The following is a 131,108-nucleotide window of genomic DNA, read 5'->3' as shown; positions in this document are numbered from 1 at the left end:
CCTTATAGGAATGACTGCCCCCTGAAAGACATCTTACACTTGTTTCTAGACCTCTTAAAAAAAATCTTTTAAGTTCAGTTTTATACTTGAAAAGCCTATATTTACATGGCTCATGAAAGATCACCATTCAGACATACTGCTCTCTATACAGTAGTCCTTTGTACTGATTTGTGAAGAGAATGCAACATTTGTAGTCCTTGCCCATATGCAGTGTGAGTGAGACCATAGTAACTGAAGTTATTTGCATTATATATGATAGATAGGTAAATTGAAAACCAGTGTTCTGTGAGGCCTGATTAGGAAGTTATTAAAGGACTTGATTTAATAAGGAAGCTTTCATGGAAGAGGCTGCATTTGAATTACGCTTTAATAAGCAAGATTTCAGGAGGCTCTTGCTGCTTGTGTTTTGTTCCCTTGCTAGACTAAACTGGTGTTCAAGTTTTAATGTTAGCAATTTGTGTATGTCCCTCAGAATCTTATATGGGACTTTATATATAATAGCTGCTGAAATATTTCTTGCTTTACAAAATTATTTTTAATTCACTTTAAGGGGGTGTTAGATGACCACATTGGAATTTACAAGTAATTTAGAAGATTTCGTAGATGCTTTTAGTCTGATTTTTACATAGTCAATATGTGTTGGCCTTCATGCATTTTTTATTAACAAAAAGTTAAGGAACAATTGTTCAAGCCTGATTAATTTTGATAAGTAGATGTAACATTCTGGTCCAGTACCCCTCCTTTACATTCCAAATATTAGTTCACCAGAACTAATTGTTACAATTGCACAAGTTTGGCATCCTTGTGTTTTGTTTTTTTACACTTGTGTATGTTTAGTTTCTGCTTATTTCATGCATCATGCTAAATTTTCCCGTGTTTCTCTGAACTATAAATATTAATCTTAAAAAAAATTACATCCACACACTGCAGTTTTTCAGCCATCCCCTAACAGATGAGCAACTACCGTTTCTTTGTTGCCACAAAAAGAGTTGCTCTGAGTATTTCTGTTGAGTACGGACCTTGTTTTGACATTCCCCCCCTCCCATTTATGCCCAGTAGTAGCAACTGTGGGTCAAAGGGTATGAACAATTACTTGTTTTTGCAAAATTATAAGTTTTTCACATTGGGACCAAGTCACAGCTTCACAATGGTAACCATTAGAGCAGTTTATATGAGTTATCAGAGTTAGAAAAGTTCATTTTGTATTTTTTAGTCATGGTATCTTTTATTTTTTCCCTTTTCCCAAGGGAAACATCTAGGTTGTCAAGATTTCTTATATGCATATTTTGATTGAAAAATATGGTGATGTGATGCAGTTGCGGACAGCAAAGCAATCTTTTATTTGTCAATGAAATCCAGGTCATGTCGACATGTTGTGACTGGTATCTTTTGAATAGGTTTTTTCTCCCCTACTGTGTTAGATAAGGTATGTAATAGCTTAGAAAAATCCTAAATTAATCTTGATATCTTATATGTAAAGAAAGTAAATCCCTAGAAATTGGAATAGCAAGGACTTAAATCAGATTTGCTTGAAGTGTAGGTAAAAGATTGTTATACTTGAATCATACCTGAAGAAGGATACTGAGGGAAAGAAAAACAATTTTAAAAAATCTACTTGATAACTGTCAGGATTTTGAGATTTCATTTTAAATAAGTGTAATTTATATAGCTTTCTTGTTTGTCTTAGAGCACAGATCTATTAACTCATTCTCATAACAGCCCTTTGAGAGGGAGAGGAGCAAAAAACATTCACAATTTGCAGTTGAGGAAAAAGGCTTAGATGAAGATGACAGATTCACATGGTTCTGCAGCTGGCCCTGAGGGGCTTTTCCCACTATATAACACTGTAGTTATTCCTTCAATAAAGACTTGCTGAGCACCTGTCATCTGCATGACTTGTCCTAAGTAATTTCATAATTTATTTACCTAATGAGTGGTAAATTTTGTCAAGTTTTCTTTTATGTTTTGGGTGTCTAGCTAGCTCCCAAAAGCAAATAGCCTCCAGTAAATAAGAATTCTTATTTTTTTTTAATGCACTATCTTGGAAAAAATCTTGCTAAAAACAAAAAACTGAACCACAATAATTCCATTTGCGTGTGGTATCGTCTCCACATGTATGATCCACACAAATATGTGCCATGGAAAGCTGAAGACCTCACAGTTATGGGTCAGCTTTTAGGTGAGAATAATTTGGCACAGTGGACAGTTTGCATGTAATCGAAAACCTGATTTGGAATCTGGTCTTTTGACACTGTGACCAAGAGCTTACCCTCTTGTGGCCTAAGTATATTAATTTGTAAAATGGAATATTTCCCAGGGTTGTGGTAAAACTAGGTAAAAAATAGAAGACACTGTAAAGCTGAAAGCAGCAGCTATGTATATGTTAGCTCTTCTGGCAGTGCTCAATCATGCATTAAGGTGCCTTGAGGTTCAGATCTTTGCATTAAAGACAGGGAAGCTATTAATCTTATCTCAGAGGAGTTTTGCTTGCTATTTGCATTATCAGTGTTTCAAAGGTAAAATGCTACTACTTGTCAATTATCTTTGTATGATTAGATGAATCAGTCTTGTGTTGGAATGACGTTATTGCCCATGAAAAGTTACCTGGGTTCATTCCTGACTCTGTCAGATAATATGGAGTGCTTGCTGCGTGCCAGGTATTGTGCTAATGACTGTACAATTGTTAACTCACTTGATCTTTACAACAGCACTGGGAGGTAAGGTCTCTTATCCCCATTTTACAGATGAGGAAACTGAGGTAAATAGGTTAAGGCTTAGAGTCACACAGCTAGCAAATGTTTGAGGTCAAATTTTAATTTAGGACTGGTATTCTGTCCATTATACCACTTTGCTGCCTTATTACCTGGGGGGAGTTGTGGGCACATCAGTCTTTGGGCCTCAGTTTCCTCATCTGTAAAATGAGGAGGTTGTCTTTGATGGCTTTAAAAATACCTGTCAGCCCTAAATCTGTGACGCTGGGTTGCTTCTCTGAGAATCCAAGGAGACAGTTCCTACGTGGAATCTAAGGATGCTTTGTTTTATGTTTTATGTGCCTGACTAGTAATGGCAAACAAGTCTTGATAATTCAGAAACTGGCACTCCCATAGATAGAAGGGCTGCTGCCCAGTGTATAGTAGTGTTAAAGGGTTCAGGTGACTCAGGGTTTGGACTTCGAATTGATAAGAACCCTCTCATCTGATGATCTTTGCAGGTTCTTCATCACTCTTGACCATGGGTCATTTGCTGTTACACTGTTTTCCAGGAGAGTTTAGAAAGTGGAGTCTTTGGAAGCAAAATAATATTTTTTTAGGTCATATGGGATGTATAAGAGGTTGTCTAGATCACTTCCTCACCAGGGGTAATTGTTCCAGAAAGAATCCAAATAACATCTCCCTTTCTTCATGTTTCTTTTTAAAAAGGGGAAAAAATGGCAATATAAGATTTTTTAAAAGTTTTTTGGAATGAGGCAAAGTAAATTCCACATTCAAGACTAATAATCATAATTTTCCCTCACTGTATTAAAAACAACTTTTTAAATCTTTACTCATTCTATATCACATTCCAAAGGGGAGAAAAATTGAACATTTCCCCCTCAGCTTCTGGTACTTTGTCCTCCTAGAGGGAATCTAATGTTTGTGTTTGATTGCTTCACTTGCAGTTAGTATTGTGTCGTTATTGCTAATAATTAGCTACTGTGGCTGAAGAGTGAAAGGTAAAGTTGGTCCTGAAGTACTCTGATAAACCTTAAGGGTGATTTCTTGTACTCCAGTGATACTATATAATTTAGGTAATTTGCCTGACATTTTTATAATTGGTTTATTGTCTGAACATATAGCTGTTGATTAAACTTTATGCAATCCTTGAAGATTAAGGGACAAATGGTTTATGGTGCCTCATTTCATGAATTCTTTGAATCACCCTTCTGTACTCTAACAAGGTAGGCTTTAACATTAACAGAGGAGAGGCTGATACATTGGGCTAGGGTGTCTAATTTGGAACCTCTGCAGCCTATTTTTTTTTTTTTTTGTGAGGAAGCTTCTACAGAGGGGAAGATTCTGAATTTGTAGTTGAGGAACTGGCTGCTATACAGCCTACTATTGCCTTGAACAATTCATTTCAACTTAGTAAGTCTCAATTTCCTCATGTAAAATCAGAGAATTGGACTAAATCATCTCTTAAAATATCATCCAATTCAGATCTTATTGACAAGCTCTTTGGACATGAACTGTAGCCTTTTCCCCTGGCTAACACTCTAAAGTAAAAATTTCACTAGGGGGAGCATGTCAGTGGTACAACACAGCGAAGGTCAGAGCAAGTCGTATTAATGGTTTAAGTCATATGGGCTTACCTTTGTATATGAAGAACAGGGCAGGTGGTTTTTTTTTTTAATTGAGTTTGGGCCTGTATGGAAAACCTCTGAAATTAAATCTCATTTTTGAGGTGTTTTCTAAGTGGTTTAATGAGCAGTATCAGTTATGCTTTGAACAAGGAAAGCCATAGACACAGGACTCTGGGGGTCTCTTCAGTTGGTTATAACAGGAGAAGAAGGAAGAAACCAAGCATTTTATCAAGCACTCTTTTCCAGACACTCTACTCAGCACTTTACAAATATTATCTCACTTGATCCTCACAACCCTGGAAGGTAGGTGTTATTGTTATTCTCATTTTACAGATGGGGAAACTGAGGCAGATAGTTAAATGTCTAGGGGAACAGCTAGTAAGTGTCTTGAGGTTGGATTTGAACTCGTGTTTGTCTGTAGGTACAATGCTCTATCTACTATACCCAGTGATTTTAAAAAGCATGAAGAGATAGAAAAGGTAACCTTTTATTAGTAAGCAAGGCTTGAAATACAGAAGAATGAAGTTACTTTTTTGCCTTAGATTTTTTTTTTAAATTTTGACCTAAAACAATTGACTCTTAGACTTCATCTGAATCTTTGAGATAAATTTGTTGAATCACTTCATTTGCGGAAACAGGCCAAGAGAAAGTGACTTTCCCAAGATCTCCCAGTTAAGAGATAGTGCCAGAATCAAGGTTTGAAGCTGACTAGGTTGTACATTTCTGGCAGGAATGTAAAATTAGGTGAAGAGTGGAGTAGTATGAAAAGTTAGATTGGAGCCAGACTGTAGAGAACCTAAAATGCTGAGTAATTTGTAGTTACAACCAAGGGAGAGCCATTGATGGGCTGGAAATAATGGAATGATGTGATCACACCTGGTTAAGATTATTTTGGCATTTCTGTGAAGGATGGATTGTAGAGGAAAAAACCTCAAGGAAAGGTGAACAATTTTGTTTCAGGTGAGGGCCGGTGAAAGGCCTGAATGTGGTGATAGGCAGTCTAGTTTCAGAGATGTAGAGATAGGATTGACATGACTAGGTCACTGCTTGGTTGTGTTAGATAATGGAAAGGGAATAATAGGGTGATAGCAGGGTGACATACTTGGGTGACTGTTGAGATATTCTCAACAAATTAGGGACATTGGAGGAGGCCAGGTTTGGGGGGCAGGGGAAGATGATGAGTTTAGTTTTGATTGTGTTACGTTTGATATGATATTAAGAAATTCAACAGGCAGGAGATCAGGGCTAGTCATATAGATTTGGGAGTCTGCATAGGGATTTAATGCATGGTTGATCAGACTAGCAAAACTGGGGTCTCGAGCAGAGTTTGGGGGGAAGGAGGGATATCCCTGTTTTGCTTATAGGAGAAGAATGACAGTCTAGCTAAGGAGAACCCTTGAAGGGAGTCAGGTCATTTTCAGCTGGCACAGATTTTTTTTCCCCCTATCCTGGAGAGCTAGCTATTTGTAATGCAAATTTTGAATTTGTGTTTTAAAAAAATATTGTTTTGGAAAACTTTAAAAGTTAGTTAAATTCATAGGCTAAATGAGACTTTTGAGTTGATGTGGGTTTTCATCTATTCCTGAAGATCTTTTTCAAATTCTTGATAGAAAATGTAGATTCAGTGTTTTTGCAACATTAAAATTGAGAAATAGGATATCTAGGCTGTCTATAATGGGAAGGGCATGATGATATGTGGTCCTTTTGTATTATGTTATATGGATTGACAATCTTCAAGCTCACTTGTCACAATTGAGAAACAGAAAGAAGGCAAAAAAGACCTTTGAACAGACAAAATTCACAAAATAACACATGCGGGCTTGTACGCTAAAAGGAAAGCCTGACTTCTCTTGGAACCTGTTTGATTTTCTTTGTAGCTTTTAAAGTTTCTAAATATTGTAATCGATGCCCTTCATTTTTACATCAATCTCTGCTTGAATACATTCTTCCATTTCCCCCTTATCTAATCCTGTTAACAGGCAGAAAAAAAAACTTTAGCAACATCAACCCAACATGCTGACCTTCTTTTTCAATTTACACGCAATATTCCACACCCATAGTTAGTGATATCAGCAGTGAATGGAGGGTGATACATTGTCCTATCTCTTCTCCAAGGCCAAGCTTGGTAGTCTGGTTTTCCACCCTATGGTGGAATATTAGAAGAATATTGTGGAATATTACAGAAGAATATTTCTGTTGCTGTGTTTGTCTTTTTTTCTCAAAGAGGACCATGACATCAGGAAGATGATGACATGACTTGTAGTTGACATTGATTTGAGGGAGGGAGGGCTGTGCAAGGTCACTAGCCTCACTCCAGAGCTATCTGGATCCAGTGGCTAGATATTCATCAGGACGACTGGATATAGCCAAGGATGCACTGGCCTTGGCCTTTTTAGACTGAGGCCTTTTTGAGGTTCTCACTTTGAGTGAAGTAATGCCAATTCAGCAAATAGGCCTCTTTAAGAAATGAGTCATGGGATGGTCCCTTTAATTAGACAGAAAAAGAAAAATATATCAAGCTGGGAGGAGAAGACCCTCAGGGTCGCTGTTCCAAAGAGAAATATTTACCATTGACTGGTTTTCCACCCTATAGAAGAATACTAGAAAGGAGGAGAAGGGCTGGTGGTGATTGGCAACCTGAAAGTGTCCAGGAGTGACAGATGCCAGCTTAGCAAAGAGACTTCACAAAAAGGGGTAGACAAGAGCCAAGAACCCATAAGTACATCTCTTAGGATTATTTTGTGTAGGGAAAAATTGCACACTTCAACAGGTCTTGAGGGTATTACAATTATAATAGTATAATAATAGACCTTGATAGTGACCACCCTACTCCCCAAGGAAAGTAGCACATTTTTTAAACCAAAGTTATTTCCTAAAATACTACCCCTATGTCCTACCAAAAAATAAATCCAGAATAACAAAATTCCTTTGAATTACAGTACATACAGTTTAATGAAAAGAGGGCAGTGTATATCTTCGGGATAAATATTGATCACTGAGTTTGACTGCCTTTTCATGTTTCCATTTATGTTATTATAATTAGGTATGTTATGATTTTATTCCTTTTGTATTAGTGTATTCAAAAAAATACTCCCAGGTTTCTCCCAGTGCACTCATTGTTTCTTGGCACAACAATCTGTTACATTCCTGTGCCATAATTTATTGAGCCATTTCTCCAGTTTGATGGGTACTTTCTTTCTATTTCTTTGATATAACAAGAAGTCCTACTATTAATATTTTTGTACATATGGATTCTTTACCATTTTATGTCTTCGGGGGTATAAGCCTACTAATATAAATTAGGTTAAAGGGTATGCCTGGTTTAATGGCTTTGAGAGTATAGTTCCAAATTGCTTTCCAGAATGGCTGAATCAATTCATAGTTCATTTCAATAGCTTGCAATGTCTGTGTAGGACAGAAACTAGAATGCATCAGTGTGCCTGTCCTCCCACAGCCCCTTCAACAACTATACTTTTCCTTCTTTGTCATCTTTGCCAATCTGATAGGGGAAGGTAGAGGCCCAGAATTGCTTTAATTTGTATTTCTCTAATTATTAGTGACTTGGAAAATTTTATTTCACATCGCTATTCATAATTTGGATTTCTTCCTTTGAGAACTGCCTGTTCATAATATTTGATCATTTGTCTATTGGCATTTTGTTTTTCTGTATTTGAACTGGTTCCCTAAATATCTTGGATATTGCATCTTTGTAAGAGAAATTTGGCTAGAGAAACTTCTTTTTCTCTTATTCAGCCATTTTCCTTTCAATTAGTTTCATACAACTTTTGGGCAGGCTATATTGCAATGTTTCCAACTAAGGACTTTGGGAACTACTCTGCAAGATAGGAATTTAAAGGAGAAAGGGATTTGGATCATTAAAGGGAAGAGGGTTCATATGACCTTGGCATCATCAAGTCCAACAATACCAAGCACAGAGCCCATTCACATAGTAGGCTCATTATGCTATTAATATCTGATAGTGGCTGGATCTTGCCTCCATAGCCGAAATGAGAGTTTAACTGTTTTCCACTCTGGCTCCAACAAACTCCTACAAAAAAGAAGAAAACAAAATGTCTAGGAGGCAGATGGTGTATTTTACTAAACTGATCTAGGCTAAAGGCCATTGAGTTGTGAAGTGATTGTCACTCCGCTATGCTGAGGAATTGGCATTGATCATGCTTAGATTTAGATGACTTGGAGATGGAAAGGAGTTTAGAGGACATCTTGTCCAATCCTCCGTTCCATTTTATGGATTGCAAAATATCTGCAGCCCAGAAATGATGTGACTTCCCTAGTGACAGTGCTGGTATTTGAAACCAAGTCCCCTGACTCTAGAAGGAAATCTGCTGCTGCCTCTGGATTATAATTATAGATGCCCAGCAGGAGCAGATCATAGATTTAGAAGCAAGAGACACTTTAGAGATCATTTAATTCAACGGTTCTTAACCTTTTTGTGTGTCCCTTCTCAGAATCATGTTTTTAAATAATTGAAGGAAATATTAAATTCTACTTAGAGATTAGTGCAAATTTTTAAAAAATTCTCATAAAGGTTTATGGACCCCCTGAAATATTTCAAGGGGTCTCTGGATCCCAGATTAAGAACCCTGATTTACAGTACTGTGCAAAAATGATAGAATAAGGCAGGAAATTACCCTGATCTCCCCAACATCCCTCCAGAAAACTTAAAATAATGCCTCATTATTGGAGTAACACAGTTGCCCAGCCTAAGACAACTTGCCAGGACATTAGGAAAAATTTGACTTATCAGAGTAGTGGTCTGGTCAGGGCAAAGTGCAGATACTGCTGGGTCAACAAACAGTAAGCCTTGGGGGCAGTTGTGTCTTGGCAACTGAGGCTGTGCAGTCTTTCACCCCACAAACAGTTGATCAGGAGAACACTGTTGGCACTGTTTGCAGAGCCCAGGTGGTCCACAACTGGGTCTATGGGGGAGGAGGATGGAGCACATGCAGGTGAATGTGGTTGCAGAGGGGCAGTGCCCTGTTTACCATTCCAGGACAGAGAGGACTGGTTGTGGTCACTCAAAGGAGGCTAGAGTCTCTGGTTTCCTTTCCAAAACAGAGCGGGAGACACACAGATACTTGTGTTCACAGGAGAACAGAGGTCGGTTGTGTTTTTCTTCAGGGGTGGAGAAAAGTACTTGAGGTTGATGTTAAACCAAGGTTTAAGCTGGAGGAACAGGGACCACACCTGGCCTTAGATCATAGTACATAAGAAGAACCAAAAAGTCCAAGACCCTTAGGTAGAGTTTTGAAAGCAAAAACATGAAAAACCTGACTCCCCTGGGAGTCTGGGAGCAGAGCCTGACCCTAATATAAAGTTAATAGTCAAGGAATAGGCTGTTAAAAAGCAAAAGAGTGAACCACAGGAAAAGAACCTGACCATAGAGAGTTACTACAGTGATAGAGAAGCTCAGAGTTCAAACTGAGAAGAATACAATGAGGTAAAAGCTACTACTTGTAAAACTTCAAAGAAAAGTGCAAAATGGTCACAAGTTTAAAAACAGTTCTTAGAAAAGCTTTAAAAAGACCTATAAAAATCAAATAAGAGAGGTAGAGGGAAAATTAGGAAAAGAAATAAGAAAAAAGAATACAAGAAAATAAGGAAAATTATGAAAAGAAAATCAATCAATTGGAAAAAAGAGGTCCAAAAACTTACTGAAGAAATAACTCCTTAAAGATTAGAATTAGGCAAGGAGAAGCTAATGACTTCATAAGACATCAAGAAATAATGAAGCAAAATCAAAAGAATGAAAAATAGAAGAGAACATGAAATATCTCAGTGGAAAAACAATTGACCTGGAAAACACATTGAAGACCGATGATATACGAGTCAGGAATCTACAATACAATGCAGTAGAAGTTCCTGATGAAACTACAGGGTTATGTTTAGTTCTCCTCTTCCAGTCCAAAGCAGAAGTTGTAGCAAGTAATAGTATTCATGAAGTGAAGGCAGAAGGGCTCTATTCATTTGTTTTCTAGTTGTTATAAGAATCTGACCACAGTAGTCTTTGAGGCTTTTCTTGGAGAAAAGGCTATCCATTCACCAAAGTTGGCAGCTTTGGTATTCCACAGGTCTTTTGGGGGCAGGGAGGGAGGGGGAGTTTTCTGAATGATTCATTGTATAAACCTTTGCCTCATAAATTCCTCGTAAGTTGGCAGAGTTCAACAATAAATCAGAAAATATCAAGGGTTTCCTTTGCGAGAAACAGCTTGGTCAGAAACAACTCTGTGGACCTTGTCATTCAGGCCTGCAAAAGTACAGATCCCCCAAAACGCAGAAGCGTCACAGGATTTCAGAGCTAGAGGAGATTCTGCCTTGTCCAACGCCCTCATTTAGAGAGGAGAAAAGAGTTTGGAGAGGAGAGGGTGCTAAGAGAGAGGAAGGGATTTACCCAAGCTTATAGGATCTTAGATATGAACTCAATTCATACCAGACAAGGAATCTCAAATCTACAACTGGGTAATCGATTTTTTGCTTGAAACACTCCCATTGACTGAGAACTCACTGCTATTTGTCTCTTGTTCTCAAAGTGGACCATGGCATCAGGGAGGTGATGCCATGACTTGCACGTGAATTGGATTTAAGTGAGGCAGAGCTGGGCAAAATCACCAGTCTCTCTTTCTCCTCTGGGGCCATCTGGGTCCAGTGGCCAGATATAGATCAGGACTACTGGAGATAGCCCTGAGGGACACTTATAACTCCAGAACAGAGCAAAGCTATCCTTAGAAGTCTGGTCTCAGCTCTATCTTCCTTTCCACTCCCACTTATCTGAACAAGATTAAAATGATTGGGAAACTTTTTAACAAAAGAAATAAAATCACAATAGGAAATAGATAATGTTTTTATGTGGTTTTCTCAGTCAACATGCGGGTCCCAGCAGGGATCCTTGTGTATAGTAAGTGACTTTCATTCCTTTTTTGAGTTTGACACTGGTGCTATAAACCATCAATAACTTTCTGTAAGGGTTTCCCATCCAGTGGTGATTGGGAGGAGAAGGGTAATAAAGTCCATAGGGGCTTGGTGGGCAGTGATGGTGCCTTTCACTGTTATCGCCCACATCTGTATTCTAGTTAGGTGACTTTTTCCACGACCAGATCCTTCCTTCTGTCTTGTCTCCATGCCTTAAAAATCCTAGTTTCTTTCATGGCTCAGCTCAAGCACCACCTTATTTATTCATGCAGATTTTCTTGACTTCCACCTCCCTTCCACCCTGCCCATCCCCAAACACCTTTACGTTTATTTTATATTTATGTATCATTTGGCAGGGATCTTTACTTTTATCTTTGTTTACATCCAATGCTTAGCATAATACCTGGCACGTAGAGGTTTAATAAATTATTGTTGATTAACTGTCTTAGATCTACAGCTGGAAGAGACCTTGAAGACCACCTAGTGGTCTCCAACCCTTTCATTTTACAGATGAGGAAACACAGGAGGTGAACTTGTTTGGGATTCCTTAGGTGGTAGGTGAGATTTTTTTGGAGGGGAAAAAGGGATTGGATCCTAAGTTTTTTGACTTCAGAGTGAGCCGTCTTTCCAGTCAAGGCTGGCAAAGTGTGCAACCTGGAAATCTTGTTGATAATTTCTCCCAGGGGCCTCGGTTTTCTCATTCTGGTTTCTAAGGTCAGGCTTCCCGCCTTTCCTGCCCTCCAGCCCCACCCTTATCATCCTGGACTGTCTTGTGTTAGATCAAAGCCCAGCTCCCAAGGTCAATTTCCTTATAGCTATTTCCTCTGGACTCTCAGCAAGGCTATTTTTTAAATTAAAGGGATAAAGCATTATTCATAGCAAACCTTTTTTTAGTTGAAAAACTATTGTTTAAATATTGGCACTTAATAAAACAATATACTTCCCAAACAAATCCCTTTACAAAATACATTTCCTGAGAAAACAGTCGTTATTAACATAGAGGTGACAGTGTCCCTCTCAATTCAATATAGTATTAATAGGGACTGTTTAAGTATTTGACCACATGGTGTTTGTTCTCCATACTGACTGCTGCTGCCATGTTTTGAATATTCGTCGTTGGGTATCACATCCCAAGGCTTCCCATGCTTCTATGAACTGTTCATATTTCTTACTCTGATAATCCAGTAAAATTCCATTCCATTCTCTTGTTGGCCCAGCCAGTTTTTAAATTACTGGCCACATTTTATTTGCAGCTTTTTGTTATCACAAGCAATGCTCAATGAATGAACATTTTTGTACATGTTTCCTCTTGCTGTCAGTAATCTCCTTGAGACATAGCCTCAGCAGGGTTTTTTCTCTAGAATTTCACAGAACCTCCAAACCTGAGAGTGGGAAGGAATTTTAGGCAAGCTGTCATCCAACCTTTGCTTAAAGTCTCCTGGAGGGGAACCATGATCTCCTAAAGTGGACTGTTTCATCTTGGGATGGCTCTAATTGTTAACATATTTTTTCCCTGATATTAAGGTTTAAATTTGTCCCTCACTTCGCATCATCAGAACAAGTCTGGTCTCTCTACTTTATGATAGACCCTAAATACTTGAAGACTGCCATTTTTTCAGGCGGGGCAGCTAGATGGTAAGGTGTCTGGTGTTCAAATCTGTCCTCCTACATGTACTAGCTGTGTGACCCCGGGCAAGTCACTTAACCCTATTTGCCTCACTTTCCTCATCAGTAAAGTGAGTTGGAGAAAAAAATGGCAAACCATTCCAGTATCTTTGCCAAGAAAACCCCAAATGGAGTCACAAACAGTCAGATACAATTGAACAAAATTTTTCAGGTATCTCACTAGCCCCCTTCTCCCTTCTTCGCCCCACTTAGTCCTCTAGAATTCTAAAGCTTGACTTACAGGCAGTTCTTAGCTTGATTTCTATACCCTCTTTCAAATTTTATTTTGTTCTTTTCTGTTTGTTTACAGCCTCCTTTAAATCTCTGAAGGAGAAGGTTAGAGGAGAAGGTGCTGATATTCTCCAATTCCAGAGATTAGAGAAAACATAAGACAATGGATTTCCCTGTAACAAGAGATGCCTGTCACCTGAAAGTTATTCAGAACGAGAGCACTTAATAGCAGAATGACTTAGATTGTCATTAAACAATTTTCAAAACCTGACCTTCTGCAGAGGGAACTGAATTAGATTATCCACATCAGTTTTAGGCACCTGATTTTACACTGGGTAACATCCTTCCTGGACACTCACAGACCAGGTCTGTCTGGAGAAAGCCTGTTCTTTCCTGAGTGATGTTTAAAAGCCACTGAGAGAATACAATTAGAAATGTTTTAGGGAGGGGGCACAGCTTTGAGAAAAGTATAAAGTCCTTCCATTTCCCACAGTCTATTGAGAAAGGAGAACTCTGTCACCTAGAATGACTTCTTGGTAACTTAGTTCCTGATTGGAGAGAGGCTGGAAAGCTGTTGTACTTTTGCCCTGGAAAATGATTCTGGGTGTAAGGTTCAAACCATTCCAGATAGAGAACCCATCATAAGGTGAGGGTATTTTATCTTTATCAAGGTGATTAAAGGTGTATTAGTGTTGCCAGACCTGAATCAGAAAAAGGCATGTGTGTGTGTGTGTATGTGTGTGTATGTGTCTACTAGGGGTAATACTTATTTGGTTTTTGCTTCTTAATTACACTCTTCAGGCCCTGAACCTTCTGAGTGGGTTTGGGGAGGACCCTCTTGGTAAGGACCATCATTTGAAAGAAAAAAGAGAAATCCTAAATATCAAGTAATTACAAAAGTTGGGAGATGGGACCTCAGCAGTCTTCTGCCTAATTCTAATGGAGAAAGAGTCAGCCAGCATGCATTTATTAAAGCATTATCTGTCTGTCACTGTTATAAGGACTAGACTGTGATTTCACTGGTAAGGAAACTCCCTTTATTAATGTCGATAGATGCTTTTAGAGCCATTATAGTAATTTATAGTATCACATGTTTGGGCAAAAACGCTCTAGATGAACAATTTATAATGTTCATCTGGACCATTAAGTGAATTACCTAGACTTAGTATGTAACAAATGTTCAGTTACATCCAACTCTTTGTGACTCCATTTGGGAGTCACACTTGGCAGAGACGCTGGAGTGGTTTGCCATCTCCTTCTCCAGCTCATTTGATAGATGAGGAAACTGAGGCAAACAGGGTGAAGTGACTTGCCAAGGGTCACACTGCTAATAAGTACCTGAGGCCAGATTTGAACTTGGGTCTTGCTACTCCAAGTTCTGTATCCACTGAGCCAAGAAGCTGAAGTGGGACTTGAATTTGAATATTTGAGACAGGGCTCTCCATCTGCTAGACCCAGTGGCCTCTTACTGGGGACATAGAGGCAAACCTACAACAGTTCCAGGCCTTGAGGAGCTTACATTCTGTGAAGAGAAGGGGGACAAGATATACGCATAGAAGCAAATGCAAAAATAATTCTTCCAGGGAGTATAAGGCTCTAATACCTCTGGGCATCTGGAAAGGTCTCCTCTAGGTGGGTACCTAAGATGAACTTCAAAGGAAGCTAGAGGAGGTGGTCAGGAAAGAGCAGATTAAAGGGGTGTGTGAGTGTGTATGTGTGTGTGTGTGTGTGTGTGTGTGTATGTGTGTATAAGGACAGCCTACATACATACTTACATAGTACCCTACTTGTCATTTTATACAGAGAGGTTAGCCAGAGGCCTGACCAGGGCAGACCTCCCTTCGGGATTTTCAGAGGGCTTTTCATCCAAACAACTCTGTGACAGTCAGCAAGGACGGTGTGAGAATCAGTAGACTGGGGAATCCCAAAGTCCCATGAGAAACCAGATGTTCCACATTTGGGTGCCTACTGTAAGGGTCCCATAGTGGCCATGGTGGTGTGCAGAGGCTGCCAGCCATTTGGGGCCACCAAGTGAGCCAAACTCTTCAGCTATTTCTTTGTGCAGGAAAGCCTGCAGGCCACTTGCTAGGATGTTTCTGAAGGCTCATTTTGCAATTTAAAATCCAAAGCCCCCTCCCTAAAGCCGCCTCAAAACACCTTGCTATTTTGCCGTAACCTACAACAACTTTTTAAATTATAAAATTATTTTTATCTGCACCTATACTCCTATCTTTGAACGCTAGAAACTCTCCACCAATGTTAGAGGCAGCTAGATAGCTCAGTGGAAAGAGGCCTACAGTCTACAGTCGAGAAGACCTGGGTTCTGCCCTCAGATACTCACACAGACCCTGGGTGAATCATTTAACCTCAGTTTCCCCATTCGTAAAATGAGAATAATACAGACCCTGGGCAAGTCAGTTTCCCCATTTATAAAATGAGGATAATAACACTTACCTCCCAGGATTGTTATCAGTAAAAATGCTTAGCATATAGTGCCTGGCACATAGTAGGAGCTATATCAATGTTTATAGCCTGCTTTATCAGCAACTCCTCTGAGACTTAGTTTTAGAGGGAGCTCTGTGATGTAACTTTCACAAAGCCAGTATATGTCAGAGGCATGACTGGAGCGTAGGTCTTACTGGTGCTAAGTCCAACCAACTATGACTGCCTGCTGAATTATGAGATATTTTCAAGAATATATTTGAATGAATTATCTGCTGATGACATCTCTTTCTCTCATACTCTCTCATCCTTAAAATCCAGTTATTCATTGACCCCGTTCGTTATTTCACATTGCTTTGTCTGCTAAAACCCTTCTTCACGTCATAAAGGGATGCTTTTTTAAAAAAAAAAATTATCTAACTATGCCTTGTAAATTGGTAATATAGAATGATTTCTTAGGGTCCTGACAGGTGTAGAACTGGAGGGGACCTTAAAGGTCATCTAGCCCAACTCCTTCCTTCTGCAGATGGGGAAATTGAGACCCAAGGAGATTGTCTTTTGCTCAAGATCACACAGGTGATAGTAACTATTGCTTGAGATTTACTTTTGAATACACATGATAATGTCCCCACCTCCAGCTTCCTCAGGCCTTCCTGTGTGCCTCTTACAGCCTTTTGCCCAAGACCCTCTTCTACCTACTACCCTCATATTCAGAACCATTCAACAACAACTTACATTTTATACAGTGTTTGAAGGTTTATAAGATGCCTCTATCACAATAACCAGGTGTATTAGCTCCATTTTACTGATAAAGAAACTGAGGCTTATATAGTGAACTGTCAAAGTGGAGAGTCTATCAGTGATCACACAACCCAAAGTAGAAAAAAATGCTGGATTTGAAGTCAGAAGAGCCTTCCCTTTCCTACCTACTCACCTATTCACATCATGCCCACCTTCAAGGCCCAGATATAGCTCTCCAAGGTCTTCGGGGTAGATCTTGATAATTTTCAAGAACATTATGATCAAAAAGGGCTTGAGAACCCACTCTGTAGACTCAAGAAATCACAGATCCCCATTCCTATTTAACATTGAGTTTTCAAGTATCTATGGCAATTCTAGCTAGCAAGCTAACAAAATGACTGAATAGTTAAGAAAAGCATGAACTTTTAGTCTGGGTCTAAATCTCACTGCCTCAAACTCTGAACCATATAGTCTGAATGAATGAAGTTTGTATATTACAACAGGATATGTTGACTAGGGGTATGCATATTTTTTTGTTCTCCCTTTTCTAAGGTACCTTGGAACAAGGTGGTTTTCCCTGCCTGTAAAATGGGAAAATAAAAACCCACCTCTTCATAAAGGAGAGAATTTCTTTAGTGACTTTATCCCATTAGATAAACTGTTGGCACGTAAGCCTAGAGAGTATTTGATAATGGACACCAGCTAAAGCCTAGCTTAAGATTTTTGCATATGTTGCAATAAGAATGTTGAACTCTGCTTCCTCTATTAGGCAAAAAAAGGTACCCCCCCAAAAAATCTCTTCCCTCTTTTGAACAATCTTTTCAGAGTTGAGTTTTATTCATTGATTTTTTTTTGAGGATGCCAATGAAGGGCTTTCTTTGCATCCCCTAAAGTATACTTTATCCCAGTACCCCAAGGGACCTTTCAAGATCGTTCTAGTTCAACTGGATAGATATAAATAGTGTCCTGGAGAAGTTGAACTACGCAGTCATATACTATAGATAGTAAGTAGCACTTGAATCCAAGGCCTTTGACCCCAAATCTTGTACTCCTTCTAGGGCACTGTGTTGCCTCCTCACAAATTATTGTTATTATTAGTTTCCTCCATTATATTTTCTCCTTTTTTTAGTCTTAGACTTGGTGTCTGGAATCCCACCTCAAACACTTACTAGGCTAGCTATGTGACCCTGGGCAAGTCATCTTAGCTCTGTTTCAGTTTTCTCATTTATAAAATGGGGATAATAATAGCACCTACCTCCTAGGGTTGTTGTGAGGATCCAATGAAATCCAACTATAAAGCATTTAGCACAATCCTGGCACGCAGTAGGTGCTATGTAAATGTTAACTATTATTATCATTATCTGTAAAATGGGGATGATGATAGCATCTCCCTCCCAGAGTTGTTCAAATGAAGTTCAAAGGAGATAATATATGCTTTGCAAATCTTAAAGTACGCTGTGAATATTAGCTCTTTTTTATCATTTCACTCTTTCCTTTTTTTCTTTATTATTCCCTCCATTCTGTCTCCTTTATCTATGTTTACTTTCTCTCCTAATTTTCTTCATTCTTTTCCCCCTCCAGTCTTCTTCCTTTTGTTTCATCTTTCTCTTCCTCCTAAAATGTAAAAGCATATTTTTTTCTTCTTTCCTTAGGTTGTTGTCCTGGATGCAAAGACCTGACTCCCTTCAGAGGAGGCTGGCTGACCTGTGTGTCAAAAATCCTTTGTTGTTTTTTTTTCCTTTTTCCTCTTTTAAGGGGCAAACACACAGTTGCACAACAATTTGGATCTGGCCTTCAGCCCTACTCTCTTGGGTAAACAGAACAATACTTGGACCTCAGAGAAACTTTATTGGAAATGAAAATAAGACCCAGCCAAGGTTGGAAGGGAGGTTTAAATGAAGCACGCACAGGTCAAGATAGTACCTCCAAAACACATGCCAAAGAGGGAGCCTTGAGGGAGAACCAAGATGCCATGTGTTCTATCTTCTATTAAGTGTAAAGCCACCATCCCAAGAAGCCAACCTCTTAAAACCAATGCCCTCTGAGGCTTTCAGTGGGCTTCCTTCTGGAATGATTGAAATCATTTCCCACACCAGGCCAGAGTGGGGAGGCTAAAGCTGAACAAATGGATTAGACAGAGGAGGGTTAGGACAAGGAGGTCCAGAGCGGGTGAGGTGCCCAGTCGGCAGGGCCAAGCCAACTAAACCAATACCTCCCCCCCTCAGTTTATACCACTAGGGGGCCCACCTCATTTGCATCTGCCCAAGGCCAGCCCTGGCTGTCTCCCTCCCTTACAATCTCAACCCCATGGCGGGTTACCTCTTCCCCCAGGGCAGGAAATCAGCATGTGCTTCCTCAGATTATGGGTGGGGGTGGCAGAAACCTGCCTAGTTTCTAGTTTTTGGCCTCTTTCCCTATTGGAATAAAAACAAAACAACATAACAAAACCCCCTCCCCTCCCCCAAATACTAACCCCCCCCCCCTTAGCTCATCAACCCTGGGTCAGCCTGAATAAATCAGACTGGACTTAGAGAGGGGGAGACCCGGTCATTGTCCTCAGTTTCCCCTTACCTTGTGACTTTGGGCAAATTACTTTCCTTTCGGTGACTCAAATTTCTCTTCTGCCAGTAGGAGGAATAATCTGACCCCTGCCTCTTCCTCAGAGCTTTTAGGACATGACCAGTGGAGACGATCAGAGCTGGCATTTCTATAGAGTCTCACATTTTCTCATTTGGTGCTTACAACAGTCTGTGAGGCCAGCCCTGATGCCTAAGATTACATCCCTGATCTAGGGAGCTCTCATATGTAAAATATAGCTCTGGGAGGGACCTTAGAGGTCACAGGGTCCAAATCTCTCCTTTTACAAATGGGGAAACTGAGGCAAAGGGTAAGTGGCTTGGCCAAGGGTATACAGCTTCTTTAGGAAGTCATGGTGTACATCTAGTTTAAAGAGATAGCTGACTGAATTTACAGGGTCCTAAATTGAGGGGGGGACAGATGAGTGGTGTAGTGGATAGAGTGTAGGGCCCTGAAGTGAAACTCGAATTCAGATTCTGGCCCCAGACACTGATTAGTTGTGTGAGTCTGGATAAGTCATTGCCTCAGTTTCCTCTTCTGTAAAAATGAGCTGGAGAAGGAAATGGCAAACCACTCCACTATCTCTGCCAAGAAAACCCCAAATAGAGTCATGGAGAGTCAGACAAGACTAGACAAGAAGAGGTAGAGGTGGAGGGGATCTTAGTGGTGATGGGGGCCAACCCCCTAACTTCACAGGCTCCTCTAGGGCACTTGTCTTGGTCAAGGTGACAGGGCTAGTCTTGAAAGGCCCTGTCCATAAAATGAGGAAAATTTGGGATCATCCGTTTATTAGAGATGGAAGGATCCTGAGAAAAGGGGCCCAGGCAGAATGGGCCTTTTGTTCAAAGCCTGTTGGATATGAAGTATCTGATCTAGGATGGGAACCCAGGTTTTCTGGATTTCCAGACTGACACTCGGTCAACCGACATCTGCTCAGCTGCAGATGATCTCAGTGTCCATTCTAGCTCGAAATCAATGGGGCCACGATCCTCTCCGCCAACTGCGAAGGGCAAAGGGCCACGTGGGAGATAATCCTCCTCCCCTCCCCCTGCCCCTGCCCCTGCCCTTGCCCGCATGGAGGAGCCCCGGTTCCAGGAAGCCTGGCGGGGGAGGCTCCCCCAACCTCTCCAGCTCCTGGGGGCCCGAGCCGTTAGCTAGCCTGGGGAGCTGAGCCGAGGCCAGGGGCGCGTGGGGGCGGGCTGGGTCTTCGCGAGGCCCGCCCCCCAGCCCGGCTCCGCCCCGCTAGCCCCAGTCTGGGAATCCGGAGTCGCCAGAGTTGCGAAGTCAAAGCAGGCGAGGGGGCGGTCCCTCCGGGCGGGCGATGGCACATAAAACGGCCGGGGCCCCGGGCCGCTCCTCCTCGCCCCGCACCGTGGGGTCCGCGTCCCGCCGCCCGCTGCCCGCGCCCGCCTTATCCCCCCGAGCGCCCCGCTGCGCGCTGCGCCCTGGGCGAGCCCGGGGGTCCCCAGTGCCATGGCCCGTAAGCTCGGAGGGCGCAAGACCACGGTGATCGTGGGGGTGGTGGGGCTGCTCTTCACGGTCCTGGGCGGCGTCATGATCTTCGTGGTGCCCCAACTGATCAGAAATCAGATCCACCAGGTGGGTAGGTGGGCTGGGCTCCCCTTCCTTCCCCCTTCCCGGGGTGCCGGCGGACAGACGGGCGCAGGCTTGGGAGCCCGCCCCGGCGCCAACTGAGGCGGGCAGGTGTGAGCGTCCTGCCCGCGCGCCCTGGCGCCCTGGCGCCCTGGCACCCCGGCGCCCTGGAGAGGCGCGGAGGCCAGATCGGCCAGACCCGGGCCCAGAGAGCTCCGCCTGCCGACTGGACCTCTCGGGCCCCGGGTGCCTGGCCCAGGAGCCCCAAACTCTGCTCTCCGGGGGGAAAGCGAAAACCCGAGACCCGCTTCCCGAGCGAGAACCCTCTGGTCTCCCCCACCTTTCCTTTAACCCTTTGCTGCTTGGGCCCCATTCATCGCCTGGGGTGATTAAGCAAGCACTCGCACCCTTGCTTCTTCAGTGTCGTCATGGATGTACAGCTGGAAAGGGACCTTAGTGGTCATCCTGGCCCCCCCCCCCCCCGACCATTTCCCGGGCTCAGCTGTGGGGATCCGGGGGCGTCTGAACATAAAAGGGAAAGGAGAGAGGTGGAAGAAAGGAGTTAGGGATCCTGGGTGAGGCCGCAGCATCCCCCGGGCACCAGCCGGGTGGCGTTGGCATGGTCCGGCTGCCCCTAGGATGCTCCTGGGGCGAATGCCCCTCCGAGAAGCCGTCCTGTCGGGGGGGGGAGGGGGTGGATGGGCAAAGTTTCTTGTCATCTTTCCTTGCATGCTGGCCTCCAAAACTGCTGCTTTTGTTTGCCTGGATTGCGTAGCTGGCATCTCGTTAATTAGCCTCAGCGTTGGTGTGTTGGCTGGTGGTTCCCTTTTTTTCTCCTTTATATGTCATGCTTCCACCGGCACGTTTGGGACTCAGAAGAATCCTTTACACTCCTGGGTCCCCATTACAGGGCCTGAGCACATAATAAGTGCTAGTAAATGTCACTTGGATGGTGCAAGCTAACCAGCCTTTGTAAAAAGTTCCTTCCTCAGTCCCTGAACCTTTCCACAACTGAGTTGAAACATTTTTTTAAGTCACCCTCCTGGGACTACAAAGACCAGAAGCAAACACACAGATGAGTAAAAAAATGTAATTTTAGGGAGGGAGAACCATAGTATCTGGGAGGTTGGTAGCGATCTCGAAGTGGCCCCTCAGGTGGGCCTTGAGGGAAAACCAGAATTCTAAGGGGCAAAGATGAGGGATGGGACCCCCTATTCAGCACCTGTAAAATGGTTTGTTCATACTGGATAGAAAGCAGAGAGCTAAAGACAGGTAGACTGCTTCTAATATTTCAAGCTAAGACTTCTTCTCCATAGTTGTGGAGTCTAGTGAGTATTATTCCCCCATGAGAAGCCTTTATAAATCACCCTACAGATGTCAACATTTTGTGCCTGCTCTCCACACCAAGTTCTTTGAAATGCAGAGATGAAAATCACCTTAGGGAGATAATCACAAAATAGATCTCCCTCTGCATGTGGACTGGGGAGTTTGACAGCCTGAAGCAGCTGGGTACATGGGACTGTCAGTATGCCGCAGCATTCCCGTAGGTGACCATAGGATGTTAAATGATGACATCCTGACACCTGAATTATACAGTGCAGAGATGTGACTCTGCCCAGGATCAGGCAACCCCATGGAAGCAGAACCAGGATTGGAACCTGCCTCTCTTGACAGCTAGTCCAGAGCATATTGGTGTAGGATTTGCTCCAGAGAGGCTGTCCCTTGGAGAAACTCAGAGGAGAGAGCTTCAGATTGCCCTGTGCTTGCTAGAAGGGGGTGTGACCCAGCAGATCCACCTTTCCAGAGCTTCAGGCAATTCTAAGATTTTGAATTGTGGAGGTGTTGTTGAAGTCACAGGTTGGGTCACTAAGTATAAAGCTAGTAGGCTAATTTTTAAAAAAAAGCATTTAGAAAAACAATAACAAACTTCCCAGACTGTAAAGATTCTGCCACTTACTTTGTAACCGCATAATGACAGTTGGTTTGCAAAATGTCTTAATTATCAAACTGAGGCACAGAGAATGATTTTGCCCAGGGTCAAAGAGTTGAATCCAAGTCTTCTGTTGTCCATGATACCAAAGAAGTAGCTTTATCTCTACTTTGTCATCCGTAAAATGAGGGAGTTAGATGATTGGTTCATTTCAACCTTAAATTGGTTGTTCATTTGTGTCTATTTTTTATGACCTCCATTTGGGGTTTTCTTGGTGAAGATGCTGGAGTGGTTTGCCATTTCCTTCTGCAGCTCACTTTACAGATGAGGAAACCAAGGGAAAAAGGGTGAAGTGACTGGTCACCCAGATAGTAAGTGTCTAAAGTTGGATTTGAACTGAGGGAGATGAGTCTTCCTGGCTCTAGGTTTGGCACACTATAATAGGTGATTTTATATCTGTAAGACTCCACTCCCTTCCTTTTCTTTGCCTCTAATCACACTACAGATAGAAATCTGATCATTCAGCAATTACCACTGATATGATAGCAGAGAGAAAACATCTTTGGATACCTATATATAACAGGTGTCTAATAAGTGTTTGTTAAATATAACTGAGCCTGTCATCTTTCCTCTCTGTCTGACTCAGTTCAGTGATATAGCAGACATCTTTGTTATGATATAATAGAGACAAGTATTTAATTTGTACCTTTTATTTTTTATCAGTTTTGGTCAATTTTTACTTATTTTTTATTTTATTTATTTAATACATTTTAAAAAAAAGACCCGTATCCCTCTTCTGAAGGGACCCTCTTATAACAAGGAAAAACATAAGGAAAAAACACCTGAGACAGGGACCATATCTAAATCTGTATATTTATATATATATATGATATTCTACTCCGGTAGTCCCATCCCCTACCTGTTCTTTGAGGACTGAAGGATGTTTATTTTCTTTGGGGACCATTGCTAGTTTTTCAGTTACTCAGAGTTCACTTTACTTTTAGTGGCCTTATTTATATGGCTGTAGTTAGTCACGGTGTATATAGCTTTTTAAAGTTTCACTTAATCACAATAATTTACTGAGTCAATAAAATGTATTAAACATTGTTATGTAAACTTAATGTTTTATTCAACATCTAGCATGTGCCAACTGGGGCAGTAGGTGACTCATTGAGTAGAGAGCCAGACCTGAAGTCAAGTCAGGAAGACTCACCCCAAATAAGGTCCCAAAGAGTCCGATACTACTGAAAGATGGCTAAACGCAGGTGCCTGGCATTGTGCTAAGCCCTGGGGATACAAAAAGAGGCAAAGGAGAGTTTCTGCCCTTAATGGCCATCGAATGGGGGATTCGATATTCAAACAAATATGTAGACTCTTTTCATTCATGCAGATTTTCATAGTTTTTCACCTCTTAACTGCTTAGGGATATTTCATTACATTTATATTCTATAATTTTTACTCATTTTCCAATCAGTGGTCATTAGCTTTATTTCCATTTATTTCCTACCACAGAGTATTGCTATGAGTGTTTTTACCTTTCCTTGACTTCCCTGAGGAGTATTTGTGTCTGATATTTATTTATTTTTTAAAATTTTATTTCTTTTAAAAAATTTTATTTTTAGTTTATGGAATAAAACTAGCATTCCCATAACACAAAGATTGCACACGAAACTGCTAATCTATGTACAACTTGTGTGTCTGATTTTTCTGAAGCTCTCTGAAAAAGCCCACTGAGTGGTGTTCAGTTTGTAGTCAGAAGGCCTGGATTCCAATCCTTGCTACCTCTGTGATCTTGGGTCAGTCACATAAACTTTCTGGGACTCTGTTTTCTCAACTGCAAAATGAAGGTTTTGCCCTGTTTAGACCTTGAAATTCCTTTCCATTGCTGTGTGTATGATTTGACCTTTTTCTCTTCCCCATGGCAATGGGCTACCCTTGGAAACTCACAAGACCTTGGTGATGGGGAAAGACTTGAGTGTAGCCAAGGACTTTGGGTTAGGATGCTTGCGTCAGTCACGCCACAGAATATTGCCTTGACTTTTTTTGTTTTTTTTTCCAAATTTCTCCTGTGAAGTTTTGTAAACTAAATGATTGGGAGAGTACTAATGAGATGACACTGTATTACTGTTTTTTTAATTTTTGTGGTTGCTTCATATTTTTTTTTCTGAAAATCCTAAGCAGGGTGATGGTGGTGGAGTTGGATGGAGGGAAAGGGAAACATCATTGTGGCAAATTTTTTTTCCCTCTCTTATTCAAGTGAACAGGTAGTGATACCAAGTTTGGGGCTTTACAAGAAACTACGTATTTCTGCAGAAGTTCATGCATCTTCTTGTTAGCCTAGTCTAGGCTCTCTTGTCAATAATGCAGGTTATGATGTCAGCCTAACCAAACTGGAATCCTAGAATTCCTTTTTGGGATGTGAGTTTGGGGAGGACATTCTGTGAGAGAATAGATTTTGACTATGCTTTGAAAATTATAAAGCCCCGTTAGATGACATGGCAGTTGGGTTTCATTTTTGGTCATTGGACAAGGATTTCCTCTTTAGAGTGTCAAAAGTTTATAGATAGACTAAAAAATGCTCTTGGCTCTGCTATGGTGGAAATAGAAGGAAGACAAAGAAGGGAAAGACACAAGCATCTATTAAGTGCTTACTGTGTTCTAGGCTCAGATCCATCCTAGCTAGGTGACCCTGGGCAAGTCACTTAACCCTGTTTGTCCCAGTTTCCTCATCTGTAAAATGAGCTGAAGAAGGAAATGGCAAACCCACTTCAGTATCTTTTGCTAAGAAAAGCCCCCGGAAGGGATCCCAAGCAGTCAGACATCACTGAACAACAATGACCTGTGTTAAGCACTCTATAACATTATCTCCTGTGGTTCTCATAACAACCTTCTGATGGGGGTGCTGTTATTATTTTCATTTTACAATTGAGGAAACTAAGACAGAGAGGGATTCAGTGACTTGCCCAAGGTCATACAGCTTGTTCGTATCTGAGACTGGATTTGAACTCAGGTCTTCTGACTATAGACCCTGCACTCTATCCAGCTGTTGAGGGGACCACACAGGAATGAGGATCATTTTTATATTTTTCTTTTGTGGCTTGCCATGAGTAAAGACTTCATTGGCAGCTGATCAGTCTACTGGTGGTACGCATTGGGTGGGGACGTGAAAAAATCTCATGGGATGGATAGGTATGGAAGGGGTCTGTACTGTATCATTGGATTCAGCTTCCAAGTTGATTCTAATTAGAATCATAGGTCTTTTAAAATATTGTTTTAATTAATTAAATTGGCAGGCTTAATTCAGGATGATGGAAAACACCATCTACGTGGGAGTCCCTTGGTCAGGGAATGTGGCATACAAAGAGGAAGAAGTACACGTTGTCCAGCTCCCCAAAAGTCTTACATTCTACTAAGATAAAAGTTTTAGTAAATATGGGCACCTTTAGAAGTTTTTTAGTGTAGGGTAGATCTAGTGAGTCCCATTATGGCAGATATTCTTAACCCGGGGTTATTTTAGGAAGTCTATGACCATGGAGCAGAAAAAAAGTTTTTATCTTCACTAACTTCTAACTGAAATTTGATATTTCCTTCAGATATGAGTTTAGGCAACAAAACATTATTCAGAGAAGAGGGGTCCATAGGCTCCACCAGACTGCCAAAAGCAGTCCATGATGAAAAAGAGGGTGTATTGAGATAGAGGAGTGAGAGAGACTCAAGGGTAGATAATGGTGTAAGGCAAGTCCAGGAAGCATTTTCTGTCAAGGGATTAATGAGTAGGAGCAAAATTAGCCCAGGAAGACAGAGTAACATTCATAACTCTTTTTAAAGTTTGCAGAGAGCTTTGTCTGTCATATCTCCCCCGTTAGATTGTAAACTCATTGCAATGATATTCCTGGCACATAATAGGTACTTAATAAATGCAGGGTGTCCCCAATGTCTTAGTGCATCCAACACTATTAAAAGCTTCAAGCCGTGCTTGTTGGATGTTTGGTGGATCTCATTTGAGCCTAGGGAGTGGGTGCCATTATTATTTCCATTTTGCAGCTGGGGAAATGGAATTTGAGACCAGTTAAGTGGCTTACATAGGTTCATACACCTAATAAATGTCCAAGGCGGGATCTGAACTCACGTATTCCTGAGTTTAGGTTGGCCTCTGTTATTTAGTCCTTTCAAAGCCTTGTTGACTTGGTAATTTTGGGGCCAAATTGAGTCATTATTTTTGTTGTGTCCAGTTGTTTTTCAGTGGCATCCGACTCTTCATGACTCCATTTGGGTTTCTCTTGATAAGATACTGGAGTAGTTTGCCATTTCCTCAGAAGTCTTCTAATCGAATCAACCCATTCTATAGCTGAAACAACAAGTCATGCTCCCCCCACCGCCATTCATTGTGGCTTTCTTTGTATGTATGTCTCCCTTATCAGAATGTAAATTCTGATTGCTTTTCTCTTAGCATTCCTGGCCCTTAGCACTGTTCCCAACTTGTAATTGCTTAATAAAATCGTGTTGACTAGTTAATTGGCTAGATGAGTGGCCCAAGGTTACCCAGTCAGAGGTGGAGAAGGAGAATTTGAACCGAGTCACAGTTGACTCCTATTCGGTCTACTATCTCAGCCAGTTTGGCCCCGTTTCCAGAAAATGATCTTTCCCTCTTGCTTCCATGTAATCCTTTTTTGCGTTTTCTCCCAGCTGACTTCTTCCTGTGACAGGAGGGGAAGTGAGAAAAGCTTTGAGGAAGCTTCTAAGGATATGGTTTCTGCATATTAATTTGGTTTCTGTATATTTTTTGTGTCAACCTCTGCGTTGTGCCCTCCCATCTGGATGGGGTGGGGCTTCCTAAGCACCCCTTTCTGTTTTGTTCCTGCCCCATCAGCCTTGCTGGCTCAGTGACTCCTAAATCATCCTTCAGCTCCCTTTTTCCACTTCTCCCTTCCTTTAGGAAGGGAAGGCCTTTTTAGTCAGTCCGGCAGCTTCCTTATTTATTCACCTTTTTCACTTCTAACTGTTGTCCAACAGTACAACATCTAATTGTTTCCCAATGTTTTGGGTCCCTTCAAGGAGCTCAGAAGAAGAGCTAGGAGGAACTGAGGGGGTCATCTAGCCTAAACTCCTCATTTTTACAAATGAGGAAACTGAGTTATCTCTCTGTAGTTGACTCTTTAAGGTCTAGGACTGGGCTTGATTTTTCTCCTCTACTCAGGATAGACTAGGCAATCAAACAAGGAAGAGTTTTTTAAGTATCCACTGTATGCCAGGTATGATGGTCCCCAAAAGTAGGCTGAAGGTGTTGTTTCAGTCGTATCGGACTCTTTGTAACCCTATTTTGGGGTTTCTTTGCAAAGACACTGGAATAGTTTGCCATTTTCTTCTCTAGCTCATTTTACAGATGAGGAAAATGAGGCGGACAAGGTTGAGTGTTTTGCTCAGGGTCACTCAACTAGTTAAGTGTCTGAGGCCAGATTTGAACTCAGGAACATGAATCTTCTGGTTCCTGATTCCAAGCCCAGTGCTCTGTCCACCTTGTAGAAGGCTTGTAATGATTTTATTGATAGAAGGATCTCAAGAGATCTACCAAATGTAGATAGGTAGCTGGTCCCCAACTTAAAGCCATAGGAGTTGGCTGCAACCTTGAGAGGGTTCAATGACCTGTCCAGGGTTATAAAGCCACCATATGTCAGAGGAAAAAGATTATGATTCAGATCTTCCTGGATCTGAGGCCAACTCTCCCTACCTGTTCTGCTAATGATGAGGATTATAATAGACTCATAGGCCTAGAATCTGAAGGGACCTTTGGTTCAGAGGCCACATTGGCCAATGTCTTCATTTTACTAATGAAGACAATACAGTGATTTGAGTAGAGTCACCCAAGTAGGTCCTGTCACCTCAGAACAGTTCCAAAGCTGTCCAAGGTGTGATTGGCCACTTCAGAGCTGGAGTAAAATAACACCAGTTAAGCAAGAGCTACAACAGGTTCTGAGAAGGGAGTGCACTATTTATTCAGAGCCTTCTGACACTGTAGGGAGTGGTCACTAAAATGTCTTCTGGTGATTAGCAGTTGTTGTAAATTCTTCAGTGAATTAGACTCCTAAGATGAAGACCTCACCGTGGCTTACACAAATGACTCTCACTTTCTTTATAATCTTTATACTTTTATGTGTCTTAGTAGGTGGTCTTCCATATAGTATTTTATGGTTTATACTACATGATTCATATAGTATTTTATAGTTTACAAAGCCCAATGGGATAATGTGGAAAGCACTAGGCCAAAGAATGAGGCTTATGGCACTAGGTTGGAAGACACTTTGGAGTTCGCCTAGTTCAGCCCCCTAGTTTTACAAATGAAGAAACTGAGACTGAGGGAGATTAAAGAGCTTGTCCAAGTAATGAGGTCTTTTACCTTTTACTGTATTCCTAGCTCTTAGCTTTCCACAATAGTAGGCACTTAGTAAATGTTTATTGAATGCATGGATGGATGGATGGATGAACGGATGGATGGATGGATGAACGGATGGATGGACGAATGTAAACCCTGGTCTCTGGTCTCCTGAGCCATTGTGCTTTCTAATATATGATTCTTAGTGGCTGCTTTAAAATGTTCTATAAATGTCAGCTATTACTATCACTATGATGTGATCTGGTCTTCACAATAGCCCTGAAAAGTAGGTTAGTTTAATTGATATTATCTTTTTAATTGATATATCTCTGTTTTACACATAGCATCTTTCTCAGCTAGGGATGTAAACTCAGAGATTGGAATCCCCAGGAGGAGAGGCTGCCTACCTCCACTCTGGTTTCTAGGTATAGATAACTCTAAGAGGCTATGGTTCTGATACTGCTGTTCCAGAGCCCCCATTAGTGTGCTCATTATCAACAGTCAGCCAGTAGACTTCATTAAATCGACCAATATGAACCAGTAGTGAGCCTGAGAACATCATTATTTAAAGCAAAAGTTCGACTAAAATGGCATTGTAGGAACAGTAGGCAGCTAAGGGTCTCAGTGGATACAGTGCTGAAACTGGAGTCAGAAAGACCTGAGGTCAAATGTGACCTCAGACACTTGGTAGCTGTGTGATTTTAAACTGGTTTGCCTCAGTTTCCTCACTTGTAAAAAGAGGGATGCTAATAGCACCTACATTCTAGGATTATTAGGATAAAATAGATAATATTTGTAAAGCAGTTTATAAGCCGTAAAGCATGATATAAATGCTCTTTATTATTATTATTATTATAATTTTAGAAAAAAGAAAGTATAGCAAAGTTGGTAGAACTAGGGGTCCACTCTCTTCTCATATACACAAAGTCCCTGGTGAGAGTGGGATCACACTCACAGGTGGTGAAACACACATGTAGAGAATTCTTGGGGAAGAGATCACTGGTGGTCTTTTTCTTTCTTTGTGGAATCATTACGAAGTTCCCTTTCTGTTCCTGATGGATGGGCATCCCAGTTAGGATCCTCCCGTCCATATTTCTGAGTCCGTAACTGATAGTTTTTAAGGGATTTCACATCTTAATGTTCCTGGTCTTCCCATGGTTGATGTTTCTCCACTTCTTCGGTGGCCACTGATTAATTCCAAACCCTCCCCATCCCCCAACCCATTCAGTTCTGATTCAACTGTTGGTTCCCCCAAACTCCCAAAATCATTGGAAACTTCCGTCTCTGAATTTCAATAAGCCTTACACTTGGAGAAGGCAGAAACAAAGCAGGCAGAAATACCCTCCATGGGCAGAAGGAAGACAACCATTGACTCTTAGGGGCAGCTCCCAGCAATCCTGTCTGCCTCACTTAAAGTTGCATGGGAAAGAATGTAAAGAAAGGGACTGATCTCCTCTTTTCCATACCCACTCAGCTTCTACTTTAGTAACCCAGAACGGTCAGTTTTTCCAGCTCCATAGCCAACTGGGAAGAAAAAATTATCCTCAAACAGTACAAGCCACTCAGTCATACATGTCTAGGAATGGGCTCTCCTAAATTCCATGAGATGGACCCAAAGGAAACAGGGTGTACTGATGCCTTCTCCAAGGATGCCCACCTTCCTCTGTTAACTTGCTTGGGCAAGCTACTTCTTCATTCTGGTCTCCATCCCCATCTGGAAAATGAAGGAATAACTTTGTGGTCCAATGGAGAAAGGAGTCTGGTGTGGGGTTAGAAAACCTGGGTTCCAATTCTGTTTCTTCACTTGGCTGCTAATCCCCTCTCTAGACTTCAATTTCCTCATCTAATATAATGAGAAAGTTGGCTGAAATCAGGAATCAGGAAAATATGGCCCATAGACCAAATCCAGTTGGCCTCCTTTTTGTGTATAACCCCATGAGCTGAGAATGGTTTTTACCATTGTTCTGGGCATTTACCATAAACTATATGGTCATGTACCATAAAACACTAGTCTTAATACAAGGGTTATACAAAAATAGACAGTAGGTCAGATCTGGCCTGCAGGCCATGATGATTTCCATGGTTCTTTCTAGCTTATGTGGTTAAGCAGGGATAGAGCCCTCATTAACAGTTTCCACAGCTATTGTAAAAACCTAATTTGTCCTTTACCTTCAGAAACAAAGAGAGGCCTTCCTACCTATTTTCTTTGTGTTCCTCTATTACCTCCAGGAAAGATAATTTTTCCAGTTTCCATGGACTCCTTTGACAATAGTCTGGTGAAACCTATAAACCCTTGGTCGAAGTCATGTTTTCAAATGCATGAAATACATTGGATTACAAAGGAAATCAACTTTACATAAACACAGTTATCAAAGTATTTTAAAAAAAATTTATGGGCCCCAGGTCCCCCATAACCCAGGCTCTAGGATAAAATACAATGTCCTTAGCTGACATTTAAAGCTCTCCACAATCTAGATCCAGTCTATCACTTCAGCTATACTATATATTCTTTCCTTCTACATTCTAAATGTCTTCCAAAAAGACCTAGAAGCTGTTTTATGAAGTTGAAATTCATCTTTCACCATTGTTTGTGTGTACTCATACTCTGTGGCTTATGCCTGGAAGACACTGCCTGCCTGCCTTCCTTATCTCTATTTTCCTTGATTGTCTATTCCACCCTTCCCCCCTTTCAATCTTCTCATTTTTCATCTGCAAGTTATTTTTTATTTATTCATGTAACCTGGGTTTCAAGCCTGGTGCATTTGTGGTGGAGACACTGATTGCCTCTATTACTGATTTCCTATCCCCTTCAAATGTAGACTTGAGGATCCCCTTTTTTCTTTAAATAAAGCTTCATGAACCTAAAAAATCATTCCCTTAGGCCATCAATACTTAGAAGGACACATATAATTCTAGCCTGGCACCTCCTCCCTGTCTCACATGAGGCCACTACATCTAGTCTTGTGGCCCCTTCTGCACCTCCTCCACATAGGAATTAAAATCTCCCTTGGAAAGAAGTGGACAACTCCAGATTGGTCTGTTCATGACTTTTCGGGAGTTGCTTTTAGGTGACCCATGTCTATGTACACATAACATACAACCCTGACCCTTACCTTTTTGTTTGTTTAAGCCGGTGAAGATAGACTGTGGCCCTTGACCCACAGAGCTGGTATGATGGGCTGGATTTGACCCTGGCGCCATAGTTTGCTGATTTTAGGCTTTGTATTTGTAACACTTGACTCAGTACTTTGAACACAATAAATCTTGGTTGTTTTTTAATTGAATTCACAGAAAACAAAGTAGTGGGGAAGATATTGCAGAGTCCTATGCCTGTCTTGTGATCTGTCCTTGCCATTTCTAGTTTTTTTGGACTGGGGGGGGTGTTCAAATTGTAGGCCTTTAAGCAGAACTCCTCTTCCTTCCTTCTTCCTCCCCACCCTCCCATCCTTTGATGGTGGGCCAACCTACTGCTTTCTTGGACTCTCACTAGGCTGCACCTTGTTTGTGGCATCTGGCACGTCAGTGTCATGGCGGTCAAGTAGAATGCTCTTGAAGTCAGGCTTTCAGCTGGGCCTTCCGGTCATGGGTGTCAGGTCATCCAACATTATCAGTCTCTTTGGTTGGGAGGGTGAAAGACCAGAATTTTTTGGAGTATAATTAAGGTCATTTCTTGTGATGTTTCTTCTTTCTCCCAAGTTATCTGACTTCCCATTCCTCTCACCTCAGGACTTCGCGTTTATTCCTCCCCCGTTACCAAGCCTAGTTTATTTTTAGTGTCTAGTTTATTTTGGTTCTGTTTGTCTCCATGAGCTCTCTGACTGCTTTGTGTCCTATATATACACATGTGGGTCTATGTGTATTTACCTTTTTATAGACGAGGTAGGGTAGGAAGCCGCAGAGTCTCAAAGAAGCTCTTCTGTTTGTTCCTCTGTGAGGCAAGGGGTTCCCCTATGCTCTCTCCCCCCATCTCAGTTAATGTAATCAATGTAAGGGCTTGATGAAGTTATCAGCGTATAAATAAGATACTCCTTAACATTGGTTCTTGACCTTTTTGGCAGTCTGAAAAAAACTACGGACCCTTTCCAGAATACAGTTTTTAAATGCATAAAATAAAACACATAGATTTTTAAAGAAAATTATTATATTGTAATATTTATCAAAATTTAAATGTTATCAAAATTTAAAAACAAGTTCATGGACCCCAGGTTAAGAACTCCAGGTTTATACCTAGGGATAGGTGTGATTGGATCAATAAACAGTTGATTGGTTAACCAATCAGGCTGTTTATATCTCTGAGGTCTTTGAATGGCTGGAGTAGTGGTGGACTCCCAATTTAGGCCCCCCCCCCTCAGAGGGTAATGTAATGAGTAATCATGTGGGGTGGAAGAGTTGCTATTTTTTCCTTCTTCCTGGATTCTGCCTTCCTTTCACCCACTATTGAACATATCATTGGAGAAAAGACCTAGCAGGAGAAAATATATCCAGCTGGAAGCAGGTGGAGATGACCTGATGCCAAACACAGATGTAGACAGATATAGAGATTTATATGCCAGAAGGAGGAAGTGTCTTAAAGGAACTTGAACTTTTGCAATGGACTCTGTTAGCAACCAGGAAGTAGGAGTTTATCCTTTGGCCACATGTGTTTTCTCCACTTGGGTCTCTCTGCTGTTGCTCTCCGTTTAAGCTCATTCTTACTCCGGAGTCTGTATATCCTTGTGGGAGAGTGGACCTCCCATTTCTGGGGGGATGTTTATACTAACTGTTCTTACAATCCTCTCTTGGTAAATGCTAAAAACAAAATGAGCCAGCATGGTTGAGATAATGGTATGGGTTATAAGGTTATTAGAGTTCCTTGAGGGCAGGGACTGTCTTTTGCTTAGCCTAGTAGGGCCTGGCACGTAGTGAATGTTATTGTTCATTCATTTCAGTCATATCTGACTCTTTGTGACCCGAGTAGGCAAAGATACTGGAGTGGTTTGTCAGTTCCTTCTCCAGCTTATCTGAATGAGGAAACTGAGGCAAGCAGAGTTAAGTGATTTGCCCAGGGTCATATAGCTAGTAAATGTCTGAAGTTGGATTTGAACTCAGGTGGTCCTAACTCCAGGCCCAGCACTCTGTGCCACCTGGCTGCCCAGAAGAAAATGATTAAACATTTGTTGAATTGAATTGGTATAATGGTTAGGGCACTGGACTTGGAGTCAGAAAGGGCTGTGTTCAGATTCTTCCTCAGAAGCTTATTAGCTGTGTAACCATGGGGAAAACATTTAACTGCTTTGTGTGTCTGTTTCCTTATTCATAAAATGAGTGGGTTGAACTCAGTGGTGTTTGTCCAAGATCCCTTTTAGTTTTAAAACTCTGATACCATGGTATGACAAGTCTGGCTGATTACCAGTGGGACTCATCATTAATTGTATGGGAAATATATCCCCTAAGGTGTCCCCCTAGAGCCTTGAGATTATAGCAGTCAACTGAACTATTAGGGACCCCAACCATCAGGGATATCCACTTAGGGGAGCGACCACAGAGGGGCTGCTATGCTAGCACTCCTTTGTGCTGTGATGAATGAGCCTCTAGTCAGTCCATGATTCACCTCAATTCCATTAAGCAGAACCCTCAAAGAGCTAGAATATTTTTCTGTTTCATTCCAGTATCTTGTTGTGAAATGAGAATCCAGGGATCTCAGAATTGGAAGGAATCTCCTACCTCAAAAGTACAGGGGGAGGGAGGGAGAGAAGAAGCATTTCTCTAGTATTTACTATGTGTCAGGCACTGGGCCAAACTCATCGGATTCTCACAATAAACCTTCGAGGTAGGTGTTGTTATGAACCACATTTTACAGTTGAGGAAATTGAGGCAAACAGATTAAATGTCTTTCCTAGGTAAGTATCAGAGGTTGGATTTGAACTCAGGTCTTCTTGACTCTGGGGCAGGTAGGGGGCTCTGTGGATAGAGCACTGGGCCTGGCATCAAAAAGACCTAGGTTCAGATCTGGCCTCATATACTTACTACCAGTGTTACCCTGGGCAAGTCATTTCACCCTCTTTGCCTCCATTCCTGATCTGCAAGATGAGCTGGAGAAGTAAATGTCAAAACACTATATTATCTTTGCGAAGAAAACCCCAGATGGGCTCATGAAGAGTTGGACAGGACTGAACTGCAACAAAAGAATAAGCTTCTTGACTTCAGGCTTAGTGGTCCATTTTTCTGTTGTTGCTGTTGATTAGTTGTTAACGGGGTTAAGTGACTGGTCCAGGGTCACACAACAAGTGTCTAAGGGTGGATTCAAATTCAGGTCCTCCAGACACTCTATCCACTGCACCACCTATCTGCTCCTCAATGCTCTATCCACTGTGCCAATTAATTGCCTTATGATACCTACAATTTGACATCCATCCCCTGCTTGGAGACTACCAATGACAGGAAACTTACTACCTCCTTAGGCACCCCAGTCCAATTTTTTAAAAAACACATCTTAAGAAACTTTACCAATATGATTAGTTTGGAAATGTGATTCCATTCTCAAATAACTCATAATAACTGAAAACATTTGATCCATAGTGCTGTGTTTTCCAGACCTTAATGGACATATCTTCTCTTAGAAGTGAACTCTGCATAAATGATGAATTTCACTTAAACAGTTTTCCTGAGTTACTATAGCATCACAGAGTCTCAATCTAAAGCAATAAAGGTGGTCCTCTAGTTCAGTTGTTTTTAGTTGTGTCCAACTCTTGGTGACCCCATTTGGAGTTTTCTTGGCAGAGATACTGGAAACTGAGGCAAACAGGGTTAAATGACTTGCCTAGGGTCACCCAGCTAGTAAGTGTCTGAGGCTGGATTTGAACTCAAGAAGAGGAGTCTTTTTGACTCCAGGACCAGCACTTTATTATCTATACCACTTAATGGCCCCAGGTGGTCATCTAAAAAAATGTCCTCTTCCAAAGCTCCCTCTGAATGAGGGAGTTTAGCTTACTAGGGAAGAAAGGCTCTTCTGGATCTGATCATGCCATCAGGAGCCAACAAGGCAGAGCCTGGCTTGGCCACTGATCTGAGTCAAAGTTATCTCCTAGGGGAGATGGGTTTTCTCTTATAGATGGACCACAAAATCTGCTACCTTCTGCAGAGTCACCATAAAAATGATTCATTTCTCCAATGTGCTTCAGGTATGCTTCCTCTCATGAGGGAAGGTCTGAGAAGGGGACTTTAAGGATGAGAAAGTTGCCATGTATTTCAGCTCTGAAGATTCCAGCTGTAGGCCTGGTCTTGGGCTGCCAACTTCTACATAGCCAATAGTTGCCTGCAGAAGATCTCAGACATCACAAAGTTTCCTTTCCATGACTTGCTAGGCTGCTCTGCCAGAACTTGTCCAATGCAGTGGTTGCTTGGGGTGGGAGTGAGGGGAGGTGTTGCAGGATGGATAAGGACAGATGGAGACTGGAAGGACCTAAGGGTGAGGCTGACCCTAGGTCTGGCACTGGTAGTACCTTGAAGACCTAAGGTCCTGGGGCAAACACTTGGACATATGGCCTGGGGGTGTGTGTCCCCAGGAGCCCCAGGGGACTGAGAGAAGACTGTGCCACCACCAAAGCCACCTTGACTCCCTAAGCTCCAATTGTTTTTGAATAACTCTACTTGTTTGTAAAATTAAATCTATTTCTTCCTTAAATCAAACTAAATCTGCCTCTGTGACTTTTACATATTGTTACTAATTCTGCCTTCTGAAGCCAGGCAGAATAGGCGATCCATAAAGATTTATTAAGGGCCTACTATGTGCCAGCCACTGTGGTTAGTGGTGAGGATACAAAGAAAGGTAAAAGACAGTCCCTGCTTTTGAGGATCCAGTTTATCCTGTTAATAGCTTGTTTTCATGTTGTCTCTTCATTAGATAGTAAGCTTCTTGAAGGCAGGGAGCATCTTTCACTTGTCTTTGTACTTGGCCTTAAATAAATATATCCCCCCTCTAAAATTCAGGTTAACGTTTCTCTAGAATTTCCCTGATCCATGTGTTAAATAACAGTATCTGAAAATGAAACTGTGGTTAGTTTGGTATGACTTGTTCTTGGTGAGGCTATACTGGCTCTTGGTGATCACCTTTTTTCTTCCCTAACTAGCCACCTGTTTAATAATATGTTGTATCATTTTGCCAAGTCAAGCTTTCTGGCCTGGAGTTTGCAGATCTTTTTAGTTTATTTAATGTATTTTTATTGCTTTTTTAATGGGGATATTTCTACCTTTCTTCAGTCCTGGGCTTGTGCAGTCTAAACAAAGATTAGTGGCAGTAGCTTAACAGTTCCAACAGCTGATTTGATCAATACCTTGGGGTGACTTTTCATCTTGTCCCAGGGATTTGAACTCCAGGGCAATGGGGTTCTCTTGCAGAGTGCTATCTTTGGCTTTCAGTTTCTGATCCACATTTCTTTTCCCTCCCCTTTTCAGTCCAAAGGTTATTCTCCTGCTCAGAAACGAGAAGAGTTGGGGAGCTCTATTGTGCCTCAGTCATCTGTTCTTATCATCCCATCTGCTCCAAGCACTGCTATATCCCTGCTTGGGTTTCTTGTCTACCCCCATCCTAGGATGGTTAGTGCTAGTAACCAGCCTTTGCTCATTGTGTAGACTGGTACATTGATAAATATTCTTACAGAGCCATGCCAAACTAATTGCTTTAAAAAAACCCCAAAACCTTTCTCTCCCTCTTTTCTGTTTTGTCGGATCATTGTAGTTGTGTCTGACTGTGATTTTTTTGGCAGAAATACTGGAATGGTTTGCCATTTTCTTCTCTAGCTCATTTTACAGATAAGGAAACTGAGGCAAATGAGGTTAAGTGACTTGCCCAGCGTCACCCAGCTAGTAAGAGTCTGAGGCTGGAATTGAACTCAGGTGGTCCTGACTCCAGATCCAGTGCTCTATGTACCACTCCACCTAGCTGCCCCTGAAATCTAGGAACACATGACAGACTATGCTTTTCCACTTCTTCATAAACTCCAAAATGAATTGGTCACTTCCCTTCTGCCCCCATCCCCCTCCAAATTCCCATCATTCTTGCTCAAACAACCAGCTCTTGCTTATTTATGAAAAGTCTCCACATTAGTAATTCCCCTCAAGTATCTTGATCATTTGATGATCATTAAGGAAGCCAAGAAATCGTCCGTTGCTCCAGTTTTGGTTGGGGAATCTCCACTAAATGCCTAAACACTTGGAGTTCCCCATCCTTGTGGTATCGTGTCTTAGTGCCGGGTTTGCGATCAATTTCCCCAGTTCCTCATCATTTTTTCCTCCTTTCTGGCCAAGTGTTCTCTACTTTACTCCACTGATAAAACTGCTTTTACTTTTGTCTGTTTGTGGAGCTTCACCCATATTTTTTCCACTCTACTTTCTCTGGGCCTGTTCTTAAATTGTTTTTCACATTAGAATGTGAGAAATTCCGCTGTGTTAGTATTCTCATAAGGAGTAAACTCTCTATACCAGTTCCCATGCTTCTCTATCTGTAGCGTATTTGTTGTTTTTATAGCATAGTAATATTCTGTTACATTCATATACCAGTCTGTTTAGCTCAGGGTTTCTTAAAACTGGTGGGACCCATGGACTTATTTTAAAAAAACTGATAACTATAATATGTAATATATTATATATAATAATAGGTTTTATATTATGATAGAAAATTGGCTTTTAATTGGCTATTTTATTATAATTGATTATTTTATATTAAGCATTAAAAATGTGATCGTAAGAAGGGATCCATGGGTTTTACCAGATTACCAAAATTTAGTAGGATACAAAAAGAGTTAAAACCCTTAGCTTTGCCATTGCTTAACCAATAGGCATTCAACTTTGCTTCCAATTCTTTCCTCCCACAAAAGGTACTATTATAAATATTTTAGTCTATATGGAGCCTTTAGTATATATTTGAAAAAATATAAGATACTACTTATTCCCTTATAACCTGTTTCTTTTAATTAAGGCTAGCTAGATGGTACAATGGATAGAGCAGCTGGGCTTGGAGTCGGGAAGAGCTGAGTTCAAATTTAGGTTCAGCTATTTACTAGCTGTGTGACCCTGGGCAAATCACTTACCCTCCATTTGCCTCAGTTTCCTCATCTGCAACAGCACCTACCTCCCAGGGCTGTTACAAGGACCAAATGAGATAATAATAGTAGGGTACTTAGCATGGTACCTGGCACATAGCAAAATGTTAGCTATTATCATTAAATTCACATTCTATATAGCTCTATAAAGTAATCCTTCGGTTGTTTGTTTGGTATAGAACTGGATAAGTAACTTAATTTAGGTAATGTTGCCATTTTTATTGTATTAGCTTAGACTACTTATGAATACTGAATAATTTCTCTAATTATCTAGATCTGTCTTTTATTTGTGTGTGTATATACATACATGTAAACATATATACACATATACACATATACATATACATACACTATCTATATATAGATAGATAGACAGTGTGTGTATATCTATATCTATATGTATGGATAGATAGATGGGGTGTGTGTGTGTGTGTGTGTGTATGTATGTGTATGCATATAGTTTCTCTATGTCTTAATAGGTAGATTCCTAAGTTTTTTATACTATCCATAGTTATTTTAAATAGACTTTCTCTTTCCATCTCTGGATTTTGGTAAGAATACACAGAAATGCTGATGTTTTGTGAATAAACTCATTTTAGATTTAGACTTAATTTTACTGTATGTCACTGAAAGGTTTCTGTTGTTGTTTTAGGCAGGGGGAGGATCGGCTCCTAAATCTAGGATTTCATTGGAGTGAGGCTCATCTGGTGAGGAAGTTCCTGCCCCCAGTGATTGGGAGCTATTTTTTTTAGTGTTGGTTGACCAAGGGTATAATTTAGGAGTACATAGGTGGTATGGGTCAGAGTAACCCAAACACTCAGGTCGCTTGGGATTGAGGTTAGCTCTTCGCTTTATAAATCTGCCTTTTTTTTTGCACCCTTAACTTTACTTGGCATTGCTGATGGAACACTTCCCAGTATTTGAAAGATCTTGGGTTTCTTTTGTAAGACTTCACAGTCTTTGCTGGTGTTTTCTGGATTATGTCTGGCAGAACCATTTGTGCCCAGGGAAGTAACCAGTGGTTGTCATGATTGGCATGGCCTGGGAAGTTTTCTGCCACATTGCTCTGCGAAGATGGCACAGTTTCCTACGACTATAGTCAAGTCAGACTAGTAATCTTTGTGGCCTACCACTGCTACTCAATTATTACCTCATATTACCTTATTATCAATTATTACCTCTTCTTCTGGCCCTTAGTAATCAGTAACCTCTGAGTGGAGAAAAGCATGCTAACATTTGGTGGTCAGACTGTAACTACAACCCGATTTCTTGAGTCTTCAGGGGCATCGCTTCTTAAACTTAAGAACCCATATGGAGTTGTGAAAAATTGGGCAACAGTAAAAAGTTTCTTAACATGCAACAACCAAAAATTAATTAAAAAATCAAACTCGTAATGAATCTCGGGTATTTCTGGCAGCACTTGCTTGTGTTTTATGGGGCAACTTCACTGTAGCCTTGGTTCTGAACACAAAGCATGGGCACTTTGCACCCAGGCCATGTAATGCCAATGAACGCTTCCGAAACTGAAAAGGGGTCACAAGTGGAAAAAGTCTAAGAAGCCCTGTTAGAGTAACACCTGTGGTTTTGTACAGAGACATTGAGCATCCAGGGTAATTATCCTGAGGCCCTTCAGTCACCAAAGAATGAATCAATTATTGCTGATAGGTTGTGGTCAGTAAGACAGGGAAGGAAACTGAAGTCCTTTAGAAGGGTTTTTTCAATAGCGAGTTGTCTCCTACTAATTCCTGGAATCTGATAATTCAGCTTGCTGGGGACTCCTCCCCAATTCCCTGAAACAGTCCTGAGCACGCTGGCTCGTAGAAGCAGATGAGGAAACTGAATCTCAGAGATTTTAGCTGACTTGTCCAGGGTCGCAGGGCTAGCAAGTTAGGGCCAGAGCCAGGATTTGAACCCAGATTTCTTCTGATGTAAGTTCCGGTGCTTAATGTACTATGCCTTTCATTCTCTGAACCTCAGACTTAATAACCAAAGATGGCATTATAAAGACTTTAGCAGTTTATGGAACCCTCTTGGTACATTTTTAAGACCCTTCTCCTCTCAGGTCATGCATAAGAAGTATTTATTAAGCCATGACCAAGTGCCAGGCCTTATGCTGGGGTCCTTCCTCAATGTGGAGGTCCCAGGCAAAACTCATCCATGGGAGAAAGGAGGCACAGGGGCAAGGAGGTGATAGGACTCGAGGAAATGTGGGATATTCCAGGGTGTGAGGGCTGCTGAGGCATGGTGGTGAAGTCAGTCATAAGCACATATGGGAGAGAAACAAAGGATGGGAGTCGGTAAACATTTATTAAAGGTCCATTATGTGGCAGGAACCACGGTAAGTGTTGGGGGGATACAAAGAAAGTAAAAAAAACATTCTTGCTCTTATGATCTAATGGTAGAAACAGTAAGCAAACAACTATGGGCAGACTATAGACAGGAAAAATTGGAAATATCAACAAAGGAAAGGCATTAGAATTTAGGAAAGAATAGTGTAGAAGTTGATATTTTAGCTAGGCCTTAGAGGTATCTATGAAAGCCAGGAGGGAAGGGCATGGACGACAGCCAGTGAAAGTGTTTGGAATCTGGAGATGGAAGTGGCTTATGTAAGGGAGAGCAAAGAGGCCAGTATTACTGAATTACAGGGCGTGGGATGCGTGTGTATATGTGTGAAAGGTATAAAGAGATTCTGAAGGCCAGAGAAACAGGTTCTGAAGGGCTTAGAACTCCAAATGGGATTTTATTATTGATTCCTGAGGTGATAAAATAGTTACTAGTTTATTGAGTTTGGAGTGGGAGCAAGATGGGCCAACCTGGGCACAAAGAAAGATCACTTTGCCAGTCCAAGTGGGAGGGTGAACTGATGTGGGGAGACACCTGAGGCAGGCACACCCACCGGCAGTTATTACAATAGTTCATGTGTGAGGTAATGAGGGCCTGCCCTGGGTACAGGTCTGATCAGTGTCCGATGGAGGGATGTTGCAAAGTTATGATTGATAGACCTTGGCAATAGATTGAATATGAGGATGGCAAAGGAGAAGTCAAGAATGACCCGTAGATTGTGAGTCTGGGAGACTGGGAGGGATAGTAGTCCCTTTGAGAGTGATGGGAAAGAATGAGTTCGGTTTTGGACATGTCTTTCTATGGGTTTGAGTTATCACAAGGAGACAATCTGACAAAAATATGAGATGATATTGATTTTCCAATAAGTGATAACACAGGAAGCAGTTGCCCAAATATTGGTTCAGGAGAAGAACATGGAACAAACTTAATATCAAGTGAATACATTTATCAACATATTCTCTGGGAAGTTAAGGTTTCTTATATCTCAAACAATCTGTCTTTATTTTCTTTAGTCCTCGGGGCCTTCTCCTGTTGTCCTGATCTGCATCTGGTCACTGGACCCAGATGGCTGCGGAGGAGGGAGCAAGGCGAGGCTGGCAACTTTGTACAACCCTCCCTCACTTCAGTCCAGTTCACGTGTATAAGTCAGGGCATCACCTTCCTGATGTCACGATCCTCTTCAGGAATGAAAGTCAAACAACAGAAATCCAGCAGTCAGTCAGATATTTCAATCTGGGAGGTTTAGGAGAAAGGTTAGGGCTGCGTCAGTAGATCTGAGAATCACCTTCATTGAGATCCAAACTGAATCCTTGGGAAGTTGATGGGATCTTCAGGCAAAATAGTAGAGGGGTCTAGCTAGGACTCACTGCTTCCTTTTTCCTTCGCCCATTGCCTCATTGCTGATGGCTTTCTTTCTCTGTGACATTCCCCAGGTCCCTTTTGTGTTTGGAATCACAGTATCTCAGAGTTGGAAGGGACTTCAGAGGTCAACTGGCCCAGCCCCTACCCAGTCCTGTAGAAATGGGTCTTATTTGGATTACCTGGTTGACTACATGGCACCTGGTAGCACATCCAGAGAAGGAGAGAGAGAAATGGAGTGAGCAAGAGAGAGAGTGGCTCTTGGGTCTGGGTATCCTGAATTCTGGCTCTTGGTGCTCAGGTGGAGAGAAGTAATGTGCATGGGCAGTATTACTATTGAGGGGAGGGTAGTAACTCTACGTGGGAGGAGGCTGGGAACCACTTGAAATGGTGCTAGGGGAACTTCCGCTTCTAGAAACCAGTCAGTGGCTTGACTTCCCGTATGTCTTTTCCTCCCACTAACTTGTGTAGTATGACCCATGCTGGCTGGAAAAACTCAAAAGAGTCCTTGAATCTGGTGAGGAAAGGATGCATGTTACAGCTAAGGGTGTGATGAAACTCTTACCCCTCAAGGGCACGGGCCTTGACCACAGCTAGCACATGTGGCTTTTATGTCTAGCTTCTGATTTTTGTGTTGGAGTATTACACTAGGCACGTGGTCTTTTGGTAAGCACGTTGTAGTCATGGGACTCCTTTGGTGCAGGAAACCACCTTCAGATGTGGGATGGGGGGGTAGAGCTAAGATGGCAGAGAGAAGGCAGGGACCCATCTGAGCTGGCTCCCAAATTCCTCCAAAGACCTTTAAATCAGACAAATCCTAGAGTGGCAGAACTCACAAAAGGACGGGGAAAGCTTGAACCTTACTCTCAGTGTCATTGTCTCAAACCAGAATAATATGAACATTCATCTGGGTATAGACATCAGTCTTACATTATTAGGAAAGTAGGAGGGGAAAGGGGTAAGAGAAAGGGGGTGCTCGTAAAAGGGAGGGTGGATTGGGGGAGGCAAAAATCAGAAGCAAAACTCTTGAGGTGGGACTAGGTGAAAGGAAAGACAATAAAGGGGAGAGAACAGGATGGAGGGAAATACAATTAGCAATCATAACTGTGAAAAAATTTTGAAGCAAGTTTCTCTGATAAAGGTCTCATCTCTCAAATATGTAGAGAAATAAGTCAAATTTATAAAAATAAGAGCCATTCCCCAGTTGACACACTGAAGGACTTGACATGAAAAATGCTATCCATCCTTAGAGAAAGAACTGAGGGAATCTAAATACTGATCGAAGCATACTTTTTAAACTCTCTTCTTTTTTCTTGTGTTTTTATTTTGGCCCGTGTTTTCTTTTGTAATATGATTAGTATATATATTTTCATATGTTTAACCTAGAAAAAAAAAGACGTGGGACAGGCTGATAAGAAATGACAAGCCTGTTGTAGATCGTGGAGGGCCTGTTATCTCCAAGGTTGGTGGTGATGGCTGTGGAAGAAAAAGGAGAAAAAAAGAGAAATTGACACAATAACTTTATTATATATTTTAAATGAAGAATATGTTGTACATAATAAATTTTCAGTTTCATGTACAATCATCCTTTTTTATTAGACAATGTTATGGAAATACTTGTTTTATCCTATAAGTTAAAAATAAGATAATATATAGATTATATGTATAGGAATAATACACATACATATAATATATACAAATATATATAATGTGTAATGTAATACCCAGTATTCATAATATATATAAATACATGAAAATAAAATACATTAAATTTTTTTAAAATAAAATTATCTTTTGTTTTTATATCACATTCATTTCCCAATAGGCTTCCTCCTCTATCCCCTTCTCCACTCAATCATCTCTTTTTAGAATAGAATAAAAGAAAGGGGGAGGGTAGTTTAGCAAAATTAACCAGTGTATCAGCCAACAGTGTATGCAGTGTTCTAAGCCCATGGCCCCCCACCTTTGTAAAGAAGGGAGGGAAATACATTCTCATAGCTAGCTCATCTTTGCATCTTCTTCCCCCAGAAGTTCCCTGGATCCCTGTGGCCCCTTCCTCTGACTGGTCATTTCCTCTCAGAGCTTCTATTTTAAGGAAAGTGCCTAGAGTGGTGATAGATTCATTCCTCTTCGGATTTTCTCTGCCTCCTTTCTTCTCTGGGGACCTTCTCCCTTCCACGCTATGGCTTCCATGAAGTGTTCTCTTACCCTGTTGGAAAGTAAGCTTCCCCAGGGCAGAAACTGTCCTTCTTTTTGCTTGCAATTGCTTTCCTAGACTTGGCACAGTGCCCAGCATAATGAGCATTTAATTCTTGTTGACTTTGTGGCCAAACTTGGCTGGTATTTTTGTTCAATCATGTCTGACTCTTCTTGACCTTCTTTGAAGTTTTCTTGGTAGATATACTGGAGTGGTTTTGCCGTTTCCGTCTCCAGCTCATTTTACAGGTGAGGAAACTGAGACAAACAGGGTGAAGCGACTTGCCCAGGGTCACACAGCTAGTAAGTGTATGAGACCTCATTTGAACTCAGGTCCTCCAGACTTCAGGCCCTGCACTCTCGCCTCTGCACCATTGGTCATTACAATGATATACTCTTTAAAATTTTTCCATTCTTATTGTAGCAGGAATTTTATGAAGTGCTTTGTTTTTGTAAATGAACAAAATTTTATTTTAAAGGGAAGACTTTTTTGGGGGGTAGCAGTAGGATGTGATAGTGATGTTCGAGAAAAGGAGACTGTTACACTCATCTACCTGGGTGGTAAATGTTATAAATATTGGTAAATATCTTGCTCCTGCCATGTGCAAGGCATGAAATATTCTTGAATAGTCCCTCATCCCGTGATACAGTTTCTGCTTTATTCTAGGTAGTGGTGGCGAGACCACAGGCTCTTGTGTTTTGAGCTTGGGGAGAGGTATCACTTGAATTTTACCAATTCCAGGCTCCTGGGAAAGATCAGGAGATGTAGGGACTACTGACCTGAGTTCTGTAAGGAAGAAGCCCCATTCTTACCTCTAAGATTTCCAGCCACCCCTCCAGTACCTCTCTCAGAGACTCTTCAAAGATATACTTTACTCCTTTTGGATCTCAGAGGTTTTCTTTTTTCCTTTGGTTTTAGTTTTGGGGAAAAAAATGCACATACGCTCTGGAGAAATTTGTTAAGTATCTTTATATTTTCCTTGGCCTCAGTAAACTCAAGTTGGATGGTTCCTTGGCCAATCTAGTCCACCTTTTTCATGTTACAGAAGGAAAAAATCCAGAAGCTTGGTTAGATAGAATTTGAACTCAGGTTTCCTTATTCTGGAGTCATTAGTCTTTACTCCATATTGTGGTTGGCCTCCTCCTCCTCCTCCTTCCTGAGTCACTTCACCTAAGGGGTAACATTTGCCCTTCTTGTGCAAGCTCATCATTCCATCTTTACCTTTCACTTGTAAAGGTGACAGACTGAAATTGTATTCCTAGTTGTAATCTGCTTTCTGCCTGTGGGAACCATTGATGCCTCAAATTCAGGGTGTCCTGGAACTTTATTTCACTCCCCTTGAGTTGCTACTTTTATCCCTTTGTAAAAACAATACCAACCTACTGACTTGGTCTCCTGGCCAAAACCTTGAGTTACCTTGGGTTCTTTCCTTTCCCACACTAGACCTTGTCAATTACACCTCCGAAACTGTTATTAAATCAACCCCCTTCTTTTCTATTTAGCATCACCCAGGTAGATGATTGTAACTGTCTCCTTTTTTTCTTGGGTCACTATCATGTCCTTCTATTCCTCCCCACCCCCAAAAAGTCTTCCCTTGTAATAAATACATAATGTCTGACAATATTGACTAGATCTGACGTTATAGGCTTCAATCTGTACCTTAAATCTATCACCTCTAGGGTAAGAAATAGGAAGCAATTTATTATCAGCCTCCTGGAGTCAGTCAGTCAGTGATTGAACATTTATTAAGTACCTGCTATGTGCCATTGGGGATATAAAGAAAGACAAAAACCCCAAACAGTGCCCCTCCCCCAACCTACAATATATAATCCAGTCCCTGTTATCCAAGAGCTTCTAATTTAATAGGGAGACAGCATGGAAACAACTATGTGCAAATAAGATATTGAAAATATAAATTGGAGATGATCAACTGAGGAAGGTATTATAATTAAGGGGGATTGGAAAAGGCTTCTTGTAGCTGAGACTTGAAGGAAGTCAGGGAAGCCAAGAGGTAGTAATGAGGGTTCCGCAGGCATGAGAAGTCAGAGAAAATGCCTGGAGTCTGGTGACAGAGAATCTTAGAGGAGGAACAGCTGGGAGTCCTGACTGGACATGATATTGACCAGTCTTTCAAAGTTGTTTGTCTTTGAATCATTTTTGTTGCTACTTATGTTAATCATTGGTTCTGCTTGCCAGCATTGGTCAGTTCATACAAGTTGTCCCAGGTTTCTCTGAACCTCTTTTCCCATTCATCATCTTTTATGGTACAGTAATAGTTCATAACATTCATATATCATAAATTGTCCAGGCATTCTCTTTGTTTTCAATTTTTTATTACCTTACATCAATTTTTTATTCCAACAGATATTTTTGTACGTGTGAATTCTTTATCTCTGTCTGATCTCTTATCTGTATGCTTTGTGGTATTGCTGAAGCAAAGGGATTTCAATATATATTATGTATACATACACATATACACACGTATGTTTATTTCATCAAATAATTCCCAATTACATGTAAAATTTTTTTTATAATTCATTTTTGAAAATTTTGAGTTCCAAATTCTCTCCCTCCTGTCCCATCCCCACCCCCTGAGAAGGTAAGCCCTATAACATTGATTATATATGTGAAGTCAAGCAAAACATAGTTCCATATTAATATGTCTGTTCGTCCTTCGTTGCAGAAGATCATGCCATCAAAGAAATGATGACATGACTTGCACCCGATTTTGTTTTGAGTGAGGGGGGCTGTGTAGGTCACCAACCTCACTTCTCCTCCAGAGCCATCTGAATCCAGTGACCAGATATTCATCAGGATGACTGGAGATGACCCAGGATGAGGCAATTGGGGTTAAGTGACTTGCCCAAGGTCACACAGCTAGTGAGTATCAAGTGTCTGAGGTGAGATTTGAATTCAGGTTCTCCTGACTCTTGCACTGGTGCTCTATCCACAGCACCACCTAGCTGCCCCTCCATATTATATATATTACCAAAGACCCCCTTTCCCCCTCCTTCCCCCCACACACAAGAAAAAGAAAGTTAAAAAAAATGCATCAGTCCATCCTCAGGGATGATTAATTCTTTCTCTGGAGTGGATAGCATTTTTTCATTATGGGTCCTTTGTCTTTTATCATTGTCTCGGGCAGAGTAGCTCAGTCATTCACAGTTGATCATTGAGCAATATTGCTGTGACTGTGTAGGATGTTCTCCGGGTTCTGCTCACTTTGTTCAGCATCAGTTCATGTCAATCTTCCCAGGTTTTCTGAAAGCATTCTGCTCATCATTTCTTGTCTCATGATAGTATTTCCTCATGATCATAGACAATAATTTATTTTGTCATTTCCTGACTGATGAGCATTTCCTTGATTTCCAATTCTTTGCCACTGTAAAAAGAGGTTTTTTTAAAAATATAAAATAGATTATTTTCCCTTTTCTTAAAGGGATTTTTTTAGAAAGGGTATAATTCCAAATACAGTTGCCTGCCAAGAGACTTTCATTGCTTCTCTTTTCAAATTTTTCCCTCATTCTACGGCCAGAATAATTTACTTTATAAAGGCATAAATCTGGTCACAGTTACTCTTGTGCTCAGAATCTCCAGAGGTTCCCTATTACCTTCTGAGTAAGCATCAAATTCTTATTCAGTGACTGCCATTCAAGGTATTTGAGAATCTTGCAACTTCCCACTTCTCCAGTCATATTTTATATTTTCTTTCCTTTTGTATATTGTACCCTTAAACCAAACTGGATTTGTTTCTGTCCCTTAAGTGTTCACTCTCCCACCTTTGCTCACCCTATTAATACAGGAAAGGAAGAAAAGTTTCTATGTGCCAGGCACTGTGTTAAGTGATCAACAAATATCTCATTTGATCGTCATAACACCCTTGCCAATAGTAGCTATTATTACCCTCGTTTTGCAGATGAGGAAATGGAGGCAGAAAGAGGTTAAGTGACTTGCCCAAACTCACACAGCTAGTGAGTGTTTGAGGTCAGATTTGAACTTGAATCTTCCTCACTCTCCCTACTGTGACCCCTGACTAATATAAGTAGAAGCTGTTTCTTCTCCTACTCCCATTGCTAAATTCCTACCTTTCTTCAAAGCCCAATTCATATGCTGTCTACTCAGTTTCTATCTCTTTTCCCTTATCTGTTCGTCAGTATTCTTCTTCCTTCAGACTTCACAAAATAATAAATCATATTTACCTATGTTTATAAAGTGTTTTCATCTCTGTTTGGTAAGGTTGATGATACTGGTGTTAGCATCATCATCCCCATTTTATAGGTGACCCAACGGAACCTGTAATTTGCCCAGAGCACTCAGAGGTGATGTAATTTATTCTAGGTCACATATACGTTGCCATATTTTCTCTATATGCCAAGTACAGTTCCCTGGCAGCTACACCTGGGGCAGTTGTTGTCACAATATGTTGGAATTGTTTTGCAACAGTCTGGTGTCTTTGTTTTAGGCAGTAGGTGAAATTCTGGATTTGGAGATTGGGAAGATCTGGTCTCAGATCCTCTAAGCCCTGTGTCCAGGGCAAGTCACAAAACTTCTGAGGTTCAAGCTTCAGCTCGCCCATCCATATAATGGGGACGGTACTGTTAGTAACAAGAAGTAGGGAAGAGATGGGGTCTGGTTCAGCTTCTGACCTACCCCCAGTACGATCACGGGCTAGCCCCTTTATCTATTAGGTCTCCCAGGCAAGTCTCCAGAGCTACATTTTGCAGCTCTACTTTGCTAGAGGGAGTTTCTGTAATGAGAGTGTTCTATATTTAAGACAAGCGGGAAAAATACCTATAGTTCCTATCTCACAGAGTTGTTGATTTTTTTTTTTGAGGCTCAAATGGGAGTGAATGTAATGTGTTTTATGAACTTTAAAGCATAAAAATTCATTGTTAATATTCCTTATTATAAGGAAGAGTAATGAGGTTGTCCCAGGGAAGTCACTTAACCCTGTTTGCCTCAGTTTCTTCATCTGTAAAATGAATTGGAGAAGGAAATGATAAATCACTCCAGTACCTTTGCTAAGAGGACCCAAATGGGGTCCTGAAGAGTTGGACGGATCTGAAACAACTGAACAACAGTGAGGTTATGTGGTAGAAAGAGACCTGGGATCCAGATCACCTGGATTCAAATTCTGAAGGCAGTGTGGTGTAGTGGGTAGAGAGCTGACCTTGGAATCAGGAAGAACCGGTGTGCCTCTGGTTCCTCCTGAGACACATACTGACTGTATGGCCCTGGAATGGTCACTTACTTGTCGCAGTGTCCCCAGGCTGCACACCAGGTACCTATTTGCATTGGTGAAACATCTTATGCTAATATTCTAGGTGTAGACAAAAAAAAATCTGGTTACCTGTTTTACTGTTCCTCCTCCCTTCATAAATTGAGCCTTTGATGAAGGCAGGAACATTGTCCTATTTAGTCAGTCAGCAAGCATTTAGTAAGCACCTACTACACACACACATATATAGGCTTTATAGGCTAATGGGGGAGATAACATGGAAACAGCTATGTGTATACAAGATACAGATGGGAAAAAACTGGAGATAGTCTCAGAAGGAACATGTTGGTATGAAGGGGAATTGGGAAAGGTTTCCTGTAGAAGGTGGGATTTTAGCTAGACCTTGAAGGATGCCAGGGGGAGACAAGAGGCAGACTGTTTCAAACTTGACCTGTACCCAAGTGCTGTGTACACAGTAACTCTTTTCTCCCAAATGGAAAGCATGACGGTATGGTGGGTATGATCCTGGACTTTTAGTCAGGATTCAGATCCGGAATTGGACACTTTCTAACTGTGTGACCTTGGGAAAGTCACTTCATCTCCCTGTGCCGAGCCTCAAAGGAAGCTTAAGAATTCACAGTGGCAGAGGGAGAGGAGGGAGAAGGTCCAGGCATGGGTCTGGGTGGAGCTGGGGTAGCCTGTGAGTAAAGATGCAAAAACAGCAGGTGGATTGGAGAGTTTGAGAAGTCAGCAGATAGTCCAGGCTGGCTAGACCATGGAGAGGGGAAATAAAAGCCATGCTAATTCCTTCCCTTGGTGGGGAGTGGGGTTCATTTTTCCCCCAAACTCCAGCATGCAGATGGAGTGAGAGAAACTAAAAGGCTAGCTATGGAGGAGAGTAATGATAAATATTAACTTAATTATTTTAAGTTTTTATTATCACTATATCATATGATATCAATGTATGTTATATTAATTCAACATACTGATATAATGTAATATAAAGTAATAATATTTATGATAACAAATATAACCCCTACTATGTTCTAGGCACTGTGCTCGATCTCATTTGATCCTCACAGCCTTGGGAGGTAGGTGTTGTTATCACTGTCATCTTACAAATGAGGAAACTGAGGCAAACAGGTGAAATGAATTGCCTAGGGTCATACTAGACAGCTAGTAAGCATCTGAGGCTAGATTCCCCATGAGATGTCTCAATCTCAGTTGGCTGTGAGAGTAGTGAAGGAGGGTGCCCACTCCCCCCAATTTTAGACAAAGGAAAATTTGGTCTTCTGCTAATCTGTCTGCAGGTGAGCAAGGCCTAAGAGAGCTAGCCTGGGATTAAGTGGGTTTATTTTATGCCAACTAGACCCTACCTACATCTGGTGCTGCAATGGAGAGAGCTCTGGGCCTGGAGTCAGAAAGACCTGAGTTCAAATCCTTCCTCAAGATATGTTCTAGTAGTGTGACCTTGGGCAAGTCACTTAACTTTTATTTGCCTCAGTTTCCTCAACTGGAAAATGGAGATATTAAAATTCCCTACTTCCCAGGGTGGTCATGAGGATCAAATGAAATAATTTTTGTAAAAGCACTTAGCATTGTACCCAACACATAGTAGATGCTGAATAAATGCTTAATTCTGTCCTATAAAGATGGCCTCTAGAGTCATGCCAGCTATAGATCTGTGATTCCCAGATGGGATTTTCAGGAGGCATTTACTGGGTTGGGTTCTGGTGAGACAGAGGAGGAAAGAAATCCAATGTAAAACAGTCTCTTTCCACAAGGGGTTTCTTACATCTAATTATTTTTGGGGGGTGGGGTAGGGGTAGGGTTGAGGTTCTTGACTGGTAACTCTGTGTATAGATAATCTTGTCCTTAGACCACAGCAAGGATCACTTCCTGATGATAACTTCCCAGTTCCAGTGCAGGTAGGCTGGCCCTCCCTTCTGCTTTTCTGAGATATAGTGAGCCAGCCTCTTCTTACCTCTGTCATGAACTTTCTGGGGCTCGAGGCCTATTCCCTTTAAACCCAGGAAACCCTAATCCTCTTAGCCTGTTCAGAGGCGGTGTATTCTCTGTCATCATTTCTGTATCTCCTTCCTTGCCAGCCTGGTGAGATGGGCATACTCGTCAGAGCTCTTTGTCAGTGTGGGGACTCCATCCCAGAGTGGGGAATCACAGAGGTGGGGTACGGTGAGCCAGCTCTCCCTGAAAGAAGATTGTAGTTTCCTGGGAGTGTGGGAGCTTCCCCCTCCCCTCTTATATCATTTTTTTTGGCTTTTGATGTTTCTTTGGCAAACCCAAGTCACCCTTGTTAGCTGGAGAGCTCAGACAAGAGAATGTAGGTCAGACAGTGTCCTAATTGTGAAACGTCTGTAGCCTCAGTCCCTCAGGCCTGCTGCCCCTGCTGGCATCCAGCCTTTCCCTCCTTCTCCTTTCCTACAGTGACCTGGTTCTATCAATTCTTATCAAATTTTCTTTCAAAGACTAGGAAACACCTGGCATGGGGTGGGGTGGGGTGGATTTAGAGCTGTGAGGAACCTCATTCAATCTAGGGGCTCTTAACCTGGGGTCCAGGAGCTAGGTATATTTTTTTAATAGCTGTATTTAAAATTAATTGGTTTCCCTTTTAATTCTGTATATTTAGTTTTATGTATTTAAAAGCATGATTCTGAGAAGGGATCGATAGACTTCAGTGGCCTCCCAGAGGGGGAGGTGAAGAGTGAGGTGGTATCGGACTGAAATAGAGAAGCATTACACCAACCCTGAGGGTCCATGGGAAAACCACATATTAACATTATCTATGTTCTACTGTATTTTTATTTCTTTTGTTAGTGTCTTAACCTGGTTTTCATTTGAAAGTGTGAGCTGGCCGCATATGATATCTATGGTGTGCAGCTGATGGAGAACTGGCTTTGTGGTCTGAAAGATAGGGGGTTCGAATTCACATCAGATGCTTTATGACCATAGCTAAGTCATTTAGCTTCTGTGCCGCAGATTCTTTCTCTATAAAATAGGAGGGATGGATTCACTGAACCCTGAGGCTCTAGTATCTATGATCTAGTTGGTTAATGGGATTTTAAGCAGTTATTATGAGCAGCTAGGTCGGTGTACTAGCTAGGATGCCCGGCCTTGAGTTAGAAAGATGAATCATACTTTCTAGTTGTGTGACCCTAGGCATGTCACTTCACCCTGTTTGCCTCAGTTTCTTAATCTATAAAAATGAGCTGGAGAAGGAAATGACAAACTACTCCAGTATCTTTGTCAAGAAAACCCTCGATGGTGTCACAAAGAGTCGGACATGAATGAAAAACTACCGAATAACAAAAATTGTTTACGTATTTGTGTAGTCCCTACTATGTGCCAGACACTCTGCTCAGCTTTTTACAAAAATTGTCTCATTTGATCCTCACAACAACCCTAGGAGGCAGGTGCTTTTTGTTATTCTCATTTTACTAATGTGGAAACTGAGGCCGAGAGATGAAGTATCTTGCTTAGGATCACCTAGCTAGGAAATATTCAAGTCTGGATTTGAACTTGGGTCTTTCTGACTCCCAGGGCCAGCACTCTATGCAAAGTGCTTTGTCAACCTGCATGTACTATTTAAAAGTTACGTAAAACGTTATACTTAATCATACTACATAAAACATTACACGATGAATGCAAGCTAGAGTTATAAAACAGCATGCTAAGTGAGGTCCAAAGGGGAAGGTCATTGCCAACTGGGATGGGTAGGGAGTTGGTGAGACTTTGAGCCAAGCCTTCTAAAGGTGGCCTTTGTCCCTGTGGCTTATCACAGAGCTGGAGTTACTGAGGGCTGCCGACTGGGATAAAGCATGGGAGGCCCGAGTGCCCAACGGGATGTCAGCCCCGTGGTGTTTGGGTTTCCCCCAGTGCTCCCTGGGAGAGACATGTTATGTGAGTTAGCCCCCTGGTGTCCAGAGGAAGATGAGTGTGTAGGATGTCCAGGGACAAACACCAGAGAATGAGGAAAGAGCAACTGGAAGGGCTTCCATCAATGGGGATATTTGGAAGTCGAGGTCATCAGTTACGCAGGGGAAACCAGTGAGGGTGGACAGAAACCCTGGACTCCTCCATGTCCTTGGGAGCTCTCTTCTGGCCCTTCCCTTCCCTCCCCAAGGACAGGGGCCAGGGCTGATGGAAGATGGATTTTAGCCAACTCAGAGCATTTCTGCAGGCTCCTAATTCCATGTGTGATCTTTAGCTGTTCCTCCTGGAGGCTTCTGTCCACTTTACAAATGAGGAAAGTTTGTCTCATATGTACCATGTTGGTGGTACAGCTGTGACCAGGCCACAGGTAGAGTCCTCTATTGTCAGAACTGGAAGGGCTCTGCACAACCTATACTGATATGTAATTTGGTGGTGGTGGTGGTGGGGGGGGGAGGTGTTAAGGGGTGTACACCTGTGATTTCATTAGTATACAGAGATTCCCAGTGAGGAAACAGCTTTTACCAATGAAGTCAGAGATCTGCTGGATAACCTTGAGAGTTTAAGAGCCAGGATATAGGTGGGTGAATGGATAATGCCGGGCTTGGAGGCAGGAAGACTCATCTTTCTCAGTTCAAATCCAGCCTCAGACACTTACTAGCTGTGTGACCCTGGGCAAGTCACTTATATCTGTTTGTCTCAGTTTCCCCATCCATAAAATGAGCTGGAGGAGGAAATGACAAACCACTCCAGTATCCTGTCCAAGAAACATCAAATCCAGCCTCAGACCTTACTATCTGTGTGACCCTGGGCAAGTCACTTTACCCTGTTTGCCTCAGTTTCCTCACGAACTGGAGAAGGAAATGGCAAACTGCTCCAGGATTTCTGCTAAGAATATTCCAAATGGGCTCACAAAGAGTTGGCTATAACTGAAAAAAACAACTGAACAAAATGTATCAGGGTTGGACAACCTAGCTTGTCAACCTTTCTATTTTATAGAATAATAATATAATCATCTGGGACCCAGAGAGGAGAAGAGATTTGCCTAGGGTCCCCTTTGCACACAGCATTTAGGGATGGGGAAGAGGGGAGAAAGCCTAGTATGCAGAGCATTTATACTGTACAGCTACTCAGATAAAAACCTAAGTGATTAATCAGTGTTTGAATTGAATGGATGTTGTCTCTAAATATTCCACCAAAAGTTGTCAAATCCAACCAGCATTTATGAAATGCCAGTGTGTGCCAGGCCACTGTGCAAAGCCCTGCGGCTACAGAGAAAGGAAAAAACTGCTTCAAGGAACTCATAATGTAATGGGGGAGACAACATGGGAACAGCTGTGTTATAAAAAGATATCTATGCAAAGTAGATTGGAGATGATTTCAGAGGGAAGGCCCTACCATTAAGAAGGACTGCAAAAGGGTCTTGCAGAAGGTGGGGCCTAATTTTAACCGCTAAATCGACTGAGACTTGGGGATTCTCTTATCAATAAATATTAAACACCTACTATGAGCCAGACCCTTAAGCAAAGACGGAAATGAAATTGGATCTCATTTAATAGGGAAAATACCATTCTCTTCCCCAGAGGCTAGAACGAGGAGCTATGAATAAGTGGGTAGATGTTAACAAAAGTAGATTTAGAGCAGAGGACAAGGAAACCCTCCTAAAGATGAGCTCCATCCAGGGGTACAATGGGCTGCCCTTGCCAGGGTGTGGAAGGCTAACTCTCTGGGAGTCCCCTTAGCTTGAGTCAGTAGATGGAGCCTTTGAAGTAGGTTAGAGCTCGGAGGGCCTGGAAGGAGAGGTGAGATCTCTTGACACTGAGCTGGTTTCATTTTGTTACACTGAAGAGGTATCCCATGGAAGGTCTCTTTTGTCACTTAGTCGGATGGCAGACACATAGGTAGAACATGGGAGGGTCAAGGTTTCCTCCTACCTCCTTATAGACCATTGCCTGGAGAGTCTGCGCTTGTCCACATAGAAGGGACAGGTCCTGTGGATGTTTAACAAACAATACAGAGTGGGAAATAGGTCAGTGAGTCGTCAATCAATATTTATTTAATGCCTGCTATCATACCAGGCACTGTGCTAAGAGTTGGGGATACAAAAAGAGGTAAAAAACAGTCCTTGCCCTCAGAAAGCTTCTGGTCTAAAGGGAGAGACTTCACGTGTGATTTTTAGGGGTACAGGGGATGCTCTTGGCCAATGCAGATTGACATCTTCCCACTTACAGTCTTATTTGCCTTGAGAGGTTCAGTGACCTGCATCCAGTCACACAGCCAGTATGTGTCCCTTCCCCGATTGATTTATCATGTCTTTACATCTTGTTTGTACATATGCTATTTCCCTTATAGGAAGGTGACCTCCTTGAGTTTTTTTGGATCCCCAGCCCTTAGCACAGTGCTTGGCACATAGTAGGTTTTTAGTAGGGAACTTGAACCCAGGCTTTCTGGTTTCAAAGCTAGTACTCTATCCCTGACATCTATTTTGTTCGAAATGACAACCAAATCTTCTCTGGCATTTGGAAACTCAGGGGACAGGTTGTATTAAAACCCAAAGAGTCTGTCTCTGACTCTGTGGTTCTATGATGCTGGAATGTAGAGGAGGTGGTGACCAAGTCACCAAGGGCTGAACTAGTTGGAGAGGGCTCCCAGGAGGAAATGGGGATCTGAAGTGGATTTTGAAAGAAGGACAGGCCTTGAGTGTAGAAGAGGAAGAGAGAAGGATGCCAACAAACCACTTGCCACGTAGATACTTGGCATGTATGTGAAGGACAGTCCCTTGGGAAAGGAACAGTGCCTTATTAGTCAACTGATGGTGACTGGAGTCTAATTTAAGACCTGGGGACACGTGAGTCAATCAGCTAGCTGTGTGCCAGGTTAAGTATGGGCATTCAGAGAAGGGCAAAAGACAGGCCCTGCCCTCAGGGAGCTTCCAGTTGAACGGGGGAGACAACATGGAAGCAGCACAAGCTGTAGATGTAAGAAATGAGAAATTAAAATCGACATTACATTTCAAAATAAACCACCAAGGGAGGGCACTAGCTAGCATCAAGTGGATTGAACATAAGCTTCCTGTACAAGGTGGGATTTGTTTTTTAGTGAATAAATGTTTCTTGATTGACTGAATAAAGAGTTGAATTATCAAATTCCAGATACAATTTATGGCCCTTCTACACAAACAGCGCAGGAAAAATATTCCCTCAGTATTTTAATCCTTTCTCAGTGGAAAAGGGTGGGTCCCAATGCCCTGTGGTTAGGGCTTGGTTATCACCCTTAATTCATTCACCTAATAAAAAGGCTTTCTGTCTTTTTATTGGGTCCCATCTCCCACTTTTCCAAAGGACTCTTTTTGGTAGTCTGGTAAAGGGTTTAAAGGGAAATATTATTTCTTAATATTTCCAGTTTTACTAAAGAGGTTTTTTTTTCCCATATGTACCCACACTTAGCACATGCAGGGCTTTTTATTTTTTCATTCATTCTTATTTCTTACTCTGATGAATATTTCATCAGACTGCCACCCTGGATGACTAATTCTCCCTCTGTAGGATGAATGAGTGATTGAAGAGGCATGTGGGAAGTACTTCCTGTCAGTCTAGCCCTACAGATGCAAATAGGGAACCCCATTCTAATGTACTTGGCCTTTTTTTTTTTTAAAGTCAATCAGGGTTAGGTGACTTGCCTAGGGTCACACAGCTAGTAAATGTCTAAGACTAAATTTGAACTCAGGTCCTTTGACTCCAGGGCTGGTTGCTTTATCCACTGTGTCACCTAGCTGCCCCTGTACTTCGTCTTAACTTGGGGTCTATGAACTTTACTTTTTGTTTTTTTTTAAAAAGTATTTTGACAACTGTGTTTTACTATATTAATTTCCTTTTGTAATTTGTGAATTTTATTTTGGACGTTTAAAACCCGTATTCTCAGAAGAGGTCCGTGGGCATCACTAGACTGCCAGAGGGGTCCATGATGCGGGAGAGATTAAGAATGTCTATGATAAGGGGCCCCTCTACATATAGAAGTGTGGTCATTGGAGAAGCCTGGTGGTCTTAGTACAAATCTGGATCATAGCTTCCTAAATTTAGTAATAGCCAACACACACATATATACATCCATGTGTATATGTGGGTATATGTATGTGTATGTGTTTGGATATATAGCGCTATGTGCCAGGCACTATGCTAAGAATTTTACAATCATTATCTCATTTGATCCTCATAATAGTTTTTTATCCCCATTTAATCCCCATTTTACAGGTGAGAAAACTGAAGCAAACAGAGGTTAAGTGACTTGCCCAAGGTCGCACAGCTAGGAAGTGTCAGATGTCATATTTGAACTCAGGTCTTGACTCCAGACCTAGTTTCTTTATTCACTGGGCCAGTTAGCCACCTTAGGATACCAATAAGTTAATAGCTAGTCTTTGCTTGAAGACTCAGTGACACAGTCCAGTTTTTAAAAAAAACATATATTAAGAAACTTTACTAACATGATTAGGTAGGAAATGTGGCTACATTTTCAAATAACCTTGGGAACCCAATGATACCTGAAAATATTTAAACCGTAAGGCTATGTTTTTCAAATACTGATTACTATGGTTTCCTAATCTAACCTCTCTCATTAGAAAGATGAAAAAGCTGAGGCCTCAAGAAATGAGTTGTCCAAGACCACACAGCTATGACCATGCTTTCTGTCCAAAGACCTGGGTATTTGGGAAGCAGCTTGGTACAGCGGAAAGAGACTGGAGTTAGAAATCTGATTTTCAATCCCACCTCTGATGCTTAGCCTTTGTGACCTTGGTCAGATCCCTTCCCTTCCCTGGGGACCAGATGGCTTCTGATATTCTTCTCTACATAAATTCTTCCGTGATCTTTAAGGCCCTTTCTATGACCCTTGGACCCCACCCTCCCTCTGAATACTTTACGTAACATAGGTTGGAGATTTGACTTGGTAAGAACGATGCCACCTTGATAGGACACTACATTTTTCAGATTCACAACTTTGAGGTAGGTTGGGAAGATCATAATTTATTTTTCCAGGTGACAGAAAAGCAAAGGCTAATTTAGAGGCACAGGTCCTGTGCATAGAGGGCCAGGCTTGGAGTCAGGAAGACCTGAGTTCAAATTCACGTACTTACTAGCTGTGTGACCCTGGGCAAGTCACTTAACCCCTGTTTACCTCAGCTTCCTCTTCTGTAAGATGGGGATAATAATAGCATTTAACCTCCCAAGGCTGATAGGAGGTAGCAGTTGTGTCTGGCACCTGATAAGTACTATATGTGAATGTTAATATGGTGATGATGAGGGGGTAATAAAAGTCCTAGACTTGGATGTAGGAGGAATCTGGGTTTGGATTTAGCTTCTGACATTTATTAGCGGCATCATTCTGGGAGAATTGTTTGATGTATCTGAAACTCAATTTTCCCATCTGTAAAATGGGAACAAGGGAAAAAAAGTTTTCGTCATTTGATGTTTCTGAGGCTCTGTTTTCCTGGTTGCAAAATGGGCACGTGCATATGCCTCCCCCACATGCTCCCACTTCTCCAGTTTGCTATGAGGATGAAATGAGCATGTAATGAACTTTAAGCTTTATATCTGCCATTATCCTCTGTCAACCAGTGGCTTTGCCCAAGGTGTTGCTGGTTCAACAGGAGGAAGAACCATGCTCTTTTCCCGTCCCCAGAGGGTTAGTGTTAGACATTAAGCCAACCTGGTTGGAAGGATGTTTCAGGGACCAAAAAGTAACACAGTGTTTTATTTTAAGGTTGCAAAATTGCCAAGCATATATTATCTCATTTAAATCCTGATTTACAACCTTAGGGAGATTGGTGCTAAAATTAATTCCCAATTTCACAATCAGTTGGTGAGTCAGCAGTTATAAAACCCCCTACTATGTGCTGGAGCTACAAAGAAAGGCAAAATATACAATCTCTGTGCTCAAGGAGATCACTGCCTAATTGCTTTTACAAGGGAAGAAACTGAGGCGTACAGATAGTGACTGTCCCAGCATTCTTTCCACTGCAGCACTTAGAATAGAGAGCCTTGTATGTCTGATGAAAGCAGCTGGCTGGGGGCTAGGGACCCGTTCCTCGAAAGTTCTGAACAGTGAGCAGTATGAAACTGTTTGCTTGAAATTAACCCCTGTTATTGTCTGAATCCCTCTGAATGCGAGTGACTCCATTTCTGTGGACTCACTCCCATTTCTCGATGTTTATTTTTCTACGTCTCTATGTCTGTCTATGTAGTATCTTCCCCTTAGAGCGTAAAGGATTGTTTGGATCTTTCTTTGCATCCCCACAACTTAGCAAGGTGCCTGGCACATACTAGGTGCCTATTAAATGCTGGTTGATTGACTTACTAAAATGATTGTATGCATTTTTTGAAGGTGATTGGAAAGATTCTAGACCATAGAGCATTTAGTAAGGAACTGTGCTAAGTGCTGGCAACACAAAGTCAAAGAAGCTTACCTTCTGATAGGGGAATGCTGGAAATATAAAGCGAATATAAATATTAAATATGTAATATTACTATATTACATGTATAATATATTATATATAACATATTAAATATATTTATATATTAGACATATATAATATATGAGATTATATGTTATATAAATATATGACATTAATATCATATTATATATTATATAATACTAACATTATATATAATATATAATATTAATAATGTACATTATGATATATTACATAAATATATAATATTAATATATATTATATATAACATATGCATATTTTATATTATGTATAAAATCGTAATATAATCACATAATATTAGTTAAATATATTATATCATTAAAAAATAAGTATAAAACATAAAGAGATTTAAATGCAGCATATCATGGAGGCCTGATTCTGAGCACCAAGAGATCCTGGCAAACCAAGGGTGAAGTTTAAGGTCAGGGGGAGAGGGGCTGGAGAGAGCGGAAGCAGCGAGCTACAGAGATGGCCAAGAAGTAGTCTGAAGACCTGGGTTTGAATCTTGATTATGCAGTTCACTGCCTTTGTGGACAAATCATTTAACCTTTTGAGATCTTTTGTTGTTGGTGCTGTTAACCTGAAAACTTGGTTAAAGAAAAGGCAACAGGTTTAATGCGCACATTTTATGATTTAATTCATTAATCAATTCCCTATTAAAGAAAATGGTAACATAATGCATTATGGAGCCAGAAAAATGTGCTGGCTACCGATACAAAGAATTGGGCAGCCTTAAATCTGTTTTAGGACAAAGAAGTGCTCTGTGTCCTTCAGATTGATGATCTCCAGAAGTGATTAACTAGACCATTAGAAAGGAATTTCTTAATTGCATAGGTTGTAAATACAGTAGGATAAAATTTGACAAAGGTTCAAATAGAAATTACGACCTAACGTCTGTATTTTCTTTACCATTAACATGCCGTAACATAGTATATGTCTACAAATATCAAGATATGGAAAATGTCCCATTATTCAAGATAGTGTCTTAGGTTAAAGGTCTCTTAAGGAATGTTAAGTCAGCCCTGGCTGGCTTTGTTGACATAGGAAGAGTCATTCTCTGAGTTTGCTTCAGAGAGAACAAAGAGATTATTCCAAAATTTTATATTAAACATTATCATTGTTCAGTTGTTTCAGTGGTATCTGACCCCATCTTAAGGTTTTCTTGGCAGAGATACCAGAGTGGTTTTCCATTTCCTTCTCCAGCTCATTTTACAGATGAGGAAACTGAGGCAAACAGGATTAAGTAACTTGCCCAGGATCACCCAGCAACTAAATGTCTGAGGTCCAATTTGAACTTGGGTCTTCCTGACTCCAGATCTGGTACCCTATCCACTGAGCCACCTGGCCTCCCTTTGGGGACTTTAATTCTCTCGCTTGTAAAATAAAATTACTTGGAAGAGGTGATCTCTAAGGACCATAGACTCAGAGTTTAGAAGGACTATTGGTCCAATCTGGTCCAAACTACCCCCTCCTCATTTTTTCAGATGAAGAATCTGAGTTCCTCGGAGATTCAGTGACTTGCCCAAGATCACACAGGGAACAGTAACAAACAAACACACAAGCAGATAACAATAAGAATATTGCAATAACTCACATTTCCATAACAATGTAAAGTTTGCAAAGCACTTCACAAATGTGATCTCATTTTAAACCTGTGTTTTTTCCTCTCTGGGTCTGACCCACTTTGTTTTGAACTGCAATTCTAGGGGTCCTTTAAAATTAGTTTGTTGTTTCACAGCCTTGTTGCCAGTTTCTGGTTCTGGCTGTTATTCCTGCCATCTGGAGGAAGCAGAAGGTGGGGGGTGTTGGTGGCCCCACAAGTGGATTTTTTTTGGGAGGGGGTAGAGAGCATGCGTCATGAATCGTGACTTGAGCCAGTTTCACAGGGTTTTATTTGTGTTCTCCCTTAGATGATGATGAGGGGGAGACTTTTACTAAAAGGAAATTGTCAGACAAACTACTGTGTCCTAAGTTCTCTGGGGACATATAGAAGTGAAAATAAGCCAGAGTGCAAGGGAGCACGTAGGAACTGCTCATCTGGAGGGTATGGACTCTGAAGAAGCTCTCTTTTCCTTTCATAGACAATCGGTATCTTGCATTTATATAGGACTCTGAGGTTTGCAGAGTACTTTACCTACATCGTCTCATTTGATCCTTAAAATCCTGTGTTTGTGTGTGGGGAAGGTAAGGAAGTGATTCTGTTAACCCCATTCTACTGATAAAGAAACTGAGGCCCTGAGAGGGTGACTGGCCAGGGTCAGTAAGTGTCTGCAGTGCAATTTATTTATTTATATTTCTTAGACTCCCCCGTCTAATTAATCTATCCACTAGATTAATAAACTGCTACTGTGTAGTCTCAGGCTGAGAGCTCTAAGGGGCTCTTGGAAGCAAGTCTTTCCATTTTGCAGAAGATGAAACCGAGATCCACAGAGGTGATATGATTCGTTCATGGACATACCTCTAGTCAGTGCTGGAGTCAGGACTGATTTATAATTTTCAGTAAATTTACCTTACACTTCCTGGAGCAGGTAAACCTAGAGCAGAGAGGCAGCCTGGTGTCTTAGTGGATAGAACACTGGGTTTGGAGTTAGGAAAGTCTGACCTCAGACTTGGGCAAGCCATTTAATCCTGTTTGCTCAGTTTCCTCATCTATAAAATGGGCTGGACAAGGAAATAGCAAACATTCCAGTATGAGAGCAGCTAGATGGTTCAATGGATAGAGCACCAGACTTAGAGTCAGGAAGACCTGAGTTCAAATCTGGCCTGAGACTTACCAGCTGGGTGACCCTGGGCAAGTCACTTAACCCTGTTTGTCTCAGTTCTCTCATCTGTAAAATGAGCTGAAACCACTGAGCCATGACAACAAAATCCCAGCTTTCCCAAACCTGTCTTAATTCTAGTGCTCTCCCTCTTAAAATTATTTCCTCTTTATCCTCTATATTGCTTGTTTGTACATGTTTGTTTGCTGTTTTCCCTCTTTGGATTGTGTCTCCTTGAGCGCAGGGACTGCCTTTAGCATCCTTTGTATCCCCAGGACTTAGCACAATGCCTGGCACATAGTAGGTGCTTAATAAATGTTTATTGACCGACTATTAATTTCGACCAGGACCCATAGCTTCATCTTCTTAGGGATCTCCTTGGTGAGAACTAACTCCCTCTACCAAGTGATGCTGGGCAACTTACTTCCTCCCTCCTCCAGTAGTATTTTATTTTTTTCTAATTACATGTAAAGATAGTTTTCAACATTCACTCATAAGATTTTGTGTCCAAATTTTTTTCTCCTTCCCCTCCTCCCTCCCCAAGATGGCATGCAATCTGATACAGGCTATACATGTATGATCATATTAAACATATCTCCACATTAGTCATGTTGTGAAAGAAGAATCAGAACAAAAGGGAAAAACCATGGGAAAGAGAAAAAAAGATGAAAATAGTCAGCTTTGATCTGCGTTCAGACGCCATAGCTCTTTCTCTGGATGTGGATGGGGTTTTCCATCAAGGGTCTTTTGGAATTGCTGAGAAGAGCCAAGTCTGTCAAAGTTGGTCATCACGCCATGTTGCTGTTACTGTGTAAATGTTCCCCTGGCTCTGCTCACTTCACGCAGCATCAGTTCATATAAATCTTTCCAGGTTTTCCTTAAACCTGCCTGTTAAAATCATTTCTTATAGCACCATAGTAGTATTCCGTTTTATTCATATGCCACAACTTGTTCAACCATTCCCCAATTAATGGGCATTGCCTCAGTTTCTAATTCTTTGCCCCCACAAAAAGAGCAGCTATAAATATATTTGTACATGTGAGTCCTTTCCTCTTTTTTACGATCTCTTTGGGATGCAGACCTAGGAGTGGTATGCACAGATTTATAGCATTGTGTCACCTACTTATGGTCTTATAGAGTATCCAGATAGGTTAAGTGAGCTGGTCAGAAGTCACACAGCTAATATGTGTCAAAGGTGGGACCTGAACCCAAATCATCGACCTTCCTCAGGCCACCTTTCTATTCCCTAGGACATCAACAGCTGTGGATTCTGGTTATCGTTATTGCTAACAATTTACCTGTAACCATTGTCCCACAGGCCTGAGCCTTCTTAGCCACTTTCATCATTCTCTCTTGTGTTAATGAAATAATTTGAACTGGTTTATATGCTAAGAGACACCATCTTACCTGTGAGTTTCTGTCCCAAAGCCGATAGTTATCTTCTTTCCAGAGTGATTTTGATTTATCAAAGTGAGTGGAAAAGGTGTGTGTGTGTGTGTGTGTGTGTGTGTGTGTGTGTGTGTGGTATTCTTGTATTAGTTTCCCACTATTTTTCCTTTTATAGCTTAAGAGAAGGGAAGCCATAAATTATGACAACCTCCTTGAGGGCCTTGTACTTATCTGTGTTTAAAGAGTAAACACATTTTCTGATGCAGGAAGGGTGGACCAGGTAATATCCATGGCACTAAGATGTTGTTGACGGGCTGGACCCAAAGAATAGTCAGGAATAGATCAGTATTGGCTTGGATGTTGGAAGGGGAAGCTTCAGGGGAGTTTCCCATGGATCTTTGGGCCTTTGTTGTTTTAAATCTTTTCTTTTTTTAATACTTGAATGGGAATCCTTAGTTTTGTTCCACTTGGGCTCTGAGGGCAGGACAGAGTTCAATGGATGGACATGGCAGAGAGTCACATTTAGGCTCCATGGCCAAAGACTTTTTAAGCGACTCCCTGAAAGGGGAATGGGCTGCTGGTGGGTTCTCTCTCCCCAGAGGTCTTTGAGCAAAAGGTGAATGACCATTGATTGGATTAAGTTGTAGAAGGAATCCTTATGGGTTGCACTGAATGACCTCTGAATTCCTTTCAAGTTCTGAGACTGGGCGAAATTGTTAGTAATTAACCAATCTACAAACATTTATGAAGTGCAGAGAGAGTATATGGATATTTAGAGAGGGCTAGGATCTCCGGAGTGAGGGCACGCTGACCCCTTTCAGGGCTGCTCATCCATCCAACTTTCACTTGTGGCTCCATGAAGCAGTTGTGTGTGCAGTGGCCACGTCCCAGTAAAACCGTCTGGGTAGACAGACTAAACCACGTTTGAGGGTAACCGACAGGTCTCCACGTCATTGGTGAGTTAGGGGGTGTCCACCCCAAACATACAAAGACTTCCCCAGGCAGAACAGTTTGCTCCAATGTCAGTGCTGTGAAGCCCTTAGAGCTTGATCAGTCATTGAAAATTCCAAGGTCATCCACTGCATCCGAGGCTATTGCCTGTCAGCTTGACTCTTATCTTGCTATGATGCTGGAAGACAGAGTGAAGCGAACAACTTTGAGCAACTCTTGCTTAAATCCAAATTATGCTCGGGTCAAAAAAAGAAAAAGTACAGAGAAAAAGCTGAGAAACACTTTCCTCACTGTGTGACCTTAGGCAAGTCACTTACCTCCACTTGCCTCAGTTTTCTCATCTGTAAAATAGGGATAATAACAGCAGCTACTTCCCAGAATTTTTGCAAGGCTCCAATGAGATCATATTTGTCAAAAGTCCTTAGCACAGTCCCTGGCGCTTATATAGTGAGCCCTATATGAATGCTTAGTCCTTCCCTCCCTCCTTTCCTCAAGTGGTAATTAAAAGCTGAGAATAAGAGGGAAAAAAAGGCTTGGATAAGTTTATGGACAGGAGATTAGGAATGCATTTCTAAGACAAATCAGAATTTTGGGGTTGAAAGCCAAGGTCTTCCATAACATTCTAACAGTGGTGAGCTGTGCTCCCTCGGTGGAATTACTCAACATCTCTGCTCTATACTGATATCTCTTGCAAAATGAAAAAGCTTGACTGGATGGATGATCTTCAAAGGCCTTGACATCTCTAAATTCTGTGGTCTGGCTCTATCCTCTGATAGCCTCTAAAGGCAGAATTCCAGGCTGGGGGGCTCCTGGGGCTGGTCCTGTGTGAGGAGGCTCATCTTGTGTTGTTTTGTGCACCCTTACATATGTCTGCTGGGCAGGAGGCTGCTTGGAGTATCTTTCCTGGATATATTTGCTCCCTGGCTCCTGGCTGCTGCTAGCATGAGGTAGGCACCTCAGGGCCATCTCTGTCAAGTGACAAATGGCCACACATAGATCAAGGTGATAGCTGAGAGACAGTTGGTAAATGCTGTGCTGAGGGGGTGGTGACTGGCGTCATGAGGGTTGTGTAAGAGGAAAGTCAGCATGTCCCTGACAGTTGGGGAAAAGTGCGAGGGAGGTGGTGTAGGATTTCAAAAGTAATTTCCCACGAGAAGAGGGGAGAGAGAGAGAGAGAGAGAGAGAGAGAGAGAGAGAGAGAGAGAGAGAGAGAGAGAGACACATACACACACATACACACACAGAAACACAGACAGAGGGAGACAGAGAGAGGAGAGAGGGAGGAGAGAGATAGGGAGAGGGAGAGGGAGAGAGAAGAGAGAAAGAGGGAAGGAGAGGGAAGAGAGATTAGAGAGAGGGAGGGAGGGAAAAGAGAGAGGGAGGGAGGACGAAGGGGAGACAGAGATTGGAGAGAGACACACACGGAGACTCAGAAGGAGACTGAGGGGAGAGGTGAGAGAAGAGGGAAAGAGGGAGAGAGAGGGAGAGAGAGAGAGAAAGAGAGGAGAGTGCACACTAGCTTTGGGATCGAAGAAGTAGATTTTAGAAAACTCAAGCTGAGTAAGTGGGGGAAAGAGAGAAGTGACCCCTGGATAATAGGAACATAATCATCTTCTATTGGGGGACTAGATGAAGGGGGGAAAGAAGACTCTGATGTGACTTCTGATACGTAGAGCCTTCAGTGTGGGGGATAGAGGGAGATGTCATGGGCAGTGATATTGAGGACTACAGAGGGATGTTGTCCTTTCTACCAACACGCATTTATTGAGCTACTGCTGTTTATGGTGGATCAAGCGCTGCAGATACAAAGAAGGGAGATGCACATTCCCTGCCTCACTCAGATCTAGGAAAAGACCCGAGTTTGAATCCCACCACTGATGCTTATTTCTTGGGTGACCCAGGACTGGCCACTTCCTCCAGACTCTGTGTTCTCCTTTATAAAATGGGGATAATAATATTCACACTTTTTATCTGGCCAGATTTTCATGAGGAAAGTGCTTTAGGGAACTTGATGTGCTGTTTAAGAGGAAATTAATTGTCCTTATTAACGTGCCCAGTGAGAATGAAAACACAATAGTCTCTGAAGAACATAACAGTCCCATCTTTTACTGGAAGCCTTCCTCACCCCCTCTTAATTCCAGTGCCTTCCCTCTGTGAATTATTTCCTGTTGATCTTGTACAGAGCTTGTTTTCCATATATTTATTTTCATGCCATCTCCTCTATTAGATTGTAAGCTCCTTGAGGGCAAGGACTGTCTTTTGCCTTTTTTTGGTTTCTCTACACTTAGCACAATGCCTGGCACAACATTAGCCACTTTGCAATGTTTATTGATTGATTAAAGAATTGAAAATTAATACTTTATAGAGGGCAATGAATTGTGGCATGGTGGGTGGGAGTGGGCTATAACATATGACCGGTGAGGAACATTTAAGAAAAACAGACATTAATTAAGCACCTGCTTAATGTGCTAAGTACTAAAGATACAAAAAAAATGATAAAAGACAATCCTTGCCCTCAAGATGCTTATGGGAGAGATAACACATAATAGTGTTGTAGGATCAGAGATCTCTAACTGGAAGGGACCTCAGAGGCCTTCAAATATACCCCCTCATTTTTTACAGATGAGGAAATTAGACGTCTATGGAAGTTTAAAAAATTTCCCAAGGTCATACTTTTTTCCTTTCTTTTTTCCAGAGCTAGGAAGGATTCTAAAATTCCATTTATTTATTTATTATTTAAAATTTATTGAGTTAAAGCTGGAAAGGATTTTAAAGATGACCTTTCAATGGACTGCATTACTTTATTTTGGGGGGTTTTTTTTTGCTATGTATTTTCATTTTATTATTTCATTTGAACATTAAATTTTATTTTCAGGTCCACATTCTCTTCCTCCTATCTCCCCATTCTGAGAAAGCAAGAAGAACAAAATCTATTACAAACATATATAGCCAAGCCAAGCACATTCTCACATTGACCATGTCCAAATAAAAAATGTCTCAGTCTTCACTCTTGTGCCCCTCAACTCTTTGTGGAGGAATGTTTCATCATGAGTTCTCTGGAATTTTTGTTAGTCATTGTGTGATCAGAGTTCTTTGATCTTTCAAGTTGTTTGTGTTTATGGTAGTGGTGTTATTGTATAAATTATTTGCCTAATTCTGCTTACCTCACTTTGCATCAGTTCATATGAATCTTCCAGGTTTTTCTGAAAACATCTTATAGCACAATAATATTCTGTCCCATTCCTATACCATGTCTTATTCCACTATTCCCCATTTAATAGGTACCTCCTCAGTTTCCAATTCTTTGCCACAACAAAAAGAGCTCTTATAAATATTTTTGTACATATGGGTCCTTTCCCTATTTTTGACCTGTTTGACTTACAGATCTAGTAGTGATACTGCTGTGTTTGTAAAGTTTCATAGCTTTTTTGGGCATAGCTTCCAATTGCTTTCCAGAATGACTGGACAAGTTCACAGCTCCTACCAACAAGGCATTAACATGTTTTTCCACATCCCTCAAGCATTTGTCATTTTCTCTTTGTCAACTTGGCCAAATCTGCTGGATATAAGGTGGTACCCCAGAGTTGTTTTAATTTGTATTTCTCTAATTATTTGTGATTTAGAGCATTTTATATGGTTCATAAAGATTTATTAAGCCTCTCCTATATGCCAGGTACTTGCTAAGGGCTGGAGGTACAAAGAAAGGTAACATATAATACCTGTTCTCCAGGTACTCATAATCTAATGATGTGTGTGTGGATGTGTGTGTCTCTGTGTGTGTGTGTGTGTGTGTGTGTATGTGTTTATGGGGTGTTCAGGAAGGCCAGTACCTCTTGTGTGTCAAGTCATTTTCAGAGCTGCTCATCCACCTTTGGTGTCCACCTGCCACCCAACTTTCACCTGTGGCTCCAAGAAGCTGCAGCATGTGAGTGGCCATACTCTGGTAAAGTTTTCTTGGCAGACTGGCGAAAGCAGACTGAGGGTAACAACAGGACTCAAGCCCATTGGTGAGTTAGGGGAATTTCTACTGCAATCATGTGAAGACTTTCCCCAGGGCAGAATGGGTAGATGAGAACAATTTGTTCCAAGGCTATGAAGGCAGCTGAAGGAGGTGCTATGCAGCAGTTAGATGCCAAGATCATCACTGCATTCCAGGCCATTGCCAGCTGTCTTGACTTTTGTCTTTGATGACTCTGGAAGAGAGGTTGAACCACTGTGCAACTCCTCCTTGCTTAAATCCCATTCACAAACAAGTCAAGGCATTACCTGTGGCATCATCCATCCTCTGAAAACGAAGAACAAACAACATGGAGAGACATGCCAACAGCTACACATAATCAAGTTACATACAAGATAGATCAGAAATAATCAATGCAGGGAGGACCCTAGAACTAAGGAGGATGGGAAGATTTGGGATTTTAGCTAGAACTTGAAGCAAGGAAGCCTGGAAAAGGGAGAGCCTTCCACGCTTGGTGGACAGCCAGTGAAAATGCCTGAAGCTGAGAGACGAGGGTAGGGTGAGGGTGAGAAAGTGTAAGGTGTGAGAAAACTAGAAGGGAAGAAGGTTAGTTTATGAAGGGCTGATATTTGAGTGATAGTGCCAACATCCAGACTCTTGGCATCTGCTGCGCATCAAGCCATCTTTTCTCGCTGGGTTTCCTCTTGTCAGAGAAGTGCAAGTGCCTTTTTTAGAGCAGGTTAAAACCTCAGTAAACACAGCTAGTTGACTTTAGTGGATTAATTCACAAGATTGTGAATTTAGCTTTGTACTGAGCAAGGACTCTCATCCCTAACCTTTGGCACTTAGAAGAGTAGGTGAGGAGGCAGACTAGCCTGTTTTGAATTGTACCCTAAAGGATAGCGTTCCGATAGTGGGTCACGATGATGCTGTGCTTGCCTCAGGGTTGGTTCCAATGGGCGTGTGCTTCCTCATGGGAGGAATAGTGTCTTAGATCTTGTTGTTTGGACCACAGGCATCCTTCTTTGTCCTTTGCCTCCAGACAATAGGGTTTTCCGGGCATTCATTGAGCTCTGATGACCCAAACATTGACTAGAAAGTGTCCTGGGTTCCTATTAATCTTTTTCTTAACAGAAGGTGGGTTTTATGGCCACAAAAATAACAGTAACAACAGAAATACCCAGAAGCATCAGGTCATTCCATGCCAGAGGTCTTGTAAGTGGGCCAGAATTTCCTCTAGGGATTCCTATTTTCCAGTAATGGTCAACGGAATGGTAATTAGAAGGAGGCATTGCCCAAGGATTCTTGAGTTCAGAGGTCACTGAGAACTTACCGGTTTAAAAATTAAAAAAAGGTTCACTCATTCTGCTCTCTCCCACCTAAAGGCATTTGGGAAAATTGGCCTATTTGCTTGAGTGACAATATCTTCAACTATTTCAGCTGTCCTTTAGATGGTATTCCTTATTTCTTTGGGTCTCCCAGTCAGTTTCTTTGAGCTCTCCTAAGCACTGGATTTTGGGCTTGGAGTCAGGGAGACCTGAATTCAAATGTAGCCTCAGACACTGTGTGACCCTGGGCAAGTCACTTTACCCTGTTTGCCTTAGTTTCCTCACCTGTAAAATGAGCTGGAGAAGGAAATGGCAAACCACTCCAGTATCTTTGCCAAGAAAACTTCAGGGACAACATGATCCATGGGGTCACGAAGAGTCAGACACAATTGAACCAAAACAACAATGCTGATTGGATTATTTATATTATCATTATGTATACTTATTTATTCAGCCTATTTCCTCCCATCCTCCCCCTCCTCCAGCTGCTTGAGGTCAAGGGCTGCCATCTTATTCTCTTCAGCTCCACCCCTGCCCTAGCCTAACACTCTGTAGGTGTTTAATAGATGCTTGGGTTGAATTGAAATAACTTCAACTCTGGTAAGGCTTGGGATTGTAATGCTACTTTAACTCTGCCCTTGAGAACTAGTTAAGAAATACTAGCTGGCATTTTTCTAGTTCTGGGGTTTACAAGGAGCTTTCACATTCATTATCTACGATCCTCCCAACAGGTATTATTTTTCTCCACTTTGTGGATGAGAGAATGGAGTCCCGGGAAATTTGTGATTGGCTCCTGCTCCCAGAGCTCGTGAGCGTTGGGTCAGGATTCACAGCCCAGATCCTCAGCTTAGAGGGGGCCAGAGACCCAGTCACTTTGTATAGGATCCCAGGGCAGAGATCAAAGTGGGATAAGGGGCTGCCTAGTCCAGAGGTGTCAAGCTCCCAAGTGGGGCCAGAATCAGATTAAAATGTAAATGGAAAATTTTTTAACAAAATAAGTAAGAACCCAACACAACATTTTTGCTTTTGTTAAGTCATTTCAGTCCCTGCTGTCAAGGAGCTAAGAATCTAATGGCAAAGACAAGACGCCTCTACTAGGTATAGACAGAGCAGGTAAAAGGGAACCTTGAAGGGGAAAGTTTTCTACAGGAGATGATATTTGCCCTGAGTCCTGAAGGAAGTCAGAGATTCTGAGAGGTGGAAGTTGTCATTCAGTTGTTTCTCAGGCATGTCGACTCTTCATGACCCCATTTGGGGTTGCCTTGGCAGGGATACTGGAGTGGTTTGCCATTTCCTTTTCCAGCTCATTTCACAGATGAGGAAACTGAGGCACACAGGGTGAAGTGACTTGCTCTGAGTCACCCATCCAGCAAATGTCTGAGATCAGATTTGAACTTGGGTCTTCCTAACTCCAGGCTGAATGCTGTATTCATTGGATCACCTGGCTACCCCAATGATGCAACACAGATAATGTTAGTTTGTGGTTTTCTAAGTCAATATTTCAGTTTGACACTGGCTAGTTTATTCCTCTCATTTTATAGATGAGGAAAATGAGGCGCAGGGACATGAAGCAGCTACTTAAGCTTACACAAGCTACACCGTTTGTAAGCAGGTGGATTTATCCTAGTCCTCTTCTTCCAGAATCTGAAAAGGATTTTTTAAAAAAAGCTTTTTTTTAATCTTGTAATAGTTTAAAGTTATTACCCAATGTGGAATTTGGGCATTTGAAGGCTCACAAATTTAAATCTGGAAGAAGGGTCATCTATTTTAGAGATGAGGGACCCATGGAATAGAGAAAAGATAACTTAGAGTCCTAGAGATGGTGTAAGAGAAGGATTTGATTTTGAGTTTCAGGATTCTCTCCCCTTGCCCCCTACTCTGCACTACTTCACATCCTCCTCAGGGACAGAAATAAGGGAAATGGGTATATTATTCAAATAAAGAATATTATCCATAGACAGAGGGAAAGGCACAAGCATTTCTATACCACCTACTCTGTGCTAGGCATTGTGCTCAGCGCTTTACAAATATGATCTCATTGGATACTCACAACAAACCTGCAAGGAAGGTGCTGTTATGATCCCCTTAGAGTTGAGGAAACTGAGGCAAACAGATGAAGAGACTTGCCAAGAGGTCACATAGCCAGTAGATGTCTGAGCCTGCATTTGAAGTTGGGTCTTTATGACTTTTAAGTCCAGTGCCCTTTTTGCAGTACCAGGTAAAGATGCAGAGTACTGGGTGATGAGTGTGGCTGACAAAGCATATATCAAAGGAGAGATGAAAGGTCATTGGAGCGGGAAGGGAAATGGGGTCAGACTTGGGTTGGGTCCTACAGAACGGGTAGACTTTGAGGCAGGGCTTGGGAGTTAGAGTAGGGGAAGAGGATTCTGGTACCCTGACTATGGGATGAGCTGCTAGTTGAAGGCTTGAGCTCCCTAAGGGAAAGACATGGGTGTGAAGTGGCTGGGTGGCATTTTTTTTTTTTTTGCCTTTGGGTTCTTGTGATTACTGTTCACAAACCAGTCAGATGAGGAAAAGGGAGAGTTCACTTGTATCTCAAAGACCTTCCTGAATAGACTGGCCTCTTTCGCAGAAATGTGATTGAATAATTTAGAAGTTTGGAGGAAAAAGAGGTACTAAAGTTGGTCTGCCTGTTGTAGTTTTTCTTAAAAATTTCTTAAAATTAATTTTAAAAAATTGAATCTGTTTTCTTTTCCCCTTCCCTCCCTCCTCAGAGTGGTGGTGGGGGAGGAAAGAAAAACAAAATTCTTATAATATGCAAAATTAAGCAAAAACTGATTCTTGCATCGACAATGTGCCAAAAAACGTCTGTCTGATTCTTCACCCTGAGCCCCTCGTGTCTCCCTTGGGAAGCCAGTGCATGTCTCTTCATCATGTCTCTGGAATTTCAATTAGTCATTGTGTTTTTCCCACTTACAGCTTTCAAAAAATTGTTTATTTTTGTAAAGTTATTGTATAAATTATTCTTGTGTACAGATCTTCCCAGGTTTTCTTGAAATTGTCTCCAGCATCATTTCTTAGAGCATTAACGCCATGTAATAGACCATAATTTGTTCCTTCATTCCCAGGCGGGTGGGTACCCCCTCATCTTCTACTTCTTTGTCCCCATAAAAAGACTGCTCTTGTGTTCTCCACAGAGAGGGAGATGGAGCCATTTAGGTCAATGGGGGACTGGATAGGCCAAGCCAGGAGGGCATGAGATGAACCAATCATCCACCTCTGCTGGCTGTTGGGTGTTTGGGGGAGGGCGATGAGGGATTGCCCTGGCACTGTGGTCGTCGCTTGCTCCAACCTGCCCACGCTGCATTCAGAGCTTGCTTCTGGCAGAAAGAATGCCTGACTGCACAGATACTAACGTGATTTAATTTGACTTGTTAACTGGGCTAGAAGTGGAAATGCTGGGGAGAAGCTGGACCCTGGGAAAGCGGCTCCCTAGCCCTGACCTGGTTTTCCTGTGTTCAGATTCGTTGGCACACAATGCATGGGTCATGGAACTCTGAATGGAAACTGGGAAAGGACCCTGAAGGCTGCCAGGTCCCTTCCCCTCATTTTTGTCTCAATTTTTGGCTTGGTCAAAGGGATATAATTACTTCAGAGATAATGCAGGGGCACAAGTGCGAACATTCCTCCCAGTCCCTGGGGGCTGGGGAAAGTGGGTTCAGACCTACCACAGATTCTCCTTAGTACCCTCCACCCCATCCCAAATCCAATTCTTGATGCTATGTGACCTGCAGAGACACAAGGCTGTGCTACAGATATGCCGACCAGGGCAGCTGTTGGCTTCATTTTACAAATAAAGAAACTGAGGTGCCAGCTTGTGAGGTGGTTTGCCCAGAGTCTCTGGGGAGCATCAGAGGCAGAATTTGAACCAGGTCCTCCTGTTACCACTCACCATTCTTTCCACTATGCTAGATATCTAGCACATATAATATATGCATAGAATATATATATGTACGTAAGCATGTATGTAGGTATATGTGTATTATATACACACCCACATGCATACGCATATACACGTATAACACCCATATACAAGTATATCCATGTACACGCCTGCACATACACACACACAACTTACGCATATACATATATACAACACATACACACATATACACGCATACACAATATGCACTCACACAAATACACACGTAGATATACAATACATGTACGTATAGATACACATATCCACATACACATACATGCACAAATACACGTGCACATTTTATGTATGTCACATATACATATAATGCACTACATGTAACACACATATATGCATATACCTACATATACACACATATACAAACACATACTCATATGCACACGCATACATGTACACATTGTGTACACATACCCATACACACATACATCCACACGTACATACATATACTATGTGTAAAATACGCACATGTATACATACTCACATATGTATGTACGTGTGTATGTAGTGCTGGAAGCCATGGGTTGGAGGGGAGGGAGAGCTCATCTGTACATCAAGGAAAGAATGGAGGCCACTTCTGGCTTGGGTTATCTCTTTACAAAGTTACTGACACGCTTGAGTTTTCTATCTCCTTCATTTCCAATTACGTCACTTAATTTCCATCCATCCCTTCCCTCCCCCTGCCTTGAGATGTGTCTCTTACAACAAATAAAAGGAGGGCGGAGAAGCTATGGATGGAAGTTGACAGCATGGGAAGAATTCCGTCCTGTGTCTCCCCTTCCTGCTTCCCTTCCATAAGGGAGAGAGGGATGCTTTCTCCTCTTGGGGTCTGAGCTTGGTTCTGGTCATGCCAGTTTCTCCTCCTCTCACTGAATTCCGTGTGACCTTGGACAAGTCACTTAACTTCTCTGAAACTCAGTTTCCCCATCTGTAAAATGAGGCAGCTGCATTAGATGACCTCTAGATCTGGGGACTTATGACCCAGATGTCCGAGATGCACAGTTATCTTTCCTATATCAGCCCATGTGGTGCCCATGGACCCTCTCTGTCTTCCCTGGAGACATTGGCATCTCGTGCCTTGTCTCAGAGTCAGACGCCATCTCTAGAGTTCCTGGACCCACCCTGGCAGCAGACCCATTGTGTCAGTGGTGATGAAAAAACTTTATTTCTTATGGATACAGATACTAAACAAAGCTTGTTGATTCTTTGTATGTGTGTGTTCTCCCTTCTACAGAATGTCAGGATCGATCCCAGCAGCCTGTCCTTCGAAATGTGGAAAGAGATCCCCATTCCCTTCTACATGTCTGTGTACTTGTTCCACGTCGTGAATGCTGAGGAGGTATTGAAGGGAGAAAAGCCCAGCATTGTGGAGCGGGGGCCTTATGTCTACAGGTGAGCAACTCACCAGGTAGCCACAGGCAGGCAAGTGGGCTCCCTGGGCAGCAGAGTGAGAAGGCCTGGACCAGGCTGCGCAAAGCAGCTCTCTGCTTTGAATTCGTGGGACTCACTGGGGCAGCTGGGCAGCAGTGGCAGGGAGAGGGCAGCCTTTGGGTCATCAGAATTTCTGGGTCCTGGGGAAGGGGATGTTTAAAGATCTGTGCTCATCGTGGAGACTGAGTGGAGATTGCACTGAAGTTGATTCATCTTGAACAGAATGATAGGATATCATAATGTCATGGCGCATAATTGAGTGAACGAGTGTTTATTAAACACATACTATGTGTTACTAAGGGCCAGGGATATAAAGAAAGGCAGAAACGCTCCTTGCCTTCAAGGAGTTCCTGGTCTTATTGGGAGAAGGGAAGAGAAGCAGTGCAGTCTACTAACAAGATATGTGCATGCGTGCGTGCGTGTGTGTACACGCACGTAATATATTTACACACATACACACATATACAGCATAGATTAGAAATCCTCTTAGAACACAGACTGTTAGGGCTAGAATAATGACGTCAGTAATCAACATTTATACAGCATTTACTGTGTGCGAGGCACTGTGCTCAGAGCTTTAGCATTATTATCTTGAACCTTACAACAACCCTGGGAGATAGGGGCTATTCTTATCTCTATTTTACAGATGAGGAAACTGGGGCAGGTAACGGTCAGGTGACTTGCCCAGGGTCATACAGCCAGACTAGCCTTGGTCTTCCTGACGCCAGGTCTGATGCTCAGAGGCCACCCAGTCCAGTTCCTCATTTTAGCGATGAAGGAACAGAGAGTCCTCCCAGGAGGGGAGGCTTTGCCCAAGTTCACATAATTATGCGTCAGTGCTGGGACTGGAAGAACCAGGTCTCCTGCTGCTTTGCCTGGGGCTCTTTCTGCTCTCCTACAGAGATTCCTTTTAGGTCTTGGGGTTACTCATTACGTCTTAGAATCACTGATGCAGGGCTGGAAGGGACCTCAGCACCCAATGGTGCCTCAGCCTTACAGATGAGGAAAATGAGACAGCAGGAGTGAAGTGAGGGTTTGGCATCTGAGGCCCCTGCTCTGGCCTCTGACCCTTAGCCTTTGCCTTTTCTCAGAGGATGTATACTTGTTCTATTAGCTTGGGGCAAGCAGAGATGGGTCCACAGCACAAAATGAACTGGGTGGTGTTTTCTAAGCAAAGTAGCAGTGACTTTGGGAAGCTTGAGAATCACTCAGCTCTAACCCGGCGGGAGGGCTTTGGAGGCCCCTGTTGAGGAGCCTGGGGCTTTGTCCCTCCGAGGGCCTCAGTGTGGTCAATGTAGGGGAGGGAACAGCGGACTGACCGAGGGACACATCTTTCCCCTTTCCCTCCCCCCTGCCCTTGCTGTGGACTCAGGGGCAAAGTATTTAACCTCTCTGAGCTATGGTTCATGAGGATGATGAGCAGTGTGGCACAGTGGTTAGGGGGCTGGCCTCAGGATGTGGCTGTCACTTCACCGTCTGAGCCACAGGCTGCTCTGCCTTCCTAGAGAGAGGCAGATCTCCTTTGGTGGAAGACTCTGGAATACCTGGAGTGCCTAGCACTGATGACATCATGGGATCAGAGGTTTAGAGCCAGAGGGATGGTCTGACCTTCCCATTTTACCTTAAACGAAACCAAAACCTTTTTCCGTTTATAGAGACACAGATGGTGCAGGAGATAGAGCTTGAGGCGTGGATTCAGGAAGATCTGAGTTCACATTTGGCCTTAGACACTTACTAGCTACTTTGAGCAAGTCACTTAACTTCCATTTGCCTGTTTCTTCATCTGTAAAATGGAGATAAAAACTACACCCATCTCCCAGGGCTGTTGTAAGGATCAAATGAGATAATGATTGTAAAGCACTTAGCAGGCTCCTGGCGCATAGTAGGGTCTATATAAATGTTAGCTGCTATTGTTACTGTTGTGGTGCTTTGCAAACCTTTAAACTAGATATTGTTGCTTAATTAATTTAATAACAATTCATTAACCTCTCTCTAGTAATTGATTTAATAAATACAGGTTAAAAATAATGTAACAAATTAATGAGGATTTTTGTATTTTTAATAGTGATGACAATTATATTCAATTTACCTGAAGTATACATATATATACATAGACATACCATGTATGCACATACAATTTACAGTTATATACATACACATGCATTTACATGTGCATACAATACACAGATATACCATGCATGTATATGTTATAGACACACATACACATACATGCCAGTGGTTATTTTTATCATCGACAATCCCTGCATAAGCAAGGTCCCCAGTTCCTGCCTTCTTAACTCTCTGCCCCAATCAGTTTTTGCTCAGAGGGTGTAAAATCATTTCAGTAGCTTAGGGCAAGTGCAGAGTACCACAGGTGTGATGATTTTCCTCATTGAGTCACAGCCCTGATAACAGGGTGATGGAGAAGCACATGGTGGACATGAACAGACTTTGCCGCATGGCAGATGAGCAGTCACACAGGACAAGTGACATTAAGGATGTCTGTAGAGGAGGGGAAAAAATATGGACCAGACATCTATTGAGAGTGATCCATTGACATCCATATGGTATCAAGCAAGCTGGAGAAAAGTTTTTACTGTGTTGAGTAGAGCTCCTTGAATAGGGCTGATTGTGGGCAAGAGTGATGAGGTCACAAATCTAGAATTGGAAGGGTCTTCAGAGGTCAACTGATCCCATGTTAAGTGTTTCCAAAATGGAAGCCCAGAGAGGTGACTTGCCCAAGGTCACACAGGAAACAGGTGGGATTTAAACATGGGTCCTTTAACTGCATATGCATACTACAATTCGATGGACAGACAGAGTTGGAGGGCCTGCCTAGATTGATGGGTACTCTATAGTAGAGGGACCTTGTGAGTATTAGAATATATGTTTATTTTTATTCATATCAGCTGAATTACTGGTTTTAGATTATCTGGGAGTGCTACTGTTCCTTTCTCCATGAATGTGAATAGTCGAGTGTTGTCTGTATTGCTTTAGAACTTGAGGCAATTTTCGAGGCTAACTGGTCCATATCCTACATTTTACAAAAGAAGAGAGTCAGACGCAGAGAGACAAAGTTACTTGTTTAAGGTTTTACAGGTAGTAAGTGACACAGGTGGATTTTGAAGTCAAATCTCCAACTTCAGTGTTATTTTTGCGGTTTTACCAGGGGGCAGAACAGAAGGAGCACAAAAGACTGATAATGCTTTGGTACAGAGACCTGGCACCTGGCCTAAAAGCCAGTGAAATCGGAGGCAGGAATAGCTGCTTTCGAATTTTTCAACATGAGACAGGAATTTTCACCCTGTGAACTAAGGAGAGGAGTGGGGATGCTTTGGGGGAGTTAGTTACTTTGATAGAATGTGAGGAGACCACATAGAAATAGCACCTTGCACGTGGTAGGCATTTATTGATCAGTTACTGAAATGACCAAGAAGGTGATCTGGTGACTACCCCTCGATTCCCAGCAGGTGAACGTCTAATTCAGGACTCATGTGATAAACAGCTTCACAATTAATCAATCAATACTTATTAAGTGCCTACTCTGTGCTGGGCCCTTTGCTAAGCATGGAGGATACAAAAAAAATGGCAAATGAAAGTTCCTGCTGTCAAGGCACTTGAAATCCAATGGGGGAGACCACATACAAACAGCTATATTCAAATCAAGATATATCTAGAATAAATAAGAGATAATTAAAAGAGAGAAAGTGCTGGAATTAAGAGGGGTTGGGGAACGCTTCTTATAGAAGGTGCATTTCATAGGTACTTATGTTTAGAGAGGCCTTAAGCAGAGAGAGAAGTCCAGTCCTTGAGTATCTGAGGTAGACAGAGTTAAAAGCGATTAGAAATCATGGTGCCCCGGAGATGATGCTCTGTTGGATTTGGAGCCTGACCTCAGAGTCAGAAGATCTGAGTTCAAATCCTGCTCCTGACCGAGATTGGCTGAGCTACCTGGCAGGTCACTTTGTTCCACGTTGCCCCCAGACAACTCTCTAAGACAGGGCTTCCTGGTCCCTTTTTGTGTCCTGGACCCCTTTAGTAGTCAGATAAAGACCATGGATTCTTTGTCACAGTTTTTAATGTGTATAAAATGAAATATATTGCATTACCAGAGGATGTATTGAAATATAGTTAGCTCGGGATGGTCCCTGCCTACTGGGGAGGTGGAGGCTGGTGGATCTCTTGAGTTTGGGAGTTCTGAGCCTCAGAAATGTTTCAGCCTGTGACTCCGGCACCGCCAAGCTAGTGAGCCCCTGGGAGCAGGGGCCTGGGGTGGGGTGGGGGTCTGCCTAAGGAGGGGTGAAACTGATCCAGAAAAATGGAGCAGGTTAAAGTTTCCATGTCAGTCAGTAGCGGGATTAGACCCAAGAGTGCCTGCTGCTGTACCAGCTTTGGTGAGATAGGAAGACCCAGCCTCCAAAAAAATAAAAAATCTGCTTATCAAAATGTTTTAAAAGTTCATGGACCCAGGTTCCAAAACCCTGCTCTATCTAAGACTAGACTTTGCAGAAGAGGCACTGATCTACATTGGTAAATGAACTTATTAATCAGTAACTCTCTATACCAAGGGATTTTTTAACTTGGGATATACCTACACCTTCTTTTCTCTCCTCTTTTCTCCCCAGGGCACCATGAATAGATTACAGGGGTTTGTCCGTTTGGGTAGGAAAAAAGTTACATCTTTACTTCCACTCATGTTTAGTTTCCTTCGTCTTCCTGTGCATTTTACTTTGTGCATTTAAAACGTGATTCTACGAAGGAGTCCATAGACTTCATCAGATTGACTACTCAAGGCATCCAGAACTCACAAAAAATTAAGAATCCTTGCTCTATATCAGTGAACTCACAGGTTGTTTTTGTTTTTTCTTTTTCGTAGTAGCATTGAGATTTTTTCATGGAAGTCTTCCTGGAAGACCATTACCATAAGTAAAGTGTTCTTCAGGGGATCATACAGTCCTGGAAGGAATCCCTGGAATGTTAGTCACATGGGGAGTTTTGCTGAGAACATTCAATACTGTAAACCTCCCTATAAGAAGTTAGGAATGTGTGAGGACAGGACTGGTGGGGGCACCCTGCAGTCTGAATTCAGGCTTTTTAGTAGAGCAGGAGAAAGGGATACTAAGGAACATCAGGGCAGAGTGCCTGGTGGAGGTGAACTGGGGCCGGGGTGGGGGTGGGGCGGTGTTATAGCAAACAAGAAGGCAATTCGTTGTCAAAGCATTTCCTAATTTTGCTCAGCCCTGGGAATGTACGTAGTAAAGGGAGATGGTCTCTGCTCTCAAGGACCTCTTCTCTAATTGGGGGAGACCTTTAAAGCAGAGAGTCCTATTATAAGACTCCGATTAGTCTGTGTGAAGGAACTAGAAGAGATGACCTGGTGAATGGAGAGAATGTGTGGGAGACGTTGACAGATGGGACACTCACGGTCCCCTTCATTTGTTTTCACAGAGAATACAGACAGAAGCGAAACATCACCTTTAATGATAATGACACGGTGTCCTTCTTAGAATATCGATCCTTTGTATTCCAGCCTGAAATGTCTCAGGGTTTAGAAACTGATTACATCGTGATGCCCAACATCTTGGTCTTGGTGAGTCCAGCACACACTGCCACAGACAGCTACGTGGTATAGTGGGTAAGAGGGCAGGATGCGGAGGCAGGAAGACCTGAGTTCGAATTTCACCTCTCAGATTCTTGTTATCTTTTTCAGTCATTATCCTTCTTGACCTCTCTGAAACCTTTGCCACTGTTGAGGATCCCCTTGTCTTCTCTCTAGGTTTGTGGAATACTGGTCTCTCCTGGTTCTCCTCCTACCTGTCTGACCACTCCCCAGTCTCCTTTGCTGGATTTTCATCTAGGTCCCACCCTCTGACTGCATCCTCCAAAGCTCTGTTCTAGGCTCTCTTCCCCTTCCCTTCCCTCTTCCTCTTCCTCTTCCTTTTCCCTTTCCCCTTCCCTTTCCCCTTCCCCTTCCCCTTCTTCTTCTCCTCCTTCTCCATCCCTTCCCTTCTCCCCCTTTGCCGTTTCCCTCTACACCATTTATCGGCTCCCATGAATTCCATCCTCATCTCTATGAGGATAACTCAAATCTACCTCTCCAGCCCCCCCCCTTCCTAACTTCCAGACTTCCATGTCTACAAATGGATCTCATCTCTCCCCCCCATTACTGACTTCTTTCTTCCTGTCAGAGGTGTCCCCAGCCTCTGAGTCATTGGAGCTCAGATTCTCCCTCCCCCGCACATTTCCAGGTTGCTAAGGCCTCTCTCCTCTTTTTCCTTGGTAACACCTCTTCTCTGATGCTGCTACCACTGGCACGCAGGTCCTTGTCACCTCCCACGTGGCGTGTGCACCAGCCTGCACACTGATCCCTGTCCCTCCTCTCTGTACTCCATCTTCCAAACATTGGTCACCTTGATCTTCCCAAAGTCTGGATCTGACTGTGGCACATGCCCTCCCTTCTCCCTTCCCAGCTATCAAGAAAGACTCCACTGGAAAGGCTGGGAGGGGCTTAGGAACCAGGTTCTCAGGTCAAGTCCACAAGCATTTATTAAGTGCTTACTGTGCTAAGCACAACAGGAGTCAAAAAAAGGTCCCTGTCCTCAAGGAGTTTATAATCTGAGGAAGGGGTGGGGAGCCTGTGGCCAAGATGCCACATGTGGTCCTCTAGGTCCTCAAGTGCTGGCCTTTGTTTTACAGAACAAAACTTGGATTCTATCAAAGGACCACACTTGAGGACCTAGAGAGCTGCATGTGGCCTTGAGGCTGCAGGTTCCCCACCCCTGGCCTAAAGTTTTAAAGGAAACTAGGAATTCTGAGAGGTGGGGTCAGGGAAGGAAGGAACCCAGGCAAAGTGAACAGGTAGGGCCAAGGTCCAAGGGCTAGAGATAGAGTCATGTGAGAGGAGTGTTTAGTCTGGACCACAGACTATGTGACAAAGACTGATGTCTGATAAACCCCAAAAGGCAGGTGGACGTCAGGTCCAGAAAGATTTTAATTGCTAAGCAGAGGAGGAGTTGGAATTAGATCCTGGAGAGAAAAGGGGCCACTGAAGTTTCTTGAGCAAAGCAGTGACTTGTTTAGCCCCAGAAACTCCAGTGGTGCCCCCTTCCCCCCCCCACTTCAGCATCAAAGTCCTGTTTTGACTTTTAAGCCCCTCCCTAATCTGGGCCGCCTTTACCTTTCCCGTCTTCTCATACTTGATTCCCTCACATATCCTTTTCAATCCAGTGACACTGACCTCTTGGCTGTTCAATTGACAACACACTCCACCACCTGACTCCAGGCATTTTTACTGGATGTCTCTCATTCCTGGAACTAAGAGATTAATTAGCTAACTAACTCACTAGCTTGCTCTCTGTCTATCTGCTTTCTCTGTTTCTCTGTCTTGTCTTTTCTCTTGCCAGCTCTGGCTTCCATCAAGTCTCAGCTAGAATCCTGCCATGAAGAAGACTTTCCCAGGCCTCCTTAATGCCTTATCTCTCTTAATTATCTCAAGTTTATCTTCTATATACATTTTTTGAGCTCCTTGAGGGTAGGGGTATATTCTGCATTCTTTGAGTCCATAGAGCTTTGCATAGCCTCGGTGCATAGTTAATACAGGCTTTGTTGACTTGACTTATTCATTATGTGACCCTAAACAATTCACTTAACTGCTGTATGCCTCAGTTTCCCCATCTGTAAAATGGAGATAATAATAGCTCCTGTGTCACAGGGTTGGTCTGAGATGGGGAGAAGGGATGTGAACACAGTGGAAAATATGATGGATGTGGAGGCAGGAGACCTGGTTCAAATCTCATGCCTGATGTTAACTATCAGTTTGGGGAGAGAGTAAGTGAACTTCTTCCTGATATCTTGGGGAAATGATTCCCTTCTCTGATAGATCAGGAAATGGAAATCAAGTCAGACTGTAAAGATCACAGAAAAAGAACTGATGAGATGTCCATCTTGAAATTCCAGAAGGAATGGGAAAGAGAAGGCTTGGGCAGACATCTATGGCCATTGTTGTTTGCCTTACTAAGAATAATGATGCTTTGCTTTTGTGTGGCCCTTTTAACTCTTTCCAAGGGAATTTTCATTTCTTAATCTTTAAAAAAATTTAAATATTTTATTTTTTCAAATTACATGTTAAAGCAATTTTTGACATTTGTTTTTTAAAATTTTGAGTACCAGATTCTATGCCTCCCCCTCCTCTTCCTTAAAAAGGCAAGCAATTTGATATCAGTTATGTGAAAACACAAACACAAAACCCCAAGAAAATAAAGTGAAAAATAGTATACTTTAATCTACACTTAGACCCCATCAATACTTTCTCTGTAGGTAGATAGCATTTTCCATGTTTTGTATCATTATGTTACTGAAATCACTTGTAGTTGGTCATTGTACAATGTTGCTGTTACTGTGTACAATGTTCTGGTTCTGTTCACTTCACTTTGCATCAGTTCACATAAGTCTTCCAAGGTTTCTCTGAAAGCATCCTGCTTGTCATTTTTTGTACCACAATAGTATTCCATTACAATCATATACTATAGCTTGTTTAGCCATTAACTTTCTCAGTTGATGGGCATCCCATCAGTTTCCAATTATTTGCCACCGTAAAAAGAACTATTATAAATATTTTTGTACACATAGGTCCTGTTTCTTTTTGGTTTTTATCTCTTTGGGATATAGACCCAGTAGTGGTATTGCTGAGTCAAATGTTTTATGCACAATTTTATAGCCCTTTGGACATAGCTCCTAGTTGCTCTCCAGAATGGTTGCATCAGTTTACAACTCCACCAACAGTGCATTAGTGACCCAATTTTCACATATCCACTCGAGCATTTGTCATTTTCCTTTTCTGTCACATTAGCTAATCTAATAGGTGTGAAGTGGTACCTCAGAGTTGTTTTAATACGTGTATCTCTAATAAATAGTGATTTAGAGCATTTTTTTCACATGAGTGTAGAGAGTTTTGATTATTTCATATGAAAACTGCCTGTCATAGCTTTGACCATTTATCGGTTGGGGAATGGCTTATGTTCTTATAAATTTGACTCAGTTCTCTATATATCTGAGAAATGTTCATGTCTTAATCATGACATTCCTTAGGGTACAGGATCCCACCACTTACCCAATATGGAGAGTGGGGGAGAGGTGAAGCATTATAACCATTTGACAGATAGGAAGACCAAGATAGACAGAAATAAAGGAACTTAGCCAGGATTTTGCTGGTAAATGTTTCTTAACAACTGTCCCCATCCCCGAAATATATGGCATTCTTGACACTTTTTCCAGTGAAGACAATCTATAAAACAATAAGTCAAGCATTTCCTGATTTCTGAGGTGTAAATTCTTACACCAGAAATTTAACAATGTGAGCTAGCTCCAGCACACTCCTGGATTTAGCCCTTTCTGGTCTATCATCCAGACAGCAGCCAAAGCAGTAATCCTAAAGCATAGGTGTGAATGGGTCACCCTGAAACATCAGTGGCCCCCTGTTATCTCCAGGATCAAATCCAAACTCCCCCTCGGCTTAGTATTTAAAGCTTTTCTGGATCTGACTGCCACCTGCCTTTTTTGGGGCTTAGTAGACATCAGTCCTCCTCATAGTTGGTGATCCAGTCAAACTGACCTCTAAATATTCCTCTCTAGCCCTTGTGCCTTGGCCCTATCTGGTCTCTATACCTGGGGTTCCCTTCTTCTTTGATCCCATCTCTCGGAATCCCTAGTTTCTTTTAGAACATTATACTGTAAACTCTGAGTGCAGGTACCTTGTTTGTGCCTTCCTAAGAACTTAATAAATGCTTCTTGACTTGACTGGAAAACTTGGCTCAGATGCAGACACTTTCCATCACCCTTCTGCCTTTCTTTCTTGACAGCTGGGGTGAGGGGATATCTGCCTGCATCTCAGGAAATGGAGTCAGATCATTCAACTTCCTGTCCTGCTATTCAGTCAATAAATATTTATGAAAGGCCTACTGTGTGCTAGGCACTGTACTAAGTGCTGGTGATACAAAGAAAGACAAAAGACCATCCCTACCCTCAGGATAACATAGGACAGACAAATTCACCAAGAGGATAAATTGTAGATAATCCTCCAAGGGAGGCTTTATAATTAAGGGGGTTGGGGAAAGGCTTCTTGAGAAGAAGGTGGGGTTTGAAAGCATATTTAATATTAATAAATGTCAGAGCCACTGAGGGTGTGGTGGGTGGTGGAGGATACCTCCTTGACCCCCAATCTGGAATCCCAGATCTCCTGATGATGTCCTGTTTTCTCTCCCAATCTGCTCTAGGCATCCTCAGTGATGATGGAACATAAACCTATGTCCATGAAACTGCTCATGAGCGTGTCATTCACCATGTTTGGCCAGCGGGCCTTCATGAACCGCACGGTGGGGGAGATCATGTGGGGTTATCAGGATCCCCTCATTGATCTGTTGAATAAATACTTCCCCAACATATTGCCATTTAAGGATAAATTTGGCTTATTTTCACAGGTGAGTCAGAATGTATCAAAATATCATATACACACACAGGGGTGGTTAGCTCATCCTTTGAAAGCAAATACCCCAAACTCCATTGATTGCTATTATTTTGTGTGACCATATACCCATGAAGAAAATTTATCTATGTCTTTTGCTTTCATGTCACTCTTTCCCTCTTTCAGCCCCATTTTAGCCCAGTGAATCTTCCTTTATAACAAAGATAAAAAAAAAGTCAGAAAAACCAGTTGACCTACCAAAGGTCTTGAAAGCCTATGAAACATTCTCCTTTCATTTTCCCCAATCTCCCTGACAGAAAGAGGGAGGCTTCTGCTACTCTGCAGGCTTGCCAGATATAGTGTGAAATTGACACTAGCAATAATAAACAAACAAATAACTAAAAAAATGAAACATTCTTTGCTAGATATAGTGTGAAATTAACATGAATAAAGTAAATAAATGAATGAAACATTCTTTGCTAGGTATAGTGTGAAATTAACATGAATAAAGTAAATAAATGAATGAAACATTCTTTGCTAGGTATAGTGTGAAATTAACATGAACAGTAATAAATAAATGAATGAAACATTCTTTGCTAGGTATAGTGTGAAATTAACATGAATAAAGTAAATAAATGAATGAAACATTCTTTGCTAGGTATAGTGTGAAATTAACATGAACAGTAATAAATATATGAAAAAATAAATAAACATTATTTGCTAGATATAGCAAATTAGCATGAGTAAACACATGAATAAATAAGTAAAATAAAAAAGTAAAACATTCTTTGTCAGACCACCCACTATCCCTTGCATTGAGCCATGTGCATGCCCTAAACTTGGAAATTTGTAAACAGTGCATGACACTTAGCAGGTGCTTAATGGAAGCTCAGTGGTTGATGGATTAAATTGTTGCTTAGAGTATCTGAGATGGATGGGATGCTCATCCATTCTGACCATGCCCTCAACAGCTGGTGTCCTTCCGTTCCCCTTTAGAATTAGACCCAAGAACCTTTAGCAGTAGAAGGGGCCTCATGTATTCTGGCGCCATCATTTGACCGAGGTTATACCAAGGCTCAGTGAGTGGAAGTTACTTGTTCAGCATCATCCAGAAAGTTAGCAGCAGAGGAATGGGGCAGGGATGTTTCTGCTGTTCTAAGTCCCTTTTAATGTGACCCTAGGCTTGTGGTGGGTGAGCATTTCAGAATCACAGAATTTGAGAGAGACCACAATGGACATTGAGTCTAACCTGTGCTGAAATTTCATATTTTATTTTTTCCCCAATTACATGGAAATAAAGCAATTTTTAACATTTGTTTTTTAGAATTTCTGACTTCCACATTCTCTCCCTTTGTCCCTCCCTTACCCCTTTCATTGAGAAGGTAAGCAATTTAATAGAGGTTATGTGTGCAAAACACATCCATTCCATACTCAAAAACAACCTCCATCCAATGATCATCCGACCTCTGTGCTAGAATGCTCCCTGTCCGCTTCCAGCCCAATGAGAAGGGATCCATTACCTCTCAAGCTGGCCAGTTCCCTTTTAGAAAGCTCTGATTGTTCAGATGTCTTTCCTGACATTGACCCTACATTTGCCCTCTTGACAACTACCACCCTTTGCTCCTGGTTCTATCGTCTGGAGCCAAAGTCTCATTCCTTCTCTACATGACATCCCTTCAAAGGACTGGAGACAACTATCCTTCCCCTTCCCCCTCCAGTTTTCTCTTCCTCAGGCTAAACATCCCCAGTGCATTCGCATAGCTTCAGTGCTTCAAGGAGGATGCCCCTTGTCAATTATGAATGTTCCTTCCATTGATGTAGAAGGGTTGTAGTCTTCAACTTCATCAGCTTATAGCTCTTTGAGATCATCTTTAGATCAATCTCTTCATTTTTACATATGGGGAAACTGAGGCCCAGGGAGGCTTAGTGAGTTGGCCAGTCATGAAAGTAACTGAAGGTCAGAGATAGAATTTGAAACCAGGTCCAGAACAAAGACCCTGTTATATACACCTTAGTGGTCTTTGTGACTGAAAAAAAATCATTCAGCCAGTCAGCAGACATTTATTAATTATCTGCTATGTGCCAGGCCCTGTACTAAGCTCTGAAGATATAAAGAAAGGTAAAAGAAAGACCCTGCCCTCCAAAAGCTTACAGGCTGATTTTGTATAAACAACTATGACAAATGTCATCATGTTCAAGGCTGGTGCTCAGATGTCTGACGTGGAGTCGGTCTACCACCAGGCAGGCCCATCCTTGAGGCCTCTCTAGCTTGGGAAGACCTGCCAGAAGCTAGCCATGATTGCCATAGCTTTGGAGAGAAATCCTTGATAAGTGGCTGGGTAAGTGAGCCTGTGAGCTCAGGTATAGGGTCCTGAGGCAGCTCTCCCTTCCTTAGGTCTAGGGTTAATAACCTTCTCTAAAAATCAGAGCTATCCAACCTCAAGGGAGGAGAAAAGATTTTAGCAGGCTAAAACATCAGGCAGACCCAAGTATGATGAGGCTGCTAGGTGATGCATTAGAGCACTGAGCCTAAAATCACAAAGACCTGAGTTCAGATCCACCCTCCGATACTTCCTAGCTATGTGACCCTGGGCAAGTCATTAATCCCTGTCTCCCCTCAGTTTTCTCAAATGTAAAATGGGGATAATTACAGTTCCTCTTTCTCAGGGTTGTTGTGAGGATCAAAATGTGATAATATTTGTAAAACACGGCACAATGCCTGGAACATAGTAGGTGCTATGGGTTGTCGTTCAGTCTTATCCAACTCTCCCTGACCCCATTTGAGGTTTTCTTGGCAAAGACCCTGGAGTGGTTCGCCATTTCCTTCTCCAGCCCATTTTATAGATGAGGAAACTGAGGCAAACAGGGTGAAGTGATTTGCCCAGGGTCACAGAGCTAGGAAGTGTCTGAGGCCAGATGTGAACTCAAGCAGATGAGTCTTCCTGACTCCAGGCCCAGTACCCTATCTACCGCACTACCTAGGAATCTATTATAAGTAGAGCCAATGTAAAGTCTGGCAGGTTCAAAAAATCAGTGCCACAGGGACAAGATAGGTGAGATATGGTTAGATAGTTAATTTATCTGCAAAAGATTGTGTGTGTATGTGGAGTAGTGTTAGTAGAGGTTATGCTCACTATTAGTTGGATATGACAGCTTAAAAAAAACTAATATGATTTTAGGTTGCATTAAGAGGTATAACATCCATTATGTTATGAAAGGTGTTAGTAGGGCAGCTAGTGGATAGAGTGCCAGGCCTGAAGTCAAGAAATTCTAAGATCAAATGTGACCTCAGACACTTGCTAACTGTGTGACCCTGGGTAAGTCACTTCACCTAGTTTGCCTCAGTTTCCCATCTGGAAAATGAGAAGGAAATAGCAAACCACTGCAGTTAGTTGTGTGACCCTGAGCAAGTCATTTCACCCTGTTTGCCCTAGTTTCCTCATTTGTAAAGTAAAATGGAGAAGTAAATGGAAAACTGCCCAGTATCTCTGCCAAGAAAACCCCAAATGGGGTCACAAAGAGTTAAACACGATTGAAATGACTGAACAAGAACATAAAATAATTCTCATAGCAAGAATGGAAATCAGATGGTATGATTCCTGGAAGGACATAGGAGTACACTATCTTCGAGGCCCTCTTCTCTGTCTCAGAATACACCAATTTTGTTCATGCTCATATAAATAAAGGCTTGTTGAATTGAACTGAATAAACCTATATCTTCACTGAGTTCTTTCCCCAGGAGACTAACTTGTATCTCTCCAATTATCTGTAGTTAAATAACTCCAATACAGGACTGTTCACTGTGTTTACGGGAGTCAAAGACTTCAGCAAAATCCATCTGGTGGACAGGTGGAATGGAAAGAACAAGGTAAGAAACAGATGTGAAATATCACTTTTTTTGCATGATTTCAATTGATCCTTATAATTAGTGAACAACTTTTTTATTTTAAGTTTTCAATTCTTAATTATTTTCCCTTCCTTTCAAAAACCTAACCCAAACCAAAACTTTGTAACAAGATTCATCATTAAGCAAACTAAATTCCTCTATTGGTTATGTTTGAAAAAATGTGTATCTCATCCTTTAATTTAATTTTCACCCCTGTGTGAAGAGGTAGAGAGCCTCCTTCATCATTAGTTTTTTGGAATCATGAATGATTGTTGCACTGATCAGAATTTAAGTTTTTCAAAATTGTTCATTTTTTACTGTATTGTTAATATAGCATAAATTGTTCTCCTGGTTTTGCTCACTACTTTGCATCAGTTCGTACAGGTCTTCCTAGGTTTCTCTGTAACCATCCCCTTCGTCATTTCCTATGGGACAGTAGAATTCCATTGTATCCATATACCACAATTCAGCAAGTATTTAAGCACCTTGGGAATTCCAAGACAAAAAAAAAAGGAATGGTATTTGCTTTCAAGGGTCTTATATTCTAATACAGGAGAAAACTTACGAATGTATAGGTATATCCATTGCATATTCAAATCAAATGTAAGATAACCTTGGAAGGAAAGGCTGGTAGCAGAGGGAACCAGGAAAGGCCTCACGTAGAAGGTGGAATATAGGGCAAGCCTTGAGAAAAGCCAGAATTCCCAAGAGATGAAGTAAAAAGGGAGAATATTCTAGGTGTGATGGTTAGTCAGTGGGATCAGAAGTGTTACATATAAGGACAAAAATAGTGTCCTCATTCACCGGTATGATTATCTCCACTTGACATATGGTGAAGTAATGGCTCATAAAGGTTAAATGACGTGTTCATGGAAATACAGCTAATAAGTGTTTGAGGTGGGATTCAGATCTTAAATGTTTATTGAATTGGTTTGTGGACTAGGCTAGTTAAGTTCTCCTCTCCAGAAAGTTGCCCAGGGTGACCAAAGGTTTTAGGTCTCATGAAGCTGTCTATAGGACATGTGTTGGAAACTGTCATATGCATCAGGAGAGCATTAATTCTTATAGCTATCTTTTCCCCCTTTAATTTGTTATTGTTAACAAATTGGTTATCGGTATCAAAATTGGTGTTAACAAATTTGTTAATGGTATTGTTAACAAATTTGTTATTGTTATCAAAATTGGAGCTGTTAACAAATTTGTTAATGTTATTGTTAACGAATTTGTTGATTTGTTGTTATTAGTTAAATTTCTGGAATTCAGACCAGTGCAATATGATTAACGGAACATCTGGACAGATGTGGGCCCCTTTCATGACTCCAGAATATAACCTTCAATTCTACAGTCCAGAGGCTTGCCGGTAATGACTCTTATTTATGACTTGGTTTGGAGGGAGTATATCAGGCCATTCCTGGGGTAGCAGGATCCGCTCCCTGGGGGCTGCCTCATCCCATCTGAGCTTGTATTGGGCAAAGTCATGACAAAGCTGAAAAAGGGACTTTGGAAACCAACTATCCCAGTTTCCTCATCTGATAGTAAAAGGAAACTAAGTCCTGGAGCAGGGGAAGTAACCTGCTCCCATATCCCCTGGTGTGTGTGTGTGTGTGTGTGTGTGTGTGTGTGTGTGTGTGTGTGTGTGTGTGTGTATGTGTAACCAGCCTTTGCATTATTTCCATGTTTTAAAAGGTTGTATTTATACCTTTTGTCTCTATATTTAATCAGTTCCATAATTAGCCCTCCTCCCTCCCCTATCCATTGGGCCATCTGTTTTTTATCAATGAATAAAAAATAAGGGTAGAGAAAAAACCATTTAGAAAAATACTGGCAACTGAATTTGCCAGGCTATGCAGTAATGCACATCCCTTCACTGTGCAGTAAGGGGAGGGATTGTCATAAGTCTCTTTGAAGAGTAACGTCTGAAGTTGTCAGATTTGTGGTACAGCTAAGATGAGAAGCCAAGTCTCCTCTTGGCCTCCCTGTGTAGCTCCACTTTCGGTTTCTTGGGTAGCTAAATTTTTATTTGGTTGTTATTTTCTTTAGTTATTTTTCTCTTTTGATTCTCTAGGTCTCTGAGGTTTGATTATGAGAAGTCAGGAGAGTTCAAGGGTATTCCTACTTATCGATTTGTGGCCCCTAGCACCTTATTTGCCAACGGGACTGTCTATCCACCGAATGAAGGTTTCTGTCCTTGCCTGGACTCGGGAATCCAGAATATGAGCTCTTGTCAGTCGAGTAAGTGAGATGTCCTTCCGGATCAGTTTGTCATTCTGTCATCCTCTTGGTCATTAAGCATCTGGATACTTCGTTTTGTAAGTGCATAATATGTGCTAGGCATACGTGAGTGCTCAGAGTACAAAGAAAGGCAAAAAAAACCCCCAAACAAACTACAGTCCCTGTCCTTAGGGAAGCCCCCATTCTGATGGGGGAGGATGGAAGAAACTGGTTATCAGAAACATAATAACAATAAATTCAATGATGCATATGCTCCAGAGTTAGAATTGAGGTACTCTGGTAGTGGCAGGGCAATTTGTGAGAGTTCACCTCTCTTCCTCATATGTCTTCCTTGCCAGCATGATGAGATTCTGTGGGTGAGCTATGTTGCTGCAAGGCTGGCAGAAATCTCTTTGGAGTAAATACTCTGCCAGTTTGGGCGAGCCCCAAGGGTCCAAAGTTGCCTCCACTCACACTAATCTCACCCTTCTCCTTCAGTGATCAGTACAATGAAAGGCATGAATCAGCTGGAGAGAGCCCAGAGGAAGGCCAGCAGGTGGTCAAGAGAAGGCTGGAGTTAGAGTCAGGAACACCTGGGCTCCAGGCATGCCTCTGATACTAGTTCTTCTCCCTCCTCCTCTTCCCTTCCCCCACTTCCTCCTCCTTGAACAAATCACTCAGCCTCAGTTTCCTCTCCTGTAAAATGAAGGGGTTTGGTCAGATGACCTTAGAAGTTTCATCCATTGGACCATCTCCATCTCCATGTTGAAGATTCTCTATCAGCTGAGCATTTCAATTTTTTCTTATTTCACACAGATGTGTCTCCCCTCTCCCTAGCTAGGTCATAATTATGGCTAGCATTTATACAGTACATTAGGGTTTGCAAAACAAGCCCTCCTGGCCAAGAAGAGCTCTGCCGGGGTCTGTTTGGTGGTCCCCTGTTTTAGCTAATTCTTCCTGAGGCACATCTAGGTGATACGGTAGATAGAGATAACAAACATTACCTCATCTTATCCTCCTAATAACCCTGGGAGGTAGGGGCTATCCTTATTCCCATTTTATAGGTGAGGAAACTGAGGCAGAGTATGACATAATAGTTATAATAATAACAGCTAATGCTTCTGTAGTTCTTGTTTTGGACCAGGCACTCTGCTAACACTTTACAATTAGTATCCCATTTGATCCTTATGACAAAAAATAGGAGGTAGGCATTCTCATCATCCCCATTTTATAGATGAGGAAAGTGAGGCAAGCAGAGGTGAAATGACTTGTCCAGAGTGACACAGCTAGTAAGTATCTGAGGCAGGATTTGAACTCGAGTGTTCCTGACTCCAAGCGCAGTGGTCCATCCACTGTGTCACCTTAGTTTTCTCTTCTTTTTTGATTCTGTCCAGCATTTTAGCCTACCAAGATCTTTTATTTATTTATTTTTTTGCTTCCTAAGTTTTAGAGAAGATTGTCAGCCCTAGTAAGTTTCTTTATGGCTGAAGTGTCACAAGTGGGCCCCCTGTTAATTCTTTACCCTTGGACAAAGCCCCAGTTGTTGCACCATAGTTACAGCTCCTTCCAGACTCCCTTGAACATCTACGCCTGCTCTGGAGCAGAGATGGCTTCCACTATAGCCTCGCTGACCAATTGTCCTCCTAGTCAATGTCCTCAGGCAGTGACCAGATGGATCATGCTCCTCCCTAGTGAAACATTAGAGGATTTTCTTTTAGGTTTCTCTTTCAGAGGCCACACAACTGTAACTAGCCATTTTTTTCCCTCCCAAGGCAGACAGCACAGAAATAAATCCAGGGTGCAAATAGCATGGCATGAGCCCTCCAACACTGCTGGAGAGGCTGCTGTGGGAGCCAGCGAGGAACTCAGCTGGGGTTTGGCCAGGAGCAAGATATTTGGTAGTTTTCAGTGTAACTCATTCTTTTTGGGGCTGCTGGCTGGCTCAGTGAATAGAGCATTGGACCTGGAGTCAGGAAGACCAGAGTCAAAATCTAACCTCAGACTGTTGCTGAGCTGTGTAATCCAGGGCAAGTCATTTAACCTCTGTTGCTTCAGTTTGCCAGTCTATGAAATGGGAACATGCCAACACCTCCCTCCTGGGTCTGTAATGTGCTTTGCATACCTTAAAGCAGCGTAAATGCTGGTTGTCTTTGCTAACTAGATGCTGAGTTTGATTGTTTCTAGACAGCAGAAGGTCTGTAAGTGTTGCTGGGGGCACCCTTGGTCACCCGACCCCCTTCTCTTTATGGCTCTGCCAGGTGCCTGCACCCAAGGTGCTTACACCTGTTTGGAAGGACCTCAGAGAGCATTTATCAAATGGGCCTCAAGCTTTTTGGCCTCAGGACCTCTTTACATGCTTAAAAACTAGTAAGGATTCTCCTCCCACTCTTACCCCAAAGAACTTTTGTTTATATATGTTACTGATATTGAGATTCACAACATGAGAAATTTAAAAGGCTTAGGGTTATTGCAAAAATATTGTTGATGCCATGGACACCCTCCCCCAAAAGAGTCTTGGGGACTCCCATGGGTGTGCAGACCACACTTTGCTAAATTTTAGTCCAAGTCTGTCCTCAGTTTTCAGATGAGGAGACTATGCTTCAGAGAGAGAAAGAGAGAGAGGGGGAGAGAGGGAGAGAGAGACAAAGAGAGAGGCAGAGCAACAATGAGTGAGGAGAGGGAGAGTGAGACAGAGAGTGGGGAGAGGGAGAGGGACAGAGAGGGAGAGAGAGAAAAACAGAGAGGGAGAAAGAGAAAGAGACAGAGAGAGAGTGAGAGCAAGTGGGGAGAGGAAGAGAAGGAGAGAAAGAGAAAGAGAGAAAGTGAGAGAGAGAGAGGGAGAGAGTGAAAGAGACAGAGAGGGAGAGGGAGAGGGACAGAGAGGGAGAGAGAGAAATTGACAGAGACAGAGAGCGAGTGGGGAGAGGGAGAGAGAGAGGCAAAGTGTGAGAGGGAGTGAGAGAGGACGGAGAGAGATAGTGTGAGAGAGAGAGCAAGACAGAGACAGAGAGCGAGTGGGGAGAGGGAGAGAGAGAGAGGGAAAGCATGAGAGAGAGAGAGCCGGCAGTGACAAGGGAGAGAGTGTGAGAGACAGAGACAGAGCAGGGAGAGGGAGAGGGACAGAAAACAAGAGGGGGAAGAGAGAGAAAGACAGAGAGAGAAAGAGGGAGAGTGAGTGGGGAGAGACAGAGAGGGAGAGAGCAGGGAAAGTGACAGAGAGAGAGAGGGAGGAGAGAGAGGTCTGCCCAAGGTCACATAAGCAATAAGCGCCAGAGATGTCAGCTGTAAGAAGGATACTTCTAGAATTTCCCTTTTAAGGTCTCAAGAATGTTATGAACCAGGGAAGAAACTCTCAAAGAAAAATTCTACCTTCAGAACTCTCAGAAAATTGTGCCCTGGTGCTGTAGCACGGATTTCTGCTCAGCCAGCACGTCCTAATCATCCTATCAAGAGACATAATTTTGATGGTGGGGGAATTGCCAGTGTAAAAGGCCTATAAAGCCATAAATTAATTAAGAGTTATTGGCCTAGCGTCTCTTGTGATCCACACTGAAAATAAAATCTTGGGATGCAGCTCACACATATCAGACAGGTGGTGCTAGGTACAGAATGGATGGGCTGCTTCAGCTCTGTGAGGAGGTTGGGTTGTGTGCCCCCTTGTGAGTCCTATAAAGGCATAAATTAATTAACAGTTATCACCCAGGTCCATCTCTTGCACATCTGCCTGGAAAATACCACAGAGACATATGCAAAACTGTGTATCTCTGCCACCATGAGGGAATGATCCCAGCAAGAAAATCCCACTGGCAAATGGAGAGGGTATATTTCGTTTATGCTTGAAATTGAAATGCAGTAGGGTCTTTGGGCAATGTGGTAGCACAGTGCATGGAGTGCAGGACAGGAAGACCTGAGTTTAAATTTGGTTTTAGACACTTCCTAGCTATGTTACCCTGGGTTTTTTGCCTCCGTTTCCTCATCCGTAAAATGAGCTGGAGAAGGAAATGACAAATCATTTCATTATCTCTGCCAAGAGAACCCCAAACAAAGAGTCAGATCCAACTAAATAAACAGGATCTTTTTAAAATTTAGGGGTCTAGGTTTTGATCAGGAGCATCTGCCAGTTTTTATTTTGGCCTTGTGGGAAAAAGTGCAAAATGAGTACAGTCTAAAAGCCTTCTGTTGGTGAAGCTCATCATGTTTGTAAGTGGGGGTGGCATCTGTCCACCTTCCCCATGTCCTCGGTCGTAGCTGAAGCCACTTTAATTCAGCAAATATTCGTTAGGTGGTGGATAGAATGATGGAAAATTCAGAAAGACCTGAATTCAGATCCTGCTTGCAGATCCTCATTCACTATGTGACCCTGGGCAAGTCATCTGTCAGCCTCAGTTTCCTCAGCTGTAAAATGAATATAATAAAGGGCTGGCATGCTGATCAAATGAGATAATGCGTGAAATATTTTGCCAGTCCTAAAGTGTTCTGTAAACATGATTCAGCACAAAGCTGTGGCTGTTGATGATTGATTGACTCTATGAGTCAACTAGCCCAATCTCATTTCACAGATTAAGAAACAAGCCCGTAGAGAGAAAGTGAATTACCCAAGGTCACACAGATAGGATTAAAAAAATCCCCATATGTAGATGTATATGTTACTTGACTGAAAACTGAGTCTGGGCATATGTCCCTTTAGGAAAACACTGCTGGTTCTCTTGTTGATGGCTGGTGTCCACCCTTGTCACGGACCCACCCTCGATGACTTGTGGAAAGAGAGGCTTTTGTGTCTCTGGGTTTTTACCTGCTTTTCATCTCCGGGTGAATGGAGGTTCCCATTTCACAGGTTCCTCCACTGAGGCCTGGAAAACTTGCTTTGATCCAGCCAGCCATATATAGGACAGGGCATCCTTCATGAAGGCTGCTCCTTCTTGTCCCTGCTCCAGGAGCCAGCCCCACTTCACTTGGGCTGTGGTTGGGCAGCAGGTGGGCAGTGACTTCCTCTGGATCTGACCTCCTCCACAGTCTGGTGATTGTCTTGGGAAGGTTAACCCTTACTTCCTTGTCTTTCCCAGATGCCCCGCTCTTCCTTTCCCAGCCACATTTCTACAATGCAGATCCAGACCTGGTTGAGTCTGTGGTTGGACTCCATCCTAACAAGGAAGATCACTCCCTGTTCCTTGAGGTGCACCCGGTAAGTCAGCACCTGCCTCCACAGCAGGAAGGGGTCCTAAACTGCGATTGTGTTGGGAGTGGAGGGACTGGACAGCCTAGTATGGGCTTCCTTATTGAAGGCAACTGGGTGGTACAGTAGATAGACTTCCAGGCCTGGAATCAGGCAGACCTGAGTTCAAGTATGGCCTCTGATACTTACAAGTGGTATGCCCCTCACTTAACCTTTTTTGCCTCAGTTTCCTAATCTGTAAAAATGAGCTGGAAGAAGAAATGGCACACCACTCCAGTATCTTTGCCAAGAAAACATCAAATATGGCTTCAGACATTTACTAGCTATGTGACCCTGGGTAAGTCACTTCACCCTGTTTACCTCAGTTTGCTCATCTGTCCAGTGAGCTGGAAGAGAAAATGACAAACCACTTCAGTATCTCTGTCAAGAAAACGTCAAATCTGGCCTCAGACATTTAATAGTCCCTAGGGAAGTCACTTAACCCTGTTTGCCTCGGTGTTTTCATCTGTAAAATGAGATGGAAGAAGAAAGGGAAAATCACTCCAGTATCTTTGCCAAGAAAATCCCAAACAAGGTCACAAAGAATCAGACATGACCAAACAACCAAACAACAACAATTTATTTCCCTTCCTCTTTTTCAGTCTCTTTTTCTTCACTGGCTCCTTTCTTGTTATCTGCAAGTGTGCCCAGATCAATCCTATTTTTTTAAAAAAAGCCAAAACTCCTTCCCTTGACTCTCCTGTCCTCAAGCCCTGGGCCTCTCTCTTCTGCCTTTCCTAGTCAGACTTGGGAAGGTTTTTCCTAAGCTCAGTTCGTACCCTCATCTGCCTCCCATTCACTTCTCAGTCTTTGGCAGGCTGGTTTCCGGCCCTCCCACTCCATAGAGATGTTCTCTCCAAGGTCACTGCAGGTGTCTGAACAGTTCATTGCAGTGACCCTTTCTCAGGACCCTTCCTTCTTGCCTTTTTGGGGGACTTTTGACATGGCCCCCTTGTTCTTTCCCCCTAGGGTTTTTGTGTCTTTGCTTTCCTGAGTCTTTTGGGCAGCCTCTTATCAGCTTCCAGATCATTATCCATGTTTCACACCCAGTGGATGGGTGGGTAAGCACTACCACCTCCTCTCATCCCTTTTTATAGTAGAGGGTCAGAGAGTCCATGAACTTTTTTTCTTAAATTTTGATAACTGTATTTCAATATCATTGGGTTTTTTTAAAATCTTGTACATGTTACTTTATACCTTTAAAAGGATTATGCTAAGAAGGGCTTTAGATCCCTACTGCCAAGGGGGTCTAGGACACAGAAAAAATTAAGAACCTCCTAGTTCTAGGATCTCCTTGGTTTCCATGGTTTGAATGATCACTTCTGTGGCTATGACTCCCAAAGCGACCTCTCCAGCTGTCTTCACCTTCTTTAACTACAATCCCACATCACCAGCTGCCTGCTGAAAATCTCTCTTGGATGCCCCTCAGATATCTCATACTCATCATCAAATGATATGTGTGTGTGTGTGTATTATGCACACATATGTATGTATGTATAAATGTATAGATATAATATATACACAGACACACATGTATATAATACACATGCACATGTATATACATACACACATATAAATGTACATATAATATGCATATATGCGCACACACATATATATTTAAAAGTGCTTAGCACAGTACCTGGCACACAGTAGGTGCTTACTAAATGCTCATTGACATAGGAGATGCTTGAATTCTTGTCAGAGGCAGTGTCAGATAGGAAAGCTGCTTCACTCATCCAGATCCACAGTGCATAGATTTAAACAGCTTTGTTGGAGAATTGCCTCTATAAAAGGGCTATAAAGCTGTAAACTAATTAATGGTTATTGGTCTGCCTGTCTCCTAGGCAGCCAATTAAGCAGGAGCAGCCCACTGGCTTTAAACGTGTCAGGCGGCACATTTTATGCCAGCCCTGTTCAAGGGATGGGCCTGGGGCATTTTGCCAATAAGCTAGGCTGTGGAGAAGTCCATGGCTATGGGAGCTTTGCCCCTTCTGTTCTGTGTAGACATGGCCCTGGGCCCCACAGGGCTGTTTGTTTTTTTTTTTTTGCGGGGTAGGGGGGCAATCCAGGTTAAGTGGCTTGCCCAGGGTCATACAACTAGTAAGTATCTGAGGCCAGATTTGATGTTTTCTTGGCAGAAATACTGGAGTGGTTTCCCATTTCCTTCTCCAACTCATTTGACAGATTAGGAACTGAGGCAAATAGGGTTAAGTGACTTACCCAGGGTCACATAGATAGTGTCTGAATACACATTTGAATTTGGGTCTTCCTGACTCCAGGCCAAGTGAGGAGGGGAATGAATTCTGGGCACTGGCGCCAGTGTCCTGTACAGTAAGCAGTAATAACCAGTAAGGTTGGATTATGACTGCATAATGACTTTCAAAAAGACCAGAAAGGTAGGAAGGGACCAGGTTATGGAAAACTCCAAGCTCCAAGCAAAGGACTTTCTTTCTGATGTTGAGGTTCAGAGAGAGCCACTGGTGTGTGAAAGGTCATGCTAGGTCCTTCTGGAAGCTGCCAGGGAGGGGCTTGAGGCCCGGAAATCAAGCAGGAGGGGCGATTATTGAAGCACCAGAGGGGTGGCTGGGTGAGAGGAGAGGAGAGGGGAAGGGAGAAGCTAATGTTGCAACCATGTGAGCTGAGCCAGAGGAGAGGCTGCACACCTGGGCCCCTGGGAGGATGGTGGTACCCACCACTGTGATGCCCCCGGCAGGTGCAGGGCTATGACTAGTCCACATGGACAGGTTCAGGCACTGGTCCAGACTCAGTGCTGGTCAGTATGTGTTAGAGGCCCCTGCTGGCTTTCTCTCTCTCTACTATGTTGTGCCTCTCGAGGGAAGGCTCAAGGGAATTTAGAACACAATCCTTGTTAAGAGTTGCCATCTCTTGTTACTGCCTCCTCAACCTTTTTGTGGCAGCTAGGCATTGCAGGGGGTGGAGCACTGGACCTGGAAATTTGAAACACCTGGGTTCAAATCCAACCTCAGACAATACTAGCTATGTGACTCTGGGCAAGTAATAGGAGTAAGGATGATGATGATGATGATGACAAACTGAGCTTTTATGTGGTGCCTAATATGTGCTAGCTGCTGTGCTAAGTGCTTTACAGATATAATCTCATTTGCTCCTCTAACCTCTGTCTACCTCAGTTTCTCATCTGTAAAATGGGGATAATAGTGATACCTCCTAGGGTTGTTGTGGGGATCAAATGAGATAAAAATTGTAAAACATTTGCAAACCTTAAAGTGCTATGAAAATGCTCCCCCTCCTCTTTTCCTTCTCCTCCTTATCTTTCATCACAAACCCAGCTACATTTTTCTTTGTATGAATTTCCTTCCTTCCTTCCTTCCTTCCTTCCTTCCTTCCTTCCTTCCTTCCTTCCTTCCTTCCTTCCTTCCTTCCTTCCTTCCTTTCTTCCTTCCTTCCACCTTCTCTGCCTCTCTCTCTCTCTCTCTCTCTCTCTTTTTCTTTCTTTCCTTCTGTATCTAATTTTTCCTCAGTTACATGTAAGCAACAATTTTTAACATTTGTTTTTAAAACTTTGAGTTCCAAATTCTCTCCCTTCCTCCCTTCCCCAACACCTGCCCATTGAGAAGGCAAGCAATTCTACATTGGTTATATATGTGTAGTCATGGAAAGCATATCCATAATAGTCATGTTGTAAAAGAAAACATAGATTAAGAAAAATCCTCAAGAAAAATAAAGAAAGTAAAAAAAATTCCCAAAGCAAAAGTTGCTTCAATCTGTATTCAGATACCATCAGTTCTTCCTCTGGAAATGGATAGCATTTTTCATCCTAAGTCCTTCAGAGTTGTCATGAATCATTGAATTGCTGAGAAAAGCTAAGTCATTCACAGTTGATCATCCTACAATATTGCTTTGTTTCTTTGTACCCAGTACAATTCACTTTGTTTCTTTGTATCTAGTACATTTCACTTTCTTTGTTTCTTTGTATCCAGTACATTTCACTTTCTTTGTTTCTTTGTACCTAGTACATTTCACTTTGCATCAACCCATGTAAGTCTTTCTAGGTTTTAGAGTTTTCTTGGCAGGGATACTGGAGTGGTTTTTCATTACTTTCTCCAGCTCATTTTACAGATGAAGAAACTGAAGCAAACAGGGTGTAGTGACTTGCCCAAGATCACACAGCTTGTAAATGTCTGAAGCTACATTGGAACTCGGTCTTCCTGACTGCAGGGCTGGTGATCTGTCCACTGCACCATCTAACTGCTCCTTGTATATTGTATAAATGTTAGCTATTGTTATTATCATCAGTGTGTGGCTTGGAGAGACATAATTTTGGGGTAATTTGATCATTTTACTAATAAGGCCAGCATTTTAATAAAAGGATGGTCACTTGACTATCTCTCTTAGACCAAAGGTCATCATGGCAGCAGGCTCACAGTTTATATACCCTTTGAAGAGTGTTCCCCAGGGTGGGAATCAACTCTCATTGGTTAACAATTAATGAGAAAATAAATATTATATAGAGGGGCTGAGAATGACATCTTGTTACCCTTGGACAGAGATATCTTTATATCCAGCCTTGGGCAGTTTAGACAAAAAGGGTCTATCTTCACCCAAACTTGATTGAATGGAATTCACCTTACACAGGGCTGGGGAACCCGCTAGCCTCAGGCCACATGTGGTCTTCTAGATGCGGCCTTTTGACCGAGTCCAAGTTTTACAGAACAAATCCTTTTATTTAGGGGATTTGTTCTGTGAAGTCTGTATTTTGTCAGAGGGCCACACTTGAGGACCTAGAGGGCCACATGTAGCCTCAAGGCTGAAGGTTCCCCACCCCTGGAGTCCTTGTAAGGTTGGATGGGGTCGGATAAAGGAGAAGGTTAGCTCAACTTTCAGAGATTGAGGTTTTGAAATGAGGATAGAGAAAAGGGAGAACTCCAAATCTCCCCAAATCATTAGTTATTAATAATCATTTCTCCCAAAGGTCATCCATCTTATTTTACAGATGAGAAGGGCCTGTAGCTAATGTGCTCAGGGTGGGATTTTAACCCAGATCCAAAGTGGAGTTTCACATTGCGGGAGACAAGAACTGCAGATGAGCAGGGAGTCATGATCTCAGGAGTTCAGGGAGAGATCTTTGTCTTTGTTTCTGAAATTAGAGGACCTTTGGGAAGTCACCTTGGCCCATGTGAAGCCTTTGGCCCCTCATATCAGCACATATTAGTTATAAGGCAGATTGTGGGCTAGATATTGGGTGCTGGGCGAGTCTCTGGTTAGATTATTCCTTATCTGGACTTAATGGATTTATTTGATGGGAGAGACCTTACCTGATAAGAGATAATCTTATAATAACTGACAAATCAACCCAGGAACATAATATCTCTTGGTGCAGTTTAAATATAAACTTTCTTGAGACAAACTGGAACCTTGGATTGTGGTATTTTGTTTTTTTCCTCTGTTTGCTTTCAGGATGTAGGCAGGTGTATATGGATCACTGGGTACACCATGCACCTTTTTACCCATTCCGTGTGCATCTTTTCTCATCTTTCCCTAATTGTCAAATATCCCCTGGCCTACCAATGCCTGATGCAGAGCAGATCAAGGCATCTCAGGAGAACTGAATAGTACTGAAAACAATTCTAGATCAGGATTTCTCTTTTTTGTTTGTATTCTGGACCCATTGGATGACAGTCTAGTGAGGCCTATGAACTCTTTCTCACAACCATATTTTAAACCTATAAACTAAAATACATAGGGAAACAAATACAGTGAGATACAGCTTTCAAAATATTAAAAAAAAAATTCATGGACCCCATGTTAAGACCACCAAGTATAGGAACAACTGAAATATTTAGAATGATGGAGGCCCATGCACGTCACAATCACATATGTTCTTGTTGTGCTTTGCAGTAAAGTGTGGATTCTGTTTACTGAGGCAAAAAGAGGTGAAGTAATTAATTTGCATAAGATCATACCCCTGAGGGTAGATTTGAACTCTAATCTTCCTGATTCCATCCAGTGTTCCCTCCGCTTCACCACTTGGCTGCCATGCATTGGGTAGTGGTCCCTATATATGAGATTCATTCTGGGGAGGATAAGCAAGCTCTCCCCCAAACCATCCCTCATTGACTCTTTCATAAACAGAATCCAAGGATGGAAAGACCCTGAGTCTTGTCTCAAGATGGTAGAGATGGGGGGGAGGGTGGATTCCTTTATTTAAATCAGATTATCTATTTGTAAGCATTTGTTAAACCTTCAAGGGCTGGATAAATGTGAGCCATCACTGTTCTTCCTGACATCATTCTTGTTTTCTCATCCTCCCTGCAGGTCACTGGCATCCCCATGAACTGTTCTGTCAAACTGCAGCTGAGTCTGTATACCAAGGCTATCCCAGGCATTGGGTGAGTGCGACTGGGCAGCCAGATTTCTCCCCATGCCCACTTAGCTAGTGAGTCCATGGTCATTGGTCTAATTGGATTGATGATAGAATCCAGGCCCTGACAGCCTCTTCTTTCTGAGTAGTAGCTAAAGGATTGGATTTGGAGTCAGGAAGATCTAGGTTCAGGCTGTGCCTTAGACCCAGTGTCGATTGTGTCAATACAACTTCCCAGTTGTGGGGCTTTTCCTGGCTCCTCACCTCTAAAAAGAAAGGAGCAATGGTGAGGAGAAGCAAAAAAAAAAAAAAAAAGACATTTCTAATCTCAAACTGTTCCTTTCCTGAAGCAGAGCCAATGTGGAGATCCTACAAAGACTGTCTCTCTGGGGCATTTTTTAGCCATTTGGGTTAATCCTACAAGTCACTTTCACTTCTTAAATAGCCTTAATTTCCTTATCTCTGAAATGGGGATAATATAGTGTGGGACTTGGAGACAGGAAGACTCATCTTCCTTAATTCAAATCTGTCTGTAGACACTGGTTGTGTGACCCTGGGCAAGTCACTTCACCCTGTTTGCCTCAGTTTCCTTACCTGTAAAATGAAATGAAGAAGAAAATGGCAAACCACTCCTGGATCTCTGCCAAGAAAACCCAAATGGGATCGTGAAGAATTAGGTACAACTAAAAACGACTGAATTGAATCACACTGTTGTTGGGGGGAATCACATTAAATCGTGTGTATGTGTGTGTGTGTGTGTGTGTGTGTGTGTGTGTACATATATCACTTTGAAAACCTTAGGTTGTCATTCAGCTGTTTTGGTGGTATCCTACTTCTTGTGGCCGTATTTGGGGTTTTCTTGGCAGAGATACTGGAGTGGTTTGTCATTTCCTTCTCCAGCTCATTTTACAGGTGAGGAAACTGAGGCAAACAGGGTTAAGTGACTTGCTCAGGTTCATATGGCTAGAAAGTGTCTGAGATTAGATTTGAACTCAGGATCATGAGTCTTCCTGACTCCAGACCTGGTACTCTATGCACAGTAGCATCACCGAGCTGCCCAAACTTTAAAATGCTGTCTAAATACTTGCCATTCCTATTTTTCCATGGCTTGAGATACTGAGGATTGTCCCCAAAGTGAGTCTGAATTCTTCTGCTGTATCCCAAGTCCTCATTTCCTTTTTGGACCCAAACAAGTTAGGAATGGACCCTAGACTCTAGACCTTAGAGGTCAGAGTCCAGCCACTTCTGAACGGAAGCCTAAAGAGGAGATAAGATTTGCCCAAGGTCATGCCATCAGTCAGCGTCTGAGGCAGGATTCACTCCCAGGTCTTCCTGACTCCCAAGTCCAGTGCTCTGTACATACTGTTTTTGACTCCCATCACTTATCCCAGTTAACCCTAGTAGCTAACATAGGCCCCTTAAGAGATGGTCTCTGTAGCCCCCTCATGTGTTGTTTCTGCTTCAGGAGAAGCACGGTTTGAGGCTAGAAATGTGTTTTTTTGCTTTTTCTCACCCTTATTCCTTTCTTTTTGGAGGTGGGGACCCTGGGAGTGAGGACAGCCCCAGCCTGGGGGCTTCTGCTCAAGAGTCATACGGGCGAGTCCCATGGGTCTTGGTTTCTCCTTCTCTAAAATGAGGAAGTTGGACAAGATCCTCTTATTTTAGAGGATCCCCAAGGTCCTCTAAAGTTATGATTCTAAAGGGGTCATTCAAGGCTCCATAATGGGCAAGGGACTGAGCCAAAACCCAGCTTTTCTGACTTCCCCAGCCCTGGGTTCTCTCTAGTATGTGGTGGTATCTTCCTTCCTGATGAAAATCTCAGTTCTCTGAACCTTTCCATCCTGCCCACTAACAAAGAGCAAGAGATGGCAGAGTACTCCAGGTAAGGGCACTGGGCCTGGAATCGAAAAGATCTGAGTTCAAAACCTACCTTACATGTTTACTATCTGTGGGATACCTGGGGAGATTTTCTCATCTGTAAAATGAAGGGGATGGAGTAGGTTACCTCTTAAGTTCCTTCCAGTTTTATACCCATAATCCTTTGCTCTTATATATGCCTTAAACTTGGTGCCACATGTAATTTATTTTCTTTCATAAGGTCAGACACTGTGATTTGCATTTGGGAAGCGATTCTCAATAAGGAAACTCCACTTCTCCCCCTCTTACCCCACCTTATGCAGATTAGAACCAGTTTTGCAAGTTATAGTACTAGCTCTTTGACCCTGGGCAAGTCACGTTATTGCTGCCTGCCTCAGTATCCTCAGCTGAAAATGGGTATAATAATAACACCCACATCACAGAATTAAAAAATATAATATTCTAAAAGTGCCTGGAACACAGTAGGAGCTTAATAAATGCTTATTCCTTTCCCCTTCCCCCCTTAGAGAATTGCTTGAAAGGTGAAGGGACATGTCTGGGGGTGGGACACACAGACACACACACACACACACACACACACTCACACACACACACACACACACACACACACACACACACACACACTTAGTTGGTTTGTTGTCAGGGGTGGGACTCAAACCCAGGTCTTTCTGACTTGGAGGCCAACTCAAGCTGCCTCTTGCTATGTGTGAAATATGTCTTCAACTTTATAAAAATGTGACCCTGTGGTTTTTCTTGCTCTTTTTCTTTAGGCAAACAGGAAAAATCAAGCCGGTCGTCCTTCCTCTCCTTTGGTTTGAAGAGGTAAAGTCCTATCTCTCTTTCTTGTCCAGGAATCCTGGGCCTTTTATTCAGGCAGGGAAATGTGGGAGGGGGTGGGCACTTAGGCATAGGGCCAAAGAGGAGAGACTGGGGCAGGCGACTTCTCCCTCTGTGCAACTCAGGCTATAGTCAGGAAAATAGATTCACTCGACATTTGTACCTCGATGACAGAAAAAGCCCCGGAATGGAAAGTAAACCACCTGCCTTGTTAAGTTGGCTCTTCTAATTTTTTTTGTCATCCAGGATTTCTCATCAAAGTCACTCTGCTCCTGGTTTCCTCCTCTGTCCAATGGGACAAGGGCCTTGTTAGAGGGAGATGATTTAATAATGGTGGCTGAGAAGCTCTTGTGATCTTGGGCTTCATTAAGAGAGTTGTGGTATTGATATGATAATCCCCCTGTGGTCCTCTGGTGTATTGTGCACTCTCCTGGGCTCCACATTTTAAGAAAGCTCTTGCTAAGCTGGAGAGTGACCAAAGAAGGCAACAGGATGATGAAGAACCTTGAGTCTTCATCATATGAGGATGGGATGAAGGAACTGGAGATGTTTAAGATGGGTTCTTGGAGGACTTTTTGTATTGGTCTCCAAAGAGCAGAGCCAGGACTAATTAGACAGAAGTTACACGGGGGTTCAGTTTAGCTTTCTCTAGGTTGAGTAGGCTGCCTTGGGAAGGAGTGAGACCTCACCTGAGGTCTTCAAGCAAAGGTTGAATGACGGCATGTTGGGAATGATGTAGAGAGTTTTTTGGTTCATGTATGGGTTGGACTAGCTAGTGTCTGAGGTCTTTCCTAACTCTGAAGTTTTCTATCAGGTTTTTTTTGTCTTATAGCATCACTATTTTTTGGAAGATTGTGTCATACTGGCTCAATCCTTGTTATCAGAAATCACAAGTAGTTTCCCAGCTTTTAGGTATCAGGAAACAGTCTAGCTGGTGACTGAGGTGGAGGTTGGGGAGGAGGGCTCAGTTTGTGTATTGTGATGATGCAGGTGGAAGACAAACAGCCTTTTCCAAGTCTGGACTTGCGTCCTGGGAGCTGATTTGGGTGAGATTCTCCATAGGTGGGGCTGCTAGGAAGCTCCACCCAAGTCCCTCCAGGGAGAGACAAAGATGGTCTAGAACTTAGTGTTTGTGGTGGGTGGAGAATGATCTGTCCTTCCTGGAGGCAGTCTGAGGATATAAGGGCAGAAATATCTACATTGTCTGAAGCCATCGTGCCCAGAGAAATTGAGGACTTTCCCTAAAATGAGTGAGCATTGAAATTGGAGAATTTGGAGAGAACCTTGGGTGGGCTGTCCAGGCCTATCCAAACAGCCTTTTGGTTTTAATTTGATTCCTCTAACATAACTCAGTCAATAAGCATTTATTAAGCACCTAACAGTAGGAACCTGATAAAATGTTTACTTAAAATGTGCTAAGCACTGATTGGGGGATACAAAGAAAGGTAAAAATGGCCCCTGCCTTCAAGGAACTCAACATCTAATGGAGGATGGAGCATATATGAATTGATAGATACAAAGTATATTGGGGTTCTTTTGTGTTTTTTTTTTTTTGTGGTGCTGTTCGGGTTAAGTGACTTACCCAGGGTCACACAACTAGTAAGTATCAAGTGTCTGAGGCTGGAACTGAACTTAGATCCTACTGACTCCAGGGCCAGAGCTCTCTCCACTGCACCACCTAGCTGTCCCAATATTGAGGTTCTTAGCTGGGATATATGAATTTCTTTTAAAAATATTTTGATAACTGTGTTTCAATAGAATTGGTTAGTCTTCTGTATTTTTATGAATTTTTAAAAACAAGATTCTGAGAAGGGGTCCATAGGCTTTACCAGACTGCTCAAGGGGTCTATGATACAAAAAGGTTTCAAACCCCCGAAGTGGAAGGGAAAGTTTAGTTAACTTTCCAAATCCCAGCAGAGTCCTGTGAATCTGGGTGATGGGAGCTGCTTTTTCTGGGGCCTCTTCCCTTTGAATTAGCAGACCACCATGGTAAAAGACCTGGTGTGCTAAATCAGGCCTTGGGTCATAGAGGAATATTTGCAGTCAAGAGTTCTTTCCCCATACCACTCGCTACCCAAGGTGATTGCACTGGCTGTGCTGAAATTTGTCTTGGCGAGTCAGAATCTTTGAATATCAGAGGCCATTGGGTCCCTCCTGTACCTGAATAAAGACCCCAGTCTACTGTATGCCAGAGAAGTAGGCATCCATCCATCCTTTGCCCAATGGCCTGTAGTGAGTCCCTGCTACCCAAAGCAGCCCAGTCTACTTTGGGATTGCACCAAAGCAGGGGATTCCTAACCTTTTCTGCATTTTGGATCCTTTGGCAGTGTCTGGTGGCATCCATGGACTCCTCAGAATCATATTTTTAAATGTAGAAAAACAAGATACAAAAGGTAACCAGCTGTTTTAAAATGTTTACTAAAATACGTAATATGAATATAATAACAAATTTATATTTCAATTACAATTTCAAAATGGTGGTTACCTTTGTATCTTATTTTCATATATTATATAATGTATACTAATATATATACTTAATAATATGCATTTGATAACTATATATTTAAGAGTCCATGGACCCTAGGTTATGAATCTCATTAGCAAGTTGTTTTCTTACATTTACCTTAAATGTACATTTTTACACCTTTGATCAGCTGAGCAGGTGTTGAATTAGAAGGGTCCCCAGAGGACGTTTGGTCCAGCTTCTTCATTTTACAGATGAGGAAACTGAGAACCAGACTGGTGAAATGACTTATCCATGTCAGAGACAGGCAGAGTCAAGAAAGGGATTTAACCTCTCTGGCTACAGAGTCTGTTGTATCATGACAACTCTCATTCTTCCCACTGGGGCCAAGCATTAAGAAATGAATCCCCCTTCTCATCTCTCACTTTTCAGATACTGACATCCATACATTATGCCATATAATGACATATGCATTACACATAATGTGCATTAATATATGGATATGTGTGTACATACACACACAAACATATATATACTCATGGATCTGTATATGTATATGTGCACATATATATGTTTTTGTCTTACAACAGCATATAAGTAACCGTATGTACATAATATACTTCATACATGTATACTATACATGTACATACAATATATTCAATATAATGGTTAATCATCTGCATTTTTATGAATTTAAAAACATGATTTTGCTTCACCGGATTGCCCAAAGGGTCTATGTATGATATAAAAAATTTTCCAAATCCCTGAAGCAGAGGGGACCTCTCTCATGGTTATGTGTTAAATTAACTTTCTGAGGCCCATCAGAATATAGGTATATGTGTTATTTACATGTAAATATATTTATATATCACAAATATATGAAAACAATATATAAAAATATAATATTTACATATAAATTATATCTAAATGACATAGGTATGTATGTGTGTGTATGGCTGTTTGCATGGTATGCTGTTTGCACTATTGGACTGCAAACTCCTGCTTTTTGCCTCTCTTTGTATCCCTGATGTTTAACACCTTTGTTTGGACCATAGTAGATACTTCCTAAGTGCTGGTGGACTGGATTGGTAAGATGGGAAGCTTCCCATCCTGTTGCATTCTCTGCCCGGAGGTGTGTGTATTGGCCATGCCCTGTTGGCCATGCTCCATTGGCCATGGCTCTCACTTTCTGTTCTTGCTTTCCAGCGTGGGGCTATGGAAGGCCAGACCCTCAACGTGTTCTATAACAGACTGGTGTTAATGCCCAGGTTGGTACAGTACATCCAGTATGTCTTAAATGCTTTGGGCTGTCTTTTCATCATCGTCACTCTCATCCTTATCATCAAGAATCAGGTTAGTACGTGCTCAGCTTACGCTTCTTCTAACTTTCTTGGCTTCTTTGCCAGCTTCCACCCTGGAGAGAAGGGAAAGACTTGCCTAGAGCTCATCCTTGGCTGGTCCTTCCAAGCTTTGGCCAGGCCTCTTCCCTGGAGGAAAGCTGCTGAGGCTGGTGGGCTCATCCCACGCCATTCGGAGAGCCCTCGTTCACTTTTTCCTTCACGGCAGGGACAGGCCAAGAAACTGACTTTGCTGCTTCTGTTTCCTCTCCCTGACTCCCCTTAGGACCTCCTGCCTCCTTCCTTCTGCTTCTTGCCCTTAGGATTTCTGTCTTCTCTGGATATCTCAGAGGCACTCCTGGTAGTGACTTGAAATGGGTTTTACATGAAGACATCTGGTGCTTGGTCTAGGACAGGCATTCTTGACCTGGGGTCTATGAACTTATTAAAAAAAAAGTTTGATAACTGTATTTCAGTGGAATTGGTTTCCTTTGGAATCCTGTGGACTTTATCTGATTCTGAGCAAGATTCTGAGGAGGGGACCATAGACTTCACCAGACTGCCAAAGGGGCTCCAGGACACAAAAAGGGTTAAGAATCCTGGTAGGATCTTAGCAAACCTCCAAGATGCCGTCAGATTTTTTTCTAGGACTGAAGTGAGCATCCCATCCCCTTGAGAATCTCTAAGGAAGGCTTCTCATACAGAAAACATCTTCTTTTCGGAGTCATACAGGCTTCCTGGGGCCTTCACAAATAGAATAGACAGAACCCACTAGACTAAACACTCAATTAGGTAAATGTCCTGTGTTCTGCTTTCTTTCAAGATGGTACTCCTGCTGGTCATCGAGGCAGATTACACCCCTCTTAGGATTTAGGAGAAGGGTTAGGAAGGAGTTAACTTGGACATCCTCTCCCCCATGGAAGCAAGCAAACCATCCAGCTAAAGAATAACTCAGGATGGTACAACCAAGTGAGTGAGGCATGGGGTGATGGATTGTGGGGCAGGGAGTAGAGAGGAAGGCTAGTCTGAATTAATGAAAGATCTAAGTGCAGAAAACTTTCAGATGTAAAATTATGGAGCCTGATCATGTTGATTGCAATGCACTTTTCAGACATTTTCAATCATGCATTGTAGCCAAAAGTTAGTGCTGGTGCAATGTCAATTCCCCGAGGGAAGGGGCTGGTTTGTTGGTGGCTATTTTTTTATTGGTGTCCTCCCCTGTGTCCAGCATGGTGCCTGCCTAATAGATACTTACTAAATGTTGAATTGAATTACTAGGCAACATTTTATTCAGTTGAGTTAGTAGGTGCTCAATGAACAGTACTAGCAATCTAGTTTAATAGGGCAGCTGAGTGGCTCAGTGGCCTGGAGTCAGGAAGACATGAGTGCAAATTTAGCCCCAGACACTTAATAGCTGTGTGACCTTGGGCAAGTCACCTAACCCTGTTTGCCTCAGTTTCATTATCTGGAAAATGAGCTGGAGAAGGAAATGGCCAACCACTCCAGTATCTTTGCCAAGAAAACATCACATCTGGCCTTTGACACTTACTAATTGTCACTAGTGGCAAGTCACTTAACCCTGTTTGTCTCAGTTTCCTCACCTGTACAAGAGCTGGAGAAGAAAATGGCAAACCACTCCAGTATCTCTGCCAAGAAAACCCCAAATGGGGTCACGGAGAGTCCGAAATGACTGAAAAAAACCAACTAAACAACATAATGGCAGTGCAGCTCAACACCTATCTATTGAGAACTTGCTGATTCAGTTGAATGAATGAAATGTTGCCTAGTTATTCAGTTCAAACATTTATTAAGTGATTGCTGTGTGCTGGTCCTGGGGATGCCAAGACAGAAAAATAAAACCATCCTTGCCCTCCCTACTGGAAGGAAACAAGGCAATAAGTAAACACCCCCTAATTTTAAGTAAATACAAGCTATCTAAAGAATGCATAAAGAGTAAGAGGCCACAGGTGGTGTAGTGGGTGAAGAGCCGGCCTTAGAGTCAGGAAGACCTGCGTTCAAGTCCTACTTCTTTCAGTTCAATTCACTAAACATTTATTAAGAGCCTGCTGTATGCCAGATACTGTGCTGAGATATAGATAAGGGATATGGATATAGATAAGGAGAAGACAAGGAACTTAGAGTCTAACTGGAGAGGACCACACTCTACAGGAAGCTGGAAGGGGTAGGGCATGGGATGGAGATGCCAGTGAGGACACTAGGGGCCATCTTATTCCATGAAGTTGAAACTAGAGAGATATAGCAGCAGATAAAGAGAGGAGTAGCTGAAACTAATTTCTGCCACTATATAGGAAGGCATTGGGGGGAGTCCTCTAACGCGTACCTGGCTGTGTAAGCCTGGACAGATCACTTAAACCTCTCAGGGCCTCAGTCAAATCTCTAAGATTCTATGACACCAATCTGTGTTAGGTAGAATTTCAGGATTTCCTTATACCAGTGAAATCACCATCTTACTTTAAAAAAAAATCCTGACACTTGACATAAAGGAATTTTGAGGAGGGGGCAGTATAGTAGCTTGGAATGGGGAGGGGGTGGCACAGCAAGAATGGAGTGACTTTCCTTTACTAAGAGGCATTGTGTTCTAATAATAACATTCTGAGTGTTAGCCCTAGCTCTGGTACTAATTAGCTCTATGGGCTTAGGCAAGTCCCTTTTTATCTGTAGGCCTTAGTTTTCCCTTTGTAAGATAAGGGAATTCAACCAGATCTCTTCCATCACTAAGTGTCTTTCTGAGAGGGCTCCTAGAAAATTCATTTGTTTTTTCCCCTGTCATTGTGATTTGAGGAAGTCATGAGGAACCATTTTGGGAGCCCAGTGGGGAAGGATGGGCCAGTATCCCTTTCTGAAAGATCTGGGAGCTCCTGAAGGTGCCTCATCTGGCCCAATGCCCCATCTCACCTCAGGCTCTATGACAGAGAAATCTTTGTTTCAAGAATGAGTAAGCCTCCCTTCCTGAAGAGGGGTGGAAGTGAGCACCAAGGCTCATTTTCTGAATCACTGGGAATCTCTATCTTACTCATTCTAACCTCTGCTTTCCCCAGGCTGGGGTAACTCATTAAACCCCCTTCCCACTGCCAAAAGCCAGTCTGAACACATCAACAGATTGGAATTGTTAAGACCACTGGAACTTATCTGTTACTTTGCTGAGCTCTTTTTTTGTGGGGGAAGGGCTAATCTGGGGCAAAAAAGTCCTCTCTGGGGTCTCAACTATACCCCTGGCCCAGAGTATCAAAGTTATGGAGCCAGCAATTCAGGGGAAAAAGAATTCTTAGTATCTTAAACCCTTGGTTGCTTTCCTTATTTAAAATGTTGTCTACAACCCCAAACACTATCTTTTAAAATTAAACCTAAGTGTGGACATGTCTCCATATCCCTTCCCCCCTTTTGAAAAAGAAATTTGGGTTCATTTTTCTCTCCTGGGGAAGGCAGGCAGGGGGAAGGGAGCCCTTTTGCCTTCAGCTTAGTTTAAGCCCTAGGAAAGAAATGAATAATCCTCTTTTTAAATAGTCTGAATTCTTGGCCAAAATAACTGAAATGACTTGGTTAGTGGAAACTCACTAAGGTCTGCCTTCAGCACAGTCAACTTACATGTGCCTAGTTTAATTTTAGAGACTCCCATACTGTACAATTGTACAGTACTAAAATTGTACTCTTTGTTATCTCAGTTCCTTTAGAATTAGATATAGTAGCTTTATTCTATTTTCTTTTAATGGAGACAATGTATTGGAATGTAAGGAAAGTTTGATTTGGAGTCTGAGGGTGTTATTTTAGATCCTAGCTCATCTATCTGTGAGACCTTCCCTGACTCAGTTTCCCCACCTCTAAGACCTGAGTGTTAGACTAGAGGACCTCTGTAGTCTTTCAGGGAGCAGTAGCACTCTGGTGGGCTCTTCTGAACATATGGATAAGCTATTCTAGGCTTAATAGGTGCTTAATAAATGTTTATTGATTGATGGATAATAGCATTCTAAATTCTGTCGATGTTAACATTGTCCCAATAACCAGCCCTCTCCTTCCCGTCTGGTCTTTGTCAGTGCCAATTATTTCTGTCTTTTTCTCTTCACAAGAACTGGGATCAGAGGAGGAGGCTTTCTGTCTGTCTGGCTTGCTTGCTGACTGATGCAATCAATCGAACTTCCTAGTGATTAGTGTGGGTGAGCTGGTCCACAGTACTCACAGATCTTTGGGTTACTAACCCCATGTTACTAACCCCATGAAGAGTCATACTGATGTCTCTAACTTCCAGGTTTGCTTTTTATTTGGTCACCGAAGACCTGGTGTTCCTTGATTCTCACAAACACTAGTTGTCTTCTTGGTGCCCTTGGGGCTATATATCTACTTTGGCCAATGATGCAAAAATGAAAATAAGCTAAATCTTGCCCCATATGTGCTGCATAAGCTGCAGATGTATCTTTTCCTGAATACCCACACTAGCTTTTTTTTCTTTTTTTTTTATGAATGATAGTGGGGGTAATCCAAGCCTTGGAAGTTCATATTGACATCCAAGTTCAGAAGCATTAATGTATATCTTGACAAAATTGGGGGGAGGGAGCCTACCAATCTTTGGATTTTTGGCTATTGGGCCATCATTCCCCCCCAAAAATTCACATTTCTGTGATGAACTAATGTCACAAAATGCTTGGTGATGTCTGTGCCACCAATAGGCCTATTAACTAACTCTTGCCCGCAGCCATGTTCCCCCAAAATGTCTGATCACAGCTGACTGAGCTCTTGATGTGATTTCTTTCTAACATGTTGGGGGCAAGATGACTGAGATGGATCGGGGCCTTCGTTGGAGCAACATTGACCCAGTTCATACAAATGCAAACACCACACAACCTGAGACTCCCCCACAGTTCAAGCCATTCTTAAAAAATCAGCCATTTCATTCCATTTTTTTCCATAAATTAAATTTTTTTAAAGTCACAAAAAACATGAGCAATAACCAAAAAAATTCACTCATTCCCCAGTGGGACCATTCCTAATCCAAGTGAATTCCCTTATTCTCAGCTCTTCTAGAAGGAATCACACTAGAAACGGAAGAGTTTTTAGTGCTCTAGAGTTGGGAGGAAACTTGGACAGCCTTTTGGTCCCACTGATACCCCCTATTCCCCCACAACCTCTCCAACAAATGCAGCTTCTGCTCGAAGACCTTGAGGAAGGGGAAGCCTCCCCAATCTACGTGGAGGAAGTGCCATTAGTTAGGAAGCTTTTCTGGACATGGAGCCTAAAATTGTCCTCTTATTAACCCGTAGATCTCCCCTCTGGGGCCAGAGGGAACAAGCCTTAGCCCTCCTTCCTCTAACAACCCTTCAGATAATTAAAGAACCAGCACAACCTCCTTTCCATGTGATAACCTTTCAGGCCCTTGAAAGTAACAATCCTGTCCCCTCCTTCCCACCTCCTCCCCCCAAACCCTAAGTCTTTCCAGGTTAAAGATATCCAGTTCCTTTGTCCAATCCATATAGGAAATGAACTCGACACATTGTCTTCCTAGAACTGTACCCCTTTCCCCTTCACATTGCATCCAGAGCCTGTACCCCATTTTTAATCCTTAAAGGCATCCTTTCAGAATGGCTTGAACTCTGGGGGAATCATTTCTGACTGTTGATTTCAATTCATAAGACAGATGGGTGGATGGGTTGGGGTGGGGAAAATGAAGCCATTTTTGAACACGCCTTTGAAACAAATGAGCTACCAGATCAATTTTTAAAAATCCCGCTCCCAAATATAATATACAAGCCACCTTAATTGACTGACTGGCTTGAGCATTAACCTTCACATGGGGCTAATTGAGGTTAAAAAAAAAGTTAAGAATCATATTTAAAAAACAAAACGAAACTCTTCCTTCCCAACTGGAACTATAAATTAGCTTGATTATCTTCTAGGAAACATTCTTTTTATTTTGGAGTAGTAATAAAAAGGCCTCAAAGAATTCAGAGGCCATTCAGTCCTATTCAGAATCCCTGATGACCCCTGCTCCTAATGGAACAGTGCTGCAGGAAGCCCGACTGTAGGTGGGTAACCAGGTAAAATGACATTTGCACACTGAGCATTTCACACACCGTCCGTTTTAGTGAAAATAATCATGGTGATAGTTACAGCTAGCATTTACATAACACTTTGAATCTTGTGAAACTTTTTATAAATATTAGCTCACGTGATCTTCATAACAACCCTGAGAGGTGTAGGTGCTATTATCTCCATTTTACAGATGGGGAAACTGAGGCAGGGGTGACCGTGACTTGCACTAGGGTCACAAGGCTAGGAAGTGTCTGAGGCAGGATTTGAACTCAGTCTGTCCAACTCTAGCTCCAGCACTCCATCCACTGTGCCACTTAGCCACTTAGCGACCTCTTATGACCTCCTTCAGCCTCAACTTATTCTAGAGCACCTGTAGACTTTAAAAGTGTATCTGTTACTTTAGAGCAGCTGTTAAAATAGCCATTCCTGGTGGCTCTAGAGTGAGAAGCATTGAGTTCAAATCTACCCTTTGCTTATTATACCTGTGTGACCTTTTCCAAGGTCATGCAGCTAGTGAGTAGGCAGTGGCAAGATTTGAACCCAGGGCCTCTGACTCCAAGCCCAGTGCTCTTTCCACTGTTCCACATTTCTTTCTATTTTTAAAAAATGAGGTATCCAAAGTTACTTGCTGAGAGCTGAACATATCTCAAAGTTAGGTGTGGGGTGGAGATGATAATATAATCTGAGGGTTAATAGAAATCAAAGCTCTCATTTCTGTAGTTTTTTTTTAAGGTTTTTAAAGCACTTCGCGTTCATTTTCATACTCTCACAACCATTGGGAGATTGGTACGTGGAATGGTTTTTATACCCATTTTGCAGATAAAACAACTGAGGAAAAAGTGACTTGATTTCCCATTTTGGACTTACTTTTTTTTTTCCTCCCTCTGAATGTTTGTTCCTTGGTGTCTAAGACTGTTTACAAGCCATGGGAGGCAGTCTTTTGGTTTACGATCTAAAAGAATTTTTAAAAAAATCTACCAAGAGAGCAGCAGGTACAAGTTTCTGAAATGAATACCAGGCCTCCTGATTACAGGACGCGGTGAATTTTGTTGGTCTTGACTCAGTGCTCTGGCAGGGGCCTCCCCTCCCCTGCCCCCACAAATTTGCTTAAATCACTTGACAGAGACGAGAACATGAAAATGAAGTTGTCAGGTTCTCATCTCTAAAAGTCCCCTATTTAAAGTCTATGTGGGAGGTGGGAAATGCTACTGAGCTATAACCCACAGGCTCAGCTAAAGCTTCCTCTTCACCTGTTCCATCAAACAGAACACTTTCTTTTTTCCCCTCCTGAGCTTATTCCACATTGGGGGAAATCATCTCCCTGGGGCCCCTCTGGCTGCAGACTTTGGGATTTGCATGGCACTATATCTCCTTGTGCATGCTTTGACTGGCACTGGCCCCCTCCAGGGCAGAGCAGAGGGGAAAAGCTAGAGCTTGAGGCCCTTGTGGGTCCCCACTTAGTAGGCTCCTCCCTGGCATTAGATTCTACCTCATGTATCTGAGGATGGACAGAGAAGATGAACCCCCACCCTACCCCAGGTTAGGGGTTGTTCATTTTCTTTGTGACTTCCTTGAACTGTAGGATCATTGCCTTAGAATATAATGGGGTTTCCCCTCTTAGGGGTGGGGTCTCTGGGCTGAAATTGAGGGACAGAGAAGAAGGGGCTGTGGTGTGATGGAATGGCCCAAGTTCAGGATGTGGACTTGAGCTGAGTTCAAATTTTGCCTCTGAGACTAACTTCTCTGGGTCTTGGAATTCTGTATCTATAAAGCCAGTTGGGTGGGCTAGGATGCCTTTAATTCTTATTAGCATAATTATCCTCACAGATTGAGAGCTGGAAAGAAATTTAGAAGTTGTGGGGTCCTTGATGTGGGAGGGACTAACTCTCTGGGTTCCTGTAGCCTGAATATCCCTTGTATACAGGGAAGAGGGCCAGCTCCTCCTCCCTGATCTCTCCCCATGCCCCCTCACCCCAAAGGGAAGGTTCCACAGGGGTTTGTGTGGGGGCTTCCCGGGAGCGTCTCAGGCATCCACTGTAGGAAAAGCCAGCCAGCTGCTGGCATATTTTTAGATGTGTGGGCCTGGGGGAGGGGGCAGAAGGGGGAAGGGAGGTTATTAGTAGCATCAACTTAATTTAGTTTATTAGTCTACTCTCATGGGACTCAGAGCAGGCTTGAAGTGGGATTATTCGAATGTTTGCTTCCTGCTGCTGAGCAGGGATAATGGTGGGCCCTGCTTTACACAAGCATTTCTCTCCCTAGGCCTCCACCCCCAGCCCCAAATATGTATTCATTTATTGATTCAAGAGGCAGCATGCCTCCCCCTGCCCCAACCATTGCTGAACTTGGCTGATGGGAATATATGTGAATAGGGAGGGGCGTTGACTATACATTCCATGATGCTGACTCTCCTAATACCCTTTGGCATCGAAACCTTGGGTGTTCTGGGCATGGGACTGGAAGGCTCACTCCAGGGGCCTTAGTCAACTTGCTTTCCCCCCCCCAGATCAGACCTCTGATGTATACTGAAAGGAGCTCAGGGCCCACAGGATTGAGATATAGGTCCCCAAGGGACCGACCATCTGTAGTGCAGAGGGACCGAACATTTCTTGTACAATGATTATGCATCATAGGATATTTCTTCAGCAGGGTCCAAACACCATCACTCAGTTTTTCCCATGCCCACTAATCTTTGACCCCCTAAATGAGACAGGAAGGATTTTTGTGATTCTGCCTTAAAAATGTGTGTTATGGGCTATGGCCGCCTTAAATTTTGATAAAGACGCAGCCCCCTTCCTCCTTCATCTAGTGAGCTTGACTGTTACACACGTGATTTTTTTCATTTGTCTAATTTGGGGGGGTTCTTTGCCAAAATGGATCCCTCCTGTGTATAGTGGTCCAATCTTCTCTCCCCTTTCTGGATGGGGTCAACACCTGACCTTCCAGGGGTGAACATAGACCAGGACCACTGGGTACTGATAGTGTGATGGAACCCAAAGTTTTCCTGATGGAAACATTCTCAGAATGGGGGGCAAAAATGGGAAATCTCCTTCAGTTCAAGCATGTGTTAATTGGAAGAATTAATCACTTGATTATTTGGCAGCCCCTCAAACCAGGGGTGAGCTGGGTGTAAGTGGGATTGTTAAATTTTCAGTGTGAACACTTCCTTCTTGGAAATGCCCAAAAACTGCGATTCAGGCCTTGTTTAATGGTGTTAATGACTGGCTAGTCTTCAGAAAGAATGAATAAATGCAGATCAAGTGTAAAAGCACAGATGGGTTTGAAGGAGCTGGCTGTTAAACATTTACCATCACCCGTTTGCCTGGATTTCTTAGGTTTCTGTTTCCTGTTCACCTGAGAGGTATCAGAGAGGAGCTAAGAGCCAGGTTTGGGGGGAAGAGAATCTGCCAGACTGGCAAGGGATCCGGGCAGAGGGAAAATACCAACTCGATAGAGACATCTACCTCTGAGCTTAGGAAGAGGAGGCAGGCATCAGGGGAAATGCTCCCTTTCTTGAGGCAAGAGAGTGCAGAAGGAGCTATGGCCTTTAAATCAGGAGACTGCGGACCCCGTCACATCTCTACCAATAGATTGATGAAGAAACCTCGGGCAAATGGATGTCACTCATTTCCCCATCTGTAAAATAATAAATCTATAGAAAGTCAGTCAATCAGCACATTTTTGTTAGGTACTTGGTGTATACTAGGTAACAGAGACAAAAAGAAAGGCAAAACATAGTTTCTGCTTATTGTGCATTCTCATGGGGGGTATACATCATGTAATTGAATAGATATGTGAGAGATAACATATAATTCTGATTCTCTGGGTCCCTCAGAAATAAACCACCCCCAAAGGGAGGTGTGTGGGCCTTAAAACCCCTCAGAGGGAGGCGGGTTCCCTGTCAGGTGGAATCATACCAAGGTGGTAGAGGGAGGGGGAAGAGGGTGGTAGGGATGTGCCAGTGGGAGGAGAAGTAACCCAGTCCATTCTCATCCACAGAGGACATCCAGAGCTGTTCTTCATGAAGGACTGGGCCCCCAATCAGACCAGCTCCCCAGCTCCCAGACTCCCCTCCTTCAGGACGAGCCCCAGGATGGACAGCCTGCCAGCATCAAGTCCTGACGTCCCCTGCCTGGCTGTGGCAGCCGTGTGGCCATGATGTCACCTTTTTATATGTATAGTTATGAACACACACGTTTTGTGTGTATGTGTGTGCGTATGCATGTGTGTGAGAGGGAGAGTGAGAGAGAGAGAGAGAGAGAGAGAGAGAGAGAGAGAGAGAGAGAGAGAGAGAGAGAGAGTCAGTCAGTCAAAGACTTGCAAGGACAGAATGGATCTCAACCTCAAGGACTCTCAAACTGGGCATTTGGGGAAGGGAGGTTTTATGAGAGCCAGTCTGGGAACAGCTTACACCTGACTTCTGCCCTAATTTACATATCCCTTGGCCTGTCCAAATGCCAGGACCCCAAAACACCTTGGAGGTGTTAAGTCTAGTCCTCCCCTGCCCTTCTCCTTGAGTACTTCTTTCCCCCTCTTCTTCAAAAGGAGCCAGGATAAACCACGTACTGCACAACCAGCCAAGTGAACACAAGCTGATATGAGCCTTACCCCTCTCCCTCTCTTCCCCTCCCCATGTAGTAATGTCTTTGGTGCCCTGGTTCTGAAACCCAGCACTTCCACCTTATTATAGCTTCCCCAGGTTGGACTTGGAGGCTCACTCCACAGAGACTAACTAGATTTGCTGCTTACTTGGGTCCTTTATGGCCTGGGCACCCCAGGGGCTGAGGCCACCACTGGTGGAGACCCCTTGGGCCCCTGGTGCTCAAGGGCTGGACCAGTGGTCATTTCATCTGCACCCAGGGAACGGGTCAGGGACCGCTAAAGGTGCCCTCTTAAACAATTTGAGGTATAGGGCAGAAGGCCCAGCATCACTACCCATTTTGGGGTTGTGGTCTCTCTGGCCATTTTAGCTCCCCACAGTCTAAACACAGATATTCTGGTTTTTAAAAATGTTTTCATCATTTTCTTCATCTTCTCTTTCAACAAATGTCTGCTGTAGAGGAATGTGGTCCTAGGAGATTCCCTGTTGCATACTTGGGGACCCTGGAAACTCCCTTCCTGACATCTAGGACTCTGCTCCTCCAGGGAAACAAAGCAGGATTGGGGAGGAAGATCTCAGGGCCTCTAAATCCCCTCGGAGCTGGCAAATTGTTGAGCTGGCTTCCCGAGGGTGGAGGAAACAGCATTTCTGGTCTCCTGGACAAATATCTGTCTCTTTTATCTCCTTTTTTTTTTTCTACTAGAAAAAAAAATAAAAGAAATCTCATTCACTTTAAAAGGATAAATTCACTTTAAAATAAAAATGTAAAAAACAAATGTCTGCAGTTGTGACTGTGTTGGGGATGAGGGTTTCAGTAAGGGAAAGGGGTGGGGATGGGAAGGACTTGACCCTATTTCTCCCCAACTCCTTCAGTGCTGGTGAGGACCCTGTTCCTTCCTCTTTGGCCTGAGGTCAGTTCTTCCACCCTCAACCTGCCAACTCTGAGGGCAGACTAGGTAATAGAGGTCATTCTTTGCCTCATTTCTTACCCAGCCTTAATCATGGAATGGGTACTGCCTCAGTCAAACTGAGACATGTTAAAGACCTTAAAAAGGCCAAAGTCTCTCACTACATCCAAGGCCATCTCCAGTGGCCCTGGTCTATATCTCACCACTGGACCCTGATAGTTCCGAAGGAGAAAACGAGGTTGGTGACCTTGCACAGACAGCCCTGCCTCTCTTAAATCCAATTCATTAGCATGTCACAGCATCACCTACCCCATGTCATTGGTCCTTTGAGAATGAAGGACAAAACCCCAATCCTGGGGTTCTTAGTGAGCAATTGTAGGGTGTCTCTAAGCAAAGGCCTTTGAGATACATGACCCTTGGGGTTGGAGAGAAGATTGGGGGAAAGGGAAGTGCGATATGACAGCCAATTTCAGTCTTGCTGGCCCCAGAGGGAGGAACCAGGAACAGCAGGTAGGAGGTTGTAAGGAAAAACTTGCTTGTGATATCAGTTCTCCTAAAGTAGAATGAGCTGCCTCTGGAGGGATCCAATGGGTTCTCCCTGCCCAGGGGCCTTCAATCACTGGCTGAATGACCATAAATTTGTGGTTATGGCTTCTATGCTCAGGTTCTGGTGGACCTCTCAGGTCACTGTGGTTCCTTCCAATTCAGACTCTGATTCTGTGTCATAGTAGTCTCTTGTTTGCTTCACCAGTTGGCCTATTAGCTCCCTGAAGGCCAGCTTCCCTGTAGTGGTCCATGATGACTTGTTATTTTGAAAAAGTGTTTTTGATGGATTGTGTTTTTAGAGTCATTTGGGGGTGTACTCCTTTCCCAGATTGAACCATTCTTTTTGTTAATTTTTAAAATATTTAAAATTAAATAGGAAACGAGAAAAGGAATAATTGCCATGTACACAGCAGAACCCGAGAGGATTCAATATGAAACACAAACCACTCCTTATAATCCAGACAATTAAGCAAAAATCCTCAGCATAGTGACTTAAGTCTGATGAAGTATATAATGCCTTGCCCTAGGAGTCTTGAGAGGAGAAAGGTTTTATAATCTTATTTTAAAAAATATATTGATATCTCTTGTTTTCATCTCACCTTCATTTCTAATGATTTCCTTCCCTTTTCTCACTACCCAGAGAGCCATCCCTTAAAATGAAGTATAGAAAAAGAAAGTGAGGGGTAAAGACCATAAGGCAAAACCAATCATACATTCACCAAATGGGTGACAATAAATGCAGCATTCCATACCCATAGTACCCCACCTTCACAAAGAAAAGAGGGTGGTACATTTTCTTCACTTTTCAGAGCCAGGCTTGGTCATTATAATTATGATGACTTTGCTTTGATGGAATTAAAGAGTTTTATAGCTTCAAGATTCTAAATATAGAGCACTGGCCCTAGAGTCAGTAGGACCTGAGTTCAAATCTGAGCTCAGACACTTACCAGCTGTGTGTCTTACTTACTAGATAGGTTCAAATCTGGTCTCAGGCACTTACTAGCCGGGCAAGTCACTTAAACTCGATTGCCTCCAAAAAAAGATTCTAAATATGGTTTATTTAAATGGAGGGAGACATAGTTGTAACCCCAAGACCCTGCTTGGTTGGTCTTAGCCATTGACCTTGAGAAAGGAGACTATCGCACTCTGGTTTGGAAGTGTAGCTGTCACTCGTGATCTGATCTCGCTGGTCATCAGCACAGAAGTCTACTCTGTTTCTGTCCTAGGCTGGTCTCCTCTAGGCAGCTGGATGGTTCTCTCACTCTCAGGGCTTACCATCTTGGTGCCCAACCTTAAAGTGGACACTTAGATCAACTTTAGCTTCTCTGTAGCTCAGAACTCCAGAGCTCAAGGGATCCACCAGGCTCAGCCTCTCCCATAGTAAGGACTACAGGCATTTGCTACTGGATGGAGGATTTTGGACCAGAGATATCAATATGGAATTTTTTGCTTAGTGATCTCATTGAGATTTCAAAAGCATTTCACAGGATTGTGATTCTGATTTGTCCACAGACTGAGTTACAATTGTAACTTGAGTTACAAATTCTTTCCCTCCTCAAGTCCCTCCCTCACCCCTTGAGAAAAGGGGTGTGAAGTCACGCAAAACATTTCCATTTTAGTCATATTAAAAAAAAAAAAACAAGAAAAATTTGAAAAGTAAAAAAATATGCATTAATTTGCACATAGAGTTCATTAGTTCTCTCTCTGGAGTGGAGAGCATTTTTTATCATGAGTCCTTTGGAACTGTCTTGGATCATCATACTCATGGTAGCTAAGTCTCACAGTTAATCGTCATTACAATGTTACTGTTACTGGATACAATGTTCTCCTGGTTCTACTCACTTACCCCGCATCAATTGATCTTGGTCTCTCTGGGTTTTTCTGAAACCATTTTGCTAGGCACTTATTATTATTATTATAAGAATAATATTCCATCACAATGACAGACCACATCTTGTTCATTCCTTCCCCAGTTGATGAGCATCCCTATAATGTCCAATTCTTTGTCACCACAAAAAGAGTTGTTATAAATATTTTGTGCACATGGGTCCTTTTCATTTTCCTTTGATCTCTTTGGAATACAGCCCTAGTAGTGGCATTGTGGGGTCAAAGGGTATGCACAGTTTTATAACCTTTTGAGCATAGTTCCAAATTGCTCTCCAGAATGGTTAGACTAGTTCATCACTCCACCAACGGTGCATTAGTGACCCTATTTTTCCACATCTCCTTCAGCATTTGTCATTTTTCTTTTCTGTCAAGTTAGTCAACTCAATAGGTATGAGATTGTACCTCAGAGTGATTTTAATTTGCAGTGCTTTAGAGCATTTTTTCATGTTTTAGAGCATTGATAGCTTTGAACTTTTTCTTCTGAAATCTCCCTGTTCATATCGTGGGTGATGCAGGAATAAAGAGACCCCAGAGAATCACACTTGGGGCTTATTGACTTTGCAAGCAAGGGAGCCCCACCTGTATGGGCAGGGACTCCTCAGAGTGAGACATATATGCTTAAACCATAAAGGTAGGGGGAAGCTTCAGGCAGAAGGAGATTGGGAGGGGTTGTCACAAGAGTTGGCTGATTAGATGTGATACTTTCATCTAAATGACCAAACTGATTCCTGAAATCAGGGAACCTTTGAAGTCTTACTGAACAGAAGTTATCCCACAGGATGTCCCTGTGCAGGGATCATTGGCATGAGGAGTGTGGCAAGGAGGTCTTTTAATTGGTGAACTAATGCTTCACCAGATGGAGGGAGTTACACTGTTTGTTACCTACAATATCCTTTGACAATATCAGCTGGGGAATGTTATTATTTTATATATTTGGCTTAATTCTCTATATTTGAGAAATGAAGCTTTTATCACAGAAACTTGCTGTAAATACCCTCTTCCTTGCCCCTGCCCCTGTTTCCTGCTTTCTTTTCTATTTTAGCTGCATGCACTTTCTTTGTATAAAGGCTTTTAAATTTTCTAAACCAAATTATCCATTTTACATTCAACAATCTCTATCTCTTGTTTAGTCATTAACTCTTCCATTATCCATAGATATGACAGGTAGAATTTTCCATGCTTTCTTAATTTGCTTACCCACAATTTGTGTGTGTGTCTAAATCATGTACCCATTTTGACCTTAGGTTGGTAAGTGTGAGATGTTGGTCTATGCCTTGGTTGGTTGTTATCCTTCATACTCAAAGAGGACCAAAATGATATCCCTATGTTGGAGATACTCACTTTCCTGGCTGTCTAACTGTGGCTGATCAGACCAGTACTAACTTGGAAGACACTGGTCAGGCACTGAACATTTGAGAGGGAGAGGCCTCTAAATTTGCATATCTCACATTTCTTTTGAGCTACTGCAATTCTGCTTCACTCATGGAGCACAGAACTTTCTTTGATGTGGACACACCGTACTGGGTGGTCTTGTGCCAGTGTCTCCCATGTCTCACAATTGATTTCAGAGTTCTTCTGAGAGACCTTGAGATTGTCCTTGTATCGCTTCTGCTGACCTCTGTGTGAGCACTTGCTTTATATGAGTTTTCCATAAAATAATCTTTTAGGCAAACATATGTTTGGCATTTGAATAACATGGTCAGCCCATTGAAATTTCAGTCTCTTCAGTACAGTTTGAAAGCATGGCAGTTTAGCTCAAGGAAGGACCTTATCCTGCCAGGTGATCTTCAAAATCTTCCAAAGACAATTGAAATGGAAGTGATTCAGTTTCCTGGCATGGCACTGGTATACTATCCTGTCAGGCCTAGAGGCCTAAGGGCTACCCGAGTCTTGCCTTATCTATTGCAGATCTTCGGCTGGCCAAACCGGATAAACGTATGAGAGAAGAGACTTTCCAGAGTCAAACAAGGGTTAGGCTTTATTCAGGGTCTTGGTTACATGTGCAGGGGGAATTCTTCCTGAGGAGAGAGGAATCCTCTTTCCAAGGAGGCAAAGATCTTACAGTAAGAGAATGGAAGCTGGAGAGGGGAGAGGGGAGAGGGAAGAGGGGCCTTCTGTCCTCTAAGGGCCCCTCAGCGCTAAGAACGCCTTCAGGCTTTCCTGACCCTACTTAAGCTCTCCCACCACATAGTTTGCACGTGAATACCGGGCGTGCTCTCAGCCTTTTGTTAGTCAACAACAGGTGTGCTCAGACCCGGGCCAATCTCGAGGGCGGGATGCTCTCCCCAGCAGGTATCCCACGGAGAAGAGGCGGAGATGCCCGAGATAGCCCAGATCTCACGCCTCAATTCCCAGCTGTTCCCTGGGGGGCCTCATGAGAACTCTGAGGTTAGAAATCCTCACTTTTACCTGCCCGAGACTGTCCACATGGAACTGAGCTTACACCCCCAACACTATCCAGGTTTCACAGGCATATACAAATGGGGTCAGTACGACAGCTCTGTAGACCTTCAAGTTTGGTAGGCAGCCTAATACCTCTTCTCTCTCACAGTTTCCTTCAGAGTCTCCCCAAAACTGAACTAGCTCTTGCAATGTGTGCATCAACCTCATCATCTATGTGTACCTTCCTGGAAAGTTCCATTTGAACTGTTTTAGGAAGATTCTGAGGATCACCTGGCAGGATAAGGTACCAGACACTGAGGTCCTTGCTTGAACTAAACTGCCAAGCATTCAAACGATGTTTCAGAGAGCGCAACTCTGATGGACTGGCCATGTTGTTTGAATGCAAAACATACGCTTGCCAAAAAGACTTTTATTAAGAACTCACACAGGGCAACTGCTCTGAGGTCAGCAGAAGTGATACAAGAATACTCTCAAGGTCTCTCTCAAGAACTTTGGAATTGATTGTGTGACATGGGAGATACTGGCCCAGGACTGCTCAGCATGGCATGCTCACATCAGAGAAGGTATTGCACTCTATGAGCAAAGCAGAATTGAAACAGATCAAAAGAAACACAGAACACTCAAGTTTAGAGTAACCACCCCAAATGTTCACACAGACTATTTGTGCCCAATCTGCGGTAGAGCATTCCAAGCTCGTATTGGTCTGATCAGTCACAGTTGGACACATTGAAACTTGACTTTATCATAGCGATGTCATTTTGGTCCTCTTCAAGAACAAAGGACAACAACCAACCAATCAGTCCTGAAAAGCATACTGCCAAGATAAATGAACTTATCCACAGCATTCAAAATTTCTCCATTTGCTGTAACTGATGGTTCCACGTATGGATGGTGTGATGCTGGCTGGTGGAGAACCTCTGTTTTCTTGATGTTAATTGTCAGGACAAAATTAGCACAAGCAGCAGAGAATCAGTCCATACTTTGTTGCATCTCAGCTTCAGAGGCTGCACTGAGTGCACAATCATCTGCAAACAGAAAATCATACACCAACTCTCCCTCCACTTTGGTCTTGGCTTGTAGCCTTTTCAAATTGAAGAACGTACCATCAGTACAGTAGCTGACCTTGATTCTGTTTTCATTCTCATTGAAAGTGTCTGATAACATCACTGACAACATCATGCTAAAAAGCATGGGAGCAAGCACACAGCCCTGCTTCGTTCTACTATTGACTGTGAAAGTGCTAGAGCATCATCCATCATCCAGAGCTTGCCATATAATCCTGACAAATTTCTCCTGTCAACCAAATTTTGCCATGATCTTCCACAAGTCCTCATGACTGACAGTATCAAAGGTCTTGGTCAGATTGACAAACATTGTATACAGACCTCTGTTTGGCTCCTGGCATTTCTCTTGGACTTATCGAGCAGCACATATTATATTGATCGTTCCTTGGCTCTTTCTGAAGCCACCCTGACTTTTGGGCAGGTGAGCTTGTTCTAGAGTCACATAGCTAGTAAATGTCTGAGAACTCAGGTCTTCCTGATTCCAGGCCCAACATTCTGTCCACTAAGTCATCTACCTGCCTCTTTTTAGACAGGGTTATTTAAGTATTCTATTTCCTTGCTGCTGATTTGTACAATTTATATTTTTGTGAATATTCATTCATTTCACTTGTCAATTTTATTGGCATATAATTGAGCAAAATAGCTCCTAATAATTGCTTTGATTTTAATTGCTTTGATTTCATCTTCATTGGTAGTGCATTTACTCTTTTCATTATTGATATTGGTAAAACCAGCTCCCAGTTTTATTTATTGGTTCAATTTTTAAACTTTCAGTTTTATTGATCTCTTCCTTGATTTTTAGGATTTCTATTTTGGTATTTAATTGAAGATTTAACATTTTTTCTAATGTTTTTAGTTGCATGCCCAGTTCTTTGACCTGTTCTTTCTCTCTCTCTCTCTGTCTCTTTTTATTGATATGAGTATTTAGAGATATAAAATTTCCCCTAAGTACTGTTTTGGATGCATCCCATAAATTTTGGTATGTTGTCTAATTGTTATTATCTTTAATGAAATGAGTGATTGTTTCTAAGATTTATTCTTTGACCCACTCATATGTTAGGATTAGATTATTGTTTCCAATTAATTTTTAATCTATACTTCCAAGGCCCTTTATTTAATGTATTTTTATTGAGTTGTCTGAAAAGGATGCATTTAATATTTCTACTTTTCTCCATCTGTTTGTGAGGTTTTTATATCCTCATATATGGTCAGTTTTTGTAAAGGTGCCATCTATAGCTGAGAAAAAAAGGAAAACTATCTATTCTCTTTAATGGATCTATCATATCTAACTTTTCTAAAATTCTATCCATCTCCTTAACTTCTTTCTTATTTACTTTATGGTTATACTTATCTAATTCTGAGAGGAGAAAGTTAAGGTCCTCCACTAGTATGGTTTTACTGTTTATTTTCTTCTGCAACTCATTTAACTTTTCCTTTAAGAATTTGGATACTATATCATTTGGTACGTATATGCTTTGTATTAATGTCTATGGTACCTTTGAACAAGAGGTAGTCTCCCTGATTATCTTTGAAAATTACATTTATTTTTGCTTTTGCTTTGTCTGAGATCACGATCACTACCCTGCTTTTAAAAATAAGAAACTTCAGCTGAAGCATAATAGATTCTGCTCCAGCACCTTATTTTAACTTTGTGTGTCCCTCTATTTTAAGTGTGTTTCTTGTAAACATCATATTTCTGGATCTTGGGTACTAATCTAATTAGTTACCTGCTTTTGTTTTATGGGTGAATTTATACCATTCACATTTACAGATATGAATACTAACTGGGCATTTCCGTCTATTCTATTTCCTTATGCTTATCCTTATCTTTTTTATTCTGTCACTTCTCAAAAGTCTGTTTTGTTTCTGACTATTGCCTCCCCCATCTGCCTCCCTTCTTTCAGCTTTACTCCCCTTCTCTTGTCCCCTTCTCCTATTTCCTCGTTGGGTAAGATAGATTTCTATATTCAACTGAGGGTCTATAAATATTCTTCCCTTTTGAACCACTTAAGATGAGAGTAAAGTTCAAGTAGTGCCTACCCCTTCCTCCATTTTTCCCTCTGTTGCAAAAACTCTTCCTTGTGAACCTCTTTTATGTAAGAATTTATGTCATCCTACTGCCCCCTTTTCCTTACTCCCCATATGTCCCTCTTTCTTACCTATCCATTTTTAAAAATCATTCCAACATAGTTCACTCATACTTATGCCTTCTGTCTATGTAGACTCCTTCTAACTGCCCTAATAATGATAGTTTTTAGGAGTAACATGTATTATCTTTCCACACAGAAATATAAGCAGTTTGACCATATCAAATCCCCTGTGATTTCTTTTTCATAATTACCTTTTTATGCTTCTATTGTATTTGAAAATGAAATTATTTTGTTCAGCCCTGGTCTTTTCATCAGGAGTGCTTGAAAGTCCTCTCATTAAATCTCCCTCCCCCCCCCCCCCAAGGGATTATACTCAGTTTTGCTAGGCAAGCTATTTTTGGTTGTAATTCTAGTTCCTTTGCCTTCTAGAATATCATATTCTAAGACCTCTGCTCCTTTAATGTGGAAGGTGATAAATCTTATGTGGTTCTGACTGTAGCTCACAGTATCTGAACGGTTTCTTTCTGGCTGCTTGCATTATTTTCTCCTTGACCTGGAAGTTCTGACATTTGGCTATAATATTTGTGGGAGTTTTCTTCTTGGAATCGCTTTCAGGAGGTGATTTGTAGAGTCTTTCATTTTCTATTTTCCCCTTCTGGTTCTAAGATATCAAGGCAGTTTTTCTTTATAATTTCTTGAAAAATGGTATCTAGTTTTTTTTGAT

At 42.2% G+C, this 131,108-nt stretch overlaps 1 protein-coding gene across 3 annotated transcripts; it reads left to right on the top strand.

The window, feature by feature from the left end:
- Nucleotides 1-20,181: 20,181 nt before the first annotated feature.
- On the top strand, nucleotides 20,182-122,262 carry SCARB1 (scavenger receptor class B member 1). 3 transcript variants are annotated; one of them, XM_072600703.1, is made up of 13 exons: nucleotides 20,182-20,524; nucleotides 76,024-76,181; nucleotides 81,669-81,810; nucleotides 86,492-86,695; nucleotides 90,452-90,547; nucleotides 91,810-91,925; nucleotides 92,631-92,797; nucleotides 97,840-97,958; nucleotides 104,283-104,356; nucleotides 106,977-107,028; nucleotides 110,714-110,860; nucleotides 116,751-116,879; nucleotides 120,886-122,262. In XM_072600703.1, the coding sequence occupies exons 1-12, from the start codon at nucleotides 20,399-20,401 to the stop codon at nucleotides 116,877-116,879; spliced, it is 1,530 nt and encodes a 509-aa protein (XP_072456804.1). In that variant the 5' UTR covers nucleotides 20,182-20,398; the 3' UTR covers nucleotides 120,886-122,262. The 3 variants fall into 3 exon arrangements, with proteins under 3 accessions (XP_072456804.1, XP_072456806.1, XP_072456807.1); XM_072600705.1 differs by having other exon boundaries at nucleotides 116,751-116,891; XM_072600706.1 differs by lacking the exon at nucleotides 116,751-116,879.
- The last annotated feature ends 8,846 nt before the right edge of the window (nucleotides 122,263-131,108 follow it).

This window comes from Notamacropus eugenii, chromosome 4 (genome assembly GCF_028372415.1).
Source record: "Notamacropus eugenii isolate mMacEug1 chromosome 4, mMacEug1.pri_v2, whole genome shotgun sequence".
NCBI lineage: Eukaryota > Metazoa > Chordata > Mammalia > Diprotodontia > Macropodidae > Notamacropus > Notamacropus eugenii.
The sequence above is the reverse complement of the archived record's forward strand: the minus strand, read 5'-3'. Positions and strand labels throughout refer to the sequence as shown.

Bases quoted from the DNA above. Each gene is read 5' to 3' on its own strand.
- SCARB1 (XM_072600703.1), top strand. From the start codon at position 20,399: ATGGCCCGTAAGCTCGGAGGGCGCAAGACCACGGTGATCGTGGGGGTG. The intron at 20,525-76,023 runs GTGGGTAGGTGG...TCCCTTCTACAG, and splicing joins TCAGAAATCAGATCCACCAG to AATGTCAGGATCGATCCCAG. The intron at 110,861-116,750 runs GTTAGTACGTGC...ATTATCTTCTAG, and splicing joins TCCTTATCATCAAGAATCAG to GAAACATTCTTTTTATTTTG.